The 144179-nt window shown below is 36.2% G+C and overlaps 4 protein-coding genes across 5 annotated transcripts in view; 2 read left to right on the top strand and 2 right to left on the bottom strand.

Annotated features, from left to right (window-relative positions):
* Positions 1 to 68300: 68300 nt before the first annotated feature.
* LOC125074141 (neogenin) lies at positions 68301 to 87220 on the top strand. Its single transcript, XM_047685368.1, has 32 exons — positions 68301 to 68310; positions 69834 to 70017; positions 71999 to 72129; positions 73503 to 73696; positions 74059 to 74219; positions 74683 to 74783; positions 75531 to 75618; positions 75981 to 76122; positions 76612 to 76778; positions 76849 to 76964; positions 77669 to 78062; positions 78413 to 78536; positions 78721 to 78876; positions 78956 to 79153; positions 79229 to 79438; positions 79642 to 79762; positions 80015 to 80176; positions 80296 to 80501; positions 80804 to 80869; positions 81748 to 81889; positions 81968 to 82129; positions 82198 to 82398; positions 82574 to 82724; positions 82837 to 82946; positions 83176 to 83328; positions 83417 to 83527; positions 84051 to 84133; positions 84497 to 84593; positions 84665 to 84806; positions 85225 to 85385; positions 86031 to 86111; positions 86749 to 87220. The coding sequence occupies exons 1-32, from the start codon at positions 68301 to 68303 to the stop codon at positions 86889 to 86891; spliced, it is 4668 nt and encodes a 1555-aa protein (XP_047541324.1). The 3' UTR covers positions 86892 to 87220.
* A 7907-nt stretch (positions 87221 to 95127) lies between these two features.
* On the top strand, positions 95128 to 112683 carry LOC125074143. Its single transcript, XM_047685369.1, has 16 exons — positions 95128 to 95541; positions 96830 to 96937; positions 98223 to 98348; positions 99130 to 99332; positions 99913 to 100072; positions 100330 to 100706; positions 100841 to 100957; positions 101425 to 101521; positions 102282 to 102318; positions 102441 to 103343; positions 103842 to 104335; positions 104945 to 105014; positions 105351 to 105448; positions 105796 to 105924; positions 106801 to 108313; positions 110669 to 112683. The coding sequence occupies exons 1-16, from the start codon at positions 95419 to 95421 to the stop codon at positions 111523 to 111525; spliced, it is 5412 nt and encodes a 1803-aa protein (XP_047541325.1). The 5' UTR covers positions 95128 to 95418; the 3' UTR covers positions 111526 to 112683.
* Positions 112684 to 126682: 13999 nt separating this feature from the next.
* LOC125074315 lies at positions 126683 to 136497 on the bottom strand. Its single transcript, XM_047685610.1, has 5 exons — positions 136373 to 136497; positions 131145 to 131229; positions 130033 to 130108; positions 127576 to 127776; positions 126683 to 127035 (listed from the first exon to the last, which is right to left on the bottom strand). Exons 2-5 carry the CDS (start codon positions 131218 to 131220, stop codon positions 126996 to 126998), a joined length of 393 nt encoding a protein of 130 aa, XP_047541566.1. The 5' UTR covers positions 131221 to 131229; positions 136373 to 136497; the 3' UTR covers positions 126683 to 126995.
* Positions 136498 to 140055: 3558 nt separating this feature from the next.
* Positions 140056 to 144179, bottom strand: part of LOC125074226 (methionine--tRNA ligase, cytoplasmic) — a 22894-nt gene continuing 18770 nt past the window's right edge. For both annotated transcript variants that reach the window (XM_047685501.1, XM_047685500.1), the window contains exons 18-23: positions 144000 to 144143; positions 143366 to 143504; positions 142468 to 142536; positions 141721 to 141906; positions 141268 to 141456; positions 140056 to 140441 (exon numbers count right to left, since the gene is read on the bottom strand). In XM_047685501.1, coding sequence (XP_047541457.1) covers positions 140325 to 140441; positions 141268 to 141456; positions 141721 to 141906; positions 142468 to 142536; positions 143366 to 143504; positions 144000 to 144143 — 844 coding nt within the window. In that variant the 3' untranslated portion in view covers positions 140056 to 140324. The remainder of the gene's footprint in view (positions 140442 to 141267; positions 141457 to 141720; positions 141907 to 142467; positions 142537 to 143365; positions 143505 to 143999; positions 144144 to 144179) is intronic.

The following is a 144179-nucleotide window of genomic DNA, read 5'->3' on the forward strand; positions in this document are numbered from 1 at the left end:
TATGGAACTTTAATACGTATGAATAAAAACATGTGATAGCACCCTTATTTTATTGAAATCTGACAGCTATTTAAATACACCCTTCGGTAACAAACAAATAAAAGTACGTTTACGACAAAGAACATTCACATCTATTCCACAAACAGTAAAGTACCATTTGCTAAAGCGATGCTACGACATAAATCATTCCAAAATCGCGACTTTGAGTCGAAATTCTATGAATAAATATTAAACTTATAAAAGTTCAATAAAACGCCTTTTGTCTAATATCGAAAGTTATCCCGACCCTCGTCATATCTCGTCACGTTAACTGTTACGACCTTTTTGAATCAACTTCCGACGAATCTTCTAAACATAGTTTTAGTTCTACCAACACTAAAAAGTAACGTTTGTTTAATATTAGCAATATATATTTTTAAGTAATGCTCAAAATAATATTATAAATGAGAAAATTCTTTTGTTTACTTTCGCATTCATGTCTTAATGGCTCATCATCATCTAAAGTTGTATACCCTGCCAGGGATACAGGAAATAACAAACGGCACTTAACATTAAGGAAGAACACTTACGTACATGTACGCAACCACGGCTGGAATCTTGTTACTAATGTTCCTCATTTTCCTCTTCAATTGCAACAGATTAAAGATCGGCAACGCTTCTCCCGGTTTTGAAGATTTCCATGAGCGATGGTAGTCATTTTCAATCAATGAGCATCCTGCTAGACAGGGCCGGACCGTGAGTTTAGGGGGCCCTGGACTAATACTACTTAAGGGCCCCGTTTAAGACACACCTGAACGTACACTTAATTGAATGGGCTTGATTATGTGCAGGATTCGCAGCGCTGCAAACCATACGATCTGTTAATTTAATAAAATAATGGATTCTTTCGCATTATCGTCTGTTTTTGACTTTGACTTGACTTCGCCCTTGAATCCTTGGGCTGAAGCCCAAAAAGCCATACAATAGATCCGGCCCGGCTGCTAGATTGCCACATAAACCATAAAAAAAGGTAGACCGTTAGAAGTGATCAGGAAAATTAGCTTTATGTGTCGCAATCGTACCTGCCACCATCGGTGCCCTTAAAGCCTTCGTATATAAGGCTGTAAACCATTCAACTATTGAAGCTAAAACCCTTTATGTTCAATTTCAAATTATTTCAGTCAAATTTTCGTTAGTTGTGTCGTATTGTGTGCAAGCGTCTGTAGACGAGGGTCGTGTCCATATTCAACCCTACGTCTGCGGTTTTGTTATCATATGTACGTCTACTAACGACAGTAATAACGTCTTTGTGTACGTTTTCTAAAACGAAACGACCCACCGCCCCCCTCGGGTTTGGTTGAACAGGAAATATTATTTTTTTAACAGGGTTTTGTTTAACGTATCCCTTTAATATGTTTGAGTGAAATATTGTAATTATTGCACGTTTTTGGCGCTGAAGGTAATATAATCTTGTAAATACTGTTACGGCCTTATTATTTTAATAAATAATAATAATAAATATTGGGCAACATCAAATACATTACTCTGATCCCAATGTAAGTAGCTAAAGCACTTGTGTTATGGAAAATCAGAAGTAACGACGGTACCACGTACACCCAGACTCAAGACAACATAGAAAACTAATGAACTTTTTCTAAAACGACTCGGTTACCCATTAAAACCGGTGTACACACTACTCGACCACGGAGGTCGTCAAAGTATTTCAACTTTCCTTGCCGAGAGCCGTACAAAGGCTGAACGGGTAGCCAGTTACGCACATTTATTTATTTATTTATTTATATATTTCCAAAATATACATTTATCTCGTTGGTCGTTTTACTATGTGTATATGTTTTACTTATCTTAAAGCCCGACAATGCATCTCCAAGTACCCCGGTGATGTTCCCGGCAGATTTCAATTGGCGGGTGTAGTCACATTCACATCAGGTGAGCCTCCTGAGCCGAGATGGCCCAGTGGTTAGAACGCGTGCATCTTAACCGATGATTTCGGGTTCAAACCCAGGCAGGCACCACTGAAATTTCATGTGCTTAATTTGTGTTTATAATTCATCTCGTGCTCGGCGGTGAAGGAAAACATCGTGAGGAAACCTGCATGTGTCTAATTTCAACGAAATTCAGCCACATGTGTATTCCGCCAACCCGCATTGGAGCAGCGTGGTGGAATATGCTCCAAACCTTCTCCTCAAAGGGAGAGGAGGCCTTTATCCCAGCAGTGGGACATTTACGGGCTGCTTATGAGCCTCCTGCCCGGTTGCCAATTATACGATAAAAAAATGGATGGTAGGCAACTTGAAAGGCAGATCTTCCACCAACTTTGTAGAACGAAATTTCAGTCCGTCTGGTTGTACGCAATTTGTTTAAAATTCAATGCAAAATATGACCCACACATAGTAACATATTAGGTTAATAGCTTTAAGATAAATACTTGTATACTTCTAAAATAAGTCAAATAAAAGCTCACAAAATAGGACGGAATGCTTACACGTGTTTTAGGATAAACAACATTTAAACATAAATTGCGAAACAAGCAAATTTAACCTCTTTATATTAATAACGCCAGAATGATACGCCGCCATAAAATCGCTCATAAAATATTTAACGGAGCCGACAGTTTAATGTCTGTCTGTATATACGGTTTTTTTTTAATATTATATACAGAATTCATCGCGGGAGATGTTGCAGTTGGGAGGGAGGGAGGAGGAGGGATATTTAAAATATTATCGATTACATTAAGCTTTAAGAGAACACTTGAATATTAACTGAAGTTTGATAGTTAAATCAACTAGTACAAGTAGGCTTTTACAAGCACTTTCATTTAACAAACTATTTAATGTAAAGCTCCCACCGGTTCGGAATGTAGATTCTACCGAGAAGAAGCGACAAAAAACTCAGTAGTTACTCTTATTCAACATCTAAAAATACAGTCATGTTAGTTAAGTACAATTATATATGTATGTCATGTCTCCTGCCTGGAAATCAACAAGCATTAATCAAAATGAATATAATCTTGTATCGAATCATATATACCAATCATATTTACCAATGTATTTTTTACAAATGGCTTGAATGTATGAAACGAAAAAGTCTACCCAAGCATTAATCAGTTTTCAAGTTTTTATCGCAGATCACGACCGTTAAATGTCAGAATTTTATATGCGACAGTGACTTTAATAATTATAAAATGTATAAGTTTCACGTATCAAAATGGCATATAACTGTGAGTTATTAATATTTCATAGTAAGATTCGAAGTGAATTCTTACAGAATCACATTACAGGTCGCCCGACCAACGATGTATAATAATATAACAATGGGAGTTCGTCTGTGCCCGAAAACTTAAAATGGGAAGTTCAAAATATTATTTTCTTTTAAAATAAACTCGGCGACGATGAAATTGTTTACGTCGAAAGTTACGAAATAAGCTTTTACTCGACTAAAGTTGGTATCTCGACACGCCAACCTTACATTAAGTTGTTCTAAGCAATCAACTGAGTAACTTGTCCGTAACTTAACAGTAAATCAGAAAAGAAAAATCGCTAAAAACTTTTGAGAGCGTCAAATTCGTTTTTCCACGCGATGATGCGACTGCTTGTAATCTAGGTTGAATCAATGTTGAAATAGTTTCGAGACAGACTAAGTATTAAAGACGTTGTTATAAAAAATAGTAGGCAGGTGACATCAATAAAAAAATACGCAGATTTTATACACAAAAATGCGGGTACACACATAAGGCAGTCTTGAGTGGTGTTGGGGGGGGGGCAAACCAGCTGATTGTGCTGTCGAGGCGTGCCGATAGATGTTCCACATGAAATTAATTAAAACTATAGTGACCAAATTAGTCTGAGTTGGAGTACTTGAAAATGGTGAACTGCTTAAGCGATATCATAAAAGCGTAAATGGCAAAATACATATATGCACCCCATCCTCTTTATCCAAAGACAGCAATGAATTCTTCAAGGGCTTTCCGAGGTACGGAAAATTGACACCATGCTTTTATGCACCCTAGATCCTGGGTGATATTAACTTTTTTTTCCTTAAACGACTTTGTATTGTTGTGTACCGGTTTTAAGGCCAGTGTAACCAACAGTTGGTGGCATATTGGAGATGTTAAGGATGAATAAAAATTCTCTGTGGTAACCATTTACCATCAGCTGAGCCATTTGTATAGTTCCCTTGCTTATTTCCAAAAAAAAATATTTTGAAAACAATGAATTTCGCAGAGCACTTAACTTAAATTATTATTATGGTTTAATTTAAATGTTATCATGATAAACACGAGTTCTACGAAAAGTATTTAAATTATATGTTTTAATTTGAGCGCGAGATACTTCAGCACGCTTGGAATATCATACTTGTATGTTCCATATGAATATTGTCGAACGTTTTCTGAATAGGAAGCAATTTCCTCGTTTCTGTTAATAGCATATACATACTACGAATCGCTGATTCGTCCGTTATTTGGCGTATTTGGGGCTATGTCCTTTTCTGTAACCGTGTTAATAAAAGCTTGTTCCCATAATTTAGTTAAGATGTGAAAGCGTAACACACAAAAGTCTAGTTATTTATAATGTTATAAGTTGGGATGTGATGACTCTGGCGAGGTAGGACATAAACCTTTTTAACTGTACGTAATTGGCTCGACAGACTACATTTAATAAGTCCTTTTTATTAAGTCGAAATCAAAGTATACTTTATTCAAGTAGACTCTTATAAGCACCTTTGAATCGTCCTTTTTCTGAATCGTAATAAACACAAAGCTACCGAGAAGAACCGGTAAGAAACTCAGTACTTTCCCACAAACATTTTTAAACAAATTATTTGATTTTATCTGTAAAGTTAAAAGCAGTGAGCTCTATTAGTTGCTAATGTTTAAACTCTCTTGTTTCAAAAAGCACGTACACATGCAGTCGGTCGTGTGTCTGAAGTAATTCTAGTCGTGTTGGATTTGATAATCCATTACATTATTAGAGTGCGTGAATGAAGAGTGCATTTGTGTTGCATTAACAGCCTGTAAATTTCCTTCTGCTGGGCTAAAGGCCTCCTCTCCCTTGAGGAGAAGGTTAGGTGCATATTCCACCACGCTGCTCCAATGCGGGTTGGTGGAATACACATGTTGCAGAATTTCGTTGAAATTAGACACATGCAGGTTTCCTCACGATGTTTTCCTTCACTGCCGAGCACGAGATGAATTATAAACACAAATTGAGCACATGAAAATTCAGTGGTGCCTGCCTGGGTTTGAACCCGAAATCATCGGTTAAGATGAACGCGTTCTAACCACTGGGCCATCTCGGCTCTTTTGTGTTGAGCTGTAGTCAAATAATATTAGGACATTTTATTCTTATAGAGTGGATCAAACCGCGCTCTATTTATCCGGCTTCTTATCAGAATTATATTGTAAATGAAAAAGTATCTCTGTTTACAGTATATTACGCAGAGATAGAGGATCTCCGAGAATTTGACGGGTAGCAGCTAGTGTATCTATTCTTGTGTTTTGGGATGTTTCTTTTTTTATAAAACAGGTGGAAGTATTTTCGCTGGTGATAAGTGGTTACGTCATAGGTTTTGGTGCTGTATTTTTTTAGATCACTAATAAAATACTCACTAATACTTTGTACTTCATTAGATATTCAGTTAAGAATAAGTGTGAAATATTAAGATTTCCTTATATAGTCAATGCGCCATCAACCTTAGGAACTAGAATGTCGCTTGCCCCCCTTGTTTTTTTGCCCAAATACACAGTGTGCTCGAAACGCTGACGAATTCGGATAAAATTTGACATAGAAGATTAACTCGTAGAACATAAGATATAGGGTAGTCTGTTCTTTAATATTATATTTTATATGTTATAATGTAAGAGTACATTTATAATCTGGAATTTTCTTGAACAAAATTTCAACTTATGTCACAGCGATTATTCCTATGGGCGCACGTAGTAGACGCTACGGTACTACGTCGTAGTCACGTATAGCTACGCTGCGTAGACGATGTCTCGCTACGTCTGTGTCTCGTAAAAAGTTATTTTTAAAAAGAGATGTATTTTTATAAATCTTTTGCACCGCGATAAAACCAAAAATAAATATATGTGTTTGTTTGTACTCTGTGTCCCTTAATAAGTCAGGACGACATTATTATTATTAGCATCTCTAGTATTTCGAGAGAGACATGCGTTGTTTATAAACTATTTGAAATAAACGTTCATTACTCTTACGTCTTATATAGTGAATCGTTATGTAAATATATATCCTGCTCCGCGGAATCCGATACGAAAGAATAAAAGCCTACACATTTCTCAAAGGTCGGCAGTGCACCTGCAAGGTCCCCGGTGCTGCAAATGTCCATGGGCGGTAGAAGTTATTATACGTTTCTTATAATTTTAACAAGATGACTTCTTTAAAAGATAAGAGGCGACTGAAGTGTAGACTTAATTGACCATAAGGAACAACCGTGAATTTGTAAGAGGATTCATTAAAAAACTATAACTATGTTCAATACAATATCTGTACAGATATGTTAAGTCGTACAACTCAACATGCCATAAACTCAAGATTAACATTATGATTTACTGTGATGCTATCTTATATATAATAAATAAATAAATATTGGACAGCATCACATACAATACTCTGATCCCAAAGTAAGTAGCTAAAGCACTTGTGTTATGGAAAATCAGAAGTACCGATGGTACCACAAACACCCAGACCCAAGACAACATAGAAAACGAATGAACTCTTTCTACATCGACTCGGCCGGGAATCGAACCCGAGACTTCGGAGTGGCGTACCCATGAAAACCGTGTACACACTACTCGACCACGGAAGTCGTCATATTATATTTATCTTAAATATTCAAATAATTATTTACGCGTTAGATAAGTAGTTTTGCTGACTCTAATATTTAATGAACAATTTAACATTACAATTAATTTTCATAGAGTAATTATAATTAGTGTCACTCACACCCGTCCCCCCCTCCGTGACACAGAAATGTCAAACATCTGTCGCTCGTAATGTAACACAAAGGATCTGCGGAGTCACTCAGTGATAATGCACCTCTCTAATTAAGAGGAGCGTCCTCCGAATTAACTAATGTTAGTGTTAGTGTACATTTAATTTGGAGGTATTTATGTGTTTGATAAATGTGTTGACGTCATTCTATCATTCAAAATTAAAATATTCTTTATTCAAGTAGGCTTTTGAACCGTTATTTAACAAACTATATCAAGCGAAGCTACCACCTGTTCGGAATGTGGAATGTAGATTCTACCGAGTAGAACCGGCAAGAAACTTTTTTAAAAATATTAATAATCGTTATTAAGTTATGTTAGTTAAATACGATTATATATGTATATAATATATCCTGCCTGGAAGTCAACAAGTATTAGCTCCACGTTTTTTATCATCAATATAATCTTGTATCGAATAATATGCCTTCTTTACCGATGGATTTTTTTACTATTGACTTGAATCTATAAAACATATATGCACAATTCCTTAGCTTTTAAAGTTAGTGGCGCTTTGGCGATGTAAGGAATGGTTAATATTGTTTAAAGTGTCAGTCAGTCTACCTAATACAAATTTAAAAAAAAACAATTGCGTACAAAATACAAGCTTCATATAATATCACATAAATATTCAAACTGTGGTCACATCTAATATTATATGATTAAAATATAATTGTAACAATCAGATTGAAATGGATTTTAATTAAGAGCCTTTAATTAATAATTTAATTGCGTTTAGTTTAAGACCTGAGTCGTAGTGATAGCGATGCTATAAATCAATCATCGTAATGTTAATACTTTAAGCTATGAATTGTGCATTGTACGTAATATTGTTGTATGTATTAAGAGTTGAATAATATAAATAATGTCTGTCTGTCTATTTCGTATTTACCGGCTTATTATCGGACTACCACTAAATCGATTTTGATGAAATCGGTACCGAGTAAGCTTAAACCTCAAGAAAGATAGGCTACTTTTATTTTAATTCGCTGCTTGAGGGCGGATGGCAACTTTGGGGATGAAGGTTTTCTTATGTACTAATTGTAGCCCGATCAAACACCATTCATAAGTAGGTTTAAAATATTTCACGAGTGAGAAATACTGTTTTTTTTTTCATTTAAAACTCTTCACCTGTAAATAAAAACCACCGTTAACAGTAGCTAGTTTTAAAATACTTAGCCCTGAAACAATGGCTCTTAGAACGCTCGTCGTACCCTTCGTTGGTAATCGCTATTGTTACCTACTTGAAAGAAACAAAAGGTATGGTGTTTTTGATATTACGAAACGGTGTTTGTTGTTGATGTTGTCTTTGATCGAGGGTTGTGGAGTGAATAGTTTAAGCGCTGAGCTTTTGTGTCATGATACATGCGGAAGTAAATCTGTCTGTCTGTTTATCTTTCACGGCTAAACTGGTGAACCGAATTTTATCGAATTTGTTATAAAGCAAGCTTGACCTCCAATAAAGGGTACTTTTATGTGCCTGTACGTGAGAAAGAACAAAGTCAAGTCAAAAATCTTTATTCAATATAGAAGTGCTTACACTTGCTTATTGATAGTCAAAAATTTATACCGGTTCGGAATTTAGCACCTCTGACCTGAGAAGAACCGGCGAAAGAAACTCAGCGGGATATATATTTATTTTTTTTACCATTTTGCATGTATGATGAGACTGTATTATGGTGAGTAAAAAGTTGTTACCTCGAAATCTGGGCTCTTACTTTTGAAGATACTTTCATTTTGGGAGCGCTCCCTTGGAGCCAAGGGATGGGTGATGTTATAGGAGAAGGATAATAGTCCGTTACACTAGCTTACTTCGGAGCGTGGTGCACTCACGATGCACACGTTACCGCCCACGCGAGAAGGGAAATACGTCATACGACAAAATCATACCAAGGACAAAATTATTGACGTTTCAATATATGCATAAAACCTAAATACGCTACAGTGCCGAACACTTGATCACCAACACCTAAAACACTAGCGAAGTCGCGGGCGATAACTAGTTATCTTTATGTATTTATATGTATACGCGAAATGTCCATGTCAATAGGACCGACAGGAATTCCCATTCGGGAGAAAAATAATATAAATGTATATGAGTTCTTGTATCGTAATAAAGTATGCTGGGTTGTGGGGTTTTGTGCAAGCATGTCTGGGTAGGTACCACCTAATCATCAGATAATCTACCGCCAAACAGCAGTACTCAGTATTGTTGAGTTCCGGTTTGAAGGGTGAGTGAGCCATTACAACAGCAACAAGGGACATAAGATCTTAGTTCTCAAAGTTGCTTGCGCATTGGCGATGTAAGAAATGAGTAATATTACTAACTTCTTAGTCCATTAAAAAATGTTTAAAGTAAATAAGGGATATGAGTTTTTTTTTTTTAGCATTAGCAGCCTGTAAATTTTCCCACTGCTGGGCTAAAGGCCTCCTCTCCCTTTGAGGAGAAGGTTTGGAGCCTATTCCACCACGCTGCTCCAATGCGGGTTGGCGGAATACACATGTGGCAGAATTTCGTTGAAATTAGACACATGCAGGTTTCCTCACGATGTAATCCTTCATCGCCGAGCACGAGATGAAATATAAACACAAATTAAGCACATGAAAATTCAGTGGTGCCTGCCTGGGTTTGAACCCGAAATCATCGGTCAAGATGCACGCGTTCTAACCACTGGGCCATCGCGGCTCATGAGACGGCTCGGCATATGAGTTTTTATTTAAGACATATTTTTAATTTTTCTCTTTAAAATCAGATCGTAAACATTTCAACGTATGAAAGTTAAGTTGACTGTAGAGATTAATAAACGACTTTACGTGTGCCGAGGTTTTTAAACTCAATTTCTTTTGATCCTTAACTTATGGTTGATTAAAATTATTAACAATTTAAATATACAGTTATAATCTGTAATTAATTTAAAAATAAAACATTGACGCAACGTCACGTGATATTATTAAAATCATTCAGCGTTATTAACGATTCAAGATGCACTCAAATTAGAGGTTTGTAAGTAGCTAATGAATTACGGCGCTTTATTGTGCGAGATTGTTTTATTTTTTGTATGTTGCTTACAATATAATATACAAGATAGTTTGATCTTTTTGACAGACGAGCTAGTGATGAGAAACAGAATTCAAATAATTCAAATTAGAATTCAAACTAGAATTAGTATTCATTTTAACTTATTTTTCTAAAAAGAGTTATACCAGCTAAAGAGAAACCTAACACTAGCCAAAGAGACCCCGACAAAATGTACAATATGCACCTCCACTGATACTCAACGCTGCGACCAACGCATATACAATTTGGAATAACGCAATATTTATTTAAGTTCACTATAAATTTTGTTTCAATATTAGTTAATTTTGTGATATTTGGATTTTGTATAAATAGCGATGTGTTTACAATGAACGTTCATAATTATTGTTGACCTTGAGCAGGATAAGTATTGTTTATAATAACGCAGCACCTTTTTCGCTATCCTGATTCCTGGTCCACCAATGATAAAAATTATTGAACTAAACTAAACTTTTCCGCCAACCCGCATTGGAGCAGCGTGGTGGAATATGCTCCAAACCTTCTCCTCAAAGGGAGAGGAGGCCTTTATCCCAGCAGTGGGAAAATTTACAGGCTGCTGATGATGATGATGACCTAAACTTTTGAATCTATGTCTCAGGACTTCTAGAAGTAAAGAAGAAATCTTTTAAAATAATCCCTGTACTGTTTTATTATCTGTGCGTATATATTGGTAATCGTTTAATGGTCTTTTCATTTATTAAAGTACTATAGTTGTAAGAAATGTCATTTACAAAAAAAAATATCCCGCTGAGATTCTTTCGCCGGTTCATCTCACGTCAGAGGTCTTAGTTTCCAAACTGGTGGTAGATTTCTGACCATCAATAACCAAGTGTAACACTTCTATATTGAATAAAGATTTTTGATTTTGACTAGCTTTCGCCCGCTCCATCGGCCAGATAAAGAAAGGTTTTAGATATTAAAAGTATTTATATGTTCCTTAGGGTTAAAGCTTGCTATATATCAAATATCATCGAATTCGGTTCAGTGATTTAGCAGTTAAAGTGTAACAGACAGACAGATTTACATTCGCAATTATGATATTAGTACAGATTGTTTACACATGTGTCTCTCTTGACTCGCATCTCGTAACAGCCAACGGAAGGATATTGTTTGTATAGCAGCTGTCCGATGCGATGTTCGCGTTAAACACACCGCATTCGATACCTGATCTGTCTAAATAAATAAATCTTATATGTCTGTCTGTCTGTGATTTCAAAATACTTGTCTTTTTAAAGTTAATATATCTATTTGTAACGAAATAATATTGAAGCAACGGTAATTTTTTTTTTTATTATTGATCGGTTTGACTTTTTGTGTAGGATAAGTTACAAGACGGGTTAAATTAACAGACTGGATTATTACGATAGGTGTCGCTCAGTCTTTATTCCATCAAAATCGGTCGAGTATTTATAACACTGTACGTATACACCGACACTTATTAAATCTACAATTTATCCTCACTTTTATTAATTATAGTTATAATTTATAAGTGTAGTAAAAATATAGAAGTGTTTACACTTGCTTATTGATGGTCAAAAATCTACCACCGGTTCGGAATTAAACACCTCGGACCTGAGAAGAACCGGCGAAAGAAACTCAACGGGATATATATATATATATTTTTTACATGAGACCAATACTACCTTCCCTAATTATAACACGAAGACCAATCAAATATTTATTTTACTATTAAAAGCATGTAGTCAAACACAAAAGAGCAATACTTAGTATTATTGTGCTTCGCTTTGAGAACCAGTGTATCTGACACCGCACACGGCTCGTAATCTCTTATTTCCCAAGATGTAAGTAATGGTTAAAATATTACGGCGCCAATTTCTATAAGCGTTGGTTACCACTTACCCCCAGGTGGTCCCTCCGCCCGTCCGCCTAATAGGTCAACATACAATAAAATCAGTAACGTTGCTAAATTTTGCCAGATCATTAAATTGAGACGTTCGGTCGTCCCCGGTAGCTCCCGTGACAGACAGGGACGCGACTGTGTGTATTGCGAGTAGCACCTGGTATTCGCGTTGTGCACACCGCGTTGGATACTTAATATGTTTGGTGAGCCATTAGGTCTTTTGTGCTTTGGAGTAATACTCGTTGCGTTCGTTCACGGTATATTTTGTTATTTTATAATTTATAAATGTATTTAAAACGGGATATTTACCGGGATATATTTTATTTACATTCGTAGATAATGTCGAAATATCGAGCTTCACCAAATAAAAATAAAAACATGGTAAATATCCCGTTTTAAATACTGTTAGTAATAAAAATAACCATGTTAATTTAAAATCTTTTATAAATGTATTTTTTTAAATACCAAATTATATGTGTTTACTAGTTTGTTAGTTTAGTATTAGTGTTGATTATTTAATTGGCTTTAGTAGCACTAATTACTTACTAAACCAATAAGAAATGATATAAAGGTACCGATGGTACTTATAATACACTAGCGTCCCGTCCCGGCTTCGCACGGGTGCAGTGCTGATACTAAAAATACTATAGAATGTCTTACAACGTTCACAGTTTTTTTTGTTATTAGACAATACAAACCGCTATTATCGTACTTAATTAGATTAATCTTAAAATCGCTTCGAAAATAAACCATTTCTCGTAATAAAAAAGGATAAAAAATTGTCGTTGTGCTCTATCCCTAAGAGATAGACATATGCCATCGCGGACTTTTTTAAGACCTTTTTAAGGTGTACACCTTGCTGTGGTACATTATTTTGATTTATCTCGTAGGGTTCAGCCAGCGTTTGCAATGTAAGCGCAAAAATGTGTTTATTTACGACATCACTTTAGGAACCTCTAAAATGATCAGCGTTTCTCCACTAAATTGTGCATGTATTATACATATAAACCTTCCCCTTGAATCAATCTATTTATTACAAAAAACCGCATCAAAATCCGTTGTGTAATTTTAAAGATCTAAACATACACTGGGAGAGACAACGGTAAGTGACTTTAATGATGACGCAGATATATTACGTGTAAGTACGTTCGGCGGTGTAATAGTTATTTGATAATACACTCATACCGATCCAGATGGTCCTGCCCTTCCACCTGGTGACGTGACGTTTCATAAACAGTAAACACCAGCTGGGCCGTGTATAAGTGTCATTGTGTCAACATAGCCATTGTTTAGTTTGACCGTTTAGTTATCGGTTGATACTTGTTATTATACCAGTGTGACGTACGACGATAGACATAAAAATGTATATAAAAACTACTACTTTTAAAGTCATAATACCCTATTGCATACAGTTGTGCTCATTAAAACACCCCAGGCAAGCACCACAGAATTTTCATGTGCTTAATTAGTGTTGTAATTCATCTCGTGCTCGGCGGTGTAGGAAAACATCGTGCCGAAAACTGCATATGTCTAATTTCAACGAAATTCTGCCACATGTGTATCCACCAAACCGCATTGGAGCGGCGTGGTGGAATATGCTCCAGACCTTCCTCAAACAGAGAGGAGGCCTTAGCCCAGCAGTGGGAAATTTAGAGGCTGTAAATGTAATGTAAAAAAAATTGTGTAGCTTTTGTTGGAGACTTATAAATTAAATAAACAAATAAACCTAACGCCTGGCAATCAAGCACTAAAAAGCGAACGATGCCGCGGACGATAACTAGTATTACCATAGCGATTACTATTGAATGAAATGACAAGCGTGAACTTCATGTTATTGTATATATCATATAAGACTCCCAATGTTACTTAACAAATAAAACGTAGTCTTGGATTTAAAAGAAATATACGCTCGTATTGTCATGTAGATTACATGGAGAGGAAATGACTCACTCTCAACTACATAGATACTCTTTTCCATTTCCCAATTAACATAGATAAAATAAAAGTACATAAAACGTTGTCATGTTTGTGTGTATATTTTGGAAAATCAAATGGCAATATTATTTGGTCAAGCAAGCCGATAAAAGCAAGTTCGGAAAATGAATCGTACAGAGAAGAACCGGTGCTCAGTAGTTATTCTTTTGTTTTATTTACATTGAAAGTTTATTGTCAATCAAGTATAAATATATATATATTTATTTATATCTTGCCTGGTAATCAACAAATACTAAGTCCAGGTTTATTAAGCATTCTTTAATATTGTGTTGAGTAATATGCCTCATTGAAAAACCTCCAAGAAAAAATACATATGTATGCCAAATTTCGTGGTGATCGCTCAAGTATCCAAGGCTACTAACCTCGAACTGGCACATCCATTATCATATTACGACTAGCTGCGGCCGCGGTTTCGCTCTCGAACACATTTGGTGAATATTAGAGTACAAAAATCGAAACGCGAATAAAGCAGCTCAATGGCGTTTTTTTCTACTTCTAGAATTAACAAATATCTATAGTCTACGAGTTTCTGCCCACCGCTTGGCTTGCGTGAGTTAATCGTTTAAGCGTAACTGGCAAATATACGAAGTTACTTTCGCATTTATAATATTAGTACTAAAGTAACAAGTACTTCAACAAATTCCGTTCAGTGGTTTAGTCGTGGAAGCCTTACAAATAGACAGAGTTACTTTCCCGCTTATAATATCGGTATAGATGGATGTTTCTCTAAATCAAGTATCTTTCAAAAGGAAATAATTAAATCGGTTAAATACGGGATTTATTTACCAACGAACACATCTTTCCTATTTATAAAATTAGTAGCTTAAAAATATATCGCTCATGCTTGAAAACTTTATGGTAAATGGTATATTTTTGTTGAAACGCTGCACGGTTAGTTAGATCGACAGTTGCGGAACGAGTCGTAACTCACCGATACTCGGAGACAGCTCATTGATGGATGAGGCCCACGTGCGGGAACAACGATGGCTCGGTAAATCAAACGCGAACTGTGCTAGACTCGAGATAATATTTAATATTAGGTAATCTAAACCTAGATAGTTTTGAATAATGTAATTTAACTCTTGAAAAATATATTAATTTTTTTTAGAGTCGAGATCAAACGCGTGTTAACATACGATGTTTGCGAATTTAAACTCAGGCACGTACCAATGAATTTTCATGTGCTTAATTTGTGTTTATAATTCATCTCGCTCTCGCTCGGCTGTGAAGGAAAACAGCGCGAGGAAATCTGGACGAGTCTAATTTCAATGATATTCTGATACGTTTATTCACTAATTCTTATCAAATGGATATCGATATACTACTAGTCAAAAACGTTCTGCATTTTGTTTTTAATTTACAAAAGACATCGTAAATGTCCCACTGCTGGGCTAGGGCCTCCTCTCATCTTGCGGAGAAGGTTAGGAGCTAATTCCACTGTGAATACAGATTTGACAGATTTTCATCCGAAACATGTTAAATCACAATATTTTTTATTGCCAATCAATAACACAAAATATTGCCAAGTGTTGGGCCTTATCGGCTTTCATATGATTTTAATAAATAGTACAAAACAAAGGTAATAAATTTAAAAGGCAAACTTTGAATGCTTCGGCAGTAACAACGCCGGTAGTGGGTCGTAACTCATCCAGAGACGGCGCGCTGACGCGGACCACGTGCGGTTACTCACTGTATGAAAATCGTTGTTTCCGTCCTAGTGACGTTTGAAGTCGCTGTCAATTTCGACGTGCTGGAAACAGATGAAAGCGTCACATCTGGTGGTTTTAATAGAAACTATGTTTGGGTTACAATTAATAATTCCGAAATGGTCGACTTTTGTTTATTTAGATTGACTATTAACATGAAAGCAATATGAGTCGATTTTATAATAGTTGTTTTAAATTAAGTTTCTCGATTTGATTATTTATGGAATTGTATATATCTGTGCGTGATCATCGCTAGGAAACCTGCATATCCTGGAGGAAATGAAACGATTTTTGATGACACAGATGCACTCTCTATTCCGGATCAGAAAGAGTTCAGGAGCAGAACCAATGTGCCTTACGCGCGTAGCTACGTGCTGTCCGAGGTACGGGAGCGAACACGACTTGTCTGTTATTGTTCGTCGATAGAAAAACCTAATAACTTTTGAATCCAGAAATATGCGGCCTTATATCAAGCCACTAGACCAGAGTGTATGTGTGTGTAATATAAATGGTCTAAAACTTATTGTTTGAAAACTACTGTAATCGTCGCAGTATAAATCATTGAAGTTATTTAGCAAGCAACACACTTCCGTTACATAGTTTTAATAAAACTCTAACTTGACAGTGGGACACCCCTCTCCCGCACCCTTATCGATTTTGGCACTCGCACCGTTCGCTTTCCGCCAATTTTGCACTGTTTGGGTGTCTGAGGTCAACGGTTTTATAATATAAACTTAATTTTAAACGAATCAGTGATATTTGATTTTCTGGTGTCTGTTTATTAAAATAAGAAAATGTTTGGATATATCAACACTCGTGTTACACATGTCTATGGGCGATGGTAGTCACTTTCCATCAGGTGAGCTTCCTGTTTGTCAACTGTGCCATGAACAAAAATCATGAATTATTCGGTGGCTTATACAGTAAACTGCTTCATTAGTCTATACGCCATCTCATACGGTTTCGTTTCTGGAAGTACTGAGTTCATCTTGGTTTCTATCATAATCAGGCCCATAAATGTCCTTGGGTTCTCCTGTTGATAATATCTCGGAAGACGCTCTGAGTCAAGGAGTTAGCTGAGTTCATCAGGTGAGGTTCAGTCCTCTTTGGTCGTATTGGATTATGACCTCCCTCTTAAAATCAAAATATACTTTATTCGAGCTATTCGATTTCAATTACAAGCATATTTGAATCGTCATTTTACAAACTATATTAAGTGAAGCTACCACCGGTTCGGAATGCTGATTGTACCGAGAAGAACAAGCAAGAAACTCAGTAGTTACTCTTTTTCAACATTTAAAATACATTAAAATAAATACATAAAATTTATTGTGCAATTGGCTATCTTCCAAGAATATCAATGATCGAATTTACAAAAAGTTACAGATACGTATCAATATTTGATTATTGAGCCGAGATGGCCCAGTGGTTAGAACGCGTGCATCTTAACCGATGATTTCGGGTTCAAACCCAGGCAGGCACCACTGAATGTTCATGTGCTTAATTTGTGTTTATAATTCATCTCGTGCTCGGCGGTGAAGGAAAACATCGTGAGGAAACCTGCATGTGTCTAATTTCAACGAAATTCAGCCACATGTGTATTCCGCCAACTCGCATTGGAGCAGCGTGGTGGAATATGCTCCAAACCTTCTCCTCAAAGGGAGAGGAGGCCTTTATCCCAGCAGTGGGACATTTACGGGCTGCTAATGCTAATGCTAAAATTTGATTATTTAAACCAAAAAAACATCCACGAATATTAATGTTGTCTTAGATTTTCGCGATTATTACACATTGAAATAAAACTAGTTTTTAACGGATTTAATCATTAACGTATATTAATTATTTTAACATCCCGACGTTTCGAGCACTTTGCAGTGTTCGTGGTCACGATCGTGGTGTGGTGAAAACTAGTTTTATTTCAATCCACGAATATTCTTATTTTTAGAAAACTTATTGAATGATAACGTAACCTTATTTCACATTATAATTTTAAAAATAAATCTAAAAATGGCTTCATCAAACCTTCTCGAGAAGAAGGCCGTTTTGACATTTTTCTTAAGTAGACTCAAATTATCTTTGATGTCGTCACTACCCAAGATTGTTATTAGTGAAATAACTATAGGTTTCCGAATTGTAAACTTATCACCTAATAACATTTGCATAGTAAGAGACAATCGCTACATAAGCAATGTAATGTCAAATAATGGCATATAAGACGTGTCTAATACCAGACATCCCATTATCATTTTGTGGTACAATAAATATTGGTACTAAACTACTAACCAAACCGTGCCTTATAACGTGAAGTTCTAGTTTCGTGATAACGGTTAGGTTAGGTTTTCATTTGTTTCTTTGTTATGTCATAACTACTCAACTGATCATCAAGATTTTTGGTCAAAATTTTCTCCTAATCAAATTTTTAATTACATAAGATCTATATTTCACAGCGTCAGTATTTGTGCTTAGTAGTGACTACTAAATAATGTCAAGTAATATTAAACATAAATATGGTAATATGAAAAATACTAATTTTAGGCAGATGGATAAAAAAATCGTTGTAATTAATTAACATAATTGATATAATCTACTAAAAGACTGATGAGTATGAGCGAAGAGGGAAGGAGAGGAAGAGGACGATCTAAGAAGACATGGATGTGTGACGAGGTATGTGAGAGAGATGGATGTGACCGATCAGATGACGAAAAATAGAGGAGCATGGAGGACAATAGAATGGAAAGATGCTGCGTCGACTACAAATATTTTGGGAGAAGGGCAGGTAAAAGAAGATGTAAATTTATACATATGACGACCTCCGTGATCGAATAGTGTGTACACCGGTTTTCATGGGTACGCCACCCTGAAGTCCCGGGTCCGATTCCCGGCCGAATCGATGTAGAAAAAGTTCATTAGTTTTCTTTGCTGTCTTGGGTCTGGGTGTTTGTGGTGCCGTCGTTACTTCTGATTTTCCATAACACAAGTGCTTTAGCTACTTACATCGGGATCAGAGTAATGTACTTGATGTTGTCCAATATTATTATTTATTTATTATTATAAATATATGTAATTTACATTTTGTAAACCTGGCAGACCCGAATTGTTGAAATTATTTTAAATTGAAAACTTAACAATAAATTGAGATATTATTGAATAAAAGTTAAGTTTCCGTTTAACAACAGTTACACATTTAGCGGTGAAGTATTTAAAAAGGACTCCATAAGTCCACAAAATGTGAAAAATGTTAAAAGGAACGCCGAAGTATTACCATTAATGAACATAAACCGAAAATAACTAAAAGTAAATGTTTATAAACGAGCAAAGATTAAGGTAACCGTTGGACCGAGCTAATCCGAAGCGATAAATCGAGTCGAGGATCGGGCACGCGTGCCCAGCGAGATAAGTCCTCGTTGACAACGGGTTAAGGATGGCTACATGACACATCACTTTTGAGATTACTTTCGGAGAGTAAAGTCTTGCAGACTTGCAAATCACGTCGATATAGTTTTTGAGTCCGCGTGTGAGAAGCGGAGTCGGTGTTTCGTACCCTATGTAATTTTCTATATCCCTAACATGTGTGCGAAATTTCATAATGATCAGTTGAATAGTTAAGATTTAAAAGCGTAACAAATAAACAAACTCACCGTCGTATTGTAATATTCAGTTAGGAAAATATGTATAAATAATTAGTTCAGTGTCCGAATTTAGATTTAGTGATTTTCGATTTGGGCAATCTTTTCTTTGAATGTCGATTATTTTGCGTAACGACACGCATTCTAACCACAGAGATAATAACTGCTAGTTAGTTACATTATTATACGGCGATTGGTTTTAATTTTTATATCTGTATGAAGAAATTCTAAACTCACCAAAGAATGTCATATGTGACATTGATTATAAGAATTATAATTTTTTTATAATACACGTATCAAAATGGTTTGTCACTGTAAATCGGTTGAAGTCGTCAACATTTGACGCTATGTTATTATTTTTATAATGTCAACGGGAAGTGGTAGCCCTGCTACCTGCATCCCTGCTCAACCCTTTATTTTGTTTTATTTATAAAAGTTTAAAGCAGCTTATGACTATCGACCCGTTACTCCGAGAGAGAGGTCATAAATCAGACCCAAAAGTGATCTACGGCTGTCGTGGTTACGCCCAAACTTTTGGTGTCACAAACTTTGAGTATGCGTTAACAATAGCCACATCACTGAAGATTAATCCGTAAGATTATCTCGCAGTTTCTTGACCTATTTATAAGGAGAACTTAACAATAATTGTGTAGAAATGTTGATAGTTAGAAAATGTTTTCAGGCGTTAAACATTTACAAGCTTAAACTATTTAAGAGAGAATACTATTTTAAAAGAGAGCTTTTGATTTAAATTTCAAATCTCCTTTATATCGTCGGATAAAACTCGTAGAAACGTCTTCGGTACAGCAAAAATAGCGACACATTCGTATAAAAGCTTCTCTCGGTTTTCTCGTCGCCACTTATACGAGCAATAATGCATAATATATTCTACGGACGTCTGCTCGGCTCTGCGGTCGACGATCGACTGATTGGCGGCGAGCCAATGGCTGCGAATGGATTTGTTTTTAATGTAAAAAACGTAATGTTTACACTTTAAATACGAAACGACATACATATATAATTCTAAGAATAACAGTTATATATAATATTTATTTTTATTATACTTGAGGTCAAACAATTTGTTTTGTTTTTGCCTTTTATATTGTTTGCAGCACAATACAATAATAGATTTGAAATGTCTGGAAAATAATTGGCATAATGTCTGCCTTTACATAATTTATAAATATATAAAAACTGAAATAAAATATTCAATAGGAAATTTATTTTTCATCCGTATTTATATACAAACGCTTATAGTATTTTCATTTTGTTTCAGGTATGTTCGCTGAATTCACGAGTTTATTATTTCGTAGCAGATGATCCGTGGGCGAGTATATAACGAGATTACCGCGTGACATAAAATTAAATGACTTCGGAAGTATCACGCCGTGACTATTTAATTATATAAAAAAAAATACCTGCTCAAATTATTTGAGCTGTTAATTTGTTCACATATATTTCGCTGGACGAAATATCTTTTTATAAATCATTTCCGTTAAATTAATCATCAAATTGTGGAATTCCGTAACGGCTACATTTTTTTTGAGTACTTTTTTTTTGTACGCAGCAAATGGTAAACTTCAAGATTTAAATGTGAATTTATTGAGTTAAACCAAGTTTTGCTCTTTTCGTATATACAAGAATATGCAAGAAATTCAGTAGTTATAAACTTTTAAATAAACATCTTATATCTTATATATTGAAGAGGCCTAATAGGAAACAAGGAGACGGTTCAGTAGAACTATTCCTGTGTTTGTCAATCGTCTTTATTTGTTTTTTGGTTTCGGTTTTAATTTAAAAACATTTAGAAAAGTAGCGAGACAAGCAATTAATATATTTTTCCTTTAAGTTTTCAATAATGATTATTGTCGAATAGTATATTAAGAAGCAATAGACTCGATGTAAATAAATCCGACAGGTACACTTACATCGCTGCAGTCGGCTTGCCTAAGGCTGCCTGCACACGGTCGTTAGTGGCGTCGTTTGTATACAATCAGGAATTAACACATGTATGTTGTCCTTTAGAACCTAGACGTCAAATCTTATCAAATGTTTTCTTATTTTAGATTCTAGATAATGAACTTAATATTGACTGAGTTTCTAACCGATTCTTCTCCGTAGCATCTACATCACATATCGGTGGTAACTTTAAATTTAATTCAGTCTTTTAAAATAATGATTCAAAATCTCGAATTAATTTACCCGAGTTAAATATATTCAGATTATTTTTATTTTTATTCTTCAAAGACCAGCTGCTATTTCTGATCGATTTTTAATCTAATTAGAATAATATAATTTAATGAAATTAACAATTAAGGTAGGAGCACGTGCAAATGTGCTACCTGGAGTTAGTCACTACCGTCCATAGACAAAGTCAAAGTCAAAGTCAAAGTCAAAGTCAAAAATCTTTATTCAATATAGAAGTGTTTACACTTGCTTATTGATTGTCAAAAATCTACCACCGGTTCGGAATTTAGCACCTCGGACCTGAGAAGAACCGGCGAAAGAAACTCAGCGGGATATATATTTTTTTTTTTAACCATTTTCCACGTACAATGATAATTATATTTTAGTTAAATGAAACAGCCTGGAGGCGATCATTTCATTCCCAAGGTGTGCAGTCAACTAAAAAGTCATTAGTGTTGTAATATCCTTTAACACACAAACGCTCTTTAACGATTCTTTTGAATTTTATAATTGAATAATTTTAAACGTTTTCTGGGACCCTGTTGTAAAAACGTATACATTGCCCCAAAAAAGAGTTACTAACCCTGTGTAATCGGGTACTTGGAGAAACAAGTTTATTCTTGTTCCTAGTGTTAACAGAAAGCGGTGCTCTAAGAAATATTAACCATTTCTTGCATCGCTAATGATCCACTAACTTTGGGAACTAAGATGTTATGTCCCTTGTGTCTTTACCCTTCACCCTTCTAACTGGATAACAACAATACTAAGTATTCCGGTAGAATACCTGATGACTATTCACCTACCTACCTGTGTGTGTATAGACGAGATTGCACATAGCCCTACAACCAAGGGATTCTTCGAGATGTTTCTAATAAAGTATCAATTTCCGTTATCATACGTTATGTAAACAAAAGCATCGTTGATTTCAGTAGAAACAGTGACAAACATCGTGTAAACACGATAAGTAAAGATGAACTTGTTATACCAAGTTTCCGACTTCGCGAAGTCAAATACATCCTTCCTGCGGCAAGATACATATCATCCGGGAAATATAAATATAATTGTATTTACTTGACTGTGTATTTGATTTGTTGAAGAGACTGGATACTGAGGTTATTGTCGGTTTTGAGTGTCTACATTCCGAATATCTGCTTCGTGATGTCTTTTTGTGTTCGGTGGTGAAGGAAAACATCAATCAAAAATCAAAATCAAAATATACTTTATTCAAGTAGGCTTACAAGCACTTTTGAATCGTCATTTAACAAACTATTTAAAGTAAAGCTACCACCGGTTCGAAATGTAGATTCTACCGAGAAGAACCGGCAATAAACTAAGGAGTTACTCTTTTTCAACATTTAAAAATACACCGTCATGTTCGTTAAATACAATTATTATACCTATGTATAATAATACATCAGGCCTGCCACGTAGCCAAACTACATCGGTGCTTCAAACCTTTGTATTACAAAAGCCCAGCAGTGGGATATTTACAAGCTGTTCACTGTTCACTTTTGTTTACCCTTACTGTGATGCTTTGTAAAAGAAAATAAAACTATTTTCTGATCCTTGTGACCAACCAGTAAAGAAGTCAGAAAAATTCGTACACATCACTGAGTAGCAAGCAAAAGTGTTACTTGTTACCAGGATAACATAATGCTTGAGAAAATCAAACGTCTTTAATCCCTAGATATTTAATATTCGGGTCCATCATCGATTGTCAAATTTGTCGTACAGAATAGCTTTCAGAAGTGATCCGATTTTTTTTTTAAATTTATGTAAGTAAAATATATATCGGATATTCGTATTCGTGTCGTGATGGAATTATTGAATTGGGACACTCTTTTGAATATTATTCGTGAGGGACCGACCTCCGAGAAATGAGGCTTCGTGATTCAAATCAAATACGAACCACGTGACTTAATTAACTTCACTTTGATATTAAAGTAACGGAAATTACTTTTTGACGTTCCAAAATCAAACGAATATTACAACGGAGTATTGAAATTTTATTGCCGACTAGTTTCCGCCCGCGGAGAGCCTTTATGTTGCCGTTTTATGTGAGCAAATGGGAAAACGCTTCATTGTGTCTGGCAGGATTTCTTGCCAGAATAACACAAAGATTTTTATTGCTATAACCTGGCATTCAAAGCCGGGAAGTCGGGATTTGCAGCCGTATAATTTAGCCACTAAACCTACGAGGTATTATTTACGTACACAATAAATAAAGACAGACAGATTTATTACTGTTAAACAATGAAAACTTACCACACGCGCACTGAACTGTGTTTTATATAGCGCACGGGATACCAGGCGCACATAACTACGAGAGAGCTCTTAATGTAATTGTCAAACAAACTTTCCTAATTGTCTGTGTGCCCTTCCCGTTTAGTTCTACCGTTTCATTCGAATATCGACCTTAATGGTGTAACTATACGGTTCATTAAACAAGTGTTGCTTTGAGTGTTTGGTGCCCAATTTTTTTAGCTTTGTTAAAATACGCACGCGATTTATTTTTTTAATTGATTTTCGACATGATCTCTCGTTATAGGTTTTGTTTTGGATTTTGTTACAGAAATCATAATGATTTTTTATCTGATTAATAAGTTAAGTTAGATGATAATTCTAATAATTTCACCTAACCCACTCTTAAAAATATAGGTTATATTTTATACTTTAAATCTAAAAAAATTGAGGACTTCATTAAAAAAAAAATCAAATGCAATATCGCGCAACCGTCACAGTTAGTTAAACCTAAATTAAAATCCTGAATATGTAAATTTACACGAGGAACGGAATAGTAAAGAGTGCTCGTGAACCCGAATCAAACTTGACGTTTTTTTTAGTCTTACATATTTGAGTTGATGTTTTCTAAATCAGATCGTTTCTTTGACCTTTTTTATTTTCTAACCTAAAACCCCAAAAAGTACATTTACATAATTACTTACTGACCCAGATTTCAAGGATATTTGATATATGCACTCATTTTGGACACTCCTCTAGCTGCCACAACCAGTATCGGAATACTTGCCGTTGACATTTCGAGCGTCGTTCAGTTTCGCGGCCAATTGGAAGGTAAAGCCAAAATAACTTCAATAAAGCTTTGTGTGCTCAGGCGAGACAGGACTTCACAACGGCCCTAAAACTTTACAAACTGCAAATTCGGCCAAGTGCAATAATCTCTGGGCTCGAGTTTCCCAGTACCAAGTTCCATTTGCCCGCATTAAATTTAGGACTACTCGAATTATAGGTGATTAAGTTCTTACCAAACGGCGTAGAGATGTTGGAGCACTCTACATCTTCTACCGAATTTATCATACAGAATGTTCCGAGGAATTGTTTAAATTAATCCCGTCCAATTTTACCAGAATTCCCAATTACTTTCATACCACCTCGATACCAGGGCATTCAGAACAGCTCGTTTTTAAGGATTTTCTGCATCACACATCCGCAACTTTCGCCGGTTTTTCCGTACCGATATGATTTGGGTACCCTTAAGAAATTGACGTACTTCTTCTTTAAAAGCCGGAGATACACCTTCTAGCCCCTCTGCATTGCAGTTATACATGGGTTACGTTCTATCAGATAAGCGTACTGCTCGTTTGCCAGCTATTACTCAAAAAATAATTAAGTATCGGTACGGCAGTATAGTGGTCCAAGCGTATATTTTTTTATAATAAATACAAAAAAAAATCTTGGTCAACATTGTCCTGTCTGTGTATATCTTGTAATAATGTAGGGCATGTTTTTAACACAACGGATTAATTTCAGTTAAATTATAAACATAGTAACCTAATCTAAGAGATTATAAATTATCGAAAACACATAGTTTTATTGTATGTAATGATGGAAGTCTGTATATTAAGTTAGGATATATTTATCAGTCCAGCTATTTCTGCTCCAAATTTCATCCGAATCCGTTCAGCCGTCATTGATTAAAAACATCCCAACTTGCAAATTTATACATTCGTATCAGTCTGTCTAAAACACAATCACCTCTAAAACGCGAACTCATCGATCGTACTTTGTTGCGTCTTATTTATATTACGGATCCGGGAGCCCACGTGACCTAGTCAAACTATACAGCATGGTTATTGTTATTTTAATTCAGTTGAAATTAATTACGGTGACGTAACGACGGACTTGAAAATGTTTTATTCAAGGGACGACGCTCGTTACACAGATTTCGGTTATTTCAAGTTGTTGGAACGTAGTAGTATCGTCGAGAACTATTATAAATTTTGTAATGACATTGTTATTATAATTATTTAGTTTGAAAAAGGTTCGCGTAAAGGATTCCGGGGCGGTCGTTTTAATAGTTACGCCATCATTCGTGGGAAATCCAAAAATAATGTGATTCATATTCATACCAAAATTATTCAAATAGACACTTAAAAGTTCTGTTAAATAATATAAAGTATAGTATATTTTTCTATTTAAATGTTATTTAAAGACAAGACCGGTTCGTTATGTAGATGTTACGGGGAATACCCGATACAGGAATGTTACCAATTCAATGGTGTACAACAAATTCTCTCTCGTGCTATTAAAAAAATCAAAATATTCTTTATTCAAATACTTCTGAATCGTCATTTTACAATGTTGAAGTAAACTAAAAGTTACCACCGGTTCTGAAAGTAGATTCTATCGAGAAGAACCGGCAAGTATTTAATCTTTTACAACATCTTCATTACAGAGTATGCCAGTAAACGACAATTGATATTTTTATATATCCTGCCTAGAAGTCAATAAATAATAAGTCCAAGCTTTTTTATCTTCAATATTATCTTGTATCGAGTAATATTTATAAATGGTTTTTTTGAGATTTAAATTTTTTAATAGTGAAAAATAGCTGTGGAATCTTTTTATAGAAACGAATACCGTGCCTCGGGAAGGATGTAATAATTTTACGAAGTGGGAAACTAGGTGTTATCAGTTTACCTTTCCTCCTCGTGTCCAGACAATGATCGTCACCGTTTCTGTCGTAAATATCTATATTATATTTTCACAATATTCTTCTCTTAATCTCTTTTATGTATTATTAAGTTTAAACTTTGATTGTTAGCTGGTTGTTGTGAGGAGTTCGTCTATAGGTAAACGTCGTCTACTGAAATATACGTCGAGGTACGCTACCTCGATTAGTTATAAAGAATTCAGTCATACAAGCACACAGTACCGCCTCTTTGTCGATCGTAAACTCGACTACAGATCGTCGTTTATATTGTATGCAGTGTTCATATTTAACTTGGTCTCGTCCTGGATAAATATATAAATATATATACCGCCAGCAATACCTGTCCTATAGTTAGAACACGTGTATCTTGAACGAATATTGGTGGTAGATTGGTGCCCGTTTGGTTAGTTACGACACACTCATCAGATATTTTTATTTATTTATTTGTAGTATGCATGTCAATTACAAGTATACGTAGTTCCAGATTTATAAGATAAAAGTGAGAAAACATCATAAATGATATTCTATAGCCAGTATTGTTGGGTTCCATTTTGAAGGGTGAGTGAGCCAGTGTTAGAAACACAATGGACATATGATGGCGTATGTATATGTGTGTATGTATGATGATGATATAGCGTCAGTGTCTATGGACGGTTGTGACCACTTACCTTAGGTTCCCATTTCCATTAAACAAACCACTTACATAAAATCACATGAAAAGAATTCATGTGATGAATGTAACACATATAAATCAGTTTGGCTTGAAAATTCAGCCACAAGTGGTTAATTAATAATTAAATTAAATTAATTAAAATTAATAAAGTAAAAAACTCCGTTTCGGTGATTTTTATACTTACGTCCTTTTGTCTGTTTTTCCAGGCTACCTTTATGTCGAATATCACTACGATAGGTTCATTGATTTGTCCCGATAAGGTTGGAACACACAGACAGGGTTACTTGTGCATTTGTGTTTGAAAGTTGCTAGCGCCTCAGAGAGCCCTTAAAGCTCTGTTCTGAGTCTGAACACCTTCGGATTACGGGAGTGATGGGATATCGAGTGCATACACTAAAGCTCTGTAATAACCACTAAAATAGGTCAGGAATTCACTGTCATCACCATCAGTCTCTTCGTATTTAACTCACGATGTTTCATCATTGAGACTTCATTAGCCATCAAATTATTATATAAAAATAAGTTTATTAGGATTATCATAAATAATCGTAGTAATAAATAAGAAATCTGGTATACATATATTTTTCGACCAGAACGATTCGGTTCAAATTTTAAATTTAGTTTTTAGTAAATTATGAAAACCGAGTAAGGCTAGGTCGCCCAGACACAATTATTATTAATAAAGTCATAAATAAACGGGCAAATATTTATTTTACAACAAATTACAAAGATGTAAAACTAAAACTTAATTTACGCCATTATACAGCCGTCTGTTCGCTCAAAGGCATTCATATTAAATGGATTCAGTGTCGTCGAAAGAGGATTACATTTTCATTGAATTTTTTTTTAATTATACCTTGAAAGGATGTTTCTTGTCGTCAAGTCACTTCTGTTTTCTCACATCTATTTACTTAATTAATTAAGAAAACTACAACTTAAGAATGGTATGTTTATCATGATGCTGAAAGTTGGTCGAAGGTCGCGGATTTTAATCCTTATTATTGTTGGTTATATCATTTGTCTGTGTTGTTGGGAGATAAATGGAGGATTTCGCTCTGACTGGTGAGGTTTTTGCCTCCTATCTAACCTATTTGGAGTTGAAAACTAGTTACATAATATTTAATTTCTATGACTATCTCGAATGGTAGTCGTAGAAATTATTAAATTCAAAAAGAAAAAATTAAATGTCTCCCAAATATCTCTCACCCCCTTAAGGTATAAAACGATTCAAAATGCGGCACAAACCGGTACAAGCCTAGTAGTAAATCTAGTACGTCATAGAAATAAATTGTTGTATAGTTTTCAACTTCACACAGGTTCCTTGGCAAATGGCTTAATCCCGATTATCTTCGCTCACACTCTACTCAGGGTGCCATAACAGTAATACGTTGCTTATAGCGTTGTTGCTAATCGGCTAAAATAATTAGCTGGTTATTATATCTGTTTTGGTATTTATGTTTAAACGGTACGTGCAAGCCCGTCCGGGTACCACCACTAATTACGTATGGTACCTCCAAACTGCATGCTTAGTATATTTGGGTGAGTCAGTGTAAATAGAGTCACAAGGGACATAACACCTCATTCATTGTGGTCCCGTTCACCCAACAATCTTAGTTAAAAAAGGTAATAAATACAAACGCGGTGACGATGGTTCAGCATGACGCTGGTTTCCGTGCATGTGCTCATTACCATATAGATTACAATTTAATTTAAATTCAGATTAATTGTTTTCTTATTTGCAATGTATTTCTGTAATCATCGTATTTAAAGTAAAGTTGATTTATCGTTTGTTAGTGTGACTGTTTGTTTGTTTGTTTGTTGTTCAAATATTATTGATTTAATTAAGACCTTGTTTTCTAGTACTTTGCGTTTCTTTTGTAAATTTGTCAACAGATTAATCTGGATTAATAGTGTTTTTTTTTTAATGTTTTGCTATTAATAATATCTTAAATTGAAATAAAACTAGTTTTTTAACGGATTTAATCGCGTATATTAATTATTTTATTTTAACATCCCGACGTTTCGAGCACTTTGCAGTGTTCGTGGTCACGGGCAGACTAAGGTGACATTTGTCTGTTCGAATTAAAAAGAAATATTATTTACAACTACCGCCAAACGATTTCTTAATAATATTTCTTTTTAATTCGAACAGACAAATGTCACCTTAGTCTGCCCGTGACCACGAACACTGCAAAGTGCTCGAAACGTCGGGATGTTAAAATAAAATAATTAATATACGCGATTAAATCCGTTAAAAAACTAGTTTTATTTCAATGTGTAATAATCGCGAAAATCTAAGACAACATAATATCTTAAAATTATACCTTAATAATATTCTATCATATATCTTTTAAAACAAAAAGATCTTATATACATTTGCAAATACTCGAAGGTCACAATGATTTGTGTTATAAAAAAATACTCTTTATTGTTATAAAAATGTTTTATTGAAAACGTGAGTACATGATTCTTAGATGCAAACATATATTATTACACGTACGTCAGTTCTCAAGGGAGTCGTTAAAGGTTGCCCCATGTTGGGCGCCAATGGTCAGTAAATTGGACACAAAAAATTTAGTATAGATACTTAATCTTCATTATATTAATTGATAGTATCCAAATATAAGTATCTTAAATGTACCTGTATGGCTTCAAGGGAAATTGAATCTTATATTCGAATTTGTGTTTTTAATTCTTGATTTTACTTTATGGTTAATTTTCTATTTAATAGAGTTAGGATTTATTGGTTGTCGTAATCATATCTAATTTATATGATATTGGTTTCTTGTCGATGTTCGACTATTTTCAACGGAAACTAGATTCCGAATCGATTGTGGCTTTGCATGAAATACAATTATGTACAATGACCATTCAAAAGGGATTATAATAGTTTGCTTAAATAAAGTGTATTCAGATTTTATTTTAATTGAAACCTTAAGTGTATGCTCGCTAGCCCAATGAACGAATTCAAATTTATCGTTAAAATATATATCTATGTATATATCTTTAGTTAATATAGTTTGTTACATGATGATACAAAAGTGCTTGTAAAAGCCTACTTGAATAAAGTGTATTTTGATTTTGAATCATTTATTTGACCAACTTATCTTGACAATTTTGACCAAACTTATGTCAAATAAATCCACGGGTTCTCTGACCGCTAAACAAGATTGCATCCACATAGATATTTTCACTGCGTAAAGGTTACATTTAACATAATGCTGATAATAGAAATGTTCAGGGTCCGAAATCCCACGGGTGTCGTTGTTAACGCTGGGGTAAGTTTGCTTCCCCATCCCGCCCAGGGGTTCGACTTTGCAACTGCCATAAGAAGGTTGGAATGAAATGAAAATATTTTGTTTGTTTTGAATTTAGTTTTTGTTATTTCACTTAGCTATTGAAATTGACTGAGCTACCTTCCACATTGATGGGCAATTTGAATAAGTTACAATAAAAGAAAAACAGTAACGCTTTGTGTATGTCTTATAACTGAGCTAATAAAGCTCTCATTGACGAGAAAGCTTGAAGCTTATTCATCTACGACGTTATAATGCGAGTTGGTGAATACACATGAGGTAGAAATTAATTTTAAATCTACATGTTTTCTCAAGATATTCTTCTTCACCGTCGATCAAAAATGTTGTACTCAGTAATACAATTATAATTAAACGCTATATCGTAAACTATTATCACAATTTACCTTAATGTAGAAATTGTATTACAAATTTAATTCGCAATTAACAGCGAAAAATCACAAACAAAAATAGTAATTGATAGTGCAGACGCTAAAGTCCTTGAGTCTACACAATTATTAATGAAGTAAAAGCAAATTAATTGAAAGTTTCATTAAAATTCATATAATAGTCTTAACGTCATGCAACACGAATAATATTTTAAAAATGTATTTTTTATTTCAGTTATCCATCCTGAAATATTAGACGAGTCGATTCCAAAATGGCAGAGACAATTTTCTGCCAGCAATGCTTTCTCCGTTTCTTCTAAAAGTTTAATATAAAAGCTCCAGGGCTTGTTGGACTTGAGTCGTTGAAGATCAATTATGGTTTTATTTTTCTTAACCTGCTATTTTCCCCTATTAGTACGCTTTTGTAAGTAACTGCCTTTTCTGGAGGAATTATTTATATTTCGTCGTCGTAAAATTGTCCACGAAAATGATAATTACGTTTTATGAACTCGCTGATAAAGTTTTATATTTAAATTTTTAATATATGTTTCATTTTATGCTTTCATTTTCGTTGTGTTAGTCAATTTACCTAAGTCAACTTTTAATATTATTTCAATATTGTATTTCGTATAACAACGTCTAATAGTAATAGTATTTAAATTCTTAAATGAATATTTAAGATAAATTTCAAAAGGATTTTCAATTTCTTAAGAAAAAAAGAATATATTAAATTTAATACATTTCGTAAAACAACTTGAAAACAAGACAATATTTTTGAGTATGTACAATATTCGGTATAACCAAGACAAACAATCTCAGACCGGAACAAATATAAATATAATAAGTTAAATATTTTACCACAATCAATTCATCAATCTCGTAATCGAAGTTTACATAACATCCTCTCAAATAATGGCGCCCAACGTGGGACATTAAGACGACACGTGCCTTGCGCGTGTTTTATGATACTTGTTCTTTCATGAAATATAAATAATTTACATTTGGTTGTTTAATTTTATAAATTTCATAGTTTTTCTCATATATTTCTTACGAGAAAAATCTTAACTGTTCATATCTTATACCTATTACATAATCTTTACTTAAAGTCATTTGTCATTTATTGTCAGTATTTGAATTTAGTAGTGTTTAGGTGGTGGGTTATGCTCCAAAAACTACTTAGATTAGCAGTGGGATTATAAATGTTTACAACATTTTTTTTCAATTTTTCTAAATAAATAATAGTATACCCAAGAATGTAACAACGTCGTAATATAAATATCTTGATATAAAGACGTCGAAAGAATATAATATGAGAGAACGAATATTTACCGGAATATTCTACATTTTTTTCCAGAAAAATCCGCAATTTCAGCGAACGCTTTGGTCGGCATAAAATTTGATATGATAGTAGAGATTCCTTGTACTTGCAAATCGCTAAATGTGTCAGTTTCGCTATCCAAACAGCGTCTGTTCGAAGCACGAGGTGTGGAGCGTTTATGGAAATATCCGCTTTGGTATGGAAAGCCATGTTTTTGCAAGCGTTTGTTTTTTACAGGATCTGACTTTGATTCGATTACGGATCGTCGTCTTATTTTGTGTATGTGTGCTTAAGTACCGGGTCAGATATTCATATTATATATATATTGTTAAATTGGTATTCATTTCTTCTATTGTATATAAGGAAACTAGAAAAGGATTGTATAGTATATATCTGCTTCGCACATGCAGATGTCCATGGGCGGTGGTAGTCACTTTCCATCAGATGAGCCTCCTGCTCGTTTGCTACCTATCACATAAAAAAAATAGTATACTTTTTACGGTTATTGCCGTAATGGTTAGAAGACGTGAGTCTTAACTAAATTTTCATGACGTGCTTAATTCGTTTTGTGTTCGGCAGTAAAGGGAAACATCATTAGGAAATCTGCCCGTGGCAGATTTTCATCCGTCACGTGCAGCGCGCATTTCAGTCGCGTGATGAAGCTCCAAAGTCTTTTTCAAAAATGAAAGAATACCTTAGCCCAGCATTGGGGCATTTATGGCTGTTACTTCTAGTATGTAAGTGTTATGTTGTCCAATTTGATAAATAACATTTTTTCATACTTTTCTCGGGTCAATCCTCCATAGGAGCTAACGTTATGTATAAGATTTATAATATATTTATGACACTTGGAATATTTAAATAACTTGGCAAGTTTACTTCTTTTACGATCCAAAATGTAAATTACGTACCATAAAGTTTTAAAGGGTATAGACCTTTTTACTATAAAATATTATTATTTTAAACAAGAAAGATGAATATGGGCTACCTTATGCTAAATGATCTCTTTGACCCATATAAATAAAACCATTCCTTACAATGATTATTCACAACCAACCGTGGCTTGATGGCAAAGAGTGGGTGGTACCTATTCAAATAAAATAAAACTATACTTTATTCAAGTAGGCTTTTACGAGCAAGTTTGAATAATCATTTCACAAAACGAATTTGGTGAAGTTACATCCGGTCCAGAATGTAGATTCTACCGAGAAGAATCGGCAAGAAAATCAGTAGTCACCTTAACATTTAAAAATACAGTCTTGTTAATTAAATACAATTATATATGTATGTAATATATATTGCCTGGAAGTCAACAAGTATTAGCTCCACACTCTTTGATTATCTATACAATCTTGTATTGAATAATATGATTTTTTTATTAGTGTATGTTTACAAATTATTTGAACAGTTCACTCCGTTCGGTTAAAAGTAATAACTGCAGTCGTTTTTATCGTAATGTCAAGTTGATTGTGTAAAGCTTACACGTGCCTCAGACGGCGCGGCGTTGAAAATGCAAATCGCTTTATTGAATCTGTCTTGTCGCTGCATCGATTTTACTCCACGGTAACCTGCACGATCCGGTTAGCATATTTTACATTTGTTTTTAAATCTGACACGTGTGCCAATTTGCCTGGCAGATGGGAAAATGGAATTACAATTGAGAAATTGGGTTATATATATTTGATCGAAATGGAATTGGTTATGTGTTCAAGTTACGAGCCATGCGATACATACTTGGTGGTAGGGATTTGTGCCAGCAAGCCTGGATATGTACTTCCCATTTAGCAAATATTTTACCGCCAAACAGCTTTACTTATTATTGTTGTGCTCAAATTTTTGGAGTGATTGAGTCAGTGAAAGTACAGGCACAAGATTCTTAACATCTTCGTTTCAATATTTAGTAACGAGAACGACTTTAGACTTATTATAGACACAAATGGTGAAGTGTTATTATTCCGGATTTGATACCCTAATTCATTGCATTCATTCGGTCAAGAATCACGCAGAATTCTGTGACTCCTCTCAATGGTTCTAAAGCGGTCAAAGAAAATCAGCGTTGGACTTTGGGGATCATTGTAGGCGTCCTGTTTCAACACCAGCTGAGTTACCCTCCGTTCGTGTCGGTACTGCTGTGCGGACATATTATTGTTAAAATATAGTGTATCCTTTTTTCTATCTATACATACATATAATTAAATTGGAGTGTCTGTTTATAATATTAAAATAACAGCTTTTTGCTAAATGCACATGTATATACTCGGTACATATACCAAAACAACATATTTTACAATTTTGCCAGTCTGTCTATTGCGGCTAATCTCTGGAACGTCTGGAACGATTCTGACGGGACTTTCACTGGCAGAAAGCTGATGTAATAAGGAGTAACTTAGGCTAGAACAATAACTTTTTTGGTAAATTCAAACGCACATGAAGTCGCGGGCACAGTTCGCTTTTATTATATTCAGTGTTTGTCATAAACTAAGTTATTACATATTTCAATATATTCTATATGGTAATGTGTTATTTTGGAAAATATGGTTTCAATTTAAAAATGTACGTGTAACAAGTATTTTCGACAATTAGTTCGCCGTACGTCGGATAAATAAAACGGTAGAGAGCGATGCAGTCGGAGTTTTTATTCGTTTTCCGCAATATTTTTCACGTTTGCCTCGTGACTTTTTGCTCGACGGTTTGCGCAGAGTTTTTTTTTTGGTTTATTATTCGTCGATAATATGCTCAGAATGGAGATTTTTTATCTGACTGTATTTTGGATTATTGCAAGCTTTTCAAAAAAATGTATTATTTATCTGAAAACATATACAGGGTAAGAGATTATTTAATTGTATTTAATTAATATCTACATTTAAATTGGTAGAAATGAACAAAAGTCAGTTTTTGCAGACTTTTTACGAACCGGTGGTACATTAAATTCAATATTTTAACTTATGTTGTGTTGTACATGAACATACCTTTATTTACTTGGGAAGCCAACGTGATATACAAATATACAAATTCTATATATACATTCAAGTCTTTGAAATATTACAACGTACATAATGTTATATATACATATATACTCTCCTGTACGTGTGTATATAACTGAACTCCTCTTAAATTGTTCTTATCATGTTTGTTCATAAATCTAAAAGTTGTATATAGAACCTTATTGTTCCCTTGTGAAGCCAGGACGGGTAGCTAGTGTATAATTTAGCTAACAAAATAAAATAAACCAACTTTGTTTTTGTCTATTTATATATATATATATAATTATTATATGAAATCTTGGACGCCTAAGCCAATTATTCCGTAATGCATCCCTCGCCGGGACACGTGTTGTCGTAACGAGGAATCGAATCGCCTCCCCAAGTCGTTGTGCTTCGCTTCGGGGTATGACCGAGCCAATTTAATTTTAGGGGTCAGTATTGGTAAAATATTTTGTTTGATACTCCAACATATAGTTACATTAATATAATTTTAATTTATGTTCCTTAACTGAAAAAGACTACTAAACAATTATAAGTTAAACTTATAGTAGAAGATAAAAAAGGTTTTAGTATATTATATTTTGATTAGTTTGTTTGAGTTTTACTTTGATTAGTTAGCTGCGTTTTGCAGTTGCTTTGGATCTGTACTACTGCTGTGCGATTCTGTAATAATTCACTTCGTATCTTATACGTGAAATGTTGAACAGTGAAGCTACCACCGGTTCGGAATATATTTAGATTTTACCGAGAAGAACCGGCAAGAAACTTAATAGTTATAGGAACTGTAATGTTATTGAATTTCCATGGATTTATTGTCGAAATATCTCAATTATACGAATTTTGCGGATATTAGTTGTCGACTCAAAAATACATTATTTTTTTATTTAATTGTGGATAGGTTTTTATCGGATCTAGCGGAGACCTGCAAGAAATTAATAATATAGATACTCGTAGATAATTTTAAAAATATTTAACCAAAATATTCTACAAAAGGAAAACACACTTACTTATAGATACGATATTTATTAAGAGGAAGTTAACTTGAGGTGGCTATATTTAAAAGAAAATCAATAAATTACGAAAGCTTAGTTTGGGGGAAGACGAGGGGATACTATGGAAGTATTTAAATTTGTGACACCAGCAGATGAACCATTTATATTAATAAAATTTGTTTCGTAACGTTTGTGTTAAGAAACATTTGGTATATCCTAACCGTGGTGTAATATAATATTTTTTATTGGATATGCAACACCGGGGGGCTTGCGATTGCGTTGCCGGTCTATTAGAAATGTGTACGTTCTTTTCTTGAAGGTTCCCAAGTCGTATCGGTTCGGAAAAACGCCGGCGAGTGCGGATAAAACTTCGAATTTTGACGCAATGTCCGACGGTGAAATGCAGTCGTCGGGATGAATCTAAACAATTTCATTTGGGTGGGATATTCGACAATTAAAGAAATTAAAATGGGACTTTTGTCATAAGTCACGTTACGTCTGTCTGTATGAACGCGATATACTCAAAAATCATTGAAGGCTTACACCAATGGACGGAGTGGTTTATGACCAAAGCCAAGAGTTATATATATATATATATATATATATATATATATATATATATATGTATATAGATGAGCATTATATTGTAACATCGTTCATATTGGGCTTAAACAGAAGTAAAGTAAAAAAGTCAAGTAAATATACCAGTGATGGGCTTAAAGCCTCTCCTTTTATAGAGAAGGTTTGGAGCTTATTCCAACACGCTGCTCCATAGCTGGTTTGTGATAAACATGAAGCCGATTCAACCAACACATACTCTGATGTTTTCCTTTCCTGGGCTTGAACCGACATTTGTCTTTTTAGATTGACACATTCTTACTTTTTTTACATATAAGTTGAAATGGAACCTTAAATGAACATCAGCTGATCACACTTGACCGATTTACATCTCAAGGGCTCCAAGAATAGGGAGTAAGTATGCCAGTATGTTACTAGGGTCGCAGAAATCATTAAGAGCTTGCTTAAATAATTTTCAGTCAAAAATGAACTTTAAAATCATCGCATTAATACTTTCATTCCAACGACAGTGCCGTTTATTATTGGTTTTGTCGATTTAAATTAGCTATTATTTGTATTATTTTGAATCTTACGCTCATGGAAATAGCGTTTATATTTATTCGGAAATGTTCCTGATGGTGTTTTTCGATTTTGAACTTTATGTATGAGGGAATAGATTCGGTTTTTGTTGAGGTTTTTTTAAATTATAGGGTAGGTCGGGGTTTCGCTACGAGTGCATTTATTGCTTTTGTAATGGATTATTTGAGTTACAAAGTTAATAATTTAGTGTAATTAAATAAAATTGAAAAATTAATTCTACAGAATATTGCTCGATCGTTGTAATATGTGAATCGCTAATTATTTTCGGTAGAATCCACATCTCAATCAGACGGTGTCGGGTATCAATTCAAAAGTACCTACCTACTTGTAAACGTACTAGAAAAATATTTGATTTTGGATTTAAAGATTCATTTAAAAAACGCTGTTGGGTGACTTTTGACATATATTTTTTTAACGAATAGCAATGCTACGAGTTCATAAAGGAATTACTGATATTTCTATTTACCCCTCCTTTTATGCTTATCACTTGTGTTAGGAGTACGACAATAGCCCAAGGGGCAGGATCGATCCTGCGAATTTTACCTCGCTAGGCGGCCCGTAAACCTTTGCGCTATTAACGCTTAAATATATATATGTATGTATATAATTAAACGGAGAAAACAAACTTTGAAGTAAATCGATCGTAAATCTAATAATTTTGTTACTCTATACAATTCTATTCTATGATATAAAGTTAAAAGCGTGGGACTCGCATTCGTTGATTTCCACAGAGGATATCGAATTATGTACGTATAAGATTTTAAACTAACGTGGTTACTTTTATTACTACTATTATTTATAATAGATAAAAAAGAGTGGAGTTAATGCTTGTTGACTTCCAGGCAGGAGACATAACATACATTTATAATTGTATTTAACTAACATGACTGTATTTTTAGATGTTGAAAATGAGTAACTACTGAGTTTCTTGCCGGTTCTTCTCGGTAGAATCTACATTTCGCACTGGTGGTAACTTCACTTAATATAGTTTGTTAAATGACGATTCAAAAGTGCTTGTAAAAGCCTAGTTGGATAAAGTATATTTTGATTTTTTTGTTTTGATTTAAAGTGGAGCTCGATATTTCGATATTATCTATGAATGTCATGTACACGTAGATATAAAGCATTATATTAATTTGGTGGTAGGGCTTCGAGCAAGCCCGTCGGGGTAGGTATCATATGTTCTACCGGCAAGCAACGATGCTTAGTACTGTTGTGTTCTGGTTTGAAGGGTGAGTGAGTCAGTGAAACTACAGGCACAAGGGACATAATGACTTAGTTCCAAGTTTGGTGGCGTTTTGAAAATGTTTAAAATTCCTTTCGGCGGTGGTGACCGATGACTTGCCGCTTCGCCTACCTATTTTATTAAATATAGCAAGGTATTTTCATCCGCTTCTAATTTACACAGTTGACGTGACAAGCGTGAGTTTCACTTTACACCAAAGTCTGGAGGTTAATTAGAAATTAAAAAAAAAAATTAATGTTCAGACAAGATCTAATTTTCTTTAAATTTTAATAAACGAAAATGTAAACGATGTTTCTTTAATACACCAACGGGATCAAATCGAGGCTACAAAGCGTATTTGCTTACGGGGGTTCCGAAGCGCACACGAATATAATTCTTACTGATGAGGATTTATGAGCGATAGTCGTGTAATGAAATATTTAATGAGTGGCGCTCTCCCCCCGTGGCTATTGTGCTTACTGCCCTGTGCCACGATATTGTTTTTTTTTTTTTCGTTTAACTATGTGGGGATTTCTTTGACAGCAGTGTGATTCCGTGAGGATTCACTTCGTATCTCATTCGCGAAATGTTGACTTACGTGTTACGCCATTTTGATGCTTGTATCCTATAAATTTTATAATAATTATAGTCAATATCGCATAACATATTCTGACATTTCACGCTAGTTTTCTGCGGTGAGATTCGAGTTTCTTATAACAGAATAGTCTTGCAGTTAGGTTTTAGTCGAGCCTATGGAATATTTATTTTTATTAAGAGGGAATTTTTCAAAGGCCTCCTCTCCCTTTGAGGAGAATGTTCGAAACTAATTCCATCATGCGAAATTAAACACATGCAGGTTTCCTCGCGTTGTTCAAAGCACTAAATGAATTCTAAACGTAAATTGTACACAATATGATAGTAATGTTAATAATACAATCTACATTATATATTTATTTATTCTTTATTGCAAACTACAGACAGAAAACATTGTCACTTACTGTGATCTTTCCCAGACAGCCTCCGTTATGAGATTAACCGACGGAAATTTGAGAGTAGATTGCTCTTACAAAGGACTCTCATTATGGATAATATGTGGAATAATACCTTATTTTAATCTACTGTGACTTTTGTAACTTGGTGGTAGAGCTTTGTGCAGAGCCATGCAAGGTACCACCTACTCATCAGATATTCTACCGCCAAATGTCAATAGTGTCGTGGTGAGGGAGCCAGTGTAACTGCAGCCACAAGGACATAACATCTAAGTTCTCAAAGTTATTGGTATATTGATACGAGGGTTGATTAATATTTCATAAAGTACCAACGTCTATGCAGCGGTGACCGCTTACCATCAGGTGGCCTATTTGCCAGACCGCCTGCCTTTGATATAAAGATATATGTTTTTATTGTATATGCGGAGTTATGTATCAGTAAGTATTTGTTACACTATTAATGATTATGAATTTGTATAGTATTAATTGAGAGCCGAGATGGCCCAGTGGTTAGAACGCGTGCATCTTAACCGAAGATTTCCGGTTCAAACCCAGGCAAGCACCACTAAATTTTCATGTGCTTAATTTGTGTTTAAAATTCCTCTCGTGCTCGGCGCTAAGAAACCTGCATGTGTCTAATTTCAACGAAATTCTGTCACATGTGTTTTCCACCACGCATTGGAGCAGCGTGGTAGAATATGCTCCAAACCTTCTTCTCAGAGGTAGAGGAAGCCAGAGCCCAATGGGAAATTTACAGGCTGTTAATTTAAATACCTACATACGCACTTTGCCTGTAATATAAATATTAAATGATTAAGTTGATAAATAATAATGATTATGCTAATTTTAAAATATGTATGAATTCAGATCGACGAATTTCGCGAGTAATAAATTTTATATTAAAAAGTAGATTTATATTGAAAATTATGCGTAGGTTTTTGTATATATTATAAATGGGGGAAGGACTGATATCGTTTGGTAAGTACTGTGACATGTACATATAGATAATCCAAAATATATGAAGAAATGTTCTACGTATAAGCCACGATAGCTCAGTATGCATGCCATCTGGTTATGTGAATGTCACAGGTTCAAACCCAATTTCTCGAACTATCGTCGTTTCTTCACCTAATAAGATTGTCGTTTCTTTTTGAAAGGTGTAATAACCTTGAAAAGGCTCTTCTGTATGGTGGTGGTAGGGCTGAGTGTTAGCCCAATCTGGTTAGGTACCATATTCTACTGCTAAACAGTAACTACAGGAACAAGGGACATAACATCTTAATTTCCAAGACTGGTCATGCACCATTTGCGATGTACGGAATGGTTAATATTTCTTACAGCGCCAATGTTTATAGGCGGAGGTGACCACTTACCATAAGGTGGCCCATTATCCCGTCCGCCTAAAAGTAGTTGGTTGCAAACTCAAACTCAAACTCAAATTCCTTTATTCAATATAGAAGTATTACACTTTCTTATTGATTGAGTGTTTAGTTAAACACTACCACCGGTTCGGAAAAAGAAAACACCCTGACCTGAGAAGAACCGGCGAAAGAAACTCAGCGGGTCTTTTTTTTTTTTTACGTCAAATTAATTATATACATAATTGTATATGAGTAGAAACAGCCAGGAGGCGATCGTTTCATTCCCAAGGTGTGCTATCAAACATGAACTCACTAATTGTATAGTAACCTTTCGCACACAAGCGTTCCTTAACAATTTTTTTAAATTTCGCAACAGAAGCATTTTGAACGCTTTCTGGGATCCTGTTGTAGAAGCGTATACATTGCCCCACAAAAGAGTTACTGACTCTATGCAGTCGAGTAACAGGAGTAACAAGATTGTGTTTGTTCCTTGTACCAACGTTATGAGAATCACATTTTCTCATAAAAACATTAATATTTTTCCGTACATACAAAACATTACAGAATATATATTGAGAAGCAACAGTCAATATCTTAATTTTTTTAAATTTATACCTCAAAGATTCCTTGGCTCCTAGGTTATAGATTGCGCGAATAGCCCTCTTCTGCAGCACAAATATAGTATGGATAGCGGCTGCGTTACCCCAAAGCATAATACCGTAGGACATTATACTGTGAAAGTAACTGAAATAAACTAGGCGAGCCGTATCAACATCGGTAAATAATCTAATTTTTTTGACCGCAAATGCCGCAGAACTCAGTCTACCCGCCAATCCGTTTATATGGGGGAGCCACTGTAATTTGGCATCAAGTGTAAGGCCAAGAAATTCAGTTGTTTCAACTGGATCCATCGATTCCCCATTGATAAGTACATCGGGTTTTACATTTTGCACGTTTGGTGTGCTAAATTTTACAATTTTAGTTTTTTTATTATTCAGCCTAAGATTATTTACGCTAAACCAGTGTACTATATCAGACATAGCATTGTTTACATCGTTATACTGTACCTGTTTCCTATTAATTTTAAAAACCAAAGAGGTATCATCAGCAAACAATACTGTATCATGTTTATTCCCAACAAGAAAGGGCAAGTCATTTATATATATGAGGAATAGAAAAGGTCCAAGAATTGATTCTTGTGGGACCCCCATACCAACTAAGACCCCAGGAGACCTTGTCCCTTTAACGTCAACCCTCTGAATTCTATTGTTAAGATAAGAAGTCAGAAGGTCGAGTGCACATTCTCTAATTCCATAGTGATATAGTTTCCTGACCAGAGTTTCATGTTGAACACAATCAAAGGCTTTGGATAAGTCGCAGAAAATCCCTAAGGCATCCTGCGACCTCTCCCAGGCTTCATAGATATTTCTTATTAATTCGATACCTGCGTCGGTAGTCGAGCGACCCCTCGTAAATCCAAATTGTTTTCTATGAAGCAGATTGTATCTATTGAAATATGCTAATAATTGATTTAAAATATTTTTTTCAAATATTTTGCTGAGGGTTGGTAGTATCGAGATTGGCCTATAGTTGTTAGGATCTGAAGAGCTACCAGATTTAAATATTGGAATGACTTTACTATGTTTCATCAGGTCAGGAAATACACCACGTTGAACACAATCATTGAATATTATTGCAAGATAAGGTGCAATTAGATTAATAATTGAATTAATCACCTTTACAGAAATACCCCATAGATCAGCAGTTTTCTTAATGTCTAATGACTTAAATGTACAAATTATGTCATTGGTGTTTACAGGGGTAAAATTAAATTTTGATTTGCATTTACGTACATTTTCTTTCATTAATGATTCGGCAACTGCTGGAGAAGAAATAAGTAACTTAGTTGTAGAAACTGGTATGTCAGCAAAAAATTGTTCAAAAACTGAAGCAACTTCCCGTTCACTATTTATGACTTTATTATTATAATTTAAGTTCAATTCGGAGTTGCGACTGCCACCTCTACCAGTTTCACAATTAATAATTTTCCAAGTCATTTTTATTTTGTCATGTGCATTCTTAATTCTATTTTTTATAGTTAAAGACTTTGCCAAAAAGCACACTTTTCTAAATAATTTTGAATAGTTACTTACATAGTTGGCAAAAGTGGCACTGTGATTGTACGTCCTTTCATTATAAAGCTCGTACATTCGTTGCCTACTTTTATGAATTCCAATAGTAGCCCAATCATTGAATTTTAAAAAGTTTTTTGTATTAACTGTTTTAGAAGTGAATATTGCATTAAACTTGTTTCTAATTAATTTAAATAGATTTATTATACAAAGCATTGGGGTTATCACTAAAAGATAAGTGTGGTAGATTGGCAAATTTATAATAATGATTGCGTATACTTAGGTAATAATTTAGGTCGATGTTAAAATACTCCATTGCCCTCGCAAAGGGCCCCCGATCTCTGAATCTCGTAAACGAACATGAATAATTAATCAAGGTCTGCCAACTTGCAGATAAATTATCCGAAGCCATACCGATCTCGATCAATCTTTCACGAGCAAACATCAAAGTTTTTAGAAACTAAAATCAAAATATACTTTATTCGAGTAGGCTTTTACAAGCACTTTTGTCGTCGTTTTCGCATTTTATTAAATGTAAAATTATGGTTTGTTCGGAATGTAGATTCTACAGAGAAGAACCGCGGAAAAACTCAGTAGTTACTGTTTTCCAATCATGACTGAATGTCAACAAGTATTAGCTCCACGCTATTTCTTAAACTATATAATCTTGTGTTGAATAATATGTCGTATTTATTAATGTTTTTTTAACAAACGATTTGTATTTGTGAAACGATTACCAGAATACGAAAAAGCATGAAATCATTTCTGTAACACTTCATCGTCCAACACGAAATGTACATTTTACAAAAGGTCTCTCTACATGCCAAAGAAAATACAGGAAAGAAATAAAATCAATGAATTTAAGACGAAATCATTAAATCATACATACGAACGTATGATGGAATATCTGTTTCTCTCCACTAACCCTCATTGGTATGGTGGACTGAACTCTAAGCGTTATTAATACAGTATTTCTTGTACGCAATAGGTTTTATGTAATCAATGTTAACGAGCTCGGAACCCACCGCCATTCAGAACTCACCGCATCTGAGATTGTATTCATTAATTGTTTTTTATATAAGATTGTTAAATATAAAAATAGGCCATGAGACATGAGATTTTATGATCCTTGTGCCTGTAGTTATAAATACATACTCACTTTTCAAATCTTCAACTATTATATTGCCGTTCGTTGTTGAAATATTTGGTACCCAAATTTTACGGTGCAAGACCTTCCTCAAAGCCTACCCAAAAGTACCACTAGATGTAACGTGTAACCCCAAAAAGATAAACCCCGTGTGCTTTGAATCTGTGTATGTCATCGTTATCTTCAAGTAATTGTAATCCACTGATTAGAAGTTGCTGATTGGATATATGGCTCTCTCAAGATCTACCAAGGCTCCGAAGTCTACGTTAATAGAAACGAAAAAGCATCATGTACTTTGGTGTACGATCGGGTGAATTCCCGTCGGCCTGTCTCGTTATCTTGCGGTTCAGAGCGCATTTGAAACGTCTGCGACTTTACAAAAGCGCAGACAATTCGGCCCTAATTGTAAACAGTTACGAAGTAACTTTAGTCGTGAGATACTTTTGTATGTATTTGCGAAATCGTTGGAGAATAATCGTAGCAGGGGTTCAGATCGCTCCGGATATGGTTTATGGGCCTTTTACTTGGTGATTAGGTGGTTATAAGCCCGTCTGGGTAGATACCACTAATTTATGACATGTTTTATCGCCATGTAACACTATTTAGTATTCTTGTTTTCCGTTCTGAATGTTCTGTAAGCTGGTGTAATGATATCATGAATAATGAATTGTACCATTTTTCTTTGCGCCTACCAAACAATAAAAAATAGCAACATGGTAGGATAAAGAAAGCCTAATATGACCATGCATAGGGTTTGTAACATGTATTCTTCCCCCCGTCTCTCTCGAGGTCTGCCAAAGCTACTAAACATTCCGTATCCAGTGGGTTGGCACCTTCTGTCAATCTGATAGGGTGGAATGTGATGTTATGTATTCTGAGAAAATTTATCAGGGAGTGGGCCCCGTGTCTCTTTGTATGGTATGGACTATAGACTTCTACAGAGGCCGCGTTTGTGGTATGTACTTGCAACGAATATCTACCAGTATTAATTTTGACGTTTAATTGGTGATGGTGACTTGCCTTCGGGTGGCCCATTTGCCTTCATATCTACTAATATTATAAATGCGAAACTTTGTCTGATACGCTTTCACGGTTAAACCACTAAATCGTTTGGATAAAAGGTATGAAGTAACCTTGAACCTCAAGGATTGATATAAAATACTTCTTTATACTTAAACCTAAAACTAAGGCCCAACGCAATAATAATAACGAAAACTAATATTAGATAAATAAAAAAAAACCGTCGAAACAGATTGAATTTATGATTTATAAAAATAATAACTTTTTCTTTAAAAATAATAAAGTAAAGAAACAACAAATCAATTGTATGTTTGTTTGTATTCAAAGCGAATAAATCCACAATCAGTTGAACTATTCTGAAAGAAAACATCAAAACTCTTGGCAAAATACGATCGTGATTAACAAAGTATTATTCAGCTTTGACTGAAGTAATGACAACAATGACACTTTTGAATCTTCATATTACAAAATTAATTTAAATGATAATATATCGCATTTTTACAAAATATATTATGTGAAGCTACCACAGGTTCGAAATGTAGATTTTACTGAGATGAATAATCAAGAAACTCAGTAGTTATTCTTTTTCAACATTTAATATACAAAGTTATGATAGTTAAATAGAATTATATATGTATATAATATATCTTCCCTGGAAGTCAACCAACCGGTTCGGAATATAGATTAAACCAAGAAGAACCGTCAAGAAACTGTCGTATAAATAAAATACTATTTCATTATTATCTATACATTAACAGCCTGTAAATTTCTTCCTGCTGGGCTAAGGTCTCCTCTCCCTTTGAGGAGAAGGTTTTGAAGCATATTCCACCTCGCTGCTCCAATGCGGGTTGGTGCAATACTGCACGAAAATCCACGAATGCTAAGTCCATGCTTTTTTATCATCTATGTAATCTTTTCATGAGGAATACGCTTTGTTAATCATTTTGTTAGGTAAGATAGAATTCGTTAATTGACAATTCTATCGAAAAAACATCGCTGTAAATCGGATTCCCGAGTGAGTTACAGAATATGTAGAACTCGTATATTATAATATTCAATTATTCGTCGAGTTTAAGGTAATCGTTCTCAGAGTTAAGGGCTCAGTCGGAACTCGGCGTATTCCATTAGGATGGCATTCAAGTACAAAGACGTATATTGTTTGTAAGTCGAACACGATCAATCACAAGTTGGAAACTGTTTGATTTCGCAAGACCGACTCGCCTTGTGAACCAGGGCTGTCGGATTTGTGCCAAAAATAATAAAAATATACTCCACTAGTTTCCATCTGAGATTAAAGTTGGTGCCAGGGTATCCAGTCGGTGTTCTTTTCTGTATCGTAACGTGTATGAAAATTTTCATGATGATCTCATCGTTCTAATTGTTTATTTATTTATTTATTTGGATCCCCAATTGTCGAACATAATGTTTATCTAAAACTCACTTTACATTATATTAAAACTAACTATGTACAACCGATTACAGGAGATCACACCATTCTCACACAAAATTACAAAACGTAGTATATATCAAATAAAAATATATATATATTTTAATAAAAGTAACAAAAAAAGAGGGTAGTTACCTCTATTCAATTAAATTGTAAAACCTTATTTTAGTTAAAAAAAAAAACAAATCACGTAACTAACTAAAATCTTAAGCTAAATTAACATTTTCCCTATAAAATAAATTACTTGTTTTCATGAATGATGAGAGCCTATCACAACATATCCAGTGTTGCTGTATTTTTTACACAATGATTATACTTTCGCGACATTCTTGATATCGGATCATTTTGTCCAAGTTTCGTTCGAGTGCGGCCAATTTTAAAGAACGGACATGAGTTGCCAAGTGGTCTTCAAGGAACATTAATATCAAATCTACAATCAACAGTATATCTTTATCTATTTTTTCATTAAAAACTTATAAAGTCATTTAATATCAAGTTATGGTTATGTCAAATTTTTTTATAGTACAGTTGGGTAGACGAAGTAATTGACCACCTGATGAAAAGTCGTCGCCATTGCTTATAGACATTGGCGTCGTGTAGATTTTTTATAATTTCTTACATCGCCAATGCATCACCAACCTTTGGACTAAAGAATTTGTCCAAAGGTGAACAAGACATTCGTAGATAATGTCGAAATATCGAGCTCCAACAAATAAAAATAAAAAACATGGTAAATATCCCGTTTTAAATACTGTTAGTAATTTTAATTTTTTTGATCTTATGTAAGAACTATCGAATCTCCTTCCCACCCCCTTGTAAGAAAACATAAGACATGGTCGACGCCCCCTAAATCGTCTTACGTAATAAATTAATGGTCCACTTCAAACAGAACAAAATTAAATATTGCTATTTGGCGGTAGACTATCTGATGAGTGGGCGGACCTACCCAGACTGGTTTGCACAACGCCCCGCCATATCATAACAATCATCGTCGGATTATAAGCGTGAGGATATCCTGTACACAACACCTTTTTTTATTATTTTTTAATGTATTAGTTGTAAATTTTTTTTGATAATAAATTATTGTCAAAATAAGTTCGCCTCAGCCCTAAAGTTCCTAACATCGCGCCGTCGAGAGCGCGCTGACGCAGTGTCGAGATTACAAACACAATTTCCATGTTCGCTGCTTGAATTAATACTATACAACTGTTTGTTTGTAGGTCGCTCGGCTCATGCGAAGTGGAACTAATCTTCGTATAATGCAGAATTACCCTGGTTAAAGGATTATTTGATTTTAATTCAATTCTACGATCTCGTGTATTACATTACATTAACAGCCGGTAAATGTCCCACTGCTGGGCTAAGGCCTCCTCTACCTTTGAGGAGAAGATTTGGAACATATTCCACCACGCTGCTCCAATGAGGGTTGGTGGAAATCTGATGTATGTATGTAGAATTTGTGACGTAAAAGTAAATTAACTATATATGTCGCTGAAGTGGAGGTGAACTGGTCATGTCTCCAGGTGCCTTGATTGCCGATGGAGCCGATGTGTGTTGGAGTGGAGACTACGCTTAGGTAAACGTAGTGTGTCCCGTGGCGAGTGGACAAACGGTTTAACAAGTTGGCAGATACGAGTTAGACGCGGTCTGCCCAAAACCGGAATGGTTGTCTTTCTATGGGGGAGTCTTTCGCTCAGCAGTGGACGGCAAAATTAAAAAAAAAAACATGTCCATGAAGCTTATTCCACCAAGCTGCTCTAGTGGATACACATGTAGATTTAAATTCGGTTAACGATGTTTTCCATTATGAGCACGAAATTAATTATTAACACAAATTAAGCAAAGTATAGACAGGTAACAATAGGATTCCCGAAAACGTTTAGAAAAAATATAATTATGGAAGGTTGAAGGTGTAGAACATTATAAAACTAATTATTTTTTTGGAAATTTATTAATTGTTCGTAAGTTTCTTTCATCGGTTGTTTTCAGTTCTGAGGTGTTAGAAAATAAGAGTAGAAACCAAATGTTCAAAACAATATTGGCAGAGATGTACTTCAAAATTCTAAACTCAAAAAATTTAATATGCCCAAAAACCTTCGGCGGGAACTCCTATAATATTCAAAACGACGTTGTACGTTAAATTTAATGACCAAATTCAGTTTCCTGCTTTCGGAGTTCATCCAAGTTGTATTTATAACATTTAGGCTCACAGTATATTTATCGAAGTCTAAATGTCCCCTTGGCGTGAAACTTTTCACTTTTCCAAAGTTTATTTTTAAAAAGCAAACGACTATTTCGCGCAGTAGCATCCCCAGTGACTAATATTTATACAAAACGTATCTGTTTGTCGTGGTCTGGATGCTTTTGTTTATACTAGTATCGGGGGTGATTGAGGGAGGAACTTTTGAGTGGGCAGTTTATTTTTTAAATATATCTAAGGGAAACTGGCATATGAACCAACTGATGGGAAGTGGTCACCACTGCCCATTGACATTGGATATGTAAGAATAATGTACCATCCCATAGAAAACTAGGGCGCCACCAACCTTGGGAACTAAGGTGTTATGTTCCTTGTTCTTGTGACTTGTGTCTCAGACCTGTTGTTAACCTTCAATTTTATTTTAATATAGTTGCCCACATACTTTAATTACCAATTTAAGTTTGAGATTGTGCTTGTAATCTGGCTTACTGACCCTTTAAATAGAAACACCATAATACTAAACATTGCCGCTGGGGGTACAATAAATGAGAAGTTAATACCTACCATGCTTGCACAGAGCCCTACCACCAAATTGTTTATTTAGTCCCGGTTTATTTAAGTCTATCAACGATCTCTTAAACTAATGTCCTGTCCTTTCAATAAGGTCAGTCACTTGATTAATGATGCTACTAATTGAGTACAACCCCCTCCCACGTGCCGCCCCTCGCTACGTGAGCTGAATGAATTATACCGTTGTCTGTTATTGTAACTTTTTAATTTTGAATCGTTTTTTATCTGCGTCTACCATTTCTTTGTTATAACATTTTTTTTTGAATTTTCAACGAGGTTTCAAGCTTTTGACTGTCCACGATTCATTTCCTCTGAATGTTTGTATCAAACGGATAGAGAATTCTCATGGTGGCTTTGTCTGTTTGTACATGTAACTGACATTCAAAACTTAATCGTCTCGGAATAGTACGAAACCGAAAATACTTGTATCATGTGATGGCTTAAACTTGTCTTATCAAATCAACGTTTTTTAGGTTAAATTTATACATTACCATTGTTATTTTTGTTATTTATTTAATGTATAAATATTATCTTAAATATTAGCATAGATTGTCACAGTCAATCATAAACACATGGAGTACCATTGAAAATCAGCATTGGGTTTTTGGAACCCAACTTGGAAGCTGAACGGTACACCTATTTAGAACACGATTACTATCATTGCTTACCAAATTTCCTCTTTTATATCTTCATTCCTTTTTAGTTGTGTTTTTTTTTTGTAGATTATGTTACTACTTAGGTAATCTACAAAATTATTTTTTGTTTGTTTTTTTTTTTATTTTTGATACTTTTATAATTGTGCCGTGTCCTAAATGAACATTTCTTTCTTTCTTTCAATCAAACTGCATATATCTTATTGTGTTGTTTATTCGCAAGTCTGGCAATGAATCTGTTTCTATATTCGTCGATAAATGTATAAGATCATATGTCTATGTGATCTACGTTTGTAATCATAATTGTATGATTTGGTGGTGGGGCTTTCTGCAAGCCTTGGAAACAAAAATGTTATGCCCCTCGTACCTTTGAATGAACAGCATTAAGCTATTGCTCTTTGGTGGTAGAATATTAATACCCAGTGGTTAGAACGCGTGTATCTTAACCGATAGTTACAGGTTCAAACAGGCAAGCACCACTGAATGTTCATATGCTTAATTTGTGTTTATAGTTCATCTCGTGCCCGGCGGTGAAGGAAAACATCGCGAGGAAACCTGCATCTGACTAATTTCAATGAAAATCTGACACATGTGTGAATAAGCTCTAAAACCTTTTCCTCAATGGGATAGGAGGCCTTAGCCCAGCCGTGGGACTTTTACAGGATCTCTTTATGATGAGTGGGTGGTACCTACCTAAAAAGGCTTGTACAGACCATCAATTGTTTAATTAGATCGTTGAAAAGTGTTTCATTACGGCGATGCATATAATGAGGACGCGCGGACCGGTATCAAGTCTCATTCAACGCAGACGTACCCGCAAAAAACTTTCAACATTATAAACGATGCCTTAAAGACTTCATCAAGTAGCCACATAACGCGCTTAATGAAGTTTTTTCGTTTGAAATGTTTTTGCACTTGAGTCCTTATATTTCTAAAAGTCAATCCATAAATGCCACAACCAGCGGAGCTGTCTTACCTCTTACGGTAATGGTTTGAGGGTTGTTCCAAAATATGTTCGTGATCGCTGAAGCGCTTCGCAAAGGTCTTCGTTGTTCTTAAGGAAAACGTTTGTAGTTTATATGAAGCCTTTCCAGTGCTGATTGGTCACACATCCGCTGCGTATAAAATTAATAACCCTGTTATTAATTATACAACTAAACGAAATCTAAATGGGGCAATTCTGCTGTCAGGTTGTCCTTGATAAAAAATAAAATATACAAAAATTGACTATCAATAAGTAACTATATGCTAGAAAATTTAATACATTTAATTGTATTAATTAACATGCTTCCATTTATAATTTAATAGGTCGTAAAGTGTAATTAAGTTTCTTTTAGGTTCCCATTTAGATTACGTATTCCGATCCGGTCGTAACTTAAAATTTAGCCTCGTAAACTCTGATTAGAATAGAAAAGCCAGATGGAGCGCGCGAAACTATGATAGTGAAGCAACAAAAGCGAATACAAAATTAAAAGTGAAAACAAATTCCCGGTAGTGCATAACGAAGCGTCTTTTTGTTAATAAGTCAAAAGAGCTGTCTCTTTAATTATTATTAATTAATGACGACCTCCGTGGTCGAGTAGTGTGTACGCCGGTTTTCATGGGTACGTCACTCCGAGGTCCCGGGTTCGATTCCCGGCCGAGTCGATGTAGAAAAAGTTCATTACTTTTCTATGTTGTCTTGGGTCTGGGTGTTTGTGGTGCCGTCGTTACTTCTGATTTCCATAACACAAGTGCTTTAGCTACTTACATTGGGATCAGAGTAATGTATGTGATGTTGTCCAATATTTATTATTTGTGAAAGCCTGCTTGGATTGAACAGTCGGATATCGCTTATTGACGTTTCACGAGCGTTTTATGCGGAGAATTTTGTTTCGTCCTCTTATAATAGCTTTAATATAATTTGATTCAATATTGTATGATTATAATTTAAAAATGAAAATTAAAGTTTAGTAGCAATTCCCCAAATTAGTCACGGAATTACAACTATTCCTGTTTACCAACACCTTTCAAGCTGATTACTTGAGTTAGGACTGGGGTTGATAATAGACCAAGGAGTTAAGATCAATCCTGCGACTTTTTACATCGCTAAGCGACCCGTAGTACATTGCACTATTGATGCTTCATAATTCAAAAATACTTGTTTGAAAATCTAAATCAAAATATACTTTGTTCAAGTAGGCTTTAACAAGCACTTTTGAATCGTCATTTAACAAACAATTAAAAGTAAAGCTACCACTACGCTAGATTCTACCGTAGAAGAAGAACCGGCAAGAAACTCAGTGGTTACTCTTTTTCAACATCTTAAAATACAGTCATGTTAGTTAAATACAATACAAAATCAAAATGAGCCTAATTGAACGAAGTATATTTTAATAGTATTTCGAAACGATTATTATTCTACAATTTAACAAAAAACAAGAACATCGAGACGCCATTTTTATAAAAAGTCTATTTCTAGTAATTTTTATGAAAAAAAATCGCAGTCAACGTACTCCCTGCATTCGTTCCGGTGACGAGCAAAAACCGATTGCACAAGATTATTTACGACTCAAACCATTCGGCGTTCTCGGAGCCTCGTTAATGATGACCATATTCCTCTTATCTAGCAATTATCTGCGGAGCTGCCCCGACCTGTTTGTGTCTTCTGTGATAGTTAATTGTTGGAAATTCCGTTCGTCGACTCGATAGTTTATGACTTGCGGGATACAGGAAGTGGTGGTTTTTGCGTTCGACTCTGCGAATGTTGCTGAGATAAGATCGCCCGGTGAATATGTGAATCTTAAAATGTGGATACAATTTTGGATTTTGGAGTGGTGCTTAATTTTCAAAACATCGTAAGGGAACTTGCATGTGTTTGATCAAATTCTGTGACACGTCCACCGGTGGGCGTCGAAGTGGAATAGTAGAGTGATATTGTGGAAACGAATTCCTTGCCCCAATAAAGGCAGTTTTGCGGTGTCAGGATATATTTGCTTTATTTATCTTCCTTAAGAAAGAATCCATTATAAATAAGTGTTATTAGAACAGGTAAAACATGATCGTGTAATACGTAAGTAGATTATAATTAAAATAAAATTAATAATTAAGGGTCCCACTGCTGGGCTGACACCTACTTTGAGGAAAGCCAATGTAGGATCAAGAGATTAATTATCCACAAATTTCCAGTATTTAGTATATTAAGCTTTGTATTTAATAATATAAATAATTTTGTATAACTTAAACGAGCAACGGTGGGTCGAAAGAGTTTTAGCGATCCTATTGTAATTCCGTCCACGAGTCGACCCTCGTCAAATCACTAGTTGAGACGTATTTATTGCATCCCTAATCTGATTCCGGGATTCCCCGGGACGGGCTGTTGATTGGAACGCTCCATCAGCTGGATATCATTTTTATTCATCTTCTGTGACGATTTATGTAAATTAGCTTCCTTTAGTTTCATTTCAATTCATCATTTTGGAGTTTAAATACGTTCCGTTTCACGAAGAAAAATCTTCATTAAAATTTATGATTTATTTACTGAAATTCATCTTAAAAAATACTGCTGGAGATATCATTATGATGCTGGGGTAAAATAAAAAAATATGAATTATTCAAGTAGGTAAAATAAGTACAGTTTTAATGAAAATATAAGATTCATTGATTCGAAAGGAAAAATTATGCCTCAGCCAGACAAGATACCTTGTCGAACGGAACGTATGAAATGTCAATGTATGCGTTATTGATCTTTAACTTTCACATGACATCTGTTGTCTTTGTCATTCGAACGACCGTAAAGTATGAATGTTTTAACTTATTTAGTACTAGCGACCCGCCAGACTTCGCACTGGGCAATTTATTGACAAAGATATATTATGTATATTTATAGCACTCAGGAATAATGCACCTCTCTACCAGTGACATTTTTATAGTATTAGTAAATATTTGTATTAAAAATGCATAAATGTTTAAAACTTTCTAAGCTTTTCTATATGAACTTTAACTATGGCAAGTCTCACATTCCGTGCGCGCAATATGTTTAGAAAGAGGTGCATAGTTTTCTCTTCACTTATTTATATAGATATATAAACCTATAAAGTCAGTGAGTATGATCGTACTACAACAAGAAGATAATTAGTATGCAACATTTGCAAAGTAAGGTAACTTATAAATGTCCCACTACCAAGCAAAAGCTTTCTTTACCAAGCAGAAATTAGGACTAGATTTTACTTCATAGCTGACAATATAGAAACATAATAATAGTTTAAAAAACTAAAGAACACGTTTTTAGCACGCACCTTTCATTAATACCCATGTCATGCGGGTGGATTTCAAATAGCAAGTCTGCCATCTTGGGGAGGCCGCCATATTGGATTTGTAATGACGTTTCTTAGCTAGTCATGTATTGTCATCAGATTTCAGAGCGTGTGCAAAATTTCATCGTAATCGAAGACCGGGAAGGGGGTCAAATTGAGATTCCAAGATTTTCTTTCATACATAGTTACAAGTGAAGCTAATATAAGCGTGTTAAAAATCATAATTAATATAAAAACTTAGTAGTGTCACTAGTCTTTGAACCCAGGATTTAAGATTCAGGCGTTCTGTCAATTCCATCTCGACATAAACAAGCATACACGAGGTAACGAAAAAAGTAATTTTTTGACTTTGGATCACCATTAACTAATAGTTCGTGTGAGCCAATGAAATCTATATTATAATGTTACCATTTGTTAAATAAACATTTTTTTAATCTTAAGAATAGAAAAACGCTCACAGTGGGGTTAGCAATTATGTTGATACCATACATCCAATTCTGTTCAGATATTTAAAAGTATATCTTTTGGAATAAATAAGTTAAGATACGTACGTACCCCAAAAACATTTCTTTCTATTTTTGGGCAGTCGTGTAAAACGTGTACTTCCGAAATTCGAAGCTTTTTAAAAGAACACTGATAAAATTTGTCATCTCGCGTAATTTGTTCGACGTTCCATAAGCCGACCCTCGTCATCGTATACGCATTGCGCAGCATCTCCTGTGATTTAATTTGGTATCTTACTTGAAATGTCTCTTAATTTCGTTTCGGATAAGCTGATTTTCTTAAGCTTTTGGATTTCTGGATACACCGAAACAGAAACTGGTCAGTCTGAGATTTGTTAGATTAAAGAAAAAAAAAATAGTAATAATTATTCTTATATAACTTATATTAAATCTTAGAACATTTTAAAAACACACGGAACAATAAGCTTTTTCCGTTAAGTTCAGTTAATTTAGTGTGAATAGATCCAGTCCGAATCGAGTCCTACTAATCGCAGAACCAATATTAGAAAGCCCTAAAGATGAAGCCAATGTTACTGGAAATATGAATTCACAGTTTACTAGATCAATGACTTATTGTAAAAACGTTTTTTTTTTTTTTTTTTTTTTATGTCATAAGGTGGCAAACGAGCAGGAGGCTCACCTGATGGAAAGTGACTACCACCGCCCATGGACATCTGCAACACCGGGGGGCTTGCAGGTGCGTTGCCGGCCTTTCAGGAAAGAGTACGCTCTTTTCTTGAAGGTTCCCAAGTCGTATCGGTTCGGAAAAACCGCCGGCGAAAGCTGGTTCCACAGAGTGGTTGTGCGAGGCAGAAAATGTCTTAAAAATCGCGCTGTTGTGGATTTTCGGACATCTAGGTGGTGCGGGTGATATTTGGAATTTTGACGAGATGTCCGAAGGTGAAATTCAGTAGCCGGGATTAATCCGAACAATTCCTCGGAACATTCCCCGTGATAAATTCTGTAGAAGATGCAGAGCGATCCAACATCTCTACGCAAAGCCAAAGGATCAAGCAGATCGGAAAGGGCTTGATCGTCGATAATTCGAGCAGCTCTACGTTGGATACGGTCAAATGGAAGGAGCTGGTACTGGGGAGCACCCGCCCAGAGGTGGGAGTAGTATTCCATGTGAGGCCGAATTTGCGCCTTGTATGTGGACAAAATATTTCCAATGGAATCAATGGGAATGAAACACCTCGCGGAAGCAAAGCGTGTCGCTCCGGAAATTGCCCGCACGGCCAGTCGCTTGACCCATTTGACGAGACGGCTTCCTCTGTATTTCCGATACCACTATAGGGGTACACTGACCCCATTAATCGTGATGGAGAATTTGACGTTTATATGAACTAGGTGGAACAACTCTTGGTATCGTTCGGCGTGTGTTTTTCTCAGAATCGAAATGATCGTTTTGTCAGAATATGTTTGACATGTAGTAGGTCTTTTATTTGTGGAACAATTTCTTTACCTCATCATCAATCCTTAAGATGTTTTATGAAAGCAATTAAATAAAATACTTTTAATTTCAGCTAATAAAAGAGCATCGCTTCATTTTCATGTGCTTATTTATTAAAGCCAAACATCGTTAGATCTGCAAGTATCATATGAAATTCTATCAATCGATTAAGCTACAAAAAATATCTCCTCAAGAGAACATTACTTCAATTTCGTTTACGCTCTTGCTTGGATAACATTTGTCACACCAGCTCGTTCAAAATGAAAGACGCCGTTTAATGTTAAGAGTCGGTATAGTAATGCATCAAAATAAAAGGACAGCACGACACTATTTGAGAAACGATAAACCAAAACAATTTGTTGAACAGATTGTCTCGTGGCAGCAGTAATTGATGCAGTGGCACCCATTGTCCGTCAATCAATTGATACGCTCTGTCGAAATGTGCCGCTTGAAGAGCGCTTTGCATTTTTTTTACTTAACGCTGTTGCAGCTATCTAAACTGCTGGATTTATATATAATGACTGATTTGCCCACTTCTAATTCAATTTATTATATACTTTAAGTCAACTGTATTAAGCATTTTTGAGTCATGGTTTTTTCGGGATCTAGATTCCACTGAGATGAATCTGTACAAATCTCGTTAGTTAGGCGCTTCCACTAACCAGAACACTTTCATGAAGTTTAACGCAATTGTTAACCATTCAATATTTTTAAACTTTTTCCTAATGTGACGTTTTAGTTCATAGCTTTGTTAGAAGCTAAAATGATGGGTTCTTTTTTATAATTATGCAAACCTATTTGCCATCATTTAATGTACCACAAAGGTTGTGTAGGTGCGATCCAGATTGAAGGGTATGAGTCTATGTATTTTCTACAAGGGATATAAAATTTTAGATATCATGGTTGACGATGCTTTGACTTTATTAGGAAAGGCTTGTACTTCTAAAGTACCTATGTCATGGGATGACGGTGTTAATCAAACAGTGACCGATTAGTCGGACAAATAGAAAATACCTACAATAAAAAAATTACCTGAAGAAACAAAATATCAAATTCTATAAATTTAAGATTTATTGAACAATATTTAAACCAATCAATCAAATATCAAATGTCAACGGCATTCCAACAGCACTACGTGAAGGCTTCAAAGGTGACAGTGAGATGTAGAACTAAGGCAACTTCTCATATATATTAATAAAAAAATCGTACTGTTATCTGGAACAATGTAATTGATTTTTTCCCGACAGATGTGCCACCAGACGGTATGGTTTTCACCGCTCACCGAAAAGTAAATGACAGATTATTTCGAAAACAGTTTATTAATTCTCATACATTCATATTTATTTCTTTTATTCAACCTTTTGACGTACACTCGTCCGTCCACCTCGCCATAGGACGTCCTACACTATCGTCCTAAGCGTTCTCGTGTTCTCCACGTCTAGCACGTGTATATACGGCAGGGGACAGCATCATATCTATAATTGAAGGAAGAAAAATAATAATAGTGTCAAAAGACATTGTAAATATTTCAGTACTACTAATTAAATAAATGATCTTATCATAACACCGTTATTATTATAAAGCTCAAAAGCCTTCATTGCGAAACACGATAACTTAACCTATTTTCGCGCAACTGAACTGTCTTCAATAATGATACCATTGTCGTCGGAGCCGTTAACAAGAGACCCAGTTCTTACAGATAATGAAAACTTTCGTTTTCAAAAAGTGCCTCCGAAGTAACCTCTCGTTTTAAGCTCTTCCTCCACAAGATACGAAGCTTTTGTTTTTACTAGAAAAATAAGGCAGGATTTTAACATTTTGTTTGTTCGATTTATAATTTGAAATAACTATGCATATTTTTTTGTTATTTTGTTTAGGTTCTCTTTTAATCTTACTCGTGAAAGAATATCGAATTATGCTGGTAATAACTTTATAATTAATACTAGTTGACTTACCCGCCCTGACTTCGAACGGATGATATAGTTAATGTCCAAGTTCGAAACCTTCTTAAGATGGAAAAACTTATTTTGCTCAGTTGTGGAACATAAACCGATTGTTTAGCATTAGCAGCTTGTAAATTTTCCCACTGCTGGGCTAAAGGCCTCCTCTCCCTTTGAAGAGAAGGTTGGAGCATATTCCACCACGCTGCTCCAATGCGGGTTAGCGGAATACACATGTGGCAGAATTTCGTTGAAATTAGACACATGCAGATTTCCTCACGATGTTTTCCTTCACCGCCGAGCACGAGATGAACTATAAACACAAATTAAGCACATGAAAATTCAGTGGTGCCTGTCTGGGTTTGAACCCGAAATCATCGGTTAAGATGCACGCGTTCTATCCACTGGGCCATCACTGCTGGTGTAGTGGTATCATGCAAGATTCCCAACCGATTGTAACTTACTGCATATTATGTAACAATATTTAATTGAATTAGATACGAAATTATCTATCAATTTAAAACTTAAACAAGCGTGCCAACTTGCTTGTAACGCTTCGTTAATTTGTCGTGTCACTGTTTTATCGGTTACGCGACACTCCAAGCCGACTTTGATAGATGTTTTGTATTTAAGTAACAATTCAATGCAAGCCAATCACAATCAGTTTGGAGATCTGTTTTATAATTTTGAATTAATATTTCTTTATGTTTCTGTATGACCGAAAAATCTAAATCAATCAAAATATTCTTTATTTAGGCTTTGTAGGTTATAAGATTGCAGGACCGGTCATACAAAAACCAGTCCGGTCATAGTCATTTCATTTTTCGAGTAAAGACTACTTAGTAGTGGGCTGTAGGTTTTGGTAACTTGCCAGGGCTTATACTCTCGTGTCTTTGATATCACTTACAGCCATTGATTTTCCAGATTTATCTCCGGTAGTGTCGGATTTGCTCTCCCATTAAATTGAGAGTGAGGAAATAAAGATGGCTGCATTCGCATAGAACTGGTCATAATGAGCATACAGACTAAAATTTGTCAATCGTCATCCTTCATTCATCATCATTATTTTCATTCCCTCCAAAATATTTCCAAAACAAAAACATCAACTAAGATCTTTTGGCAACCAATCGGAAGGCTTACCTGATGGAAAGAGACTACCACCGCTCATGGACTTCTACAACACCGAGGGGCTTTAAGCCTGCTTATATTGTAGGCTCTTTTCTTAAAGGTTGCCAGTCACATCAGATGGAAAGAACCACCGGTGGAATTTGGTTCTACAGAGCGGTTGTACGAAGCAGAAAATGCCTTAAAAGTCGCGCTTTCGTGGATAATAATCTTGAAAGCAACGATTTGCTCTCGTTTTTTAATCCTTTCCTTATAATCTGGAGCGACAGTAGTAGCTGATGCCTCAGCGGGCGCTCGTCAGTGACTCCCTGACACAGTTCCCGTACTTTTTTTCACTTTTTAACGCTGAAACGGCTTTTTCGTTATTGTATTCTTTGTGTATCGTTTTTCTGTCAGCGTTGTGTTCTGCTTGTTTTTCCTTTTTCAGCATTTGATGGCGATTGGTTGATATTTTAATTTTTCTAATGGGGTGTCGAATATGTTCCGTTTTTGTTTTATGTAATAGTATACATTTTCTTAAATGAACATGTAGTGTATCTCGAGATTGACAGGCTTAAAAAGTATTTTTTTTTGTATTGAATTTAAAAACTTAAAAGTTTTTAAATATAATACAAGAAAAATTACCGTTTCACCTTGATAAAAAATGATGTACATTTATAATAGAAAGTTTATTTACGATAATTAAACGATGACCTCAAGCGGTAAGCATAAATGTCAATGTGGAAAATTGTATGAAAGAGGCACATCATTTAATAAATTTATACTTAACTCTGGGAAAACGCTCATCTATTATTCGTTTCTAGTTAATATATGTATATATGTATGTATTTAAAATATATACATTAAAATTAATGCTGATGAATAACTACGGACAGTTCGAATTCGAGCAAGCATCACTAAATTAGTGATAAGGACTTAGACTTTGAATTGTTCGTTCGTTAACTTCCTTGCCTTCCTTAAAGTTAAGAACTTCACTTTTAATGATGGAACAAAGTCTAATGTCTTATTATTTTTATTATTAATCTAACATCAAAAGCATAAGACGTCTCTCTGCTTTATAAATACATCTCTGGTTATAAGAGACAATAAAAAGTTCAGTCGATCCAAAACTACTGATTTCTTTATCAGCTTGGTACTCAGTCATAAGGCTCTACTTATATTTCTATATAAAACAACATACTTAATATCTACTAATGATTTACCAGAAAATGTTACATAACATACGCCCTACAAATATAAATACTCTTATTTCAAGAGGTTCTTGTTTGAAGAGAGGTTGATATCACCATTTTCTTCCATAAGTATCAAACTTTTAACAAAATATCTATCGGTATAATATTAAAGCCTTCCAAGGCCAGTATTCCCCAGCCACCTAATGCCCGTATTTTATATTCAGGAGACGTGAAACATCAGCATGTCGTTACCCAAATGTTACTTTACTAACAGACCCTGAATTATTTAGGGCCCATTCAGCTCGAACTTCGCGTCATGTCAGCATTTATAATTACTTGGATATGTGCGTGGTATCTATGCATGGGATAAACCTGCTTTATAGTTTTGACTGGAGATTGAAACTTAAATATTATAGTAAGTAACCAACAGACTAAACAGATTAAGTCTTTTATGATATTGGAGTTTCTTATGTTTGGAATTAATTACCTTTATATGTACACCGCCCATACTATCTTAACATTTATACGCGTAATCTTCTAAATAAATTAAAGTAAATGTTTGTATGTTCGTCTTTTAATTGTGTGTATAGTCGATTCCAGTCAAATTATTTATAATACGTCACTATTCCACTTAACTACTTTTATCCTCTTTAATTTTACTTCCAAAGTTCCGATAAAAGCTTCGTCTAATTTTTAGCAAATCCATAATGACTCGTAGATTATTCAAGCTATCGACCAATGATATCGCGACAATTCGATGTCAAATGTTGTTTATTTGGCCTTTATCCCCCTGTCTGTGGAATAGACTATACTTTAACCGTCTGTAGCCTAGACGGTGAGCTAATTATATATAGAAATATTTGTCTCAAAATTAAAAAGGATCATATCATATAAATTAATATGTTTATGTTTTGAAGACGCCTTTGCATTGCAGTGGGGCATTTAGTGGACGTTATGGGCAAACTTATGTAAGTACAATGTGCTACATGATACGGAATGGGGAACTCATTAGGGCTCGCCCTTTCATAGTTCTCGAAGCTAATGGAGCGCGCCAGAGAGATTGTAGCGATGGGGTATTGTGATATGTTGTGTGAAGTAATTACACGATTGAATCTACATTGATGTCTGTTTGTATGATTGTTGATTAGAGTCATTACTTGATACAGAACATCGCTAGAGACTGCATTAGAATAAATGATGATTTAATTATTTATAATCCGCATTTTTTTAACTTATTTGGAGGAATGAGGACCATGTTGTGAGAAAGGTTTTAAGAATGGATATGGATGGATTGTGTGAAAGATGATATGGTTAGAAAGAATGTTACATGTGAGATGACGTCCGACAGAGAAGTATGGAAAAAGAAGACATACTACGCCGACCCCGAGTAAATTTGGGATAAGGGCAGGAGGATGATGATATTTTTTTAACTTTATTAAGAACATAGAGTTCGTAACGATTACTGATATGTATATCAATTATAATTATTCACAACATTCTCGAATTTTGATGTGTAATTATTTTATATTTATATATAGGAAAAAGGAACAACTCATGTTAATAAAGTTTGTTTAAAGCTTTTTTAAATATGATGTATGTATTTGGAAAAGTAATTGGTACTATGCCTGCATGTCATGTAAATGGTTCTTCTCGGTAGAATTGACACTCCGAACTTTACATGACAACTTAAAAGTTAAGATGTTATTACATCAAATCCTTTATTTTGCATGTGTTCAGGTTTTGCGACGACTAATGAGGCTTAACCAAGCAAAATTACACCGAGTGTCGTGTGAGGGCACTCCAGCAGCGCTCCACGCGTCAGGCGACGGCCGTAGTTGACACACTTCGTGTCGTTGTCTGCGAGTTTGTTTAATTAAAGAGCTGGATTTTAAAGTTCCTAAATTTTAACAAGATGAAGTTATAAATTAAGATTTTCCGTACCAATAAGTTATTTGTTTTCATGATTTTATCAATTAGTATTATAACAAGTAAACCGTTTTGTAAATGTCCTACATACTTACTACACAGCTTTTAAGGCGTTTAGAGGATGTTAAAATAAAAAAATAAAAATCAAAATATACTATATATTTTCGAGTAGGCTTTTACAAGCACTTTTAAATCGTAATAAAAGTAAAGCTGAAACCCTTTCGGAATGCAGTTTCTACGAGAACAGGCAATAAACTCAGTAGTTTCTCTTTTCCAACATTTAAAATACAAAGTTTTGTTAGTTAAATACAATTATGTATATATTATATCCTGCCTGGAAGTCAATAAGTATTAGCTCCAAAATTTTTATCATCTATATAATCTTGAATTAATAATATGCTTTTTTTAAAAAATATTTGAAATTATGAATCGGCAATGTCAAATTGGCTTGATTAAATATAAAGAGATCATAATTAAAAATAATTACTGTCATTATATTATAACCGCGTGTAATGGGTGGAAGAATAACACTTAACGCGGTAGCAGTCCAGTTTGGATTTTCTGTTCTAAGTCGTACTCAAAGTTAGAAATATTTTTTCAATATGGAAGCGTTACACTTGCACATTGGTTGTCAAAAATCTACCACCGGTTCGGTAATAAACACTTCGGAATGAGAATAAAATCGGCGATAGAAATTCAACGGGATATTTAAAATTAACCATAATTTTTGTTACATACATATATATCCCATCACGTCCCATTTGATTATAATAATAAATCATTTATTTCAGACTATATGTCCATTTTGTTAGTAACAATAACTTATAATACTAAAGAAGAGAACAAAAAAAAAACTCTTAATAATCACTGCTGCGTCATTCCGTTAGAGATTGCACAAGAGTGATTGATATACAAGCGGTCAAGTCTGCTGGCGATCATTTTAAGTATGCTGTTGGTGCTGCCACTGACTTTACGCATCAGGGATGCGCATATTTTACGCATGGTGGCATAAAAACAATCGACCCGATTTTGCGCGAACATTCCCGATGCACTACAGTTTCGCGACAGCCCCATCAGCACCCTGAACTCATTGTTATACTGAACCCACAGGCTGCACGAGTAGAAAGTACATTATGAAATTGTACTTGGGCTTGCGCACACATTTCTGCTCTATAATATCTTCTGTGCATTTGGCGAGTTTGTTGTGATTTACAACTGTGAGAAATCGGAGGACTATCAGGACTGATAACAAGATATCAATCAGTGTCTCCTCTAAGTTTTCTTATATAAGCTTTGTCTTTTAAACCCATTTTTGTCACCCTTTGTTGCTTTAATGAGGATGGGAGGGTAACGCGATACCATAAAATATACAACCTGTTAAATTTTCGTTAACGTAAAAGTCATAATTAACGCTTAAAATTTACAGGCACCGAATAGTAATTATGAAAAATGTGCCATCATTTCGGGTAATTCAAGTTAAATGATAAAATTATGTACTTTACCCTGACAGAATAACGTGAAAGTGTCGGCGTTTAATATGTATTTTATATTAAATTTTACCTTTTTTTTGGGCAAATTTTACAAAAATTAAGAAAAGTATTTTTGCCACCCTTGCACACGATTTATAGAATATCAATTTCTTATTATTTTTTTTTAATGTTTAAGGACTTAATGTCAATAATTTTCATTTCGACACATAACAGCCCTCATTCTGACGCTTACGTAGGCGTTGGGAGGGGCGTGTTGTAAGAGCTTTGCTTAGCTTTGCTGACAAGGAGGAGGAAGTATGTATTAAGAATGACTAAAATGTTGCTTATATAATAGCAACTACAAGTCCCGGCTTCGCACAGATATAATAGGGGTCTACTTAAAAACGTATCGTAATTCATAACTGTGTTGAATTACTCGGTATAGCTTGTATATATTGTACAAGCTTCCAAGCCCCGTTTTACCCCTTTCGGGTTGGAATTTCGTAAAATCCGTTCTTAACGTCTGCACCTACGTTTCTATATAGGAAGCCTGCCAACATTCAAGTTTGTAGGATTGTAGGTAGTTTCTGAGAATTTGTTGTAAATCAGTGACTGGTATTTCGCTTTCATATACATATATAGAACATATTAATACGTATTTCAATTATATTAATAATAATGTACCTTCTATCTGTAAACACACTGCCTAACACGTAAATCAATCCGCAACACAGCAATACAACCTTCAGTAGAAGGCTGTTGCAAGCACTTTTGAATCGTCGTTTTAAAGAACTATGTTAATCAAATCAAATCAAAATCAATTTATTCAAGTAAACTTCACAATGAAGCGTTTTTTTTATGTTTTTTTTTTTAATGTTAGGGGTGGCAAACGAGCAGGAGGCTCACCTGATGATAAGTGACTACCACCGCCCATGGACATCCGCAACACCAGGGGGTTTGCAGGTGCGTTGCCGGCCTTTCAGGAAGGAGTACGCTCTTTTCTTGAAGGAAACCGTTTCGGAAAGCAGCCTCCATCGAGAAGAGACAAGACAAGAAACTCGCATAGTTGCTCTTTTTAAATAAACAGATTTACAATGCTGTTTTTTTCCAATAATTACTGTCCTGTGATGGAACCCGAGCCTGAATCCAGGCGTTTTTTTCTTAAAAGTATTCTTTTAATTAATAAAAAGATTCATTTATTAATTTAGTCTTAATAAACTTTTTATATTTAGCAAATGGTAAATTGATTACATTTCCCGGTATCTTATTAGTTATTATATATGCGTATACCATTGCCCAAAAACGTTCTCTGTACCGTATGCGAACGGAAATTAGGGGTTACAAGTTTATTCTTATTTCTTGTATTAATAGTGTGTATATCAGCTTTTATGGAATATTTTTGTATATTTTTCTATTAAGTAAAGTTACCACGAGTAAATGATATGTCTGTCGACTACATATGTATTAACTCTAATCTTATATACATTTCTAAGTAAATTAAATTATCCATATTTTTCAACGTCATTGGAATATTCAATCTTTGTACCGTTATCGATGTCTCGACTGATTTCCGATTTGCTTTGACCTTTGTTCAGTACATGGAGTGATTCGATTCGTAGGTATGACGTTATGAACGAGCCTATTACGAGGTATATACTATACTAGCGGAACCCGACGTTGTCTCATCTATCATGAAGATACAGCTCTATATAGTGAGAGACCACTTACCTCACAGTTGACCATATTAAAACCGACTGTGTCAACTTAAATGACCGTCGCTTAAACGGTATTTGTCTTCTAATCCCTAAAAGATAAACCAACATACATTTTACATATATAGATATGTGTATCTGTTTTTATACATGTCGTTTGGTGCGTCTGTTACGTTGATCGCGAGTGGATTAGCAATCGACCTAATTAGAAGACGTCCGCTCAACTGTCGTGCTCCAGCTGATTGACTCGTCAGATGGGTGCGTTTTATTAGCGTTTTCGTATCTAGGTCTTGGGATGAGCAGAACTCAGCGTGACCTCGTTTGCTTCATGTTTGATAATGCAAATTGTATTTATATAGATGAGTTTAATTCTTAATAGGCGAGCGAATACAGACAACAACTATTTCGATACGACGACTTCCGTGGTCGAGTAGTGTGTACACCGATTTTCATGGGTATGCCACTCCGAGGTCCCGGGTTCGATGCCCGGCCGAGTCGATACAGAAAAAGATCATTAGTTTTCTATGTTGTCTTGGATGTAGGTGTATGTGGTACCGTCGTTACTTCTGATTTTCTATAACACAAGTGCTTTAGCTACTTACATTGGGATCAGAGTAATGTATGTGTTATATATGTCCAATATTTTTATATTTATATAGATATAGTTTTATTATTACTTTAACATATTACAAATGTATAATTTTATTTAAAAAGATACGTTTTTTATGGAAATATGCAGGCAGACTGACCAATCAGCGACTCGATGGCAAAGAGTCAAAACCGCCTGTAGACTTTGGTGCTGTAAGAAATATTAACCATTCTCAAAATGTTAACGCGCCACCGACCTGAGGAACTCCGATGTTATATCTCTTGTGTCTGGAGTTACATTGGCTCTATCACCCTTTAAATTGATACCCCCAAACAGTAATACTTAGTTTTCTGTTCTGTTTGGTAGTAGGAGTGTGATGGGTGGTTGCTACTTACCCAAACGGACTTGCATGAAGACCGACCACTAAGTAAAAGTGATGGCAGATATTTATCCGAAGCAAGCAGGTTTCCTCACAATGATTTTTGTAAAATTTGTATAAGTAGAAACAAAGTAAATAAAACTTCACAGCGCCGTGAGTAAGGAACCCGTAATTATCGTTTAAGATTCAATTATTCTACCCACTGGGTCAACTCGGCTTGTTGCAATACGTTATATAACAATAAAAACGTTAAATACTTTGTCAGTAAACATTTTGACATTTCAAATGTTTAAAAACTGCTACCTGACTGAACATCTGCTGTCAAAACCATTTACAGAAAATTCGACCTTATACCAAATATGTAAAGAGCGGTAATCGCTTATTATCTCGTATAGTTTGCTTTGATTTTGTTGTCATGTTTGTCCCTTCCCCTTGCCTTATATCGGTTATTTGTTAGGATTTATTGGGTGCGCGTACGCATGCGGGTCGTCATTGTTCGTTTGAAAGTTATTTATGTTCATTAAAAACATTCGATTTAAAATTATCTGGTTTCATCTGTCAAGCTGTTACCGATTTTAAATTTAATTTTTAACTCACGTGCTTTGTAAATATAGTTCTTAATGACTTATGATAAGCGTCATTTTTCATCATCATTAGAATTGGTATTGTTGAAAATTATAACTTGAGTATTAATTAAATTTATTTAAAATAGGTTTTAATCATATACTGTAAGTACAGCTATGAGCGATCTAACATCTTAGTTATTAAGGTTTGTGGTGCGTTGGCGATGGAAGGGGTGGTTATTATTTCCCTTAGAGTCGTTGTCTATGGGCAGTGGTGACTACTCTATCAGGTGGCCGATGTGCCAGTCTGCGTAGCCATTTGAAGAACCAAGAAAGCCCAGTGGTTAGAACGCGTGCATCTTAACCGATGATTGTGGGTTCAAACCCTAATCATTGAATTTTTACTGGCTCACTCAGCTTTCAAATTAAAAAACAACAATACAGAGTATTAGTGTCTGACGAGTGAGTGGTATCCACCCATACAAGCAGGCTTGCATACAGAAAAAACTACCAATACCCCAGTACCAAAAAAAAACGAATAATACTGATTCCAAATTAAAATATTTACTCATCAAAAAGTTCCTCGAGTGTAGCAAAAGATATCAGTTTAAATCAACTAAGAGATACAACTCGTATTTATCTTAAACGATCCTCCTCTTTGAAGTGTACTGGGTCTGCCATAAAATAAAAAAAGTTTGGAATTTATTTATATAAACAGATAAGGACATTTCGCAAGTTTGTTTCGCAAACTAAACATTTTACCAGACAGTAAATTAGTGATTCTTATCACCGTATAGTATAGTAAAGTTACAGCTTGTACGTTCCCAGAGCTGGGTTTAGACATCCTCATCTCTTTGAGGATAATATTTGGAGAATATTTCACCACGCTGCTCCAAGGGAAGTTGGATACATATGTGGCAGATTGTTTTCCGATAAACGTAGGTTCAGATTGAAACCGCAATCTTCAGTTAAGGCTTATGTTTTCTAAGTGTAATACTAAACCTAGCGCTCCAGTAATGTATGTAGTACATCATTCTATATACACATTAATTGACCCAACCTACGCTATTGTGAATTTGCGGTCAACCGTGAATACCAGGTGGCGTCAGAAATCAAAACCAATAATTTCCTCTTCAAGTTAAATAATGCAAATCTGGTTGTCAGTTTTCAAATGGCGATTATGTATTTTTTAAAAATAATTGGTAGGAGATCTCCCATATGGGCGATGGTAGGTCATAATTGCCGTCAGACATTTGCACCGGTTGCAATATTGACAATTTCTTACATAACCAATGCACCACCAAACATGGGAACGAAGATGTCATGTCCTTTGTGCCTTTAGTAATACTGACTTACTCTCTCTTCAAATTGGAACACAACAATGTTGGTAAATCGTAGAACATTAGATGAGTAGGTGGTGCATACCCAAACGGGCTTGCATAAAGCCCTACCACCAAACTAATCCCGACCAGCAGCTACTAATACTTACAATACACTACATTTAGATAAAGGAACGATAAAATAGAAAAGGTTTTACGGGATACACATATCGAAACTACGCCATTGTGTTTCCATATTGGAATACGCGAATTGTGACCGTCCGATCGGGCGTTCATTTACAATAACCTAAAGCCTTTGACCCAGAATTCGTGCAAGCAAGTTTAGCGTTCAACGAAACGTAATACGATCCATTGTAGTGTGAACTATTTTGTAATTCACCAACTTTTCCATACACCATTGTCGGTCCAATCAAATACTATTCAGAGGGATCTTATCATTTTGCATCGAACAAATTTGGAAGGTAGTCGCGTGGACTGTCAAACGTCCTTATCGTCGTTGTGATAAGGGTGATATTTGTCTGTATTTAACTCAATCGAAGGTTTAAGTTTTCGTGCGAAGTTTGAAGGGTTTTTAGTTTAATTATAAAGGATGGTTTACGTTTTAGGTCGTTAAGGAGCTCTTCAGTGCAAAGTTGAAGGCGTGTTTTGTGGGGTCTTTGAAAGGGGTTTATTTTTATGATTCGGTATAATTTTTTATGGTTACGTCGGTATTGAATTAAATAACGAGTCTCGTTATAAAAGGAGAACTGTTCATTGTTTGTGAGCGATATCGGTGATCTGAAAGTATTATACTTTTGCATTCGTCGCTCGCTAGCAAGATTGAAAATACTTCAATTGATTTTAGTTACCGATTCTCAGAAAATACTATTTACTGCCTTTTTTGCCGATGTTTTCCTGTATAATCTACTTTCTGAACACTTAATACCATTTCAATAAACTACTTATAGCCACTTTAATTTTACTTCCAAGATTGAAATGTTCGTTTTTTTGCGAATCGCATCAAATCTATGTCTATTGTTGTTTATTTGACTTTTTGTATTTAAAATAGATAATATATATATTTATATTATGTATTTGAGTTTTTCTTCATCCGTAACCGGTTTTAAAGAAATTGTTTTTCTTGAAAGGTTTTTATGACTTTATATAAAACCTTTTTCCTTATAAATTCCATGAATGAATTTAAGATGTATTATATTGGCTGACCGCCTAATTACATACGGTCACCCGTGCCAAAAATTAGCATAAATAATTGGTATTTGGACTATTCCTTATACTGCCAATAGCAAGCACTCCAATGACCGTAAGATTTATAATGTTACGTCCTTTCATGTGCCTTTATTTACACTTACTCAATCTAAGTTTTACAGGAGAATAATTGATAAATACAATAATGTTATGTTTTTGCTCACAGGTGGTGAAGATGCAAGCGAAACAATATTTGGACTATCATCAGAGCCAGCGGATGCGGTGGTAGCGGAGGGCGAGAGCGCCGTGCTGGCCTGCGGGGCGCCGCCACCCGCGCGTCTCTCGTGGCGGTACAGCGCCACTGCGCCCCCTACCAGAGACCACGCATTACAACGCGCTGATACTTACAGGTAACTAATCATTTACGGTTACTTAGGGTAAGGTATTGTAAGAAATTGGGTAGTTCTTGGGACACCAAATAATTACAGATTGTATTTTAATTAGTAAGATCACACAGTAGTCATACACTAAATCGTATCGAATTGGTCCAATGGTTGTAATCATGTGAACCTTAACCTAAAGGTAGGCAGCTACCATCCGGGTAAGCACTACTAATATCTCGTGTTCGACGGTGGATCAAATGAAATCTAAACATTATTTATTATCCACCGGAATATCCTATACTGATTTCTAATTCAGCCACTTTGTACAAAATATTATCTTCTTTATCGCTCTTTCGAATGAAAACCTTATCAAAATCTTGTTGAGAAGAGTAGAGTTGCTAGAAGAAAGCGAAAACGTAATAGAGAATTTATTTTATAATTTGTATATGTCGCAGACGCCGTCCTATTGCTTTGATTGACATTCAATAGAAGGACTATATATAACTTTAGTACGCGGGTGTTAAGTAGTTGGTGCGGCAGCGACGGGATCAGCGTCGGTCACGGGTCGACAGCCGTCATAGGAAAATAAATTAATTCAAAAATATAAAAATAATGAAAATATATTTGAATTGTTACGTCAATCTGATAACGATGGTCCTCATTTAACTTCATTATATAAAAATATCTTTTTTTTACATTACATTAGCAGCCTGTAAATTTCCCACTGCTGGGCTAAGGCCTCCTCTCCCTTTGAGGAGGAGGTTTGGAGCATATTTCACCACGCTGCTCCAATGGGGGTGGTGGAATACACATGTGGCAGAATTTCGTTGAAATTAGACACATGCAAGTTTCGTCGCGATGTTTTCCTTCACCGCCGAGCACGAGATGAATTATAAGCACATGAAAATTCAGTGGTGCCTGCCTGAGTTTGAACCCGAAATCATCGGTTAAGATGCACGCGTTCTAACCACTGGGCCATCTCGGCTGTAAAAATATCTACATATACATAAATAGTATAAAGTAATATCGAAAATGTTGTCCACGTTAGCGAGTCACCTCCGTGTTCAAGACAATTTACAAAGTTTAATACATTATAGAGGTTCCAAACAGCTGTTGTCAACAGTGTGAATTATTCAGCGGAACGTAATTGGAGTGTTCCGTTAAGCCTTCGGACTGACTTTGGGATTCACGTATTTTAATTTAATGCACTTGTGGTTGGGTTAATTATCAAAACGTAATGGTATCACAGTAAACGTGATCACACGGTGGTAGATGGTGATAGGTGACTGTGCCTTATGTGTTGTTACCTCTCATCATTACACCACCAAACATTATAACAATAGTCTTTCTTTACCAACATATATAAAGCTTGAAAAAATGTTGTTTAGTTTAAATTTGGCAACAAATATAAATATATAAATATCTGACAACATCACATACATTACTCTGATTCCAATGTAAGTAGCTAAAGCACTTGTGTTATGGAAAGTCAGAAGTAACGACGGCGCCACAAACACCCAGACCCAAGACAACATAGAAAATTAATGAACTTTTTCTAAATCGACTCGGCCGGGAATCGAACCCGGGACGACGGAGTAGCATACCCATGAAAACCTTACTTAGTTTCTTACTGGTTCTTCTCGGTAGAATCTACATTCTGAACCGGTGGTAGCTTTACCCAAATAGTTTGTTAAATGACGATTCAAAAGTGCTTGTAAAACTCTACTTGAATAAAGTATATTTTGATTTGATTTGAGTTGATGTGTTGAATACAAGCAGATCCGGACGCGTGTTCTTGTGGCTAAGTTAGTGGCTTCTCTCGCGATTTCGGCTTTAGACGTTAGGTGCTTGGAATGAAAAAATAGCCTGTTACCTTGGAAATTAAGCTTGCTTCATACTACAGCACATCGAAATTCTCTTTAGACAGACAGATTTACTTTCGCACTTATAATATTAGTATATATTTTAGATTATCAATGTTGTATAATTCAATCTATCTCTCTTCCAGGAAGCAGCTCGCGAACGGCTCTCTGGTAATAGAGAGCATGTCGTTGGCGTTGGCTGGACAGTACCAGTGTGTGGCGACGGTGGACGGCGTCGGTACCGTCGTGTCGAGAGTGGCCACCGTTTTTTTAGCCGGTAAGATACTTACAGTGTCTGAGTCTGCTCGTTACTCCAGTGGTAAGGTATTAACGCTAATCGTATGAACCTCGAATGGTATTTTGATTTGGACGAATAGAAAACTTTGTTTTAAATTGTAGGTTGATGTGCCAACTTATGCTAAAAGGCTATCCATAGACTTTGGTGCAGTGGCTCAAGTATCCCTTTGTTTTTTCTTTCTTTAGAAAATGCATTACGCTTTTCCCTCACGTGAAATGGGGATTATGTGGAACTCACCGGTGTCCAAGACGCCTAGCGCGTCCTAATACAACGGAATACTTATTAAAAACTTGTAGTACCTTTTCTGTCTCTTCGGCGGGCGGTTATCAAGTATCCCTATAATTCATCTGATAAATTCCTTCCGTGATCAATTTTATAGTTAACATGATAATAATTATTAGCAAGCATTCTATCTGAACAAAATAAATTATTTGTGTGCTTTTTAAGTAATTTTTTGCTAACCCTCAGCAAAGTCAAGCCGCTCTCAAATGACAATCCTAGATCCGCCACCGAATGACCCCCTACTATAACCGGTTATTCTGTCATTTTCTCAAATTTTGTACGTTAAATATTCCAAAACTTATAAGCCAGTGCTCTGTAATACACGATTACATGTATATAACGAAAATTATTATAATTCGTATTCTTTGCCAGTTATTATACGTTGGCTCCGTGCCAGTTCTGGATTCCATTGGATTATGAACGTGTTGGAACACCGAGTGCACTTGTGTGCGCGCAAACACTTGTACAATCCAAACAGCAATTATTAGCTACAGTTTGTACTGAACTTGTTGCTACAAGCCCTAGAAGCCTCTATTACCTCTAGTCTCATAGTAAAATTGATCGTGATTGTGTCATTGTTTGTGAAAAGATAAAATACATTCACACGTTTAAGGCTGACTGGATTCGGTTCTAAATAATGTTACGCCGCGTGGTGTCCACAGCTTTAAACGCAAAGTAATTACCGTTTTACATAAGAGTAAAATTTGTTTTGATTATATAATATGTTTGCGTAGATATTTAGGTATGCCTCGTTGATCTAGTGCCTGGGTTCAAACCCCAGGTCGGGCCGATGGAAAGTTTTTGGGTATTTCGGTCGAATAATTATTACCAATCACCTCTCTGAGTCTGGATGAATAAGTATTTGCCGTCCCGTCTATATCAGGATGCACCTGTGCACACTTATGCACTTTATGCCCTGCGTAGTTGCCTGCCGTGGCCGGAATCGCTAAGAACACCATCATAATGTGTATATGATGTAATAGACTCTAGCAATGAACAGAGCGAAAGAAACCAAAAAAAAAAAACAAGAAATTCGCTAATCTTGGGAAATTATTTTGGAAAATTTTCAGAAGTACCTGAACTAGGCGAAGGTCCACGAGTGGTGATGGGCGTTTTGGGGTCCCCGGCGCTTCTGTCCTGTCCCATTCAGCTACCCCAAAGGCTAGCAGTGCGGATCATACCTTCGCCCTCCGCACCGCAGCCCGAAAGGCGGGTGTACGGACTCGCCAAAATACATGCTCCGCCACCAGTGTTAAAACTGAACGTGAGTATCCTGAAGAGGCATTAAGATCTCTTTCATATAATTTCTTGGGTAGATGACTTGAACTTTATTACATTTTCTAGTAATCATTTTAACCGTTTATCGAGAATTCAAACTCGACGAGTGTAGCTGTATTTTCACGTGTTTAATTTATCTCATTCTCTTCGATAAAAGAAACATTTCGAAGATAACTTCCACCTGCTGGAAGCGATTTTACTAAGAAAATGTATATTCAGCCGTGCCACCAATATAGCTGTGTTCTGCAATAAATTCTAAACCTTTTTTTCTGACAGAGAGCCTTTGTTCAGTCCAAGAACATGTCGACTGTAACGTAACCTTTAATTCGGCACGTATAAATACCCTAGGTGACTTGGTTGAAAAACGGTTCCCCGGTGCGCATGGAGGCGGCGCGCGTGTCGCTGACGCCGGGCGGCGCGCTGGAGCTCGACCCGCTGCGCGCGCACGACGCCGCGCTCTACCGCTGCGTCGTCGCTCTGGCGCACGCGCACGGACATCTCGCGCCCAGGTCATTCAAGATAAACTCTATTATAGCGTTACTTAGCTTCATTGGCATTCGTTTGTCATTATTCAATTTATTTGAGATGAGGCTAAAACTCCATGAAAAACATTTGATACAAACCGCCATGGGAATGTATTTGCAAGGGGATAATTTTTCCGTAGATAGTTGAGAGTTTAAGCACTTAATCACCGAAACTTCCTCACCGTATGACGATACCCATAGGTTTAGTTTAGTTGGTTCAATTCTATTGATAGTTGAAGATAAAGAACCAGCAGTTAGCAAAGGAAATACTCTGACCACAGAAGAACCCGCGAAAGGTTCAGGTGACAATTTTTAAGTAAGAACAGGATCTTAGGATCTAGAAGTACTTACTTCATTCCCAAGCTTCAATGAACTCGCCAATTGTAGATTTTGATGCACTCAGTTTCTGATAATAATTAAATATATTATTAATTTACGAACGTTACAGACTCGGACCGGAGGTGGAGCTGCGCGTGAACAGTGAACTGGCTAACCTGGAGTCTGCACCACGGTTCATCACAACACCGCAACCGGTCACCGTCATGGAAGGTAACTGATTAGAGCTGAGCTATATACATTAAATATCTCAAGGCGTTGTCGTTGTCTAAATCAATTATAATCAAAATATATAAGTATTTTATTGAAGGAGGCCTTGCAAGCACTTTGAATTTTAATTTTACAGCATTGTATTAAAGGTAAAGCTACCACCGGTTCTGAATGTTGATTCTACCAATAAGAACCGCCAAGAAACTCAGTATTTACTCTTTTCCAACATTTGAAATACAAAGTAATGCCAGTTAAATACAATTATATGTATAATATGTCCTGCCTAAAGGTCAACAAGTATTAGCTGTTAATTGGAACCTTGTGGATCAATTTAAGCCACATATAATCTAAACCAAGATATTATTCATTGATGTTAGGAATTTAGATTCTACCGAGAAGAACCGGCATAGAACTCTGTATTTAAATAAATAAATAATAAATATTGGACAACATCACATACATTACTCTGATCCCAATGTAAGTAGCTAAAGCACTTGTGTTATGGAAAATCAGAAGTAACGACGGTACCACAAACACAACAAGACAACATAGAAAACTGATGAACTTTTTCTACATCGACTGTGGCGTAACATGAATACCGGTGTACACACTACTCGACCACCTCGAGGTCGTCATATTTATGTGTACGCAAGTTATCTAAGTGTAGAATTTTTACGTTAAGTATGTACATATATATCCTCAGAGATTTAATTTGCTGAGTTAGCTTCAAGTGACAGTTTCTCTTTTCAGGTGCGTCTGTGACGTTCGACTGCGCGGCCGTCGGGAATCCTAAGCCGGAAATGATTTGGTTGAACAACGGTGTCGCTATCGATCTCAAGTTAGTTACAACATATATATTAATAATAGTGATGTATAAATTAAATTCTTATTGTTATTGAAGAAATATGTGTTGTTTTATAAAATTGGTTTCGGGACGGGCAAATTACTTCCATGATGGAAAGTGGTCAGACATCAGCTCTGTAAGAAATATTAACCATTCCTTACACCTCCAATGCGCCACCAACCTTGGGAACTAAGATGTTATGTCCCCTGTGTCTGTAGTTACGCTGACTCAGCTTTCGACCCGAAACACAAGAATACTAAGCCTTGAACATGTGATGAGAGGGTGATACGTACCCCGACGGGTAGGACGGGCGGGTAGTGTACGAGTGTAGGCTGTAACCGTGCGTCGGCCCGCAGCGACCTGGACTCGCGGCTGTACCTGGTGGGCTCGGGCTCGCTGCGCGTGGCGGCGGCGCGCGCGCAGGATGCGGGCGCCTACACGTGCCGCGCCACCAACCGCCTCGACTCCGCCGACCACTCCGCGCAGCTGCACGTCATGGTACCGCCGCTCCCCTCAAAGTCAAAGTCAAAGTCAAAAATCTTTATTCAATATAGAAGTGTTTGCACTTGCTTATTGATTGTCAAAAATCTACCACCGGTTCGGAATTTAGCACCTCGGACCTGAGAAGAACCGGCGAAAGAAACTCAGCGGGATATATTTTTTTTATTGAGTATCTCATGGGGGAGAATTCATGTTTTATTTCATTTAAATACCTAAATGTGTTATTTCCACCTTACTGCATAATAAAATCTAACCACAGGTTAATAGCGTTTAGCAGACCCGGGTCGGGGTTCCGCGGGGTAACGTTTTGGGACTTTTTTTATTCTTATCGTATACGAATGATGACTGTTGCATTGTGTACTGTAATATTGTAAGCGTATAATATAAACACTTTTACACTACTAGCATGGTATTTTAAATGAAAAAATACTAAAGTACAACTAAGCCGAGGTGACTAGAGCGATGCCTGACGAGCGCTGTCCGCAGACGGCGCCGCGCGTGGCGCTGCGCGAGGGCGGCGTGGTGCGCGCGCGCACGCGCGGCGACGTGACGCTGCGCTGCGAGGCGCGCGGCCGCCCCGCGCCCGCCGTCTCGTGGCTCAAGGACGGCGAGCCGCTCACGCCCAACGACCACGACATCGCGCTCGTGGACGGGTACGTGCCGCGCGCCGGGGGGGGGCGCAGGTGCGCGAACTGATACATACTGATCGCCGCTCTTCCGCAGCACGTCGCTGCGCATCCGCGGCGTGCTGGACGTGGACGCCGGCGTGTTCCAGTGCAGCGCCAGCTCGCCCGCCGGCAGCAGCGTCGCCGCGCTGAGGCTGCTCGTGACGCCGCACGGTCTGTGCACTCCTTACGGTCCAAAAACTCAGACAAATGCATTGAGATTTCGGTTAACGTGCTTCACTAATATTTTAAATCTATTGAAGTAAACCATAGTCTGCTCGTTTACAATTAGACGACCGTCAATGATCATATCATTGGAATAACCATTTTCATACATTTAGCATTTAAGTACATCTTAACTAGCCTTAAGGCTTTTGATCTCTTACTAGATCATGGTCTGCAGTCTTCCGATACTAAACGGATAAGAATTATGAACTTTAAATTATGATTTTCTATTGTTTGTGTATAAACTATTTTTTTTATAAATATAATCATTTCTACCCATAGGAGTAAAAGGAAATGACGGAGTGGTATTGTTTAAAGTAATCATTGATGTTTATTTCTTAATAATCTTATTGGAAACAAATTAGGTTACTAAAAGCGAATAAGAGTCTGTTATTTGTTCAGACAAATAGTTACTGTTTTTTTTAAATATTCATGTGTTATCTACTAACTATATACACACACTTTAGCATACACGTACGTACACGCACTCGCGCACACACGCACTGACAAACAAAAACATGAGAAAGAACAATCTATCTTAAATAATAGGACCATTATTTATGAATTATTCAGGAAATGTATTTTTGACAAACCTTCCTACTGCTATTTTTCTTTTCGTTAACTTTGTTTTTTTAATTTTTTTTCCCTTCCAGATCACAAACCGAACCCCACCCAACCGAAGTCCTTTACAAATTCCACTCAAGATATATTCAATACCCTCATATCCGGCGACTTCGACCAAACCCTAGACCCCACTCCCGAGGACCTAGACTTCCTCGGCGAGACGTCCTCCGCGTACACGTCTGAACCGGTGTACGACGATTATAACGAAAACACTCTAGATAACGACTATTCCTTTCACGCTGCTGAAGATTTGGATACTGAGGAATTTAGGAACGGTAACGCGACTGCCGTCTCTCCGCCCAAGGACCTGAAGGCGGTCATCGTGAAGCACAGGTTCGTGACGCTGACGTGGCAGGAGCCGGACCATAAGTTGGAGGAGATCACCGGGTACGCTATCCTGTACAAGGTCAAGGGGAGTGAGCGGTGAGTGTTTGAATTTTGATTCATTTAACCTTGAAAATGTGAAAGAGTGTCTTGTCTTGATACAACCCGGAAGCGATAGATGGCGCTGATGGAAATGATCACTTTTCTGAATCGCGTCGTCTATTCAATTCGCTACAATGGAAAGCAGTTTCTTCGTTCCATTGTTTTGTTTGTCTTAAACTGTATGACATTTATTATTGCAAAATTAATGTGATTTTACGTTCATTTGTTTAACTGTCACTGACTGAGTATATTCATTTTAAACTGAAATGTATTTCAATATTTTTTCCTCCTGGTACTCTGAAGTTAGATTCGTTATTGTGATATTCCCGTTCGCGCTCTGTGTACAGCGAGCGCCTCTCCCGCGGCGAGGCCCGTCGGCACGAGATGAACGTGGCCTCCCTCCAGCCCAACACCACGTACCAGTTCAAGGCGGTGGCGCTCACCGACCACGCCGTCTCCCCTCCCACTGAGGTCACTGAACGTTTTTTACTGCTTCTGTTATTTTTTAAACGCAGACGAATTTCTCTTCGACTGACAATTTTCAATATTACCCGTTAAGTACTAATTAATTTCTAAGATTTCACAAAAAATAAGACAAATTGCTGTCCCAAGAATCTACCTGTACGCACTTCAGTATAAAGTACTTTTTTTTCAGATAATAGAGGCGACGACTCCTCCGGAGGAGTTGACGTACGGTCCGCCGCTAAACGTGCGAGTGGAGGCGGCGGGCGCGCACGCGCTGCGCGTGTCGTGGGACCCGCCCGCCGCCGCCCGCGCCCCGCCCGCCAGATACGCCGTGTACTACACCGAGGTACGCACGCCTCCGGCTCCCCGGGCTCCACGACGCTCCGGGGAGACGCCTCAGTGACCCGAGTTTCGGCGGCCGGCAGGTGGAGAGCGGCCGCGAGCAGGCGCAGTGGGCGGAGCGGGCGCCCGCCGTGCTGGGCGCGCTGCGCGCCGCCGCCGCCTACCGCGTGCGCGTGGCGGCCGCCGGCGGCGCCGCCAGCGCCGACGCGCTCGCGCGCACGCGCACCGACGCGCCCGCCGCGCCGCCCGCCAACGTGTCCGCCGCGCCGCTGTCCGACACCGTGAGTGCCCCCCGTGTGCCCCCCCGGCCCCCGGCGCGCCGCCGCGGGGCCCGTACCGACGCTCTCGTGCCGCAGGCGCTGCTGGTGCGCTGGGAGGCGCCTGTGGCGCGCACGCACCGCGGCGCGCTGACGGGCTACAAGCTGCGCTACCGCGCGGTGGGCCCGGCCGGCGGCGCGGCGCCCCCCGCGGGCGCGGCCCCCCGCCGGCGCGCCGACTCGCTGACGACGCCGGCCGACACGCGGCGCGCCGAGCTGCGCGGCCTGGAGCCCGCCACCTCGTACCAGGTGGGCATCCGGGCTCGAACTGAAGCTCTGTTACTTTACTGTTTGAATATTGTATAGATTTCAGTACTCTGAACATTGGCAGTATGATAATTACTATTACTCATTCTGTCTCCTACTACACGTGCTATAAAGAATTGTGGTGATGAGTGATCATCATTCTCCTTGATGAATGTAAAAAGTTAAAAAAATACATCTGTGTGCAGATCCGTGTGTGCGCGATGAACGCAAACGGCTCCGGCCCGTTCAGCGACTGGGTGTCGGCCAGCACTCAGGGCCGACGCCGCGCCGACAGCGCCGTGCCGGGCCGGCCGCCGCCGCTCACCAGTAACTAATAACACTTCACATATTTCAGTAGTGTCTGCTCAGGCGATCTCTTGACTTTAATCATTAAATTCATTATTAAGCAATTTCAAGGTCAAATATCTCCGCTCCGTTTAAACTTAACACTTCTGTCACGTAGATTTAAGCAAATAACTCGAAGCCCGGGTATAGTTCTCTCAGTATTTCCTGTATAGCCAACAAAGTCTTTCGATCATGAACTTTCGTGCGCCTTATCGCTTCTGTGTCGTTCCGTAGCGCGCGCTGGTCGCGACTGGATCTCAGTGTGGTGGGGGGGCGATGATGGCTCCGGCGGCGCTCTGGTGCGCGGCTACTTGCTGGGGTGGGGTCTCGGCGTGCCAGACTCACACTCTCGCGAGTTGCCCGCGCACGCGCATTCACACGTCATACGCACTCTCGGTGAGGACGCAAATGTTTTCTTGTTTAAAAATCGTAGCTATCTTTTTCTTGCAATTGTTTTGTCTCTGTCGGCCGTGAGCTATTTAAATATTAAAATACTATCTCTCGACTTTTTGCAGAATCAAACTCGGAGTACGTGATATCGCTGCGTGCGAGCAACGCTCTCGGTCTCGGGCCGGCGGTGTACGCGACGGTCCGGACGAAGCCGTCCGAGCCGGATGACGATGAACCGGACGAGCCAGACGAACCTGACGCGGATGAACCAGACGATCCGGACGAGGAGGAGGATGACACCCCACCTCTTATACCTCCTGTTGGGGTCAAGGTGAGAGCAGTGTCTGATGTTAAATAATTAGTAAATGTAAATATAAGTTCTTTGAACTTTGTCTCAAAAATTTTGTTTTTAATCCTACTCGAATCTTCATAAAATTATAATTTTTGGAAAGATTACCTACAAATTTACATATTATAGTAAATTGTTAATCGAGAAGTGAATTCATTATTTTAAACTATTAAACATTTAATAAAAAATATATTCTACTAAGATTATTAATTTAATAGTACAAACAAATACTTTAGAAGTGTCGTTGAGCGCGCCAACTAAAATTAATATTAATAATGTTGCAGGTGATAATGTTGAGTGGTACCACCGCTGTTGTTTACTGGACGGATCCTACGCTACCAAAAGGACAAGTAAGCTTTCATTTAATTACATTGATTTTAAATTTAGCAAAGTAATTTTCATAAAATCCGGCTCGAAGGACCATGTCGAACGTTGGTCAATTTCTTACACGGCGGTAAACGTAAAAATAATTTACGCAGCTAAGTTTGATTAATGGATATAAATTGGTTTAGTTAATCCCAGTTCAATTATGATACGAACTAGGCCGAATTAGGTGTAATTGTAATACAGATCTTTTTATACTGATTTTATTGCCGTATGTAAGTTATCACTACATATATATGTCGGAGGGACATCAGATATATTGTCACTTTTATTGTTCGTCGTGTCGGCGTACAGTGGGTAATCATGAAAAGAATACAAAGATCACTTAGTTAATATTTAATTACACTTTATTACCCTATTAGGTTCACACGCAAAGAAATCAAATTAGAATGATAACACTCAGCACTTCAGGAACGGTAGGACAGTTCCGTGATCTCACTCGGCTAATGCTTTGCAGTCTGTGGTCTACCCTGACCCGAACGATGCTTTCACGACCCTGTCGAAAGCGCGCTAAAGATAGCTCCGAACTACACCGAAGTCAAGTTCACAACCGTAGGCGCGCTTTTCGTTCCGTTGAGTGTCTGTACGCTTGACCGGATGTGACACATATATGATAAAATCACTTATGACGATGTTAAATAGTACCAGTCCAATGATAGATCCTTGAGGTACTCCAGATAAGTGACATAAGATTTAAAGGATTCAAATATTTTAAGATAATTTAGGATATTTTCAAATAATTCTATTGTTCTAGTTTACTAATCAGGACATTTAGGCTAAAAGTGTATCTGGATTTTTATCAAAGAAAGTCAATTCCTGAGCTAAAACCGCATGTCTTATTCAGACGGCGACAGACGGTCGTCGATACGCGGTGAGGTGGTCGGGTGGTGGTCGCACGCGCGTCTACAACGTCTCCGACCTCAACTGCATGGTAGACGACCTGCGACCCTACACGCACTACGAATTCGCTGTCAAGTTGATCAAAGGTAGGAACATCAGTCAGGAAGCGAATATTAAGTTAGTCCAAAGTCGACCCCGTAATCATGTTCGTAATGTACCCGCAGGCGAGCGCGAGTCGGCGTGGTCGATGCTGGCGTCGAACACGTCGCTAGAGGCCGCGCCGGGCTCGGCCCCCCGGGACCTGCGGGTGTCGGCCGCCGCGCCCCCGGCCCGCGCCGCCGACCTCTCGTGGAGCCCCCCGGCGAGGCCCAACGGGCAGCTCACAGGCAGGCATCCGGCGCAACCTAAAGTCGACCTCGCGCTCGGCACTCTACTCATCCGTGTCGTCTCGCAGGCTACATCATAATGTACGCGGCGCAGCGGGGCGCCGCGGGGGCGGCGGAGGAGTGGACGACGGTGACGGTGGCGGGCGAGCGTGGGCGGGCGCGAGTGGAGCGGCTGCGCGCACGCACTACCTACCACTTCAAGATCCAGGCGCGGAACGGCAAGGGACTCGGGCCGTTCAGCCCGCCCGTCGCCTACACCACGGGGCCCGGTGAGCTCCGAAGTCATTTTTATTTTTTTATGACTCAGAGATAAGGGAGTCTCGAAAGGTGGCTACTTTTTGCTACGGGGTCCCTACCACTCTGAGATATTGTCATAAATTGTAAATGCGTCGCCGTCGCCGTCGCCGACGACGTAACGTGAGTGAGCAAGGCCGCTGTCGCCAGAAGGCGGCGAGGGCGGCGGGCTGGCCAGCGCGACGTCGGCGTGGCTGTGGGCGAGCGCGGGGGGCGCGTGCGCCGTGCTGGCGCTGGCGGCGGCGCTGGCGCTGTCGCTGTGCTGCCGCCGGAACAGCGCGCCGCTGTCGCCCGACACCAGGTGCGCCCGCCGCTTCCATGCTTTACTTTAACTCTCGACTATTTCTTTTTTATCGATGTATTCATTCGATTTTACGCATATACGGTCCTGACCCCGGTGAAATATGTTTCAGCACGTACCAGAAGGCGTCCGCGTCTGCGGCCATCAAGCCGCCGGACCTGTGGATACATCACGATCAGATGGAGCTGAAACACATGGACAAGAGCTTGCACAGCTCTGCCAGTAAGAGTACGACTTTCTATCTCTTTCCATCCATCGCTCCCTTCGTACTCTCCGACTGCTCCCTCCTTCCCGTATAACCTACTCGTATTTAAAATGATATATCTTAAAAATCTAAATCGCCCTTCTGCATCACACATATGACAATAAATGCTATGGTACGTAACCGTGGTCCTTCGAGCCGGATGGCCGGCTCGAGGCTCGGCGTGTGGTAACGTGTTGCGCGGCGCAGTCTCGGCGGGCAGCGTGGAGGGCAGCGCGCTGGTGTCGTCGACGCTGACGCTGGCGCGCGCGCCGCCCGCGCTGGCGGACTACGAGCCCGCGCGCCACGCGCCGCCGCCCTCGCTCGCCAGCCTCGACCGCCGCTACGTGCCCACCTACGTCGGTCAGTCCCGCTTCTGCGTATGCTTCACCGCACCGTGCCCCCCCGTCCCCCGCGTGTTCGTTTGCTGTACTGAGTGCGTGTCCCGTAGAGTCCCGCCGGTCGCCGTCGGTGGGTGGTAGTGGTAGCGACGACACGGCAGTGCTGCGCGCGTCTCCGTACCGCTGCGATTACCGTTGCGACCCGCTCGTGCCGTGTCTAGGTTTTTTATTTTTGTTATTTTTATTTACATTGCACATTTTTATTTTTTTTATCTCGATTCAGTAGTTGTATAATTATTTTATGCCTTATCATTAATGGGAGACCTTTGTCCGGCTATGGGAAAGGTCCTTCTTATATTCTTATTCTGTGACACTACATTCTTTGATAATATTATTTTTACAACATACAGACCATACAGGTGAATTAATTTACAAGAATTTGAATGGCCTTATGGCACTTCCCATCCCATAGTATTTATTGTAAAAGTTGTCGAATGAACTTATATCATTCAAAAGGTCCTCTAACAGCATCTAGCTGAAAAATAGTCGAATTAAATTCAATCCACACATACATTTTAATGAAAGTGTCTGTGCTTATAAATATTATTTATTGCATTATTGATATAGACAGAAAATTAAATTACAATTATAAATTTACAATATAAAAAAATTGCAAAAAAAAACAAGTAAAAGCAATTTAAATATTTTGAAGACCTTTTTTTGATGATAATTTTGTTTTTTTAGCCATGACAGGAGTAGGCGTGGGCGTGGGAGTTGGAGTGGGATGCACGGGGACCTGTGAACGACGGAGGCATCTACCGGATCAGGTAAGTTTGTCCGTTATATATGACGCTTATAGATTAACAAATATCAAGAAATACTCTACAGCTAGTATCCTATAATATGTGAATAGGATCTCCAGATTATGCCATGTAGGCGCCAGTCACGGCGGTCACACCCCATAAATTACGTTCAGACATAAATGCCATATCAATATAATCTATAATGTATCAAATATAGTCAATTTTATAAAAAATAAAAACATTTTATCCGCCTCTAAAAATCATCTTTATATTCCTTTGATACCAATAAATATTTGATGAATATATTAAGTGTCTAAACTAGTATGCATCAGGAGGCCACGTGCTCGACGTTCCTGAAACGTAACTCGTAACCGTTACCAATTGCAGAGTACGCCGCTGCTGTCGGGCGTGGCGCCGCTGGGCTCCCCGCAGGCGTCGCTGGCGTCGCTGCAGCACCACCCCGCGCACCCGCCGCCCGCGCCCTGTGAGTGCCTCCCCCTCCCCCTCCCCCTCCCGCCGCTGGGGCCGCGCGCACTAACGCCCCCCTGCCCGCAGGCGGCTCGGGGCAGTGCCCGCTGGGCAGCGCGTGCTCGGCGCCCGGCGGCGCGGGCTCGGGCTCCGACGTGTACGCCAGCGCCGCCTCGGCCCGCGAGCGCGGCCACTACGTCGCCTACGAGCCGCTCGGCCACTACACGCAGTGAGTAGTCGCCTGCCTGGAGCTGACCCTCCTCGGGAACATTTTTGCTGGTGGAATATTCTTTCCCTACCTAATATTTTTAGGATCGATACAATTTTCATATACTAAATTCAATATAAAATATAATTTACATTTTTACTTGAGAGAGATTGCTTGACATATATCTCAATTTTTTTTTTTGTGGAATCGAGGAGATTATTTAATTTTAATTGGTACGCTCAATTGCTTAGAACTACAATAAATAATTTTATTTAGAATTATTTTACTCGGTTCCTATCCCCCCTCAATCTACAAGATTGACAATAATCACTCGCCTCACTATACCCCCTACTATTGAATCTCATACAACAGTGCACTACTCCTTCTATGTTTGTGAGCCCCTACTTGTTTGAACTAGTAACAATGGCACCGTCCGCAGCCGCGATTCTCTGAGCAGCGAGGCGGGCACGGCGGGCCCCGCGGTGGGGGGGCCGGTGGGGGGCGCGGGCTCGCTGCAGCGGCGGGCGGGCTGCGGGCCCCTGCACAGCTTTGCGTTGCCCGACACCGCCTCCGACCACTCGACGCCCTCGCACTCCAAGGGTGAGGCTGCCGTCTGCCTGACATGAGTCCCACACACGTCACGAGTTGTAGACAGTATTAATAAGTTGTTCTTATCAAAAATTGGTAAATATTGTGTTTTCAACACGTTTAAGAGAGGTTTCTTAATAACCAAAATTTGTCGTCTTCGAAATATTTGGTGTATTCGACATCACTACGGTTACGCACCCGTATTCATACATCTGGCATTATTACACCTATCACATGTTTTATTACACAGATGAAGACTACAGAAACCGAAACATGCCAAATTCATACAATTAATTTCACCAAGCTACTTCAATGCGAGCTGATCTCTGAGCTCACACACGTTTTAAAATTTTGTCAGACTTCATGATGTATTAAAACATCGCCGGCGAATTGATGTAAACACTAAATTAAAAGTGTGATTATCAACGTTTACTTTTTGATATACTAGCCGTTATATAAACAACTCCACACCCAATAGTAGTCTGAATTATTTGAGCTGGTATAAAATTAAAAAAAAGTTTTGATTGCTAAGTTACACACGAGTATTGTCGTGTAAACGTCTTACGCTGATGTCATCTGACATTAGTGTCAGCCTTGCTTTGTGCTGAGCCGAGTTGTTTACGTGTATAATGTTGTAACACTTGTTCATTCTCGTAGCCGGTAGCGTGAGGGACACGTCTCCTTACAAGAAGAGTGCGAGCTCGTCGCCCGGACACATTCCTAACAGACTCCAGCTCGGTGAGCATTCGAAGATCCTTCTTTTTATATAGATTAGGTGAATTTACAAATGTGCCGCCGGATGGGAGTGGTCACCAGAATCAACTGCTACTTAGCACAAGAATATACGGTGGTAGCTGCTCAAAAGGGCTTGCACCTTTATTTAATACTTTCTGATGGAAAAGTTGTATTTTTAAATATTTTTTTAATTTTTTGGAAATGTGTGTTTTGTTAACCCTACCTACAAAGTGTGTAGGTCGAAAACTCGTGTTGAAGGAATAATTATGCGAATTAAAAATTCGATGCTAAAATATTATGAATATTTCACAGCAAACTAATCTTAAACTAATCCTGACTTTCAGTTTCGCCGGAGTCTGGACTGACCATGTCCGGGTTAGAGTAACTCTACTGTAATTAATGTTCCAATGAGTCTTTCGACTGGTTTGAAAACTGTCATCCCATACGACTTGCACTAAGATAATCTCCATCCTTAATAGTATAAAAATTTTCAAGGTGGTCAGATGAACGGTATAGAAGTTGATCTGCCGCAACGCCATCTAGCGGGGAGCTGGAAAGTGCAAAAAATCCTTCTCCATGAAATAATATATGTGATAACTTTAAGGTCAAGGTCAATTTAATAATAATTTGAAACCGTCAGGTGGCAGCGTATCCCACCGCGCCGAGGAGTTGGAGCCGCTGACCCCGTCGCGCTCCACCGAGCGCCTCCACCGCGAGATGCAGAACCTCGAGGGTCTCATGAAGGACCTGTCCGCCATCACGCAGAACCAGTTCCACTGCTAGCGTCCGGCCGACGCGTCCGACCGGTACCGGATCGACGTCTGACCGACACGTGACGCCGCGTCGGGTCGATGGGACGTGACTCGACGTTACTGAGTAACTATCGGTTCATACCGAACTCGTCACTGTGACCTCTGGACTTTTTCAAGATATTTGAAATGTTATGACGATTCTATTGAAGAATTGTGGACGATACGTTCGGTATTTGTAATTCTCTTTTCTTATTGTATTAGGAAACAATCACGCAGTGCGGTGGAGTTATTCTGTAAGATCGAACTCGAAGCTCACCGTAGAACCCGATCGTGAAATGTCAGAAAGTGACATTCGATATTGACTATAATCAGGGATGTTATGGAACTGTGTAACCGAAGCCGATAATTTTTTTTTATTATAGTTATGTTTTTGCATAGGGATTATACCTAGTACAATAATAGCCTACAAGTAAAGTCCAATTTATCCATATTTATATATCCGAAATTATATATATGTTACTGTAAAAGCTCTAACTAAGGTAAATTATAAGATTTTTCCAGTATAACCTAAGATTAACCGACACGAGTTGGTAAATGTAAGTATTTATTATAAAGGGTCGACTTTTTCGGACTTTTACCATTCCAACCTAACCTAACCTAACATGTAAATCCTAAGATTTACCGAGTGAATGATGGTAAAAGTTCGAATCCCAAAGTTTTATGGAAATTTACCATTCGTAATCGGCAAATCTTAGGTTTTACTGGAAAATCTTAAGATTTACCGTAGTTCGAGCTTTTACAGTAACATATCCATAACATCTCTGATAATAATTATAATATTTCAAGGTCACACAATAATAAAAATACGTGTGCGTCTCGGAACACCCGAGAGAAGTGATAACTTAAGCTGGGTGTGGGTTAGAGTGAGTGAAGAGGAGCCTGCCTATCGCTGCCGTATGCGTAAGACGGACGGGCGCCGTAACGCGTTACGTAACGAAGCGGCTTACCCTCCCATAAGAAGTTATGAAACGACATTTCACGAGTGAGATGCGAACGTACAGAATAGCACTGTTGTGACTGGAAATTTTACTAAAGCGATGTTCGAAGAACTAAAATGATTATCGTAAAAAAATGATGTATAAAATTAATTTTGATATTTAAAAATGCCACTGAACTTAGTCTCAATTATTGTAATATTATTCGATTACTTCTAAAAGTCTAATTCCCACGTCTGGGCAAAGAGCTATGACGTCACGATTTTATCTTATAAACGAAATTGCAAGAATTTAATATAATAGAATTAAATCGTTTTGCCTAATATTCTATTAATTAGGAAATTATATTTATAAAGATTTGAATCATTTTTTTTTGTAATAAATTTTACAATATTTTGGCCTACGTAACGTTTTATGATCTAAACTGTGTTATTAATTAACACTGAAATCATAATTAATTATAATTCGATTCGAGCACTTTTCGATCATCAAACTTCAGTGCCGATAAGAACCGGTAAGAAACTTTACCTTTAATTACGAGGACGTAATAGAATTTTCTCTATATATTTAATAATTGTATTATAAGTTTGTATGTATAATTTTTCGTGTAAAGCTAGTCAAATAGGTCGGTTAGGTTGGAAAGGTGATTTCATATTGCTCGAGTGAATTTCAAGTGCAACTATACAAAAGTCTCTCTATCCTTTTCTTACACGAGGTAAACCCAATCCGCACTTGTCTCGCATTCGGCCATTTTGAGATTTGTTTTGACATTTAGTCAATATTATAAAACAAGTCAAGTGCGTACCTATTAAATCTATTTTAATATTATAAACGCGAAGGTAAGTCTATCTGTTACCTCTTCACGCTTAAACCGCTGAATTTGAAATTTCGGTCAAATTTAGTAACGAAATCATTTGAGTCTATGCTCAGGGCTACTGTTTTCAAGGGAGTAAAATGGGGGGTGACGGCTTGTGTGCTATAATTAAAGTTTTATAAATTCATCGCGGATAATGTCGCAGGTTCAGTTAGTATAAATAAAATTCGTCAAGGCAATATGAAATAAACTTCCGACTAGGGCGCATCCATTAGCCCGGATAAGTTAAGCGATTTGTATAAATTTTTATACTTAATAAATTATGTAAATTACATTTTATATATTTACATAATATATTGCACTTTGGAGTTGTTACGTGGGATATAAACTCATAGTCATTAGACATTTCCAGAATAAATTGTTATGAAGCTGTTCTACGATACGTTGAAACGTCAACTTGAGTGATTCAAGGTCAAATTGAGTCGGAGACGGAGCTTGGAGACGTTGACTTATAAAATATATAGTTTGGAAGATAATTTTGGTTTATGTAAATGATGTATGTTAAATTTAAACTAACGTTCGGGTTTACGCTCTTTGAATTTTTGGAAAGTTTATTTTTTGAGATTTTGTGACATAAATATTTGTATGTTTATAAAAACTATGATTTCTGTATCAAATCGTTCTGTAATTAATTCTAATATTTTATTAGACAAGTCAAGGCATTTTGGACTCTATTGTAAAGGACGAACGTCAATATTTCAATGATAAAAGTTAATGTACTGTCGTGATACTTGTCTTTGTCGAACAGTCGGTGTTGGAGTGAGACAGAACGTAATATTTGTCGTTTGCACGTTTTCACTTTATGTAAATATTTTGTACCGTACCGCGTTAGGAATAAGGATGAATATTGAACACCAGTTTTTGATATTGTTATTTAATATTTTTGAAGGGTTTCGCATCAACCTTTTATTCGGGCTTTATCGACGTATCTGGGCATACGGAAGGTGCTTTAGTAATATGCGTTCGTATTCATTTTTGATGGTAGAATGGCAGGTCATATTTGGTGTGTAATCAGCCAATCTAACGTCATAGATCAATTGTGACGGCGTTAAGTCTATGGGAATCCGGTAAGGTTACCATGAAGTATGCCGTTGGCTCTTGTCTTCCTAAATATAATTATATTTGGAAACTAAAAACAGACTTCAGATTTAGGCAATCGGCGTATTCGCTTCAAGTAAAAAAAACCAATATCAAAGTTATGTATAAATATATTGTCAAATAGATACATTTCCTTTTTTTTAAATCGGTTAATATTAAAAAATAAAATCACAAAGTAATTATTAAATAAGTCCGTTCTCAATCGCACCTATCGTATGCTCAGAGTATTTTCTTTTAATATTCACAACCTCCTTGTAAATAGTCCTCGTTTAATATTTTTCTATAATTATTCTAATGTAAGTTCTTAGGTACTAACGGCAGATCGCCTGTGACACTGGAATTGCGCACCAATTTGATATAGTTATAAATATATTAGTGTGGCAACATTGAACGCGATTTAAAAAAAATCGTTTAAAATCTTTATTCAATGTAGAAGCGTTACACTCTCGAAATAAATACCTTGGAACTGAGATTTAGCGAAAGAGATAATAATAAAGATTTTGATAATCTTAGCTAACGACACAAAATTATTGTCATTAATATTACTTTAAAAATATTGTACTAAAAGTAATAAAATAAATATTCAGGAAATAATCGTGTTCAATAATGCCATAGCGATGAAAATAACGAATAAAACATTGATATATCCAATTTTGACTTTTACCGCTTAGAACGTAAAGATTTAAATCAATAAATTTGTACATCAATGTTTTATTTTGATGTCTCATATTTGACAAACCAATATTAGTCTTATCATAAACGCTCAAGGCTCAAATTGGTTTGACAAATCTTGTTACATAAACCACTCTTCCCATTTCATCCTTCCAATTGATCGCATTTATTTAATCTTCATTGTGTATTGTATTTTATTGACTGATTTACACTTTCTGTAGATAATCTGTTTGGAAAACCGCCTTCGCCATTGTAATTTATAAATGTAACCGAAATGGCGCGAATTTTTGACATGACCTGTCAAAATAAATAACGGTTAACACGACGTTTTAATCGATCAACTATTAAATCGATTTGAACTGTATCAATTATAGACTTCCAAACGAATTGAAACAATAAGAATCAATTTAATTTTTGATCAATTAAAATTGAACTCTGTGATTCCGTTATAAATGCCATGCAGCAATTAGAGCATTAAAAACTGTTGTTAAAAACCTCTTAAGGATGGGACACACTTGCGACAAAGGGAATGATGTGCAATGTACATCTTAAGCTACCTTTATATCTGCGAAGCCAAGGAACAACAGTTTTATTTCATATGCACCCTCTTGTGTCATTTAATGCCCAGCTACTATATTAACGATACGATTCGTTTTGCCTACGCATAGTTATCTACGTGGCGTAATTATAAGCGTTCCAGTAAACAACGTCCATAACTTTTGGAATTGTAAACTTATATGCACAATAACGAATCGTTAAATATAGTAACTTGGCATAATTTGGTTATATTCTAAACGGCGGTATCCAAACTAGTGTATTATTAGTTGTTAAGGGAACTTTTAGACTGATTTTTTGTATTGTTTTTAATATTTCAAAAAAATAACTGATATCTTTAATTTTACTGACCGATTAAGTTTCTGTCATTCATTACACAAAAACAAATGACTCCTTTAATTTGGACACAACCATAATGTTGACAATGTTCAAGTACTGTCAAAAGAACTTGACAGATTAAATGATGAATTGAAGGATCTATGAAGGATGAAGGATTATCTATATGACGTCACACGAAATCGAATATGGCGACGGAAAATTCCATTGGATAGTTTTTGACAATTGACAGTTATCCTTGCGATATAAATAATTGCTTTTTAAATGTAAAATATACTGCTTAATCAAATCTCTGTACTGGATAGCAGTTAAACTTTAAGGTTATATATTTTTTTATTAAAAGAAGCACACGTCGCTCGTTACTGTGTGTTTGTTACTTTTTGTTTAACAAATATGGAATAATAATAGTTTTTGCTGCTAGCCTGGTAGGGTTGGATTTATGGGAGGGCGACCGTTGCAGCTGGAGCCTCCACAGAAAAGGCCCCTTAATCGAGATTCCGAAAAGTTAAAATATTTAATCTAATATATATTTAGATTATTGTTCGTCTAAATATCTAGACTGAAGGGGGGGGGGGGGTTGTCGTACACAGATATTAGGTAAACTATATACCTGAAACGGTAATCAACAATGAAACTATCTTCCCCGCTAATAATATTAGTTATAATGTTCAATGTCACGAATTTAATTGGTCAGTAAGACGTGAGGAGCATTTAAATAGCACTGTTTCGTTCCCACCACCAAGAGACTGGACGATTGGATTTCTCTAGTTTATAATTTTGTATCTATTGTTTAAGGAACCCGACTTTGTAATTAGACATTTATAATTTGTATAAATGAAACGACCACGCCGTGGTGCCATATACTGTGCAACTAGCTCAATAAACTTGTATTATTTATTGACTGTACATTTGTTTTATTTATCGGAACTGCAGAGCTATTCCTACCAGAAGATACTCAAAACTCACCGATCGTAAAATTTTGTTGGGAACAAACATGATATAGTATTGTTTGCTGATGGTATCTCTTTGGTTTTTAAAATTAATAGGAAACAGGTACAGTATGACGATGTAAACAATGCTATGTCTGATATAGTACACTGGTTTAGCGTAAATAATCTTAGGCTGAATAATAAAAAAACTAAAATTGTAAAATTTAGCACACCAAACGTGCAAAATGTAAAACCCGATGTACTTATCAATAGGGAATCGATGGATCCAGTTGAAACAACTGAATTTCTTGGCCTTACTCTTGATGCCAAATTACAGTGGCTCCCCCATATAAACGGATTGGCGGGTAGACTGAGTTCTGCGGCATTTGCGGTCAAAAAAATTAGATTATTTACCGATGTTGATACGGCTCGCCTAGTTTATTTCAGTTACTTTCACAGTATAATGTCCTACGGTATTATGCTTTGGGGTAACGCAGCCGCTATCCATACTATATTTGTGCTGCAGGAGAGGGCTATTCGCGCAATCTATAACCTGGGAGCTAAGGAATCTTTGAGGTATAAATTTAAAGAAATTAAGATATTGACTGTTGCTTCTCAATATATATTCTGTAATATTTTGTATGCACGGAAAAATATTAAAGTTTTTATGAGAAAATGTGATTCTCATAACGTTGGTACAAGGAACAAAAACAATCTTGTTACTCCTGTTACTCGACTGCATAGAGTCAGTAACTCTTTTTGGGGCAATGTATACGCTTCTACAACAGGATCCCAGAAAGCGTTCAAAATGCTTCTGTTGCGAAATTCAAAAAAATTGTTAAGGAACGCTTGTGTGCGAAAGGTTACTATACAATTAGTGAGTTTATGTTTGATAGCACACCTTGGGAATGAAACGATCGCCTCTTGGCTGTTTCTACTCATATACAATTATGTATATAATTAATTTGACGTAAAAAAAAAAGTCCCGCTGAGTTTCTTTCGCCGGTTCTTCTCAGGTCAGGGTGTTTTCTTTTTCCGAACCGGTGGTAGTGTTTAACTTGACAATCAATAAGAAAGTGTAATACTTCTGTATTGAATAAAGGAATTTGAGTTTGAGTTTACTGTTTAATTTTATTAGAAATAATATCATAAATACAGATGATAAAATCAAGGCTACATGGAATGTAATTAACAAAGTTTACAAATCTAAAAAGAAAATTTTGCCTATAGACTTAAGCTTGGGAAATATATAATAACTACTGAGTTCTTGTCTTCTCGGTAGAATCCTCATTGCGAACCGTTGGTAGCTTTACTTAATATAGTTTGTTAAATGAAGAATGTCAAAAGTGCTTGTAAAAGCCTACTTGAACAAAGTATATTTTAATTATTTTTTTTTAAATTTAAACGTATATTTGGTTTTGGAAACGGCAAACGACCTTGAAACTTTTTTCGAATAAGAAAGAAAATACTCACCGAAATAATTTTCCACTTAAAATCATCTGCTACTGTAAGGATTCGTTTCGTGACAACTTTAGATGTAGTAAACAATTTACCAATTTTCAGAAGTGGAAACCAAAATGATCCGTTTAGGCTCATTTCTATACTATACGTCGTCGAAAGAAACGGAGACGACTATTGTATGGACACGAGGAGGAAAAGTAAACTAATAACACCTAGTTTCCCACTTCGCAAAGTTAATATATGCTTCCTGCGGCATAAGACACCGCACTCACGTTTAGTTTATTAAAATAAAAAAACTTATGTCAAAATAAACAATTGATACATAAGGCGTATTACGCAATATACGATTATATTAACGATAAAAAGCTTGGACTAGTGTTTATTTATTGTACTCTATTAACATACTCTATAAATGTAATGGTGGAAATTATTAATTACCAAGTTTCTTGCCGGTGCTCCCTGCGGTAGAATTTACTTTCCGAACCGGTAGTAGCTTTACATTTAATTCAACACTCTGGAATGAGCTAATCTTGATTTCTTAAGTAGAATACTATACTTAATACATCCCTATGTATAGCCTATTCCATCGTACATTACAATGGAAATAGGAAAAAGGATAAACAAACCTTAGTTTTACGTATTTCATGCGATTTGTTAATAACTAAGCTATGTTGTGCACTATTAAGAGTTTATGATTAATATATCTTTATTTATAAAACAGTTTTTTTTTGTTTTTCTTTGTCCGTGTGTTGTTTTGCCGTTGACCCTACTAGCCTTTACAGTGTAATCGAGCTTTAAAGAGAGTACGAGACTCAGCCTTGAAGTTTGAGCCCTTTCAGGTTCGAGAGTGACGTTCATCCTAAGTTGTAGTATTAACTGTAGTATAATACAACACTATTGCACTTAACCACTTATTTCGACTTTAATTTAACTTCAAAAAATCCGATAACAGTTTCATTGACGTTCGAAACGCCAATTTATCGTAAATCCATAGTGAATATCATAGATTAAGCAAGCTCTCGACCAATGATAGCGCGTCAATTTGCCGTCAAATGTTGTTTATTTGAATTTTTTTCTGTTATGGTTGCTACTTCATGCATATATATTTTTTTGTAAAATTGCATCAATTTATTCGAACGTATATTATCATTATTGAAAAAAATATTTAAAGTACATTGCTAAATATAATGAAATTGCCTACATTCTGCAACAAAAAATTTTAAAGGGCGTAACTTTATTTAAAATAATATATCAATATGGCAACATCGAAACTAAACATGTAGCTAACTTAATTCCACTATTCGCACAGTCAAATGTCAGACGAAATAAATAAAATTTAGATGTCAATAAAATGTTCAAAGTTTTATTTTACGCGGCAAATAATATAAATTAAACTTAATTTAAAATAAGTGCAATAATTTAACTCTATTTTTAGTCTTTCATTTAAAATTAATTATTGTTTTTATTAAAATTACTATTGATTTTCAAACCATAATGTACGAACCAAACATAGAACGTCAATATTACTTATTTATAAACTAACAGATTGTTAACATGACAAATTTAACAATAGCAAATGACAAAATATATTTAAGTTTTTCATGATTTAAAAGTTTACCAAACATTGTACACATCAAGATGAAGAGAAGCAAGGAATTAAGAGACAAATCGGAGGACTTAGAAAAGTTAGCAGTAGTGTTTTCTAAATATGAAGTACTCTTCAATCCCTCGCATAATAAGACCAAAAGTCTCCAAGTCAAGGTTTGTTTACTTTTTAATAATAATGATAAATTTCAAGCTAGTTGTTAACAATCACGTAAGAAAGCGAATAGTGCCATTAATGTCGCCTAATCAGCAAAATGGAATTACTTACCTACATTCTATTGTGTGGAATGAAAATACTGCATTAAACAATAACAAATAATATATGCTTGTGTTAAAAATGTTGTAATTATTAATTTAATGGTGAATTTTTAAATGTCAAAACTAATTCTAATGCCTCAAGCTTTTAAAAGAGGCCTGTCTCCGTGATTGGGTGATGTATTTAAATCATATCTCAAAATATCATTGACAAATAAGGCTCAGTAGACACATCACTCCAACTGGAACAAAACAATAACAAACATTATTTGGCAGTAGAATATTTGGTGAGACAGGCTAGCCCAAAGCCTATATTGATGTAAGAGAAATTGAGTATATTGTTTATTTTAAAAGAAATCTACATACATGATTATTTAATAATGAAATCATTCTGTAATATCAATGGATATGACAATAAAGTCTGGCCCATTACTTAACATTCATGATTTTCAAAAAATCAAAATGTTCAATGTAATAAGCAAGTAGTGTACTACTTGCTTATTCAAGGACTCAACCTGAACTATAGTTCAAGTAGGTTCATAATAGCAGTTTTGAGGCCTCATGTTCTAGTGTTGAATTAAGTATAAAGCGCTGTTTCGGAAAGTAGATTCTACCGAGAAGAACCAGTAGTTACTCTTTTACATCATTTATTACATAGTATGTCAGTAAAGTACAATTAAACCTATTATATTAGACTATTCTAGAAATTAGGTTTTAGTGTATGACAATTTGAATGTAATTGATTTAAACATTAGGAATTATTTTCAATGATTAATACTTATTTATAGTTATCTGAATAGTGATTTTAAATTGTTTAATCATACATGAATTCTTCTGTATGATATTAAAATAAAATTGTAAATTATACTAATTAACTAATTTTAATTTTGCTGATTCATAAATACAATTCATTTGTACAAAATACATTAACAAAAAAATCATATTATTCAATACAAGATTATATAGATGACAGAAAGTGTATTTGGCTAACATAAATTTGTATGGTAAATGTTGAAAAAATTTATCTATTGAATTTCTTGCCGGTTTTTCTCGGTGGAATCTACATTTTGAACTGATGGTGGCTTCACTTAATAAACTTGTGCTAGTAAAAGCCTACTTGAATGAAATTCAAACAATGTTCTAATTAGTATTTATAATAAATCATTAAGTTTAACTACATTTATTTCAGCTCGCTCAAGCAAAGGCATACAAGGAATTGGTCAGAGAACTTAATTTACCAGATATCAGTACATTGAAAGCACAAATACAACGCTTGAAGACTTTCTCCTACTGCAAGGTAAGGAATGACATACAAATAAGTCTGTTTCCCTCAATTTGATTCAATTACATAGTTGAAACTAAAAACTAGCCTCCTTGGTCAAGTGTTTAGCTTTAAAAGTGCAGAACACTGCAGAGCCCGAGATCATATTTTCAAATTTCATGTTGGATAATAAATATGATTGGGTTTTCCTGTTAAGATTTTAATCCAGTCTAATACCTATGGATCAGATTATGAAAATGAAGGAACAGGTACACTCTCTACCTAAGGTGATGCTGCACTTGTGCATGTGCATTGTGTTGGCTTAGGACTCGCATCCATTTTGAGGAGAAGGAAGGTATACATGTGGTAGAATTTCATTGTATTAGACACATGTGGGTTCATGATGTTTTGCTTCACCGCTGTGCATGAGATGAATTATAAACATAACACATGAAAATTCAGCAGTGCTTGCCTGGGTTTGAACCCGCAATCAAAGATGAACAAAGCAAGTATGCATATGTTCTAACCACTGAGCCATCTTGGCTCTTGTTATCTAATTTTAAGTTGTCATGAAATAGAGATGTAAATGTCAAGAATAAATTGATATAGGGGGGATATAAGTGTCTTCAGTCATGTCTCTGCTTTAAAGACTACTACTAAATTGATCATTAGGTAATTTTCTTTATACAAGGGTCATAATTTTTTTGCCCTTTTTATGTATTAGGTATGCAATCGGGCATTGGGCCATCTGATGGTACCACTGCCAGACATAGACATTAGACATTTGCGTTGTAAGGAATATTCACCATTCCGTGCGTGATGTATATTTGACAACATCTTGGTTCCTAAGGCTGCATTAGCATTAGCAGCCTGTAAATTTGCCCACTGCTGGGCTAAAGGCCTCCTCTCCCTTTGAGGAGAAGGCTTGGAGCATATTCCACCACGCTGCTCCAACGCGGGTTGGCGAAATACACATGTGGCAGAATTTCGTTGAAATTAGACACATGCAGGTTTCCTCACGATGTTTTCCTTCACCGCCGAGCACGAGATGAAATGAATGAAAATTCAGTGGTGCCTGCCTGGGTTTGAACCCGAAATCATCGGTTAAGATGCACGCGTTCTAACCACTGGGCCATCTCGGCTCATCTAAGGCTGGTAGCACATTGGCGATATAAGGAATGATTAATATTTCTTAAAACTTCAGGTAGTCCATTAAACAGCGTAATGGGTGAATACTCATATATTGATTCCAATAAATATTTTAGTGGTTGGTCAATGTTTCTAATTTTGCTACGAATAGGTAAAATATATGATGTTTTAGATGCGTCACTGCGTAAGCCGATCGGTAAACCGAGGACTACACGGTCATCGCGATGCGTTGAAATATGCGCCGGAGTGGCTCAAAAAACTTGACGAACCTTGGAATTTGTTCGAGAAAGCTTTCAAGGTAAGTCATTTTTACAGGGAGACCGTGCTATCTAAATGAGATCTAAATAATCTAAAAGAGAAACGTGCTTATATATATAACAGTATAAATACCATTTGAACCGTCAATTATATTTTATCACACGAAAAACTTCATATTTTACACCGATAACAGCATATACGCGTTTGGGAACACTGGTGAAGTGGGTACAAATGGCGAACATTAAAGAGATTCTGGACTGCAACCTAAAAATGGCGATTCATAACAGATAAAATGGACAAGTACCATCCAGACCAGCCGGATATTCCAGAATCTCATGACCAATAACACCTAAGTATACTCAACAAAGACACATTTGCCTCAATGAAGCAGTCGTAGTAGAAGAAGCAAATTTTTGTCATTAATTTGTAATCTTGAAATGTGATGCTGCTTGACAATAACAAAAAAATGCAGACACTTTAGAGGAGCATAGATCAGACCGTATGGCATCCATTTGCTCTAAGCGTGTATATTGTATTCTAAAATAACTACCTTGTTGGTTGATGGGCGAAGCGGGCCCAGATGAAGTGAAGTCTAAATGTTGATTTCAGTTCCAAACCCATAAATCAACACTGTGTTTATATTTAATTTCGTGCTTCAATAATGAAGGCAAACATCGCGAGGAAAGCTGCTGGTGCTGGATGAAATTCTGTAATATGGGTATCCACATGCCACAGCTTTTCTCCGTTGAGAGTATAGATCGTGGAGACTTCGGGAGTGCGTCATAGTCAGTGTCATTGGTTTTGACTAAATTCACCCGCAGGCCGAGTCGCGGAGCGGGCTGCGCAGCGGCGGCGCGGCGCGGCGCGCGCACCACGTGGTGCGGGAGCTGCTGCGCTGCGCCGAGCGCGCGGCGGCGCGTGCGCGCTGCCCGCGGGCCGCCGCGCGCGCGCTGTCGGCGCCGGCCTCCTTCCAGCCCTTCGCGCGCGCCGCGCGCCTCGACCTGGACCTCGTGCACGGCATCTGGTGAGCCGCTGCCCTTATGACTTCATCTAAGTAGACTTCGTTTAGATGCGAGTCGTGACATTTATCGGCTCGCATGTCCGCGATGTAAAATGTGACCTCTGGCACTCATTTTGCTTTCGACGCTTTATCTTAGATCGATTTCTCTGCTCAATTTGCACCTTCCTGACCGATATGTACATGCTTAAGCCCGAAGGAGGACTTACTACATGTTGATGTGTCACTACCGAGCTACCTACTTATTCTCCTTACCGAAGGGAAGATTCGGAGCTACTTTTACCACGCTATTTCAATGCGGGGTGGTGAATACACATTTGGACACATATCTGACACATTTGGATTACCTCACAATGTTTTCCTTTACCACCGAGCGAGTGGAATTATAAAAAGATATTTAGCACGTGTAAATTCAGCGGTACACCAGCCCGGGCTTAAGCCAATAATTTTCGTTTAAGATTCGAGTGCCTTGATTGAGGAACGTGTAGTAATAACAATTAGAACTCCAAAGGATATACTCTTAGTTAATTAAAATGATATTGAAAAAAATCGTCACAATAAATACATTGTAAAATCTACTTCCCAGGACCCGTTACTACGACCAAGCTGTTCACAAATTAATGGCCTTGATTAATGTAGGTGACTGCTCGGAAAGACTCGATACGTTAAAACGTTTCACGTTGCAAGATTGGCGCGTCATAGACGTCAGCCTACTTTATGATGTCCGCCTGCGGATCGTACGAGAGGTACGTTATGCACTAGTCATTGAGATTCTTTTCTTTATCATATTTTTTCTTTGAAAATACTTGCGTTTTTACTATAACTGAAACTAAAAGCCGATATTGTATATGTTATATTATTATATATGTCTTTTTTGTCGAACATATATTCTAACATTATTACATTTAGAACGCATATATAATTTATTTAAAAATTTATATTCGTATTCTTGGTCGTAAAAACACAACATATTTATAAGTAACTTGTTGATTTGGTTTCACAGCAATATTTTTACAACGCTGTGACTTTGTATCCCATGATCCTGCTCTTCAAATTAATGATTGCGGCTAAAGAAAAAATTGACCAAAGAAATACAGCTAAGTTAAAATCAAATGAGTCCCACACTGGGTGCCAAAAAGATAAAAGTGGCGCCCGAACCGAGACCGAAGGATCGAATACTGATAATGATAAAGAAACGAATGTTACACCAACCTGTAGAAAAGATTCCGACAATACTGTATCGACATCCCAAGCACAGCATACGAGTGAGCTCAGTGAAGACGAATTATCGACACATAAAGAAAAATTAGAGAAAAAACCTCGCAATGAGTACGAAACCGCGGAGATATGGGCATTAGTGCACTCGAAATACACGAATTGGTTTGAATTTTTCTTATTAATAATAACTTTTCATTTCTTATCGTTATTAATTCTCTGCTACTTCATTAAATTTGCATAATAAGATTGTCTCACACTGGAATCGCTAGTTTCGTCATAAATGTGGTATGTCGTAGTGGCCGGTCTGCGTCAGCGGTGTTGCTGCAAAAGCGTTGGTACGAGATAAAGCAGCAGACCCGCGCGCTGCTGTGCGGGGCGACGCCGGTGCCGCTGCTGCTGGCCATGGGCAAGAGGTGAGCTTTTTGTCTGGATTAGACGCTGCAAACGTCGTTTAAGGTCTACGTGCTCTAACTATGAGGCTTGATGACTCCGCAAGGAGAATATCAGTACCAATAAAGTTAATCCGAGGTGTGATTATTGCTAGTTGGTTTTTTTTATTATAATAGGTAGACGAAGCACAAATGTACCAATGGACCTTATGATAAGTAGTCACCGCTGCTCATATATAATGAGATCTGTGTAAAAAATATTAACTAATTCTTGCATCGCAAATTCGCCATCAATCTTGGGAGCTAAGATGTTATGTCTCTCATGACTGTTATAAAACTTAAAGAGATTCATTACTTATACTACCACTAAACAAGTGTACCTACCTACCTACAATTCGTTCCAAGGCAGTTCAGGCTTGCAAAAAGCCCTAACACCAAGTAAGTGATGCACATAACATGTGAAATGTTCTCACCCCAGTTTTTTGTTTTAGGTTTCCGTTTATTTTGACCGAGACGTTGCCCTCTTGGAAGGAACTCGTGAGGACTGATCGAGTGTTCTTGGACAGTGATTTAGAACCTTATAAATTTGTAAGTATTTATTGCATATTTTTTGTCTCTTATCTTAATTCTTTGGAATTCTATAGACTATTTCGATTTTCGGAGGAGTAAGCATAAACAAATTTGACCATAAACTCGCATGATATCATTGGTCGAGATAGACTTGCTATACTATATTTTGATTATGCAACATATGTACTAATATTGTAAAGGCGAAATTAACTCGAAGAATATAGGTTTCTTTATAATTCACCCCTCGGGGGGTAAACTAGGTAAAGCTTTATATATTTCGCGCATGTAAAGCCGCAAGTTCGTCTAGTTATAGTTAGCACAGTTTATAGAAAATTGTATGAAATATCTAAGTCTAAGTTACGTTAATCTCTAGTCCTTCCCTTGTAATATTGTACTCATAAGCTTTCCTTTTGTTGCGAAACTGCGGATATGTATGGTTACACTCACAATACACGAATGAGTTTGAATTTTGCTTAATTAATTTGTCCTCCTATATGTCATTTCTTACGCCGGCTGTTCTGTTGGGTTGCGGTTTGTTATTTCCGAGTCAATGGTAATTTATACTTTTTGTATCCTTAAGTGTAATGCTTCTACATTTAATAAATGAATTTATCATTTGAATGATTTTGCAAAGTATAAAGTAAAGTAAATAAGTACATATAGAAAAAATATTAGTAATTATTTTACATGTACGGACTGACAAAATTAACTTTTTAACAGATGTATTGCGTGTTGTAAAATAAGCTTTTATAACAAACGTTTTTTTTTTTTTCATTAGGAACTATTTAATACAGACTTGGAGGTACCTGATATTGGTAAGTGTTACTTCATATGTTGATATTCCACAAATTTATTGTACGTTGTACACTTAAAAGAGATTTTTAATAAAGCAATGGTGACCTATTTACAAATGTTTATCTTTTATATTCCGTTTTAGATGAAAATATATTGTTTGATGAAATTAACGATTGGAGTGATGACGAAGTCGAAATAATTAATGAGAATAGAGAAGTCATAACAGTGTCCGATTCTGACGACGAACAGATAAACATTACAAATAGAAAACCAAATATAGCTGACTTGCCAAGTGATAATATAAATAGGGATGAAACAAGTTTAGAAATAGATAAAATAAATACTAAAATAGATGAAAGTGACATTAGTATTAAAACAATAGAAAGTTTAGATCCAACGAGCGCTAAAGTTAAAATAATTTTCGAAGATGACTCAGATTCCGATGTCAATGAATATCTGAATTGTCCTGAAGATATTAAGGATATAACGTTAGCTTTGAATAGTAATGAAAATCTCAAGGTCCTCAAAAGTAATATATATGATATAAATACTCAATTTAGTCAGGAAACTGAACAAAATAGTTCAAAAAATACAAGAACCAAAGACAAGGACGCGGGCCCTTCAAGTGAATGTACGAGTTTAAGTATCGAAAGATCGAATATTATTAGTAATGATAAAATCGAAACGAAGACTGTAAAAGATGAAAAACTAAATTATTTACTTAATACAATTTCTACAAATAAACTTAACACTGCATCACACAAAGATAACATTGCCATCAAAAACGAAACTAACGAAAAGTTAGATGACACTAATACACAATTAGAAGCTATCGTTGAAAACAATGACACTGTAATTAAAAATGAAAAAACAGTCGAGAATTATTTATTAACTGATGATATATCGCACAGTCACGTTGAAGATACTAGTCGTGTTAACGACGTAACTAGCTTGATTGTTAAAGAATCTGAAGAAGATGAAATTGAGTCTCTAGATGATTCTGTTAAATGTGAAATTGATGATAATGACGACTCCACATTCGTTGGTAAGTGTACTTCTCTAAGTTACAGAATATTGTGTAATCAGTGTGTTTACTTGGTCGTAGGTTTATGCAAGCCCGTCTGGGTAGGTTACCCAGACATCGGTGAGGGTCACCACACCAGACGATCTCTCCGTAGACTATTAGTTAGGCCCTTTACTTATATTTGCATTGAGACCCTAAATTGGTGTATTTAAAACTAAGATATAAATGATTTCTTTACAAATCATGACAGCGTGGTTTTGGCGTCAGTTCCGATTATCCGTCACTAATTATGGAAGAAGACGGGTGATTTAGTTTTTGCATTAAGTCCTCGGTCAAAGTTGTTTTGGAATTTTAGCGCATTTGTTCGCTTTAGAGATATTCTGCAACTCCGGCTTTATATAGTCTTTAATTACACTGTTTCCTCACGCTTTATATAAATAAAGAAATTTAATTCAGAATATTCATAAGTCGAAGGTATTTTATTCTCCAATTTATTCATAAACATTTAATTCATTTCAGACGAGAAACTTGTAAAATTATCTCAGGTGGTGTTAACGCCGCTCGAAGAAATAGACGTTTGGAGGAAATTTTCGAAGTTAGATACCATAAACTGTAGACGATTCAGCGTCAGAAATTTCTCCAAAGTTATACATGTAACTTCGAAGCAACTAGCGAAATGCCGGCCTTATGTTCCTCCGTATCGAGCCTCGAGAAACGGCATCTCGAGACAGAAGAACTCGGAATTAAATCAAATGGCGAAAAGTTTGAGACATAAGCGAAGATCATTAACCAAGCGCTTGAAGTTGCCTCGGACATATTTCTCGCTTGAATTTTGGAATGAGAGGAACGTCGGATTGCTGGAGTCGTGTAAGCCCGTGCTCGTCAGATTGGAAAGGGTGTCGAGGGTCGTGAAGAAGGTCGAGCTGGCTAATATCGAGGAAGTTCGACGAATCAATAGGACGATTTTGACGGCTCAAGTCGCTCCAATAACCGTCGGGAGCAATCGCACGATTGTAAGTTCATCGCTTCTTAAATTACTTGGTGGAGGTGATCTGTGCACGTCCGTATGGGTCGGTACCGGTTATTCAGGAGAGTAAAGCGAGTTACCCTAGTCTGTTAATAAAGTTTTACTAGAGGGTAGTGGTGGGAGGAATTTTGAAACCTATGTCAGGTTTTGGCGCGAAAATGATGAAACCTTTATTAAATACATTAGGTCAGTTAGAATTGGAGTCTGTCGATAGAAATTTACTTTAAATTTGTTTACGTATTTTTTTTTCTTTCTTATAAAGTGAGTAGCTTATTTGTGCACTCTAAAATTAATTATTTGTTGAATTTTTACGAAATAGTAAATTGCTATCAAGAATCCTCTTTAATTTCAATCCTCTTCAAAATGAGACCGTAACTAATCTTTTATGTGCCGCTATCGTCCCCTAATTACTGGGACAACGGCTTACGCTATTAATATATAAGATTTCCTAAACTTCATTCAGACCGCTGAGTGAATAACGCCGCTTAATAAAAAGTCTAGGCTGTTTATCAAATGAGTATTTGGACTCGTTGCAAGTAACATTTAGAGCCACTCTCTTTGTATAGAAATATTTTGAGGTTATTTATTTTTTTAGATTATCGATTCCACTAAAGTCCAAGCACCGATATCAGAAACACAGGTTCGACCCACGAATATTTCTATCGGTAAGTATTGAATTTGAGTATGTAATATCATTTTTGTGTACTACTTTGAAATTAATTAAATAAACAATTTTATGAATAACTTTGGAAAAAAATCTCATCGATTCTAAATTTTGAAAAGCAACATAGTGTTTAGTATATTTGCCATGTACACGAGACAGTTGGGGGCAGTTGCGATGCTCTTTAAATCCAAGATGGCTTTAGAGAGCGTCATACTTTTTCCACACCAGGCGAACCCCTCCCCAGGCGTCATTTCACGTCTGTTTTATTCTTAGTGCAGCGTTAATAACCTATATGGGATAATTATTTAAACACGTATTTAATTCTATAATTTTACAGATAATCAAGAATCGAATGACGTAACACCTAAAACTCCTGCATACTATGTAAACCTACCCAGCGAAACTGAAGTGAGAGAAATGATAAAGAAAATTGTGGTACGTTATTATTGTATACACGCTGATGTTAGAACAGACAGCTACGCGGGATGTTGTAGTACTCCAGCCGCAGGGATAGCTTTATTAACTGGCTGCTTCCAAATTTCTGAGAAATTGTGACCCTAGGGTTTGAACACGACAGGTCTACCTTTTGAGCTGACACGTATTTCTTATATTTTCGATATTGATTGATATTTATCATCATTGGATTGCCCATATAGAACCCTTAACACGTTAACAGGTTATTAGAAGGCAAGGATACCTGCTTTAAAACCTCTAGGCATCAATAGGCTACTTTATTAATAGGAAAAGGCATGTTATGATATTTTTCTTTCCTACTTCCCCAGAGGAGAGGCGGATTGGCTAAATTACCAGACCCAGTTATCGTTTTGCCCGCGAAGAACGACGTCGACTTTGGAAACAAACAGAGAAGGCTGGACAGGGACATACGAGAGATGAGCACGAGGCTGTTGAAGGTAAGGGAGACTACCACTCAGTGAAAGGCACAAGTGTTGGTGTTACATTGATGTAACATATAGACTCATCAGATATCCTACCGCCAAACAGCAGTACTCAGTATTGTTGTCTTTCGGTTTGAATGGCGAGTGAGCCAGTGTAACTACAGTGTAGTGTAATAAGTAATAATATATAATATTAATATTTATACGCCATCTGACTTACATACTACTTATTACACTACAACAGGCACAAGGGACGTAACATCTTGGTTCCCAAGGTTGGTGGCGCATTGGTGATGTAAGGAATGGTTAATGTTTCTTACAACGCCATCGTCTATGGGCGGTGGTGACCACTTAACATCAGGTGGCCCATCAGCTCGTCCGCCCACCGATATCATATAATATATATATATAAAGTTAATATATCTTGCAGCGACACCGACACCGCCCAATAACGATTCAGATTAAAGTCAGATTAGTTAGTCTTAACAGATGATTACAGGTTTAAACCTGATGTAACTCCATGTTTATAATCCCCATCTCTTGCTCAGCGGTGAACAAAAACCATGTGTCTAATTTCATTGAAATTTTGCCATATTTGTATATCCACCATTTCATTTGAATCGCATTAGAACGACCTGGTGGAATAAGCTCCAAATCATAACCTCAAAAGATGAGGCCTTAGCCCAGAAGTGGGACATAACTTTATTTTTTAAAGTAACACTTCGTTTGCTTAACGTAACATTGGGAAAGGAAACAGTCACCTAGACCCTTTCGTATATCAATATATATCAAATATATATTATCTTTGTTTAATCTATTTTATCTTAAATGATCTTATTGAAAATAACATATGTCTCAAATAATCTATATCTGGTTTTACTATTGTTTTAGCAGCAACATGAAAGAATAGTAAATAGGAAAGAAGAGACGAAACAATCTCTGTTCAATAAAGAGCTCAAGCTCGATCCGAACATAAACTGTTCTCAAGAGTGGCAGCGGCAGAAGTCCCAAAATCTAATATATTTCAACCTAAGACCCAAAGCTGACGAAACAGATAGAATAGAAATTCAAAATCAAACAAGTAAAAATGTAAAGAAAAAGCGTAAAAAACCTAAGAAACCTAAAGAAAAGACAGAAGAAAATATTAAAAAAGAAGCAAGTGTAATTCAAAGTGAAAACGTCAATGACACAATAAAACGAAAACATGAAACTATGAGTGACGTAACTAACGTTACCAAAGATTTAGAAAATAATTTCTCGACAGTCACGTGTGTGAGTTCTCGTAAATCATCTGAAAGTGACAGTGAAATGGGTAGACTAGTAATTAACCTAGATACAACAACAGATCAAGATTTAAAAAGGAAATCTTTAGACACGCCACCAGATACTCTATGTAAAATTACAAAAGTCGAATCTAAGGCTACTATTGAGACCGAGAATACATCAACAATTGCATCTGACTGCGTGATCGATCTGTGCGATGACAGCAATGATAAATTAGATATAAACGCACTTGCGAATGTTCCTCGTGATGGCATTAAAGCACACGATCAAGAAACACAGAACAATGCAAGTGTACCGCAAATAAAAATAAAAATAGTTCAAAACACTATAGAAATTAATGGCGACTGTGAAAGCAAAGTACCAGAGGACAAGAGCGGTGAAATACTAACATTCCTATCGAAAGTCGCCGCGAGAATACAAGCGAAAAACAAAACAGCGGTGTCGACCCCGACTCCACTCACAAATAACTCCACCGTGTATTACGTTATAAAATCCGTCGACAAAGACCAGCAATCAAATGAAACGACTGACCTTAAAACACCAAACGCAATCACAGAAACGAGCTGTAACAGAAACACCAACGTCCAACCATTGAACATAAAAACCGATGTGCCGAATGACGCGAATGTCTCGATCACTGCAAACCCCTCCTCGCTGTACTATGTAGTGAAGGTACCGGATCTTCAAGGGGGAGGGCCTTCTGTCATACCGGAATCACTGAGCCCCCCAATGCCTATAATACAAAGCGTATCCTCTCTAAATCAAATACCTCAACGAATCCAAAAATCTACATTTCCGCCCAATTTGCGAACGTATCCTCAAAATTTGGGAGACGAAATCGACATTAACTATAAGAAACACATGTCAAGCACTTCAATGCCAATGCGAAGAAACAACTCGGTGCCAATGCCAATAACGTCCGTAACGGCTTTGCCCAGTCACGATTTGAAAACAGAATCTTCTAGTATGCCATGGCCGAACACGAATCATCCAGCAACAGTGGCCAGTCAGAAAATTTACCCGGTCACTGTGACGAGTGGTAACTCTAGAAGCGAGACTGCAAAAGAAGAAGTGGAAGGTGGTATTCAAGTGATACCGATCTGGAACGTTCCCGAGACGAGTAAGTGTATTTTTTTTATTTTGGTTCATTTAACTGTTTATAATCGCAGTTTCGAGTCCAAGCCTCAAACTTTATTCCCAAAAGGAAACGAGACTTCAGCCCAGCAATGGGACGTTTACGGATTGAACTAAAGTTTTACTTTACTTTCGTGCTTAATGGAAAATCGTGTCATGTATATTATTATCAGTTAAGTAAAGAAGCACGCTAAGAGTTAACATTAACTTGGTGGGTTTTGTGCAAGCCTGTCTGGCTAGGTATCATGCACTCTTCAGATATTTTTTCGCCATACTACTATAGGTACTTAGACATGTTGTGTTTAGATTCGAAACATGAGTCAGCCAGTGTGATTACAGGCACAAGAGACATAGCATCTTCGATCCCAAGTTCGATGGCGTATTGGCGATCTAAGTAATGTGTATTAATTCCCAAGGTGCCTATGTCTATGGGCAATGATGACCACTTTCCATTAAGTAAATTACTTAGTGGTAGGGCTTTGTGCAAGTCCGTCTGGGTAAGTACCACCCACTCATCAGATCGTCCACCGCCAAACAGCAATACTTAGTATAGTTGTGTTCCGGTTTCAAGGCTGAGTGAGCCAGTGTAACAGGCACAAGAGACATAACGTCTTAGTTCCCAAGGTTGATAGCATATTGGCGCCAATTTCACTAAGCAATGATAACCACTTACAAAGAGTCACTCCAATTGCCTACTTACAAAATTAAATGTCAAATGTTAGAACTTATGAGAACTCAACATTTAAACCAACAGTTAATGTCGGTTATGGATTAGGATCTTAATTATTTTTAGTGAGACTTCTTTGTTCAGTTTCCGAAGCCCACGGAATTCGATTTGAACATACTAACGTAAAAACAAAATTATGTCTAATTCAAGTACATTTTTAATTTATTGATACTCGGTTTCGGATACGTTCCTAAGAACTTACATATATTATATAAAAATACACGTCAAGGGCAAATGGTCTTATGAAATCCCGGTCGCGTCCGTCCAAGCTTTAAAACCATTTTTTGGAAGACTTTTAATAAGTTAATTTTTATAAAAAAGATCTTATGAACAATTCATTAAAAAATATATCATTGTGCTCAATATTTATTCAACGAAGTGTTTTAGGAATAGGTATACTTGCCAACTAAAAAATTAACTATTCCAGATATCCCATATACCGGTCAGTCGACCAAGAGGCTCTGTCGATGACGGACCTCGCCTTAAGTGATATTAAATCAATGTGTACTTTCAATATTTAGACATATTCTTTGGAGTTTGATACGTATTTGTTTTAAAAACTAATAAGACTTCTATTTGAGAAAGTTTTGAGTTACATAGAAGTGTTGCTTACATCTTAACAGCTTAATTATCGCCAACAGCTTTAACGAAACGGCGTCAGAATCTGTGCTTATGAAATCTCATCGAATGAATACCTATATCTACGATGTCATATGATTTCGTCAATCAATACTGTGTCAGAAGGACAAGTTACACGTCGTGAGTTTATGCTGAAGCCATAAAAAAGCAGCAGAATATTTAACTTTAATTGATCAAGATGACATCTTAACCGTGTACCCGAATACCCTTTTCGATAAATCCCGTGTTTCACAGCCGGTTCAAGCACTCTCAGTGCACTTTCTGATCCGCATATGAGCTGGCGGTTGAAATTACTTGTTCCAGATACATCCTAACTCCAGAGAACTGTCGAATTTTGTAAAAAAGCAGCCTGTTAGTTTAAGATCAGTTAATATGTAGTCCCCTTTCAAAGGTACATCCACATGCCTGATGATGCGAGTGTGGAAGTAGTCTCAAGTCTGCTTTGAAAAACTTAATATCGATGGAAACACTCTTGAAATAGAATGCGTGTGAAAGCAGTGGGCAAAATCTTAAAGACACTCAAACACGTCTTCCTCTGTTTACCATTTGCATTAGGAAAAACCTAGCGACACAGCTTTGGCGCAGAAAATGTTATTACAAACTATTATTTAGGATCAACCGTTTTCTCATAAAAAGTATATTTATTTAACTTAAATAAGATAACTATCTTATTTTATAGAATATAAACTATGTATTTTATTAATTAATTCTTTTGATATAATTATATTTATAATTTGTATTTACAGATGTGTTTTTTCAAAGAATAGTTGTTTTGTCTGTTAGTAAAATCATTATTGTTTTATACGTAAATAATTGTATTAACTTATTTTCTTGTAGTTTGAATTTTAAACAACAACCACGAAAGCAATTAGAGTCCCCTGTAACGGTAATAGACTTAGTTTTAAAATTAAAGAAAAAATTATAAATTTAAGTTTATAAATAATACAATTAAACTTAGCGATGTAAAATTTACAGATTTTATGCCCAAGGTAGCGACAAAGCTATCCACCAGCACTCAAGCAAACGATTTGTTATCTGTGAAGAAACAAACCCAGACATCTCCGCGTAAACGAGTATATGGAGCATGTAAAAAACGCTCGCCGATAATTGCGGACAAATCTTTCAATGACGAAGTGTGTCTCGTTAAAGAAGAATTTCCACTCGATATTGTAGAGAACGGAGTTGGTTTACCTTCAAGTAATGATGCTCCACCTGACAATTCTCTAAGACCAAGTAATGTAATTAAGCGAGAATTCAGTGACGATGAGTCAAATTTTAATTATATTGTAAAACTAAAACCATCGAAGAATAATCCAATAAATTTAGGACAGTCTAGTGGTCAAGACGATGCAGAACCTTCGATGCTAACTATAATTAGAGAGAAAAAACGCAAAACAGGCTGCGAGCGTGTCAGAGCATATAGAGCGCGTCAAAGAGCCTTAAAAGCATTAGCCGATCGCAATAAAAAAATAATCATTGCGAAAACATCGACAGAACGCAGTCGAGCGTTTAGGGCGCGTCAAAAAGCTAAGCAATCTGTCGATGGTAGTCAAACTACAAATAAAACTTCAACCGACGAGTCTGATAACGACGCCATTAACAAACCACTTCAAGATGAAAATATTTTAAAATCGCCATCAGAAAATAGTAGAGAATATAATGCGTGTCAAACGACCTTAAATATCCATCATAATAAAATTATAAATAACAGTTCGTCGGAATCAGAAGACTTGAAAACTGAAGTTACTGATCAAGAAACAAGTTCTTACCTATCTGATGCATCGAACGAAGTATCCGTAAAGGATGAGCCTATCTTTTACGGATCAGAATGAACCTCAAGTAAAATTTAAAAAGACGTTACGACCGATACTCTAATGAATGAACTATGCTCATCAAATACATAGATTATCAGCATAGCGAAGCAAGCGAAGAAACGAAGCCAAACATTAGTGATTCGATTGGACGTACAGCTCGACTTGAATGTAATGTTCCGTAAATTTTATAATAACACTTGGATTGTAGAAGTTAATTTGACAACTCTTTGAAATATCAGGTAAACTATCTGATCGACGTTAGATAACAACTATTAAACATGGAAAATCATAAAATTAAAGATTAAATGGTGAAGAAATACCCTGGAAGGAAAGCTGATGGCAAAAATACATCAGCCACTCGACAGCAAACGTGTATATATGTTATTAAGTTACAGAAAACTACGAAAAAAACGATGATATTAATATGTTTCCGATTTGTCGGGCAATTTCTTACAGTAAGAGTTGAGTTGGATGATTTAGTGTTTTAATCCAACAATGGGATCATGATTTATCATCTAGAATACGTTATCTTTCACAAACTAACTAAACGGGATGCTGAAATTGAGTTTATTATAAGTTTATCCTAAATGTTTAAGAAAAGATCGGAATTTCTAACGTCGAGAAACTTCTTTGTCGAAACAGATAACAATTAGCAAATACAGCTATCAGACGTAAAAAGTATTGATGGTACTGATGTACACGTTCTAATGAACGCTGGTACTTATATACAGTTCTTCACTAGTTTCCTTTATAGAGGAGCTGGTTTAATCCAAAATGCTTATTGATTGTCAGTAATCTGCCACCAGCTCGGAGAGAAACACCTCAAGACTGAAAAAAAACCGGAAGAAACTCTTTGTTATACCAAAAATATAAATAGTGTTGCATGAATGAACGAATTAACTGTTTCAGTGTAATATTAATTGGTGTTTGTTTGGAGAACTCTGTGGTCTGGTGCTCAAAGTGTGTCAAAGTGTATCTTTAAATGAAATTTAGTTTAAGCCACACCTTGCCATTTGCCAAATCATTTTAAACATAATTTATTTTTGCCAAAACAGCATTTTAGCAATACTAAAGGCATTACAAAGGAAAATTATAAAGGCATACCAATACTAATATATTTAAATGCGAATTTCTGTCTGTCTGTTGCTCTTTCACGGCCAAAACACTGAACCGAATTTGATGAAATTAGCTATGAAGCAAGTTACATTTTTATACCTAACACCTGAGGACTAACCCCTAAAACGCAAGCTCTTGCGACAACTAGTGTTATATAAAACAATGATTTATTTAAAACATTTGGTCACTGTTTCAATCCTCATAAGCAAAATTAGTGCTAGTGCTATTTATTTAAAATGTATAATGTAAACGTATTTAGTGGTGTATCACACCGTACATGAATTTATTTTCTAACTTTTCTTAAAAAATTGTGAATATGCCGATGGTGTTTCGAAAAATCTATAAATAAATAAATAAATATAAAAATTAGGGTTATGACATTGGTCCTTTTAACACCAGACCACAGATTTAATCTTGTATTCTGCAGACCATGTTTAAATGTTATTTGGAAAATATAAATTTAAGAACATTTATGTTACCTGTACGATATGTCTTTAATTAAATGGTTATTGAAGAAATGATGCCAGCGTTTCATTTTTCGACATCTTCAACCTTTAATTCTTACGTCAAAACAACTTTGATAAATAAGGCAAATTACTCAATACAAGATTTGGACTTAGTATTTGTTGATTTCCAGGCAGGATTGTACTTTATTGTCATAGTAATTAAAATGGTGGAAATGAGTAACTACTGAGTTTCTTGCCGGTTCTTCTCTTTGTTAGCTTTACATTTAATTTTGATTGAATTTGAGTATTTTCAATTCTCACTACAATTGTCAAAGAAGTTTCTCTAAATAATGTATTTATTAATATAAATGCATTTAATTCTTGAAGAATGTTTTAAATTCGATTCTATTTTCTTAAAAACGGTATTCCTTAAAGGTATGATTTTTAAACGTTCTCGTATATAGACGCCCTTAAAAACATCTAGACATGTTCTCATCAGAGGTCATATTTAAAATTTAATGAAAGAACACTTTAGTGGTTAACATGTTTAATTAACGTTTGATAATGTATTGAAATTGATTTACATCGGTCCATGTTTACCATTTCATTTAATAAAATCACTTCTTAGTATCGTATCGGTGTTTTTTTTAAATAAAACCTACATTGGCTTACGAGATCTCATTTATAAATCAAACGACGTTTTTTCTTGTTCCCTAACTGCAAATATTACGTGATCTTGTTGCAGCGTCTTTCGTAGAAAGGCTTATAAAATTGCAACAGCTCCAATTATATTTTTTTTAACATATTGTACCTTCACAGATATCAGTGACGTCATACTTATGCCAGTCTCTTCGGTAACGTCGGATACTTCGAATGCATCGGCGCAATGTCATCCAAATTCAATGTTAAATTTTCCCATCAAGATGCTGAAAAATGGGCGAACCTTTATAAATGAATCTTAACTTATTATTTTTTTTTTTATTCTGTTATGTTGTTTTTTTTGTCATTTTTGTTTTTTCTAAACCATATTTTAAATAGAAATAAGAATAAGGCTTATATCGAGACTGACTGGCGAGTCTCAAAACCCACAAGCGAATAAAATAGCGACTAACGAGAGGTGCTTACATGTCTCAATAAAAACCTGCCTTAGATTTATTTTGACAAGTGTAAACGCGTCGCGTTACGTACTTTTCATAAACGTTAAGGGCGCTTTTAAATTTACAAAGTGGCGCGCTTTTGTCGCTAGCTTCAAGAGTCTTAGTATTGTAGTCAGCATGGAATCTGACGAAGGAAGGTATTTTGAGACGTTTATTTTTCTTATCAGTATCAGTTCCCAGCGCTGCCGTGCGCACTTTGTCGCAAGTTTGAAGACGACCTTAATAGTATGAAATACTCAGTATTGTCCTTCGTTCTAACTTGAAATTATGTCATGTTTTCAATTTCATAAAAACTTTTAATTATTAATAATATAATGTTTTGTTTTTGAATAATTAAATATTTTTGATTTTATTTTGTTTTTTTTTTTTATTATTATTTCTTACGTTACTTATAAACTGCTGTGAACGAGGTTTTAGCACTCATGCAAATACTTGTACGCTTATAATTAATAAGTTCTTACTTGATTGGTTAATACACTACACAGATTGTTACAACAGAGACCCCATTTTAACATAGCCGTGTGGCGTGCTGTCAGATCTATACTCATATATACACGAAAGTTACTCTATGTCTTTCTTTTTCCAAACCCTGTTCCCAGTTAGCCGGGGTCCGGTCTCCTTATACGTCTGCGCCAGTGAGTTCTGTTCTTGCTTGCCTGTTTACTCAGATTCTTTTGACCACCAGGTTGCGGGCGGTAGTCCTCTTTCCTGCGGTCGGTCTGGGATATTTAAGGCGTTCTTGACAGGATGGTCATCGTTACGGTGGATGTCGCCGTACCAGCGTAGTGCCAGTAACTCTCTGTCCGTCTGATGAAATTTGGTATGAAGCAAACATGACCCCAAGGAAGGACATAGACTAGTTCTTATGTCTAATACTTGACGCCCAACAAAACGCGAACTAAGCCACGAGTGACAGAGTTTACTTTAGCAGCCTGTTCCAATTTCCCACTGCTGGGCTAAGGCCTCATCTCCCTTTGAGGAGAAAGTTTGGAGCATATTCCACCACCGCCGAGCACGGGATGAATTATAAACACAAATTAAGCACATAAAAATTCAGTGGTGCAGTGTGCCTAGGTTTGAACCCGAAATTATCGGTTAAGATGCACGCGTTCTAACCACTGGGCCACCTCGGCTCTCGAGTAACAAGTAGTTGTATATACTATTAGTGGTCAAAGACAATGTGATATATTTGCATGCAATGAAAAACTATTTTCATTCCGTCGACGAAGAAGAACTTCTCAAGCGTACAAAAGTACACTCGCACTGTTTTGATTGCTTTGTGTCCGATATAGAATCCCTTAATAAATCTACAAACCCTGTAAATATCATAGCGTTAAATTATTAAGAAATGTCGAAATTGTTTTTAGTAAAGTATTTATCTATCTTTGTTGTATCCGACAATACTCGTCCGACCCGCGCTCACACCGACTCCAAATAAAGCTGTCGTAAATTTTATTTTATTTTATTTATTTTATATTTTTGTCCATATTTTTGACGCTTGATGTTAAATGTTTACCATTTATAAAGTGGCACCATAACTGGTTTTTCTGACCAAGTTTCGGCCTAAGCAGCTGATTTCAGAAACTGCCATCGCGCAGGAGATATAATTGTGCACAAATGTGCTTGGATCTGGTCTTCAATCTTATGAGTTTTTTATACGCACTGGAAAACTTCTTAAAGACCCAGGTTATATAAGAAGGCAATGAAAGCCCTGCTGGGTTGCTCCTCATAGAGGTTAAGGGAAAAACACGTTTCGATGCCTACATCCTAGGAAGTCTTCTACGAGTATTCAGCGAAGCTCGCTTTGGGGGCTCGCCTCAAAAGAAGCATCTTCATCCTATTACATCAGATCATCGGTGTCTCAGATTAGGAAACAAAAGGCAGTAGCGCGCTGAAAATTATATTGAAACAACAAAATCAAATATAAATTCAGGTAGAAAGGAAGCGAATCATTGGCAATAGGCCAATAATGAATAATTAAAAAGAGAGCACCTTTGTTGCTTTACTTTAATGTTCCGCGCGCTCCATAAGCCACTCTCATATAAAACTCCGTTTTTTTTATATAACATAGAGGTAAGTGATGACCACCGCTCCTAGACAATGACGCTGTTAGAAATCTTAGCCATTCCTTACATCGCCAATACGGTATCAACCTTGGGAACTAACATGTTCCTCAGGCTCAATCACCGTTCAACAATACTGTTATACTACTGTTTGGCGGTAGAATATCAGATGAGTGGGTGGTACCTACCCAGTCGGGCTTGTAGTAAAATGTTTTGTGCCACATAAAATTAAAGCGTAATTAAAAAGATCGTAAGGGTGAGGACCCTTAGGTATTTTCTAATGACGGTGTAACCTCGTGACTTGTGTATGTCGACGTTCAATGTGTACTGTGTACCTCCGCCAGAGGGAACATCAAATAGCCCGAAGCCGAGATTACAAAAATTATATCTGACTTTCTTTAACAGCAAATCAAATAATCTTGATATTATTGTTTTAGTAATTTTCTTTTATACAATTTGGAACTTGTAGTTTATGACTGGCCTCATACTACTGGTCAATAAACGTCGAAGTCTTACCTGTTATGGTTGGTTCACAAATCACAATATGTATGTGTTCAATTCAATGATCGCGGTACGCAATCTTAAACTAAACATACTTTCTTTCAACAAATCTACGTAGGTGCTTAATCAGAACTCTGGAACTTTCTAAAGACAGATGCTAGATATCATTTGACACCACTAACTAGACAAAATACTAGAATTTCACCAATTTCTATATGACTCGTTCTAAATAATTACAGTTCCGCACCATTGACTGAGGCAAGATTCTAAAAAAAGGCTACTATCTCACCAACTTCGATATTTCTCATGCTACGTAGAGTTTGGTCTACACTTAACAAACGCAAAACTATAAAAATAATGCTTATTATGATCTGGCACAATAAAGTGCCATAGAACTTTAAAACGCTAACATGTGAATCTCACAGTCGACGGAACTATGGTAAAAACTTATCAAGAACTATGGATGCCAATAGCAGTTAAGTTTATTTGAGAGCCGCTAATTTCACACACGTATTCACGGTAAAAAAATTACCGAGAATACATAATATTATTAAATACATTTATAATAATATATTGCGCACCTTTGTTTATTTTACAAGGGAATTTTAAGGGTAGTGTAATCTCCTAACTCTACTGTAATGCATTAATATAATCAAAACAATGATTGTAATTCTTTTTTCTATGATAAGTAGTCACACCCACTCATAGACAATGGCGCTGTAAGAAATATTAACCATTCCTTACATCGCCAATGCACCACCAACCTTGGGAACTAAGATGTTAGGTACCTTATGCCTGTACACGACCTCTTCTTCTAACTTGACCACAACAATACTGAGTACCTACTGCTGTTTGGCGGTAGAATATCCGACGAATAGGTATACTCAGAAGGGTCCGCACAAAGTTACAAAGTAAGGCAAATATTTAAATTATTAAAATCGTAATTCTAATTAAAGTATAGTTAAGTTCTCAGAGACGAGACATGAAATCGGACAAGTGAAGTAAAAGGAAAAAATACTTCCAAGACTCCAAACCCGAGTCACATTCGCATTTGATATTGAATGTGAATAGTGTTTTTAATTAATTTTCTTTGAAATCTATTTAAATGTGATTTTATAATATCGTAAAGGGACTTTCAATTTTAGTATCTAAAGATTTCCACGTACATATTTCTTTAACGGTAAAATGAACGGTACTTTAATGTGGTTACGTTTTAATTTGACTTAAATTTATAACGTTATCGATTTGATTTAAATATACGTCATGCAATGACGCTGTGTCGTGGTGGAGGTTAGTGATGTTCGCCGAACGAAAATCCAAGGAACTATATTTGAAATCTGCCAATATTATAGTTCTTAATTACTGTTAAACAAAAATAAAACGATTGACAAACGAAGAAGAAAAAATTACTGAACTGTTTTGGCGTCGTTAACATAAAACAGGCGCTTCCCGCCGTCTGTACGCTTATTTTAAAGTGATTCAAGAGGAAAGTTTATATTTATAATACACGTATATTATTATCGTATTATAGATTTCTTTATTTACGTAAAAAGTACATATGTTATTTAAAGTACAATAAGCTTTTGTCTTAAATATATTAAGCGTGTATTATTGTAAGATATACCTACGTACTATAAATACTGTTTATTAGTACATCGTGGTCAATTAACGCGTAACAAATAATATTATTATAATGTACCGTTGATTGTGCTCGCCACCTGAGTCCTGATGGAGTGGCGACGAGATATGGATGACGTCTTCAACATAATCATTCTTTGTATATCTTTATATTTCCTAAGCACTGCTTACAGAAATAGAAAACATTAATCCCTCTTATTATAAAGGTGCTATATATTATATAAGATAGTATTTTAGGGGTTGGGTTACGTGTTAGGCACAAAAAGGCTTATGTCCTTCCTTGGAGTACATTTTTTTCATGTAATAGGTAAGCGGACCGGCAAATGGGCTACCTGATGTTAAGTGGTCACCACCGCCCATAGACATTGGCACTGTTAGAAATATTAACCATCCCTTACTTCGCCAATGCGCCACCAACTTTAAGAACTAATGTTATGTCCCTCCTGCCTATACTACTGGCTCACTCACCCTTTTAACTGGAACACAAGAATACCAAGAATTGTTGCTTGGCGGCAGAATATCTCATGAGTGGATGGTACCTACCATATGGTAGATATGGATGGTACCATATGGTAGATATGGATGGATGGAATTGAATTCGGTTCCGTCGCTTGACCGTGAAAGTGCAACAGACAAACAGACAGATTAACTTTCGCATTTATAATATTAATATAGTCTGTTTCAGTGGTCCAGTTACTAACTTCGGTTGCAGATCCCAAGGTCTGGGGTTCAAACTTTAAATCAGATAAAAAAAATGTAGATTTAGAAATTATTAAAGTTTGCAGTGGTAAGGTACACACCCGTGCCGCTAAAAGTATGAAAACTCTATTTTTGGGTCTAAACTCCTTTGATGATTCTGAGTTCAATGCCGGGGTAACCACAGCTAAATTCATGTGTTTAATTTGTACCTATTTATCTCGTGCTAAAGGAGGTTACGGTGGTAAAGGAAAACGTCGTTAGGATACCTGCATGTGATGGATGAGAATCACTGGAACAGCCTGGTGGAGCAAGCTATAAACCTTCTCCACAAAATAGAGTGGAGGCTTAAATTATATTCTGTAACATCAACAACAAGAAAAAGAAGAAGGATTCGTACAATTTTTTATTTACAAAAATTTAAGCTATTTCCAACAAGATCAAGTTAGTGACGCCAAGTGTGATGCATAAAAAGTCTAGCGTAATTTCAGTAATTTAAGATGACAAAATAAAATCACGTTTGATAATAATGCACCAATCTCTATATTTTACAATCCCTCGCAATGATGTGATTATTTCCCTCCCTCTAGTTCTAGCCGTAAAAAAATATGAGAAAACTCCAAATTGTATTTACAATTTTTATAAAAAAAGCACAACATAAGAAGGAAAATTCGTAGAGATACTTTATTAGCTACTAATGAGAAGGATGTATTCTTGCTCTTCTGAGCATAGCCTCTCAAAACGACTCTCGAGTTTGGAGATTGACACTTTAATTATTTTCCCCAAAAAATAATTATAAATTTAAGAATAATTTTCAATTTTTTCATATGACATTGTAATAATATTTTTTTTTATTACCTCAGTGTTATTAGTAAATCGTACAAAATTTGTAAATTAAAGGTCAGTTTAAATTCACTACACTAATCATTGTTTATGGTATATTTATAGCATAAAAAATATTTTCAAAAAGTTATATACAAAAGCGTTGTTGAGGTTGCAATTTACACAAATATTGCATTGTAATAAATATTATTACGACACGCGTCGCAAAGGCGTTTTTGAAGGCATTATCGTTGTGTAAGGTAATGTATCTCTTATCGTCTTCACGATAGAGGGTAACATGGCATGACAGGTTCTCGCAGCGTTTGCAATTTTTCTACGTGTCTTGCGAATAAATTTATTTTTAGACGACTTTAAAAACATGAGGCCATTTATTCGGCAATTTATTTCGTTAGTTTAGAGATATATCTATTTTTAGTTATATTTTACAAGCCTAAATCTTTAAGGTAGTAAAACACACACAACTAAAGGTAGAATAGAACTTGGCAACTGGATATCATGTTTTTTTACCCAAATTTAGGTATTCTGATCGTGAAAAGGTTTTTAATGAGAATCATATAGATACCTATTATTAACAGAAACATTAAATTCTAATGCCTTAAATATATAGATAACTACGATATTCATAAAATGTTTTGAGCGCCTTAAGAATTCCCATCAAGTACACGTGAACACGGGACGTGAATTACGAACGTCTCGAGTATCTAAGTCCCAAGACTTTTTACAGATTTACCAGTCTCGTGACCTGAGCCTTCCGTTTGAGTTCGAGAGTTGCTTCATGCTTGTCAAAACTGTATCATGTTGCTTTACAAAACGTCATAATAAGTTTTATTCGCCCAGTGTTTCATTATTATTCTGACTTAACTTATTTTTTCTTTTCTATAAATAAATAAATATTGGACATTACATACATTACTTTGATCCCAATGTAAGTAGCTAAAGCACTTGTGTTATGGAAAATCAGAAGTAACGACGGTACCACAAACACCCAGACCCAAGACAGCATAGAAAACTAATTAACTTCTTTTACATCGACTCGGCTGGGAATCGAACCCTGGGTCTCGGAGTGGCGTACCCATGAAAACCGTTGCAAAAAAACGCCTAGATTAAGTATGAATAAGACTAATTTAACAATAATTATGAATCTAACATCATTGTAAATGTGGTTATTTGAACAGAGCAACTAAAAGAGTTTCATCTCTCTGGAGGCTGCTTTCCGAATAGGCGGTACAGTTGAAATATTGACGGTAGACATAAATGCCACATTGATATTATGAATACTTCACAAATACATTTGACTCGTCACTGTCTATGTTAGTCATAAAACTGTCTGCCTGCGGCAATAATTCTAATGATTTATTGTACAAGTTTAAATGACAAAGACCTTAGACCGTCTGCCGCGTTGGTTTAGTGGCTGACAAATAAAACTAGAGCTCATGGGCTCGAATTTGGACAATTGTTGAAATATTTACAGTTCAATATTATATAATTATAATGGTCACTAAGACTTCAGTGTTTTTTCGAATAAACGTAACATTAAATCTATACATATAATAAAATTGGAGTGTCTGTTTGTAATATTAAAATGCATATGTATGTATACACGGTACATATACCAAAATAACATTTTTTACAATTTTTTGTCTGTCTGTCTGTTTGTCCTGGAACGGCTGAACCGATTACGACTGGACTTTCACTGGCAGATAGCGGATGTAATAAGGAGTAACTTAGGCTACTTTTATTTTAGAATTATATATAGAATAAAAATAAAATCACGCTACAGTATCCAAATAACTTAAATTCAAACAACGCGCTCGAAGTCGCGGCCACAGCTAGTAATGTATAGTATGCATTAAGGTTGGACTAAAAACAACATTATTTGGAATATTTTCTTTCTGCTTAGACGAGCTTGTTAACGAAAAATGTAAATTCTGCTGAATAGAAATAAATCTGTTACTATGTTTCTTAAAGTGACACATGCTGGGTTAACTACGTAACGTTTAGGTGACTGTTTGCCTGTAATCTGCAACGTTTGACATTAAATGATTGAGTTTAGCAAGCTCCTAAATAGATGTATAGCTAGAATATAAAAGTTATACCACAAAATGCGACGCTTCGGACATTTACACATCACTTCGGACAAGTATAGTATAATGTGATTATATACCTAACTGCGCTTCGCAATTTGACCTCGTTTATATATCAATATAAAAACTGTGGTGCAAATTAAACAATACCAATTTTTTTTAGATATTATGGAGCCCTCGCCAAAGCGAATACATTTAAATGTATTTATTTTTGTAAATTTTACTATTAAACATTTGAAACGTTGCATCGTCAATATTTGACTCTACCACCGTTTCGAAAGCAGCCTCCGGCGAGAAGAAACGGCAACAAAATCGCATAGATGCTCTTTTCAAATATACAATTATGAATAACCAGTTAGTAATAAAAATATTAAAATTATTGGTAATTTGAGGTAAATTTAGAATTACGTACGTATATCTTATTAAAGACTGAAAGTCGCTGAAATTATAACGTAATTTCAGCGACTTTACTCCAAAAGAAAGTGCCGTATGACATAATACAATAAATATTGTTCGGATCTGAACCCAGGAACTCTAGTTTAATTAGCCACCCACTAGACCGACGAGGCAGTCGGTCTATTGACTTTGTTATATTTAAATTACTAATAGTTCAAAGAAATCAGTCGTTATCTGCTATCAAAGAGCGCGTTCCGCGTTCGGCCGAGCGCGTAGCGTCACTATCGCGATAAAAATTAACATTATTAATAATTGCTTATTAATTGCTTAAGTACTGTGGACAGTTTTGATTCGCGCCGCTCGCTGTGTATGTATGTCATAAGTACGTCATCGATTGAGCTAATCTATTCTAATACATTTTTGACGCTTTGTTAATACCTTAACTGTAAAACGTACCAAACGAATGCTTACATATATAAGACTATATTATATACCAGAAGACGCAGTACATTTTGGAGGAGGTTTTAGTATATATTATTATTATATATGAAGCTACGATTCGCATTTTAACCTCGCTTAAATTTTAGTCAATTGACGTGACAGTCAAAATCAAAATATACTTTATTCTAGTAGGCTTTTACTAGCGCTTTTGAGCCCTCATTTTACAAAACTTTATTAGATAAAGCTACCACCGGTCCGAATGTAGATTTTATGATCTTGTAGTTAATTAAGTGGACAATATATAACACACTTTAAAATAATACGGCTCGAAGGACCAATTTTTTAAACATGCAAATATACGTTTAAAATGTAATTTATCTTACTTATACCAAGTCAACATGTCCCAGTGTTTAGAATTCCTGAGTCTAGTCTTAAGCAAAGATTGCGAGTTTAAATCCGAGATCATTTAATTTCCATGAGTTTTAATCAATGTTTATACATGAACTCGTACTCGACGGCGGAAGAAAACATCTTGAGGAAACCTGCATGTGTTCCTGGATCAGTGGGGTGGAATAAGCTCGAAACCTTCTCTTTAAGAGGAGAGGAGGACTTCATCAGAGTAGATCAGTAACAGCTGTTACTTTTAGTCAGAATAATTTTCGTCACCCCAAACTCAATGCATCCTTCCTTGGACAAGGTATTCGCTTCTATAATTACCAAATTCCGAAAATACTTTTAGCAGCTATTTTATAATATTGTTAACTGGCGGTAAATGGTCACCACTGCTCATAAATAATTATTATTTACTTTGTCGACTGTTCTTTTCGTTGGAATCTACATTCCGACCCGATGCTAAGTCTATGTTTAAATTAATTTTGAAAAATGAGCAGAAGACACGAATAAAGTATATTTTTTATTACACATATGTTGATTACACAAAATATATTCGACATAATTATATTACAAAAAGCAGGTTAATGCTGTAAGTTCTAGTATCTATGCCAGCTAATCTCAAAAAGTCCAGGAAATAATATCTGCATATATTCATGCCGACCAGAATTAGAACGACTTTTTAAAAGAATAGGCTTATGACTATCTGACTTTAAAATAATTACATAAAATATTAACAAATTTTCAATGAATCAGAAATATTATATCAGAGGCACCCAAACTTTACCCCAATTGTCCCAAAAGTTAACCTAAGCCTCTGTGAGGCGATAGCGCTCTTTTTTTTAAAGTTACACTACGAGGGATTGATGTATTAAAGCAGCAGAGGACATCACTAGCAAACAAGCTTCGGTTTATTTATTTATACTTATTATTAAAATTGTAACTGATCGAAATCTGTACATGGAAGATATTTAAAAAAAAAACAATATTTACGGTATTAAACAACACAATAGATCACATAATGATTTTTTGAATTTTTGTGTGTGTTTTGTTGCCGCTAATCTTGGGAACGGCTTAACCGATTTGGATACGGTTTTTACTGATGTACCGTAGTAACCTTGGGGTAACATATAGCGTTTGCTTTATTAAAATCAGTTGACAAATAAGAATAAATATGTCAATTAAAAAAAAAAAGATCTTAATATTTTTTGGACAAAACCGTAATGATTAAAAGTTAAAGTTAAAAATGAAGATTCGGTGATTTATAAATTAGCAAAGAATTTCAATAACCAATGGGTATTACAGTGCTTTTTTGTGTACTTTTACTTTCGCCACTTAGCACGTGAACCCAGGGCTGATGAGGTTAAAAGCTTTTTAAAGAGCTCCGTAGTGTTTTATCATCCGACAACATTTGACAATACGAGGGCGAATTGGATAATTAAAATGTACAAGAGTTTTTGGATTTCTTACTAAATAATAACAACGATACATATCCACAGGAACGAGGAAATGTTGTCCTAAGAGAAAACCTCTGCTGTACAGTTTCATTGATGCAAGACCTCATATCATCTGTTAAAGAGTTATTTTGACCTTACTCAACGACCAAGAGGTTACAATAAACATTGAAATTCAGCGATTTGTTCCACCATATCTCGATCAACAGAGTTACAGAACAGGTTGATATTACAAACCTGAGATTCCCCGACCACTCCTGGCCTGCCAGCTCACATGATTAATTTGAAAGTCACCATAACCTTCTTAGAAATTAAAGCCTATGTTTGTAAGTAACGGAACCAGTTTAAAAGTGATCAGTTTGTAGCATGATAAAAGCAGGGTGCGGTGCAGGTGATTCTAATTTTATACCTGGGAACCCTCTTACTACAAAAATATTGCTTTTACTTTTAAGCGAATCTAATTTCCATTGCGCACAGCTTTTTGTGGTTCTGTCGCGGATAAGCAAATCCAAAAAAATCTACACTTTAATCCCCGAAGGATAGACTTACACGTTATAATAGTAATAATAGTTCAGATCGTCAATGAGTTCTGCATCTCAGCCTTTGCCAGAATAAAGCCATCTTTGCTCTGAGAATGGCAAAGGAGTCTACTCTCGCAGTAGCAAACATGGCTTTAGCATAGCACTAATATCGTGTACAAATTAATTACTGTAACTATTATAATAATAATTGTGATTGTAACGGCAACTATTTTCCGTTTTCTCATATATTACGAAGTTACAAATACTGTCTTCAACACCATTCCCTACTGGCCTCAACAGAATGGGGAGGTCGAGCGCCAAAACAAGGATATACTAATACGTCTCAAGATTTCCCAAGCTGAACATAAAGACTGGAAGGAAGCTCTAAGTATATGAAAATGTACACTAACAAGATTAAATTGTAAATTTAAAACATTCGGTTGACGTTTGCTTTAAGGGGACTTAACTTTTAAATAGCAGAAGCGATTTTTTATTGAACAAGGCAAAGAACACTATCGACTAAGTCATCTTCAAACAACAAAACAAATAATAATCGGTCCATCCATTCTGGATACGATGCCACAACAGATACAGTGATAGTCAAAGTCAAAGTCAAGTCAAATGTGTGTATGACAAGTGATACACAGATATGTCGATCATGTAATGCCGCATTTTGAGTTGAGGCTATTAAGTCACGCGAATGCAGTCGTGGGCACCAGCTAGTTGAAAATGAATTTAAAAGAAAATAATTTCTGTTATATTAAAAGTGATGTGGGATTCGAACCCACTTATAAGGCGAGGATGTTGACTTGATAAAATGAACTTGTCTGCCTTTATAGATACTTTTATCGGTATTGGCAACTTTGGAAATTTTTAACCTTGTCTCATAAATAAATTTGTATCTGAAATATTTTTTTTTTTTTTTTAAATATATTATACACTCAGTGTAAAACTCAATTAAGATCGTGTAGTTAGTTTTACGGTAATTTTATTGAAGGTTAAATAATAATGTAATTGTATTTATTTCAAGATACCTCTATTTAATATAAGTATCGGAATATATGCACTCCCGAATGACTTCAAAATCAATATACCGAACCGTTGGTAAATTAAAATCAGATATCCAATTATCCCACACAATATGCATGAATCTATTTCAACTAATAATATAAACGCAAAAGTAGCTCAGCCTGTCTGTCTGTGGCTCTCACGGTCAAACCACTGAAACCGATTTTAATTAAATTTGATATTAAGCAAGCTACTACTTTTTTATGACTAAGGCCTGACGAAGCCCCCCCCCCCCCCCTACAACTCGACCGAAGCCTCTACGTAAATGATTTCATTCATAAAAATATCGTTAAAATTAAAAACAACATATGACTCTTATTTATTTTATTACATTGCATTGTATACATTTATAAACAACAATTTTTTTTACAAACAACTGATACAAATTCAAGTCCACGACAGACGTGGTTCGTGTGAAGGTCCCAGCCAAAACTTCACACGAACGAAATTTTTAACCATACATATATTTATAGAAATTTATTAAATAATAAATAATAGTATCTGTCGTGACATTATAAAGGTAAATAATAATATATATATCATTATATGTGAAGAATCGTATACATAGGTAGTTATCAATTTAAATAGTCATCATATTTATACAAAAGTTAACTTTAAGCAAACACATAAAGGACGTTGAACTCTAATTAAAATTGACGTCGTGGAAGTTCCTCTTAATCTTCATATACAGTTTGGTCAATGGTCTCTGGTGTTCTGGTGGAAAGGAAATGATTTGAGTTACAACAGATTTCATTTATTCACGATTTTTCACTTAACGGTATTTGTGGATTCCGTAACGTAAGTACTGGTGCAAGTCAATTGTTCTAACATCGACAATTGTTGTGTTTGGAGTTAAAGGGTCAGTGAGCCAGTGTAACAACAGGCTTAAGGGATATAAGATTTTAGTTCTCTACATAGGTGGCGCATTGGCGATGTTAGAATTGGTTAGTATTTAGTGCTAAAATCTATGGGCGATGAGCACTAACCATCTGTTAGCCTATTTGCCAATCTGCTTCTATCTGCACCGCTGCTGGCAAAATACCTACTTTGCAAATCGCTTATATTTCATTGATACACTCAGATTTTCTCACAATGCTTTCATTCACTACCAAACAAGAAAATAATTAAAACGAATTCAAAAATTCAGGGATACTTTTAAATGTGAGCTTGAACCCACATTCGTCGATTAAGATTCACGCGCTGCATCCACTGAACCATATTAGTTCTATTACATATAATTTCTAAATTAATTACCTTTTATAATAATTCTTCAAATCAAATCTTTTGATGTAAGGCGGACAGTCACACCTTGGGCGCCAGTTTTGTAACAATTCGCTGTCCCCTTCTCTCCCTCTATCTCTGACTCTTTCTCTCTCGTTTTGAATATTTGCAGTGATGTCAAATACATTCGCCAAAGGGTCGGATCGCTTCCCGTATCTACCATTCATGAAGAACCTATAAAAATACGTATAAAAGAAAATACATGAATTTAAGTGAAATAAAGACAATACAAATTTGGATTCTGCCGATAAGAATCGGCAAGAACCTCACTAATTACTGTTTCAGTCATATTCAATATTTTACTTGGTGGTAGGGCTTTGTCCGAGCCCATGTAGGTAGGTTCCACTTACTCATCAGATATTGGGCTGTGTTGACCACTTACCATAAAAAAATAAGAAAAATCTTTTTTCAATATTTAATTTTTTTTAAATTTGATTTATAATTTAAGATGTAACATATTCTTACCAAAAATAATTTCATTCTAATTAATTTACTCTCTCATTGATTCTATTTCTTGAACGTTTAAAAATAAATCAATGCAATTTAATGGCGACAGTAACTCCTAACTACTTGTCATTTCAATTAAACGAACGACGATTTCGTGTGACGTTAAAAAATAATTGTTTTTACTTGCAACGATGGGACTCGACTTTTATTATTATTATGTATAGATATATATATCATGTAATTAGCGCTATATAAGTCAAACATATCAATAGCAAAATCTTTATTCTGATTAGAATCTACTTTTCGAACCGGCGGTAAGTTTACACTGAATTCAACACTGTACAAGGCTATTCAAAAGTGCTTATATGAGCGTATCTGTGAATAAAGAATATTTGATTTGTTCGAATTGTTAGTGTTGAATTAAAATGTAAAGCTACCGAGAACAACCGGCAGTTAGTCTTTTCCACCATTTTAGTTACAGAGTAGGTCAGTAAATTACTATCATGTTAATATGTATCCTGTCTGGAAATCAACTAATACTAAGTCCACGCTTTTATCTTTAATATAACCTTGCATTGAGTTGGTAATTAGCCGTATTTATCAATGGTTTTTTACATGTGGTCAGATAATATATCACGGCTCAATATCATGTGGATCAAAAATGCTTAGAAGTACTACTTGAATAATGAATATTTATGTTTTTTGTGAAATACTTCTAGAAGTAAAACTAGTTTTTAACGGATTTAATCGCGTATATTAATTATTTTAACATCCCGACGTTTCGAGCACTTTGCAGTGTTCGTGGTCACGGGCAGACTAGTGAAAGTTACTTCTAGAAGCTCAAGAAACCTCCCAAGATTTTTTTTTAAATGATCCCAAACTTTTTCTCACCGACTGAACCCCTGAAAATCGGTGTACGCACTATTCGACCACGGAGGTCGTCTATGATGCATCACATGTTTATAATAACATAGGTATAATTACTGTAATTATATATACGATCCAACACTTTAAAGCCCTACAGTTTCATAAAATCAAAATGAAAATATACTTTAGTCGAGTAGGCTTTTACAAGTAGGTACTTTTGAATCGTCATTTTATTAAGTAAAGCTACCACCGGTTCAGAAAGTATGTAGATTCTAATGAGAAGAACCTTAACCGTCTTCAACATTTAAAATAATTTTAGCTAAAAACAATTATTATATGTATATAACATATCCTACCTGGAAGTCAACAAGTATTAGCTCCACGTTTTTTATCATCAATATAATCTTGTATCGAATAATATGCCTTCTTTACCGATGTATTTTTTACAAATGATTTGAATTTATGAATCGGCAAAGTTAAATATAATCTTTGGAATTTAATTGTAGAAACGGATACCTTGCCCCAAGAAGGATTCATTAAACTTATAAGATAAACAAAATAGGAAGTCATATAAAATAATATCAGGTGAATTATAAGTATACTAGTTTCCGTCCGTGTGAGAGGGACAGGCATAGCTGTTAGGTTACTACTTACTCTTTCTTGTACCCCTGGCAACATCTATGCAAAATTTGTGTATGCTCGGTTGAGTGGTTATGACAAAGCGTAACAAACAAACTCAATTTCGCATCTATAATATTGTTATATAAATAAAAATATTATAGATGCGATACTTCACTCATCAGTAACAACGTGATCACTTGGTCACCTCGACTATGTAGTCTGTTCCAACCACAAGACGACAAAAGCCAAATATACAACATTTGACAGCAAATTATCGCGATATCATTGGTCGAGAGCTTGAATAATCTATGATGTTAATTATGAAAAATAAAAATGGCGTTTTGAACGTCAAAGAAACTTTAGTGCACGATATAGCTAAGCTATATGCAAATCGCCTGATTTACGCGTACCTAAGGTTTGTTTATCTTTATTCTTGCTATTGGAATAGACTATACATTCGTAAATTTTGATCATTTAAATAGATGAACTTTATACCTGTCGGTGCGCGGAGCGATCATTCGCGGAGAGGAGCGGCCGTAGCGTGTACTCAAGACGAAGGGCGATGCTGACACTATTAACAAAAATGTACATAAATAGTCGACCGATCACCACCAGGTGGTGCGCTAGTATAAGAACATTCCCTATTCCCTCAGTATAATAATCTAAAAACTACTTACTTTCCGTGATGGAGAATTTATTGACACAAAAAACTTAATCTATTTCATATATCTGACGGGCATTCGAACCTAAAAGCTCCAGATAAATGGTTAGCCGATACAACATAAGGCATTTTTAGAATCAAATAATAGCTATAACAAATATCAATTCCTTTATTTACTTGGTGAGGGCTTTGAAAGAACTCATATCATTATACCGACAAACATGGACAGTACTGTTGTGTTCCGGTTTGAAAGGTGAGTTAACCAATGTTTCTAAAGCCACAGGAACATAACACTTTAGATCCCAAATTTGGTGGTGCGTTGATGATATGAGGAAAATTAAAAGATTAATATTTCTAACAGTACCAATGTCTAGAGGCAGTGGTGACACATACCATCTGTTAACACATTTACCATGCCGCTTACTAATATGACATTTAAAAAACATGTCGATTCGACGAACAGGTTGAGCAAATGTCTCGCGACTATCTAATTAACTATTATTATATCACCAAACAGCAAAAATTAGTGTTATTGCAGGAATGCAATTGGAATCGGAAGATTTGAAAGGTAAAACCCGGCCACTGCACTGACAAGGGACATAACATCTTTGGTTAGTAGCACGATACATGGTATGGTTACTATTTCTCACCCTGCGAAAGTCTGGGAGGTGGCGACCACTTACCATCTATTGGGCAACATCACATACATTACTCTGATCCCAATGTAAGTAGCTAAAGCACTTGTGTTATGGAAAATCAGAAGTTACGACGGTACCACAAACACCCAGACCCAAGATAATGTAGAATTAACTTTTTCTACATCGACTCGGCCGGGAATCGAACCCGGGACCTTGGAGTGCACCCGACCACGGTGGTCGTCATCAGCTGGGGCAATTGCCCATCTACCTATATTAAATAGAAAAAAAAAATACAGTAAGTAACTTACTTTCTGCTCGTTTAAAAGCCTCCGCATCGGCGAGCGCAGCGCAGAGCAGCGCCACTGCGCACGCCCAACGCCACATCGTTGAACACCTATTCAAGAAAAACTCTCTCTTTATTTTTATAGAATGTACTGGTATATTAAACACCAAATAATCTTAATGTCACAAAAATACGAAACGTAGTTATTTCAAAGCAGTTTCGATGCTGGTCCGTGATGCTGTTGTGGTAACTTCTATAAACTCAAACTCAAATTCCTTTGTTCAATATAGAAGTATTACACTTACTTATTGGCAGTCAAATTAAACACTACCACCGGTTCGGAAAAGGAAACACCCTGACCTGAGAAGAACCGGCGAATGAAACTCAGCGGGTCTTTTTTTTATTATTTAGATACATTGAATATGAATAGATATATCCAGGAGGCGATCGTTTCATTCCCAAGGTGTGCTATCAATCATAAGGAATATTAGAGCGCGTTGCTTTTGTGAATATCCCACTGCTGGGATAAAGCCTCCATTTTAAATCAATCCATATTGCTCTAATTCAGATCGTTGTATATAAACGTGGCAGTTTCATTCGACACGTGATCCTCACAATCATTTTAACATGTTCGCCATCTTGTTTATTTCAAATTGCTTGGAGTGTATTACTCCAATAATACTAAAAAAAAAATCCGTTAATAAACAGAAAGCAAAACAATACTTTTGATCGTATCCTTAATTCAACGAATTTCGAATAATTCTTCTTAGAAAATAGACCAGTTGTGATAATTACGTAACATTTATAAGCTTATCATAACGACAAATAAATATGTACGTAAATTGCTAGAATTAAATAATATTCATGAAATAAACATTAAAACATCGCCTTTAAAGATTCTCTACAATAATATAATTGTTTTTTTTTTTACATAGATTTCATTAGCAGCCTGTAAATTTCCTACTGTTGGCCTAAGGCCTCCTCTCCCTTTGAGGAGAAGGTTTGGTACACATTCCACCACGCATGTGGCAGAATTTCGTTGCTTTCCTTCACCGGCGAGCACGAGATGAATTATAAACACAAATTAAGCACATGAAAATCCAGTGGTGCCTGCCTGGGTTTGAACCTGAAATCATCGGTTAAGATGCACGCGTTCTAACCACTGGGCTATCTCGGCTCATCGATTTTTAAATTTTATAAAAATTAAAAATTCAAAATACATATATAATAATAAATTAAGCAAAAAACCTTGCATTGTAATAAAATTAATTTTAATAATAGGCAGTTACTTTAAAATCAGACTTAAAATTCCACATCAGATTAAAACTAAAGCTTCAAAAGTATCGTAGTTCTATTGTTTTTTTTTAATCTAAATGTTCATTGGTTAATGGAATGCATTGCCAGGAGAGTTGACCAATGGGGGTTCAGTAATTAGCGACGTTAATGAATCTGATTTGTCTTAACCCGTCGGTAATAAACTCGATTATAATAAAATCATAATCTTCATCATTAATGCGAACACGCTCCACGCCCACAATAATTAATTATATAGGGTGTTTATTTTAAAAGTTTCGTGAATTAAAAGTCGAAATATCTGACCCCTATGCTAATAAGGCGAGAAGTTTGAACGACGCCGCGGGGCTCAGCAAGTTTAGGATTGTTCGTTAACGAAAACTTTTTCTAAATATATTCATTTGTATTTTTTTTTAATAATATTCAGTGTGTGTTAGTGTTGATGTTTAAAAGTACATGTAATATAATATGATACTATATTATTTATCGGCTACGATTAACCATTAAATTACATTAGCAGCCTGTAAATTTCCCACTGCTAGGCAAAAGCCTCCTCTCCCTTTTAGGAGAAGGCTTGGAACATATTCCACCACGTTGCACCAATGCGGGTTGGTGAAATACAAATGTGGCAGAATTTCGTTGGAATTAGACACATGTAAGTTTCCTCACCGCCGAGCACGAGATGAATTATAAACACAAATTAAGCACATGAAAATTCAGTAGGCCTGGGTTTGAACCCGAAATCATCGGTTAAGATGCACGCGTTCAAACCACTGGGCCATCTCGACTCTTACGATTAACCACACAACACTTATTCAACCACCTAATAGCGATGCTTAGTGTTATGTTCCGGTTTGAAGTGTGAGTGAGCCGTTACAACAGGCACATAGGACATAACATCTTAGTTCCCAAGGTTGGTGGTGCTTTATCTAAGGAATGACTAATATTTCTTACATCGCCATAATCCTATATATATATGTTGCTGTAAAAGCTCGAACTACGGTAAATCTTAAGATTTTCCAGTAAAACCTAAGATTTCTTCTTAAGAAATCTTAAGATTTACCTTAGTTCGAGCTTTTACAGTGTAATATATATATCATAACTAATCATCAGATAGTAAATTTGTCTAACACTGTCTTGTCTAAAATGTTATTAGGAAATCTATTAAGAACAAAAAATAGGGGCTCAAAGCTCCTTGAAACAATTACAAAAAATCGAACTTCTCTGATATTATAAATAAGGGAATCAGGTACGAGTACAAATCGAATCTTAAATTAAAGCTTTTTGATCAGACTTTTAAATTATTTACATGTTATTTATATGCGATGGGATTTCTATGTGGAATATTAAAAATAATATTCCCAAGTATTAGAGTGTTTTAGTAAACTGCATTGTCTATTAATAAACTAACTCCTTAATTTTAACCATAATCGAAGCACTTTTGCAATTTTTTATTACTCATAAACAGAAGTATTATTATCAATTTCCATACTCCTAACTTAAATATAACTACTTTACAATTTTTACATCCCCAATTCCATCCTTTTAGGTAATCAAAAGCCGCAAGTAAAAGACAACTATACTTTTACTCATAAGCAAAACCTTAAGCGCCTATTTCCACATGTATGTTATTTAAAGATGGAGTACGTAAGCTATATTACCAACAGCTACATAACATCGTAAATTCTCAGATGATAAATTTTCGAAAAAGCTGTAATAACATTTACACTTACAGTAGTCGTAAACCGAATTCCATATGACGACCATTCATACAAACAATCACGCAAAATTACACCCTTTTAAGTGATAAATTTTCGAATAATACCATTTATAATTCGCGTTAACTCATTAAAAATACCCAATTACAATTTTTTATGTATCTAACGACCAGAAATGACGATTTTAACTTAACCGGTGTAAATGGAGGTGATTTTTGGAAAAATCCTTCCTCTGTGTTCATTTTTCTCTAACCCTCCTCAATTCCAAAAGCATTTTTTCACAAACTTTCATTCCGACATACCAAACGATTTAGGCTGTACGTTTTCAGTCTGAGATTTTAGAATTTTATCAAGTAAATACAAGTATAATAAAGTTGCACGGGCTTGCTCTTCTAAAATTAGTTTAAGACTGACGTGTTCTACAACCTGTCCATCTCCGAATTTAAAATATTTTAAGTATTGAGCCTTGTCATTAATATAATAATAACTGAGATATAATTTTATTGAAAAAATATGATAACAGTGATTGGAGATTGAGTACACTTAGCTCAATAAAGAGTCTTCGCAGAACACTAAACGAAAGTTCGAGGTACATCATTCGAGATCCGACGGAAAAATCAGTCTCTACGTTCCTTTTACTTTTCTTTGACAACAAGGAAATTATAAAGGCTTGTTTGAAAATATAATTTAAATACATATAATAATATATAAGTTCATTTTTAATAATTAAGTCCTTCATCCTTCGCCTGTTTTTCATTAAAATATCAATACAGAGGAAAAACCAATTAGTTGGTTTTATATATGTATATTTTTATTTAAGTAGGACGGGCAAATGGGCCACCTAATGGTAAGTGGTCACCACCGCCCATAGACATATTATTTATTCCTTGCATCTCCAATGAACCAACCTTGGGAACTAAGTTACTATGTCCACAGTGCCTGTAGTTAGCTTTTATAAGTACGACGTCAAAGAGCAAAAACAACAATAAATAATCATTGTTAGAATTCGTCGTTTCTTCTCGAATGAATCTACATTCCGAAATAAGCACAAATTAAATACAATCTCGTAAAGTTACGACTTAGAAGTGCTCGTTGATTTTGTCAAAGCATGAAGCATGTATCAAACACATTTACTTAACTAATGGAAGACAAATTTATAAAGAAATGCATACGTTTTATATTTTAAGAACGATAGCTTTTAAAGGTGATATTTTTTTAGTTCTTAAGAGCTGAGATGGGCCAGTTGTTAAAAGACTTCTTAACCGATGATTGCGGGTTCAAACTAAGGTGAGAATTGAATTTTCACATGCTTAATTTGTATTTATAATTAATCTTGTGAGAAAATCTTCATATGTCATTTCACAATAAAATTCTACCACATGTGTACCAAACCGTATGGAGCAGCGTGTTAATATTAGCTCCAAAGCTTCTCTTCGAATGTAGAAAAGGCCCAGCAGTGGGATATTAACATTGTACTTAAGTCTTACACTAGCGGTTAGAGTCGCTTTGTAATAAACGAAGGCTGTCAATAAATTTACAACCCTATTTTTATTGGTTACTTTATAAGTCTTTTACAAAATGAATGTTAAATCCAACGAACGCCAGTTAAATTTAACGTCACGAGACATACGTTTATATTGCAATTAAAGTTATAGAGCCAGAATTATATATTTATTTTAAGTATAGCTTAACAGCAATTCAAAACCAAATCATAAAATACTAACATGTTAAGAATTTCATAATTATGTTAGTGGCAACACAGAACTGTTTATTATTATTTTGTAATCTTAACATTAAAATATTTTGAAAGGAAATTATTTTATTTAATTGTTTAATTAATTTAAATGAACTTTTATAAGACGTGTGAGTTAAATTTACTTAACTATAACTAAATATAATTTATCATATGATAATATAAAAGATAAATAAAAATTTGAGTTGCATAATCTGGTTATAAAAATGGATTATCGTGAAAAAAACTGCTTCTATATTACGCAAAATTGAATTATAGGATGTCTTCTAAAAGACTTCAACGCGTTCCGCTCTAAACTATTGCAATATGAAGGATAATTTCGAAGTATTCTTCAGTTACAGTATAATCAGATCAATTTATAACATATTCTAATAAAAGTTTTAAAAAAAAATTGTAGTCTTAAAAAAATGTATATTACGAAAAATACTAATATTATCACGAAAACTCTTAATATTTTTTTAATTTATTAATTATAATAAAATAACTCACCTTTATAAGTTCACGAAACGGTATTATTAAGTGATATAAATATATTAATTCGACGTCCAGCGCATGTGACGGCAGGAGTCCTTCTGCGGTGTCCCGAGCGAGGAACTGAACGCCTCCTTCCTCGCGCCCACCTTCCCACTGATAATACCTGGCACTGACGCGCCGTGATAACAGACTGATAATTTATACAAAGCCTTTAAACATTTTAATATATACTTATTATTAAAATATAGCTAACGTAAATTAAAATCATTGTACGACATATTGTTCACGCGGTCTAGAATGACAAAAAAATTAAAAATATAACACCTCGCCTTTCTTGCCACCATTCCACGCGGTCGTGATATAACTTATGTTAATAATTCTTATGTAAATAAAAATTATATGATATTTAAGTAAATATATATTACTTATATGATATTTTAAAGACAAATACTTTGAAAATGATGATAATTACAAATAGTTAACGAATATTTGTTGCTATAAAACTTACTAGTAAAATTTAATAGTCATAAAACTTACTCCATAATCTCCTCTAAGCTCAAATTGTGTTAAAGTAGTAATAATATCAGTTTCGCTCGCGTTTTGAGTGTTGGACGTATTTTATATCAAGTACTAAATTATGCCTCTTCCGCGTAAAACTTAACATAAATCAAATATACATTATTTAAGGCGGCTCATAAATGTTGATATTTAAATTGTCATTTTTGAAAATTCTGTTGAATGTAAAGCAACCGGGTGGTACGGCCTTAACTATATACAAACACAAATAGTTTGAGGGATGCGACCCTGCAAGTGTTAGGGAAAATAATAAAATATTCCAGACTATAGTCTATCTCTGGGCCAAATTTCATTCAGATCCGTGTAGCTGTTCTAGCGTGACTGCGTTACAAACATCCAACAATCCAAATTTTCGCATTTATAATATAAAGTAAAAATTAAAAATCGTTTCTTGCAAATCAAGACCGCGTGGAATTGGGGCAATAAAGCTAGTAGCGTTTTCCCATTGAATCGCAATTCCGAACCAAAAAGTGAACAACCCTCTAACCGTGGATGAAAATCCATCCAAAATGGTTAAAAATCTATATCATTCGAGCAAATTTAAAAATGGAATGAAATTTATATGTATATTATCAAAATACAATTCAATTATAATTCTGGCTAATCATTTCAGAGATTACAACAGACAAACGAACAACAAAATTCAACTTCAACATTAAATGTAACATTTGATATTAAGATACAAATTCTTGGAAGAGGAATGTTTATGGTAAATTTAATAAAAAAAAAACTTATAATTAGGAAGACGTAATCAGCTTGTCAATTCGTGTTACGAGTACGTCCGGATTTGTTCGGATGGAATGATTAACACGATAAACTAATTAATATTCATTAGAAATGTTTGACTGTAACGTAGTACAGTGACAATAGTATTAATATTCAAATTAATGAAGTTACTATCAGGAATTATTAATATTACAAGCGCCGATACCTATTGTATTGTTGTTTTCCGGCTTAACGGCTGAGTGAGCCAGTGTAACGAGTAAGAGGGACATAACATCTTATAATAAATAAATATTGGACAACATCACATACATTACTCTGATCCCAATGTAAGTAACTAAAGCACTTGTGTTATGGAAAATCAGAAGTAAAGACGGTACCACAAACACCCAGACCCAAGACAACATGGAAAACGAATGAACTTTCTCTACATCGACTCGACCGGGAATTGAACCCGGGACCTGACTGGGGTCCAGTTATACTAACAAATTGTCACTCTCACTACGACCCGTTAAAAGAATTAGGAACGTAATGAAACCGTTGTATAAATAAATTTCAGCCTTTTGCCGTCCACTGTTGGACGAAAGAACGCCAACCATCTCGATCTTGGGATTTAAGGGGAGTCAACAATAACTTTAGGCTCCCCACCATCAACTTCACCTACCCGTGGTGCATCCTACTAATCAGACGAGGCTCTGGTGACCGAAATCGTGGCGGTATAACACATATGTTGGAATCCGAAAATGCAAATCCTGATAGTTGGGTATCGGTGATTACGATTCAGATTCATGAGGTAGGATTCACGTGCCTGCAAGAAGATGGCAGCTGATTTGAGCTCGCTATAGTAAGGAGTGGGAGTCCAATCTGTGCCGAAGACGAAATCCCTAACAGAAGTTGTAGTGGGTTCTTACCTATTTGATTCCTGTCAAACAATCATTGTTCAAGTGGGATTGTGGGAGCTACTTGGTGGTAGGGCTTTGTGCAAGTCCGTCCGGTTAGGTACCACCCACTCATCAGATATTCTATAGCCAAATAGCAGTACTCAGTATTGTTGTGTTCCAGTTTGAAGGGTGAGTGAGCCAGTGTAACTACAGGCACAAGGGACGTAACATCTTAGTTCCCAAGGTTGGTGGCGCATTGGTGATGTAAGGAATGGTTAATATTTCTTACAACGCCATCGTCTATGGGCGGTGTGACCACTTACCATCAGGTGGCCCATTTGCTCGTCCGCCTACCGACATCATAAAAAAAAAATGTTCATTTGACATGATTTAAATAAATTAAAGACTGTCACTGGTTCAGAATGTAGATTCTATCGCGAGGAACCGGCAAGAAATTCAGTGGTTACGTCTTTTCCAACAATCAGTTACATACATAAATCCAATAATTAAGTTATTACTTATCCTACCCATTCTTTTCCGGTCGCCATTCGTTATTTCATGCAAGAGAGACTGCCGCCATTGGCAACCGATATAACAGAAACATTACGAGGAAAATAACAGAGTTGTAAAAATATAAAAGAAAGCTGAACCTGCGGCTTTACCCGCACGTTATTTGCCCCCTTAGGGGTGGAGTTTCGTAAAATTAAATCTTAGATGTCTACACCCTATAAGGAACGTACCCTCCTAGTATCAAGTCTGTAGGTGTTATAGTTTCTGAGATGTAATTAATCAGTTAGTGGTATTTCGCTTTTATGTATATAGATTATTAATAAAAAAAATGACATAGTAGTTGTTTTTGCCTTTCTTTTTTATTTATCAGTTTTTTTTACCATGGAAGTAAACTTTAGTTGGCAAAGCTGACAGTATTTGAGGATTTTTGTTATAAACTTAATACCAATTTTAAAAATTATATTCATTAGGAAATAAAACAATGAAACGCTTAGTTATAGTTTTATTACGAGTTTGAATACAAAATAATAAATATTACTCTAAGGTGTATGAACACAACGTCACGGCGACGATTACGTGATCGCTCGCGACGTTTAATACTCTTCGTTTCTGAGCAATTTGTACGAACCGTTCTCATACACAGTGGAGCCCCAGCAATCCCGACTAGACGGAACCAATCCCGAATAAAGAATATTTTGTTTTAAAATCTGCATTACACTTTTACATAAGGTTGATAAAAGATTTCTATATTGTTTTGTTAACCGTACTTCCATGTGTACGGTTAACAGAACAATTCTTTCGACTATTTATTGAACGAATGTTTTTGGAGCACCATTAACTCTGCAGCACTTTTAGTAGTCACATCATATATAATAAAGTTACTGTACATAGAGAACAGTTATATTAACAAAATATTAAGCTGGTGTAACTATACGGATGCAGATCCTGAGATCCTGGAATGGAATTCAAAGTCTTGAATTTGTCATGTAATTCTCGGAAATTGTAAAATGGCAGTAGTCTCCTGTGCCTCGGACAGCACGTCTCTTATCAGTCCGATCACGAGTGATACAATAGTGTTTGTGCACACACAACTGCCCTGTAAGACCTTCTGTGCGGTGAGTTAGACTGTGTTCTAAGCAGGTGAAAATAGGTTTACCGAACATCAACCTGTTGATTTTGATGTTCCGGGACTCAACTGTACAATAAGTTAATTATTTAATTTCTCTTCAATGCATTTAATTCATTGGAATATATAAATATTTTTAAATACATATAATTTATTGCTTGACTTGCAGCGCCGCGAGTTGCTTCTTGAGATCGAGGAGGACGTTCACTTCCGGTTGCCAGACCGACTTGTCTTTCGTCGACGCCTTCAACTGTCTGACTTTCTCGCCCTGAAAGTGTAAGAATTAAACTGACTTATTGGGTTAAGTGGTTTGAACCGTGAGCACAGCTCAGCAGTCAGGTAATCTTCATGTGTCGGACGGATGACATCCTGCCACATGGATATCCACATTGGAAAAGTGCGTTTAAAAGAGGAGCTTCGGAGCTTGTTGGCCATTGCTTACAGCTTACAGGTGCCTTTTCCCAGTCGGGAAAACCTTTTTGATGTCGTACTTATTTTTAATATTATTACTGAGGCACCCTGTGGTGTTAAGTTTTCTTTTATTGTCAATTTATCTAAGAGGAGTAGGAGCAGTTGGCCTCTAAGTGAGAGGTTGAAGTACAATCCAACTCTTTACAACATTCTATTTTACAGAGCGGTTATTCTTAATAATATTAATAAACCACGAAATCATTTTAAATAATAATATTATTTTAAAAACAGTATTCAATAAATTCTTAAAAAAAAAATATTACTATCCGTCCAGTATGTTGTCGACGGTGATTGCGTAACATACTTTTATACAGAAAACTAACTAATACATTTAGAACATATATATTACTATATAAGATTTTAAATTAACATGGTTATTTTTATTACTAACAGTATTTAAAACGGGATATTTACCATGTTTTTTATTTTTATTTGTTGGAGCTCGATATTTCGACATTATCTACGAATGTCTTGTTCACGAGACTCCAACAAAAAAAAATAAAAAACATGGTAAATATATATTACGTATATAAATATTTGATAAAAGTTAAAAAGAACGGTCGGCACTTTGCTTAGTTAAATAAGTTTAACCCTTTGATATTTATGGAGTTATCGTGTATAACCTGTTCTGCGATGGCTTTCTCTAAGCTGGCGACGCTGGCGACGCTGGCGACGCTGGTGGGGCTCTGGCCGGCCTCGGGCTGCGCCTGCGCATCCGCGAGTTGTTTCTTCAGAGCGAGCAGTATATTTACTTCCGGTTGCCAAACTGATTTGTCTTTTGTTGATGCTTTTAGCTTTCGAACTTTCTCACCCTGTGCAAAATAAAAATAACTTAAAATAATGTTTTTGAATGTCCCACAGCTGGGCTAAGACTTTTTTAGATAAAGTTTGGTCCTTATTCCACTGGTATGAACAAGTGGCAGATTTTCACGTGACACGTGCAGGATTCCTCACGATGTAAGTATTGCCATATTTTAATATTAAAAGAGAACAAGACTACAAAAGATTCTAACTTTATTGGTCATGAAAACAATATACCATATTATATATGGAACGATTCATATAGCAACACCGACCTGTTCTGCAATGGCTTTTTCCAGATTGGCAACATCGTTGACGCCGGTGGGCGCCCCCTGCGCCCCCCGCGACTCCTGCGCCTGCGCAGCTGCGAGTTGTTTCTTCAGAGCGAGCAGTTTGTCCACTTCCGGCTGCACGACCGCTTTGTCTTTCGTCGACGACTTGATTTGACGGACTTTATCTGCCTGCACACAGGATTAGGATAATGATGATGATGTCATGGACTCATATCGTGCACAAGTGTGTGCACAAACACAGGTGAGTTCAGGCGCAGGACCGACGTGCTTTTGCAGGACCAAATAACTTTTTATCGGACCGACATCGGGATTGAACCCAGGATCTTGAGATCTTTTGCCTTATATCTAACCACTGCACCAAAGAGAGCAGACAGAATAATAAATGAAAAAGATAAAACGATGTCGATATAAAATAACACGAATAAATAACCTATATTCGAATTAAGAAACAGACAGATGTACACACAAACATACACGAACCGTGAACGCCAATTTTCGTTCAGTCACGTGATAGTCGTGTCGATAGCAGTGGTTCGCAATCTGTCAACAGTCGGTCAACACCTAAACTTTAATATTAAAAACCACATATGCGTTCTACAACATTTTAATTTTGGCAATTTGAACGCTTTCTGGGATCCTGTTGTAGAGCCGTATACATTCCCCCACAAAAGAGCTACAGACTCTATTTGTCTTCATAGGGTCGCTAGTCACCCTCGCGAGGGGGCTCACCTGCGCCGCGACGGCGGCCTCCAGCTCGGCGGCGCCGGCGGGCGCTGCGCCTTTCGCGGCCCCGTTTTGCTGAAAACATAAATATTTTCTATTACTTATTGGCACATTCACACACACATCACAGTGCACTGATTTCGATCACGTGTATTGAATATGTGTGTACGAGTGAGGACTCCTATTTGGTAATTAAATTTATTGTAACGACCTCTTTTTGCTTCAGATAAATAATATTCCGTATTCTGAGTAGAATGGGTTGTACATTATACACATTGGCGGGGCCATCCACCCTGCACAGGTTTCATAACGATGTTTTCCACCCACGACGAACACCGGATACACACAAAATAATGTCCATTTACGGACCCGGAATCCTCGATCAATGATCCACGATCTTGAATCTACTAAATCATTTCAATTGAATGTATCGTATAAGTAAAATGAGTCAAGTTTTTTAGTTGGTCCTTCGAGCCGGATAGTGTTTGTTCGTTTTGTATTGTTACAGTTAGTATAATTTATTCGTATATTGTAGAAAGCACAGCCTATATAAGGCGTCGACGACCTACGCACGTTCGGCATTCGTTTTTTAGTCGTCGGAGGGTTCACTTGATTGACAATCGTAAAGATTATTATTATTATTATTCCACCCACACTGTGTTGTAAAAGTTAATCACCTGATGTATATCTCTTCTGATCTCTTACAATATATAATTATGCCATTATTTAAGGTATCGCCTTTCGACATTGTCTTTTATTTATGCGAATAAAAATCAATAGAAATTTTGATAATTAATGTTGCTAGATCTAATTTAATAGCTTAAAATCTTAGCCATTTTTAAACAACTTTTGCTACACGAGAACTTAAATAAGTCTATATTATTGCAATATTTAAGCATCCTACCTTCTTGGCTCTCTCGCTCTGTGTTCCCGCGTATTTCGCTTTGAGTTTTTCCAACATTTCCGGTTCCAGTTTCGCGAACAGCGGCTCGGGCTTGCCGATCACGTGACCAGGCGGTAAGTACTGGATGAGCGATGGATTCCTAGACGAGTATATTATTATATTAGTATGTTATAGCTTCTCGTTCGGTTCCTAGTACAATCTATTTTTCGAACTAGTATGAATCTTTAAATTTAAGTCGTTTTGTAGAGTGAGTAGTAGAAAAGAGCTCATTTTAATAGGGTATATTTTTACTGTGGTATTGTTTATGTATTCCGTTTTAGAACATATCTACGTAAATAAGCTATTTAAACGTATTTATTTCCTAATAGTATAAAATACTAAATAAATCGATTGCATATTAATAATAATTGTAGCATTTAATTCATCACGAGTCCCTTGTACAGATATAATAAATCAAAATCAAAAACCAAAATATTCTTTATTCAAGCAGTTATTGAAGTAGGTAGTTACTCGTAGTTGTTTGGAAAGTAGATCATCCAAGAAAATCGTCAAGAAACTCAGTAGGTACTTCGAAGCCACTGCGTATTGACGCGGGAGGAAATGAAACGAAGACAAAAAGTAAGCAAGAACTCACTCGGGGTTGATCCTGAGCTGGTCGGGCGTGAGGCGCAGCTGGTCGCGCAGCCGGGCCGCCGCGCGCGGCACGAAGGGCGCCAGCAGCGCCGCCAGCAGCGCCGCCAGCTGGCAGCACACGCACACCGCCGCCGCGCCGCGCGCCCTGCGCACACACACACACACACACGTCACTCGCAGC

Source organism: Vanessa atalanta, chromosome 27, assembly GCF_905147765.1.
Source record: "Vanessa atalanta chromosome 27, ilVanAtal1.2, whole genome shotgun sequence".
NCBI lineage: Eukaryota > Metazoa > Arthropoda > Insecta > Lepidoptera > Nymphalidae > Vanessa > Vanessa atalanta.

Coding starts and splice junctions, on each gene's coding strand:
- LOC125074143 (XM_047685369.1), top strand. CDS start 95,419: ATGAAGAGAAGCAAGGAATTAAGAGACAAATCGGAGGACTTAGAAAAG. Junction 98,349..99,129: donor TGTTCGAGAAAGCTTTCAAG/GTAAGTCATTTT, acceptor ATTCACCCGCAG/GCCGAGTCGCGGAGCGGGCT. Junction 105,449..105,795: donor AAATGATAAAGAAAATTGTG/GTACGTTATTAT, acceptor CTACTTCCCCAG/AGGAGAGGCGGATTGGCTAA.
- LOC125074315 (XM_047685610.1), bottom strand. CDS start 131,220: ATGTGGCGTTGGGCGTGCGCAGTGGCGCTGCTCTGCGCTGCGCTCGCC. Junction 127,777..130,032: donor ATCGCTCCGCGCACCGACAG/GTATAAAGTTCA, acceptor GTATTTTTATAG/GTTCTTCATGAATGGTAGAT. Junction 127,036..127,575: donor TTGAAGAATTATTATAAAAG/GTAATTAATTTA, acceptor CCTTTCCACCAG/AACACCAGAGACCATTGACC.
- LOC125074141 (XM_047685368.1), top strand. Junction 82,399..82,573: donor CGCCTACACCACGGGGCCCG/GTGAGCTCCGAA, acceptor CGCTGTCGCCAG/AAGGCGGCGAGGGCGGCGGG. Junction 83,329..83,416: donor CTACGTGCCCACCTACGTCG/GTCAGTCCCGCT, acceptor CGTGTCCCGTAG/AGTCCCGCCGGTCGCCGTCG.